The sequence below is a fragment of the Mesoplodon densirostris genome, chromosome 6, assembly GCF_025265405.1.
Source record: "Mesoplodon densirostris isolate mMesDen1 chromosome 6, mMesDen1 primary haplotype, whole genome shotgun sequence".
Classification (NCBI taxonomy): domain Eukaryota; kingdom Metazoa; phylum Chordata; class Mammalia; order Artiodactyla; family Ziphiidae; genus Mesoplodon; species Mesoplodon densirostris.
The window spans coordinates 13,600,178-13,738,995 of NC_082666.1; the positions used below are offsets into that span (position 1 = coordinate 13,600,178).

Here is a 138,818-nt window from a genome sequence, read left to right on the forward strand (position 1 = left end):
ATCCTTCTCCTCTCCTCTCTCTCCCCCTATTTTTATTATTTGGCACAGAACTTTGGATCTCTGTTGAATTCCATGATAGCAGATAAAGGTTTTTTCTTTCCCAAATTATATGGAGAAACTGCTTCAGGAGCTATTGATTGGCTCTCAGAAATAATAATTGTAGCTATTGTTTCCTGAGGATTTGCTGACGACCAGGCACTCGTTAAGAGCTTTTCATGCTTTACCTCATTTTCTCTTCACAACTACCTGAGGAATTAGATCCTATTATTTCCTTATGTTAGAGGCAAGAAAATGAAGACTTAGAGACGTTAAGAAACTTTTTTTTTTTTTTTTTTTTTTTGGCTGCGTTGGGTCTTCATTGCTGCGCAAGGGCTTTTCTCTAGTTCTGGCAAGTGGGGATTACTTTTCGTTGTGGTGCACGGGTTCTCATTGCGGTGGCTTCTCTTGCTGTGGAGCACGGGCTCTAGGAACGTGGACTTCAGTAGTTATGGCACGCGGGCTCTAGAGCGCAGGCTCAGTAGTTGTGGCACAAAGTTGTTCCAGTCTTTGTGGCTTCAGTGTGTAAACCCAGCTTCCCTAGGCCTTTGAGCTCTAATGCTTGCCCCCTCCTAAGCAAAGGAGGGTGGTGTGGCAGAAATGGCCAGTTGCTTCTCAATTTGGGGGAGGGATTTAGGGCTCTGGCAGAGGCCTAATTGTGCATCCAATTCACACAAATGAGGAAATCAGTGAATGAGGGAAGGATAGAAGGATTGGGCATCTGTTGAATGCTTAGAATATTCCAGATACCGTGAATGATCCTTTCTATTACACTTTCTTAGTTGATCTAAACAGCCATTCTATGGGGGAAGATCTATTATTCCATTATGTCACTGAGGCTCAGAGAAGTTAACCGCTTTGACTAAGGTCATTTAGCTTATAAAAACTTATGCTAGAAATGGAGCTAGGGTCAGTGTGACTGTGAAAACCATATTCTTTCCTCCATAGCAAACCATTTACTCACTGTGCCCTTCCACCAAATAGAATACAACATAACACAATCTTGTCCTCTTGTGTTTCTGCACATCTTGTGAGCAGAGGCACTATCATTTGTCCCAGACCATCTTCACAAGGATGTTTGTAGAGCAAACGGCCTTCGAAGATAGAGTATTTCCCTCCAGAGCAAAGGACAGAAAAGCTTGCTCCCCACTATAAAAGATTTGGTTTCCCTAAGTTCAGGGTTCCTGACATCCAGGAACTGATGTAAACAGGCCGATGCTCACGCTGCATGTGGTGCTGTGGATAATAAAGTCCTTTGTCTCTGACCCGGAAGTCTCCTGTCCTCCGCTCATATCCATGAAACCGCGTTACACGAAGTTGTTGGCTTACAACTAGGGTGAGATCTTAGTTCCTGGCAGCACCTGCCATATTTGTGCCATGGAAAGAGCTACCATGTTAAATCCTGTTGTGTCACATCACCCATGCTCTTCACTTACATTATTTCAACTAAATGTATAAGGTCAACAAAGCAATAAAGAAAATTTAAATACCACTCTGCCTTCTCTTTTTCTAAATAAGTGCATGCCATGGAGGAAGCATGTGACAAAAGAGTTAAATCTGCTATTTTCTTAGTAGATCTTAGTTTTCATGTGGCTTTCATGGCATGGTCATTTTGCCATACTGAGTGTGATTCAAAGACGCCCATTTTTTCATGTAGCATGGCCTCTAAATCTAAACCACCCACTTTGGATGGTCAGCCAAAGAGAAGGCTATCAGGTCAAATGCTGGAGGAAAATTCAGAGATGATAAATCTGTCTCCAGTTCGAAGCTCTCCTAAGAAATTTTCAAGTACATCTTTGTTTGTTTGTTTGTTTTGGCTGCACCATGTGGCTTGTGGGACCTTAGTTCCCCAACCAGGGGTTGAATCCAGGCCCTTGGCAATGAAATCACAGAGTCCTAAACACTGGACCGCCAGGAAATTCCCTCTAGTATATCTTTCAGCTCATGTGATTTTTGTTGTTCTTATGGATCAACTTTAGAATGTTCCACCCTCATAAGCTATGACTCCAGACGATTATATAAGGTGGAGGGGGGATATGTTAATGGTCACAAAATTTCTTTTACAATTGAATATAGCATGTACTTATCCTTACATTTATATATCACTTTCTTATTTAGTACCATAAATTTGAATCTAATCCTTTTCCATATCCAGAGACTAAAGAGTCCCACGAACTTAATTTTGACTTCTTAGTCTGCTAAATTTTGAAGTACAGTATATCAATTGCCATTTCTTTTTTGATTAAACTAGTATTATTTATTTATTTACGGGTTTTTTTTTTCTTATTAGTCATCTATTTTATACACATCAGTGTATATATGTCAATCCCAATCTCCCAATTCATCACACCACCACCCTGAACCCCCGCCGCTTTCCCCCCTTGGTGTCCATATGTTTTTTCTCTACTTCTGTGTCTCAATTTCTGCTTGGCTGAATCAATCTCTAAACTAGTATTTTTTATTACTGTTTGTTTTTGCTCAATCGAATTATGTATCACTGGAAGTTAATCAACTACATTTGAACATATATTAGTTTTTTAAATTAGGTAGTAGTACATGGTAATAAATACCAGGGTACAAATTGTATTCGTTCTGCTATATCTTCAATATTACCTCAGGGATTGGGACATCAATATTTTAATATCTGGTTCTGGATTGATGGCAACTCCAAAACCACTACATAAAAAAAGGGTGAGCATAGAGAGAGATAGAGGAAAAAGAATGTACAGTCCAAGATACGTCTATGAGCCAAAATTCTAAAACATATGAGAAACTTAACAAATTTAAGCCTATAAAACCAGTAAGGAGATGAATCATTTTGGTTTAAATAAACACAATAGAGAGATCTGAAAATGAATTTAAATGTTTGGGCTCTGGAAAAAGATAAAGAATAGAAGAACACCTATTTTTACAAAAGAAATTATAAAAATATAAACAGGAGTAAATGGAACAAGAACAAGTAGATATGAAAAAGAATCAGTACCGGAGTGATCGATCTCATGAATCTCCTCTTGGAATGGGTGACCCCTCATACATTTGCTGTATCTTCCAGCTGAGTGCCAGCTTGTGTTATTCAGTCTAGGACTGCGAAGTTAAGCTGTGTGTCAGCATGGTGGGGGCAGTTTCAGTCCCTTTCCATCTAAAGCCCTCCACCATGCCATCCAAAGTCCCCTTCCATGTGGTCTTTCTCCATTTGTGTTTTCCTTTGCTGAAGAAGCAATGGGCAGAGCAGATTAGTAAGTAACAGATATCCGGGGGTTGCCAGTGTCCTCTTCCCGCAGGCACACCCAGTCTTCACTAGTGATTCCCTGGGAGCCCTTCTCCTTTGCCTCTAAGAGGGACTACAACCCCCCATGGAGGGAGAGGAAGGGATGGGTCTCTTTTCAGAAAACTGCATTTGCCCTCAAGGCTGGCTTCCCTCCCTTCTCTCCATTCTTTCTTTCCACTGATTAGTGGTGATGGTTTGTCTGTGGGAGAAGGGTGGGAATGGGGAATAGGTGGAGTAGTGAAGTAGGAATTGATGGAAGGGCTGGTAGAAGAACAATAATGGCTCTTCAAATGCCCTGCTGGAAGATAGCTGGTTCCAACCACTGGCAGTTCTTTAAATATAGAATGTGGGCTCCTTATGGACTTTTTGGTTCAGATTTGGGATTCAGCAGCAGTTTCAGGACAATAGGAAAAAGCTCTCTTAATGTCCAATTACACAAGAATATATGTCTATTATCCTCTCCTTTTATAATTTAATAAATGTTGGCATACTATTTACTTTTCCATATCTGTTTTTTTTTCACTTGAAGTATTTCCTAGAGATTGTTCCATATCAGGATATGTACATGTGCCTCATTCTTTTTTATTGCTTCATATATTCCACAATATGGATGTACTAAAATTTATTACAACAGCTCTCTAGTGACAGTTAGTCTCTAGTCTTTTGCTATTACAAACAGTGCTACAATGAATATTTTGCATATACTCTTTTCATATAAATAGCTTTTTTAAAAAAAACTTAATTAGAAACCCTGACAGATGTTTGTCATCCAAAGGACAGTCCATTTTAATTATGCTGCAATTAGTGTCACACAACCTCTTCCTACTTTGAAAATTCTGTGAATTATTACAAGAATTGACAATTTCTACTCTTTAATTGCACTGCTCAGCATGTGATAGGCATTCTGCATTCACAGTGTTTCTCTTCAATGCAGCTTCAAAGTGTAATGACCTTGACACAGATTTAAGCAAATTTAGAGATCTACATTTAAGCTGCTAAATGCAAATAAAGACTGAACTACAAAGTAATGCTTAGGATGGGAGATCTGAAGTCATATGTGCTTGAATTCAAATCCCAGTACCAGTTTTTACCTATATGACTTTAGACCTGTATGACACTCAGTTTTCTCATTCATAAAATGGGGTGAATAGAGTAGTGACTTCATGGGGATGTTGTAGGGATTAAATAAGAAAATATGCAAGCTTCTTAGGACATTTCCTGGAACACCATAAGTGTTCAGTAAGCATTAGCTATACATAAAGGTTTCAGTTCAGGTGACGATTGTATATATACAAACTTTCTAGCCAGACATAAGTTCATAGCTGGACAAGCAGTGTCAGTTGGTTCATAGCTTTCTCCTTTATTTGGTACAGGCAAATTTCCTGATTTCAGAGATGTTAAATTGTGACAACAAACAAACTATACTTATTGGAGTTAAAGAATATAGAAATAGAAGCACAGACCTATAGGGCTGGAATGGATTACCTTTTATTAGATTACCTTATAGATTAGTATTACCTTATATTAGATTATCATGTAATAACCATCCCATGTATTAAATTCTCATATGCCAAGCATTTTGCATATATTATCTCATTTAATTTTCACAAGGACTCATGTGAGATAGATATTATTATGCTTATTCTGACGAGACTGAAGATCTGACAAATCAAGTGACATGCCCAAAGATATCATTAGTAAGTTGTAGAGCAGGGATTCACTCTCAGATCGTTCTGAAAAAAAGATATTTGTAAATTCCCATACATTTTTCCAATGAAATCTCACTTGCGCATGGCAGAACCAGCTTATGAAAGGTCTTGAATGCCAAAAGCAGGCTTGAACTTCATTTTGGTGGATTGAGCCAGGGCTGTCTTATCCATTAGGTACAGCAGGCACAGTGCCTAGGGTCCACAATACTTTTAGGGGTCTATAAAAATGTTTAAGTTCAAAATCAGAAGAGAGAGGGCCTCCCTGGTGGCGCAGTGGTTGAGAGTCCGCCTGCCGATGCAGGGGATACGGGTTCGTGCCCCGGTCTGGGAGGATCCCATATGCCGCGGAGCGGCTGGGCCCGTGAGCCATGGCCGCTGGGCCTGCGCATCCGGAGCCTGTGCTCCGCAACGGGAGAGGCCACAACAGTGAGAGGCCCGCATACCACAAAAAGAAAAAAAAAAAAAAAAAAAAATCAGAAGAGAAAAATGGACTTTTAGGTTGAAGAAAATGACTTGCTATATAACATTAATATATTTATCTGTATATTAATGCATTTGTAAAATATGAAATATATATTAAATAAATATTATCTACTACATAAATATATATATTATATATCCACAAGCGCAAAGCAAAAGTGCCCGGGGCCCATGAAAGTCAGAATGCGGCCTTGTACCGGGGTGCGCTAAACTTTCTGGGGAGGTGATATAGCAGACTAAGTTGGAAAAGGTGGTGGCCAGATTCTGAAAAATGTCACAATTTCCCTCCCCCCTTCAAATTTCTCCCATCAAATTTCTCTCCTCCCATCACAATTTCTCTCCTCCCATCAAAGTCACCCCCCAAAGGGAGGTTGTAAGGGACAGAGGTGAAACATAGGGCAGAAAGTGCCACTTCCTAGCTGCATGATTTTGGACAGGTGACTTGATCAATCTGAGCCTCAGTTTCACCATCAATAAAATGGAGATATGTACCTCCTGAGGTTGTTGGACAGGGACCTAGGTGCCGTGTTCACCGTTAGGTACGAATCGCTTGATACATACATGTTGAATGAATTCAGTAAATGTGTGCTTAGCACAGTGGTCGGTGTAAGGTAAGCCTCCAGTAAGTGGTAGCTGCTAGCATTAAAAATAGTAAAAAGTCCCCATAGTTACAACCCTAGCGCTGCAGGACCCAGACGTACCTCAGCGTCCTACCGACACCTGCGCAGTAACTTCCCACAGGAGGCGAGGACGCGCAACTGCGCTTGCGCATAAGCGCTTTCCTCCGCCCCTTCGGGCGCGAGGACCAGAGGGGCGGGTTCGGCGGCGTTGCGACGAGTCCAGAGGGGAGGACTGAGGAAGGGGCGTGGCCAGCAGGCCGGGCCACGGCCACACTCTTCCGGGCTTCTCCAGCTGCGTGCGCATCCTCCTCCCCCCTTCTTTTGTGGTCCGGCCCATTGCGAGGGTGACAGGAAACCCTGTGCAGCGAGCGCCGCCATCTTGGACGTGCCCGAGGAAGACCCTGAGGGAGCCGCAGGAGCGTCGCCGCTGCCACCGCCACTGCCGCCAGTGCGTCTGCAGCTTCTCGGCCTGCCCGCTGCTTGCCGGCGCCTCGGCCGACCGCCCCCGCCCCCCTCCTGCTGCGCCCGCCCTCCTCTTCCTCGTCCTGACGCCCCCCTCACTCCCGGAAAGCTGCCCAGCCACCAGCAACCCCCCAGGTAACCCAGGCCTTCCGCAGTGTCCGGGGGGCCGGGGCCTCCTCGCCGGGCTCTCTCCGGGCCGGGGGTGGGGACGACGGCGGGCCCGGGGCGCGGGCGAGGGGCGTCGCAGGGTGGGCCGTGTCAGGCCGCGGCGAGCCCGGAGTCGGCGGTGGGCGCCGCGGCGGCCTGACAGGAGTCCATGCGGGGGCGAGGGTGTCCCCACGCGGTGCCCGCCGAAGCTCCGGTCCTCCCCGCCCAGTCGAGGGCTCCGGGGCGCGGCGTGGGCAAGGGTGTGTTCGGCCTCGCCTTCTCCGCCTCCTCAGCCGGCCTGGGCCGACTCGCACCTCCCGCGGGCCCCGTCTCCTTGTCGCTGCTCTCGGCGGCCGCCGACCTCCCCCGCCGGGTTTGTCCACGCGGGCCGCGCCGCTCTGCAGCTCACGAGCCCCGGACGTGGCGTTCCCCGGCCCATAGGCCGCGTCCGGCCCCGAGCACAAAACGCAGCAGCCCGCAGCCCCGCCGGCGTCTTGGACCGTCTCCGGCGTCCTTGTCGATGTGGGTAGGCTCTCTTGGACTCGGGCTGGGCAGGGGTCTGGGCGTCCGAGGTTCTGGTTTGGGTGAAGCCCTGTAAGGTCTGTGACCTTACAGATCACAGATCTCTAAGACTCTAAGATCCTCTAAGACCCCGATGCTAGCTAGCATCTAGAAATAACGAAGACAAAAAGTTTTGGCCTTTCTAGAATTTAAGAAAAGAAGGCGGAAGAAGCGTGTTTCGGTGGTTTGCACTTTACCGTGTGCCAAACACGGATTTAGGTGTCTTCCCACAGGTTTATCTTGCTTCACGGGGCCCTGGGGGGTACGTAGAGTTTCTCCATTTCCCAAGTGAGGAAACTGAGGCTTGAAGGTGTGATGTGGCTGGTTAATGATGGTACAGGCCAACTCGGGTTAGGCCAGGGTTACAGACAGGACCATTTAAAGTGTAGCTACAGCTTAATTCCTTTTTTGCTATGTTTGCATTTGGGTAACAACAGCTGATTACTCCTTTAGAACCCGGAGTCCGTCGTGTCGGCCACTACACTGCCAGTCCTCATTTTCCAGTCCCCAGAGGAGAGATAGCAAGATTTCCGTTTTATATTTGAAGGAGAAACTGGGGTTCGCAGAGAGCAAATGCTTTCCTGGTGGTCCCACAGCAAGTGTCAGAGTCCAGATTTGGACTCTTGCAAAGTTTACCGCTCGGTTCCATTACTCTCACAACTGCCTTTTATTTAGGGGTGGTTATTGAGGACACATCTGACCTTGCAAGAACCCAGCTCCCACTCGCCCACCCCCCAAGACTTCCCCAAACGTTTCTTCAGATTTCTGCTTACATCCATTTACTTGGTCATGCCTTTGAGACATGTAATGGTTAGGAGTTTGGAGGGTTCCCACGCCCGTACTGCCACTTCCCAGTTAAGTGACCTTAAGTTACTTCTCGGACTAAGTGTCCTTATCTGTTCACGGGATAACTGTACCTACAATTTAGAGTTGTTGTGAAGATTAAACGGGGCTTAAAACCCTTAGCACATTGCTTGGAATATGGTAAGTGCCCCGTTGTCTCTAACAGTGCCAGGCACGTAGTGGGTGTTTAATATTTGTTGATTGCGAGGAGCATGGCTTTAGAGAGCTGTAGAGTTAGACCTGGGCCTTAATCTTAGCTTTCCCTTTAGTAGTATATGACCATGGGTATATCTCCTCTCTGAGCTGGTTTCCTTGTCTGTAAAATGAGTTAGTTTTTAGAATTAGAGATTGCTTATAAAGTAGCTGGCATATAATAGGCACTCAGTAAATGGCAGTTATTGTAAAGAAGTAAAACCTTTAGGTATTAATAACCTAAAAAATTCCTTGGAATTAAAGCTACATTTAAAAAATTTTGTTTTTTATATTTCATGTTACACTTTATAGTCGTTGCATACTTCAGCTATGCAACAGAATGTGGAGTGTTTTTACAACTGATTATTATCAGTGTTAAATATCTTTGCATAATCTCAGTAAGATATTGTACAATTAGAGGAAACTTTGGGTTAAGGCAAATAAGATATTTTAAAACTAGGGCTATTGAGAGATGTTTCATTTTTTTAAAAAAGCATGAAACATTTTTATGTGATTAAAAATGCTGGGCATGCCGGGAGTCAGCAGTGTATATATAGAGGTATCAAAGATACTGTTATTTTAAGAAACTATTTTTTCTAGACAATTTTAAACATATACAAAGTGGAGTAGTATATTGAGCCTTCATATACCCATCAGCCAGTGTCATCAGTGATCAGTCTCCTTTCATCTATATACAACTGTACCTCTCCACCAAATTATTTTTTGTTGTTGTTTTTTGTTGTTGTTTTGATTTTTATTGGGGTATAGTTGATTTACAGTGTTGTGTTAGTTTCCTCTGTACAGCGAAGTGAATCATTTATACATATACATATATCCACTCTTTTTTAGATTCTTTTCCATCTACCAAATTATTTTGAAGGAAGTCTCAGACATCATTTCATCAGTAAATTTTTCACTTATTGCTAATCCTTTTAACTCCAACGGTAAGTGCAGGGTTTTAGTTTTGTTTTGTTTTCCTCCTAAGTACTTTCCTTCTGTGGACAGAGGTACAATAGTAAAGTACTTTATTTCCTATTCACAGCATGCTGTCATAATTAGGTGGAAAATTTTGTCTTTCTCGGGATACAAGAGAAATCTGTTTTTTTCTTATCACATTATTAATTTATATAAAAGTGTGACTTTAAATATCTTGTCAAAAGTGAGGTGATTTTTAAAGTGCGTCTCAGAAATGAGCGGGTTATTTTCAGAGGTTGCATTAGTGTTGAGGAAAGGAAATTGAGCATACATTTTGATTAGATTAGTTTAGTAGATTAACTCCCAAAGTTTTGTGTCCACTTAACTGACAAATCAAGTAGCATTCCACTTTAGTGGGCTTGTAAGCACACCAAAATGCTTCTCTTCTTGAGTTCCGTGAAGGGAGGGGGACCCCTTTATTTCATTACTGTATTGTAATGTATTTCATTACTGTATTGTATAATTTCATTACTGTATTGTCAAAATCTAGCATAAGGCTTTGTGCCTAGTAGATAATTTAAAAATTTTTTTATATTGGAATCACAAATGCAGTTTATCCTGGCTCAGGTGCTTTTAACAGTGTTTTTCATGTAAAAAAAAACCACTTAATTTTAACAATAAGGATAAGAATTTAAATCACCGGGAATATTTTTATTCAGGGGGTTGTTTTTTTCCTGTGTTGTCTTGAATCAGTTACGTAAAAATTACACAGTAACATCTTATGTTCTAAGAGTGGAATAAAATAGCTGTGTAACAGTTGTGAAAGGATTAGTCAGACAAGTGCATAAGTTAACACAGCAAGGAGTCAAACCATAAGAAAATGAAAATATACCCTCCATTATTGGGGTGTTTTCTGTTTGTGTGTTTGGTTTTTTTTTTTTTTTGTCTGCGCCCCGGGGCTGGTGGGATCTTAGTACCCCAACTAGGGATTGAACCTGGGCTCTCGTCTGTGAAAGCACAGAGTCCTAACCACTAGACTGCCAGGGAATTCTCCTGTATTTTTTTTTTTTTTTTTTGCGGTACGCGGACCTCTCACTGTTGTGGTCTCTCCTGTTGCGGAGCACAGGCTCCGGACGCGCAGGCTCAGCGGCCATGGCTCACGGGCCCAGCCGCTCTGCGGCATGTGGGATCTTCCCGGACCGGGGCACGAACCCGTGTCCCCTGCATCGGCAGGCGGACTCTCAACCACTGCGCTACCAGGGAAGCCCTCCTGTTTGTTTTTTGAGTCTAATCACGAGTCACTTCATATGATGTTCCCCATATTATTGGTAAATGTGGAAGTAATGTTGGAAGTATTATGACTGGGATTTTTTGTTTGTTCTTGTTTTGTATTAGAATTATATATAAAAATGCTTTAAAAATATTTGTCTTTTTTTCTCTACTTTTAATATTTTATAATATTACTAATGAATATAGTACATGCTTATAGTGTCCTCACAGGGATATATAAAGAAAGTTAATAATATTCCCTTTTTTTCCTCTCTCAATCTGTGTGTTAATTTTTCACAGCTTGGTGTATATCCTTCCATAGTATATGCATATAGGATTGAGTGTGTATGTGTTTAAAAATGGGATATGCTATCATAAAACTCTGCAGCATGCTCTTTTTCACTTAAAATCATGGATATATTTCCAGGTTAATACTTATATCTAAATGGTTTTTAAACTAGATTTATATTATTTCATAGTACAGATGTACTTTAGTCATTTCCCTGTTGACGCGTGTGTAGATTGTTTCCAGTTTTTTGCTGTAAAAATGCTGCATTAAATGCACTTGCACCTGTAAATTATGGACTGATGCTTTTGTTTCTGTAGACTACTTTTTTAAAAATAAATTTATTTATTTATTTATTTATATTTTTGGCTGTGTTGGGTCTTCGTTGCTGTGCGTGGGCTTTCTCTGGTTTCAGTGAGCGGGGGCTACTCTTTGTTGCAGTGCGCAGGCTTCTCATTGTCGTGGCTTCTCTTGTGGAGCACGGACTCTAGGCGAGCAAGCTTCAGTAGCTGTGGCATATGGGCTCAGTAGCTGTGGCTTGCAGTCTCTAGAGCTCATGCTCAGTAGTTGTGGCGTATGGGCTTAGTTGCTCCGCGGCTTGTGGGACCTTCCCGGGCCAGGGCTCGAACCCATGTCCCTTGCGTTGGCAGGCAGATTCTTAACCACTGCACCAACAGGGAAGCCCTGTAGACTACTTCTAAGTGGGTTTCTTGGCCAAAGGGTAATTTGGGTTTTTTGTTTTTTTTTTGCGGTATGCGGGCCTCTCACCGTTGTGGCCTCTCCCGTTGCGGGGCACAGGCTCCGGACGCGCAGGTTCAGCGGCCATAGCTCACGGGCCCAGCCGCTCCACGGCACGCGGGATTCTCCCGGACTGGGGCACGAACCCGCGTCCCTTGCATCGGCAGGCGGACTCCCAACCACTGCACCACCAGGGAAGCCCGGGTTGTTTTTTAAATATTAAAATATACTGATTACTTCCCCAAAGTATTGTGACACTTCAGATTCCCACAAGCAGAGTATATGAAAGTACCTACCTTCACATCTGTATCTGCACATTTCAAAATTAGTCATTTATATGTATAGTTTTATTTGGAAAGGTGTCTGATGCCGTATATGGAGACTATGTGATACTGTTTTGGCCCAGCAATGATTAGTGTTTAATGTGCATTTAGTAACCATTTACATCTATATGTATTGGCCTGGAAATAGATCCATGATATTGTTAAGTGAAAAAAGCACGCTGCAGAGTTTCATTCAATAGCATACCCCATTTTAAATATATTTCTCACCTTAACAGTGGTATATGTTTCATGTTCACGAGATGAGGTTGAGAAATCCTTTGTTACAGCATCATTAGGCAGTTAGTATTTAAATGGGGCCACAGAATAATTAGTAGTGTTTAATATGCATTTGGTAAACACTCTTCTTGACAACCAGGAAGTTTAGGACTAAATTTTACATGGACTGATAGTAAAACTATTACCTGAACTTTGAGTATTAATTAACCTCCATCTTTCTCTGATTTTGATTTTTTGCTTTTATGTTATCAACCTATGTATATATGTTTTTAATGAGCTACTTTAGATAGAGAAAATCATGTTCTTTGGAGTCAGGTTTGGGTTCAGGTTCCAACTCTGCTATTTGCTAACTTTGTAAACCAACCAAATTAGTGAATTTCCCCGGACATAATGGTAATGACTCTGCAGAGTTGTAGACATGAGTAAGAATTATACAAGACAATATAGGGGAAAGTAGTGCACATCCTCACATGGTTTACTCTCAACAAATGTTAGTTCCCTTCAGAAACTTTTTTGTAAGTAGATATAATATGAATCGTTGTTACTAGTATTATCACTTATCCGTATCTACAAATCCTGATCATAGTGCATCCTCTGAATGTAGTTATTTAATAACGCCTATTCAGAATATTAAGTTAGAACCAAGTGAGTGAACTGAGAAAGATTTGTGTCCCAAAGTACCACTATAGGGTTTTATGGTGCATCTCAACTGTGGAGGAGGCCAGATAATATAGTGATTAAGAGAGGGTTTTCTGCAGTCAGAACAGTTGTAGGTTCAGTATAGACTTGACCACTTAGCTCTGTGACGTGAGCATATTACTTACCTGTTGAGTCTTACCTGTGAAATGAGGATAATAGTCACCATTTTATATAAAGGTAGTAGTGAGGATTAAATGAAATAGCATGTAAAGTATTCAGCACATTGCCTGGCATATGTTAAGTGCCCAATAAATGGTAACTATAACAATTGTGTTTGTTATTAGTTTACACATTGTTCATCACATATTTAATGACTTGTCTGCTTCTTGTCTTTAAGAAAAAGGTGTTAAAGGAGATCTTATTTATATGTGAATTTTATTCAAATGATTTTTGTAAAACATGTAAGGTGCATTTTAATCACACCAGTCACACATTTGCTGTGCACAAATTACAGAATATTACCAAGATTTAAAAATTAGTGGATATTGTAGTGTTGAGTGGACTCATGTTTTCAGAGTGTTTGAACTCAACCAACATTTCTTGCTCTCCCAATACCACATTTTTTTTTTCACTTTTTGAGTTCTCAAAGTACGTAAAGCAGAAGCACACTTAAGTAATAGGGGAAAAACTTTTTTCTCCCTTCCAAAAGCTAGTTAAAAATATATTCCTCACCTTAACATTGGTATGTTTCATGTTCAAGAAATGAGATTGAGAAATCCTTAGTTAAAGCAGTATTAAGCATAATTAATAGTTAAAAGGTGCCACTTGAACATGATTCTACTGCAAATACGTAGTTTTGAGTGAACGCTATCAATAAACTATGGGAGTCTATTTAAACCTAACTAGTATCTTACCTTAGAATAATAAAAAGAGGACTTGTTGTGTTAGTGGCTACAGTGCTAGATATTTTTGCTTTCCTATCTACGGAAATTAGTAAGTTTGAGTAGTTCTCCTTTAACTCTGCTTTTAGGATTTTTATTGTAATTTTTAAGAAACTTGACCAGAAAATTGTGTAGTGAGGTGGAGACAGGGTGCTGGTATTCAGTTTGAAATAGGGATCATTCTCTTCTATTTGGAAATAGTTTATAATAATTAATGCTTGGAAATTAAAAAAAATTCAAAATTAGTCATCTCAGTAGATATTTAATTAATTAATGCTTGTGTGATAATTAGCAATATACAAATTAGTACAACTAGAATTGATTTATAATTTCATGATTAGCCTTTAGAGCATTTCAGGTAGAAACTGGGATTGTTAGAGGCCACAGTTTTAGCATAAAATGAAGGGAAGCAAAGTATGTACAGCTACAATGTTCAGTTAGAAGAGAGAAAAGAAATAGGAAAATCAGAAGAGGGAGAGCTTGAGAGTAACAGTAATTTAAAGGTGACTAATTACCTTCCCCCAAGTTTGAATAGGGAAAAAGAAGTTAAAAGAGGAGTTAAAAATGAATTAGATGAGGGGCTTCCCTGGTGGCGCAGTGGTTGAGAGTCCGCCTGCCGATGCAGGGGACACGGGTTCGTGCCCCGGTCCGGGAAGATCTCACATGCCGTGGAGTGGCTGGGCCTGTGAGCCATGGCTGCTGAGCCTGCGTGTCTGGAGCCTGTGCTCTGCGACTGGAGAGGCCAGAACAGTGAGAGGCCCCCATACCGCAAAAAAAAAAAAAAAAAAAAAAAGAATTAGATGAGAAGAACCTGAGAGAAATGCAGCCCAAGAAGAAATTAATAACCTTTAAATATCATTTTTATTGTGAGAGATTATTTTTTTCCTTGTCTTTAGGATCTGGTTCAGAGATGTAGTAGATAATACAGACCAGTTTGAGCCTCAGGACCAAGTTCATTATTGTTTCTGGAAAAAGGGAATGAAATTAGTATGATGTTCAGAATCAGAGTTACTTTAACTAGAAACTCTTTCCTGAAAGAACTGGTTAAGGGAGTTTTCTGTGATGTGACTGATTATAAGTGTGTTACATCATGTCCCACTTTTGTTGAATGTAGTTCATACAGCTAAGTGGGAAGACTATACTGTGTGAAATGATTATCTAATAATTTACTGTAATTGACAACTTCCTCTTCCCTGGTAACAATAATTCACTTATTCTAAATATGTACTTCTTCTACAGGTTAAATTTTATTAGTTACTTAGAAATTTTATTTGAAATATGACATACAGTAAGGTGTTAATTTCAGTAAATGAGTTTCCCCAATCATAATAAGTGTATGGCTTGTGTATGCGACAGTTGGCCAAAACAGTAAAATCCAGATTAAAAAAATACTGGAAATAAATTTTCGAAAAAATAGGGTTAAAACTTCATATTTATGAAGAACTTTTATCTTAAGCTGAAAATTGCTTTTTGGCTACACTGTGTGGCTTGTGGGATCTTAGTTCCCCAACCAGGGATCGAATCCCGACCCTTGGCAGTGAAAGCGTGCAGTCCTAACCACTGGACCACCAGAGAATTCCCTGAAAACTGCTTTGAGAATAAATATTTTTCTTTCACTTTTATTGGGGAATAAAATTTATTGTAAGTTATTACCAGCATTAGAATTCACCTCTTATTTCTCTAGCACCTAGCACAGTGTCTGACACATTCAAGGCATTTGTTTGAATAAATTGGAGAGTTTTTTTTAAGTTATTAAAAGTAGAAGAGAAATTAGAACTCTTTAGGTTAAGTCTTCTCTGAGGGTAAGAAATGGGCTGTGATCTTTAAGAATACCTTCTAATAAACAAACTTCCAAATTTTACAACCACAATATGCCATTATTTCTCTTAGCTCCTAGAATAATGTATAGCAGGCATTTGGTATATTGTTAATCTTCAAATCCTATATTAGGTTGAGCTATATGAAATTGTCAATAATTGACTTTTTAAAAAAAATCTATGAGAACAACAGTTTCATTTGGTTCTAATTCTGACATTTATTTGGTTTAGAAATAATATGGTTACTCTTTCTTTGGATGCTATGCTAATTGATAATTTCAGGTAGAGTAAAAAGGTTATTTTGTGTTTATAAGTTGGTGGTTAGTTTTTATAACATTCTATTGTAAAATCAAAGAGTTCCAAACAAATAGGTCATCAGTATTCATCAGTTAACAGGGATGGAGACCTTAATAGGGGAGGAGGACTGTTTATAATGATGATACTATTTAACTTAAATTTATAAAGATTTTCTTGTTTGAAATTTTTCAGAGTAGCATTTCTTATTGGGTATTTCCTAAAGTGGAATATTGGAATTGTTTTTATATATGTTCTTATATTTCTGGGGATAATACATGAGAACGTTAAAGCATGTTTATCTAAGTGAATTTGATCATTTTGGAAAATGCAGTTTTGCTCTGATACTGTAACCAACATTTTGTTTATAATCACTGTGCTTTATTTTATATATCTTTAAAGGATACACAGCTTGGGTGACTTGTGTATACTTATTTTCTGAAGTAACACAGTTTTCTTTGTTTTTAGTGCCACAATGGCAACTGCACCATACAACTACTCTTACATCTTTAAATATATTATTATTGGTAAGTTTATTTAACTTATACTCTTGTTCTCCAAAGAAGGTTAAAATGCAAAATATTTATATGCTAATACTTAATGTAGTACTCCAGAAGAAGTGAAGGATTTTCTTTCTCACTGCAAAATTAAAGCTCCTTTGATAAGGTTTATTTTTGTACCAATGATGTACCTTTTGCTTTGTGACCCTGGGTACTTCTGTAGTACAAAGCTGGGTATCTTTGAAGTGATGTTGGTTTTTCTTGAGGGCTACCTGAAAGTTTGTTAATACTGGGAATGAGATTAACTTCGTAGGAGTGCTGATACATTCCAGAAATAACATGAAAGCTCTCAGAGCCCCCTGGATTCCAACAGTTGATAAAGATTCAGAGTAATTGTGTAAGATACATAAAATATAATGGTGGTTTTTCTCTTAATAAGTTTTGAGATTTAGCTCAAATTAAGACAATGCTGTTTATCCAGATACAGTTTTAAGAGCACAGTTGAAAGTATACATAGTATTCTGTTAATTCATATTAGAACAGTTTGGTTTAATGTTGAGCTTATGTGACTGTATTGTAATGCTTCCTTCATCAAAGGTTAAATTGCTGTTAGTACAGTTAGAGATGATATCTCTTCTGTTACGATTTTCATGTGATGTACATTCTTTTGTGGAATTCTACAAGAAATACGAGATAAGATGGGATCTAGTGAATCAACCTTCCCAAACTTATTATTTCTACTTGTTATATGCTGCCCTTTTGGTCACTCCTAGGAGTTTCTGGCTTTTTTGCATGGGTTAAGGGAAAAAAACAAAAAAAGTTGAAATAGTTCAAAGTAAAAAATACTATGTTTCTCTGTTAAAAAGCTTTTGCCAGCTGGTGTCTATTTATTAACATAATTCATAACCAGATTCTGTCACTGGTGAAGGCTGTGAAAACTGACCTTTAGGATCTTTTGAACTCATAAATTATGGAAATAAAACTTTTTTAAGTGCCCCAGAAGTTTGTGATGTGATATGGTAGAAGGGGTATAGCAATCATTGAAGAGTATAAAATTATAAAGAGTTATAAAATTGAGAAATAAAATTACCACTTGAAACTTTTTTTTTAAACAGGGGACATGGGAGTAGGAAAATCTTGCTTGCTTCATCAGTTTACAGAAAAAAAGTGTAAGTTCAATATGTAAGATAAAACATTAGTAAATTCTTTATTGTCACTTTCCTACCTTTTAAAAAGTGTCATTTTCAGTGTACTCTGTGCAATTAAATATAACCTTTCCCTATATATGCACTTTTGTCTTTAGGAAGTGATTTTTTTTTAATAGGTGCAGACAAAATGAAATATACCTGTATGTATAGAGTGTTGACTTTTTATGCCATAAATAACTTGATTGACTTGTTTAGATTTTTTTGATGATATAAACTGAAATTTTAAAAATGTATACTATAAAAAATAAAAAAATATTACAGTGTCAAATTTAAGTAATCTTCTTCTTGTTCTCTGACTTTCCATTATAGAAATTATCTTATTGGGGGAAATTTATTAATACATCATTTGCTAATAACTAAATAATAATAGATTGGAAATATTTAAGATGGAATTCTTTCTACATTCATGACTGGTTAAGATTCAAAGTGTACTACTCTGTCTTGGGTGGTAGAAGGAGGGGGCATTTTATTTTATGTAACCGATAGGCTAAATATAGTTGAAATTGTTTCCAGTAGTTGAAATCATTTCTATGGCATTTTTTGGCTTAATGTAACATTTTATGAAGTGTCCAGCAGTCTGTGTGTACTGTAGAAGAGAATAATAGTGGGTTTAGGTTTTCAGTGGCCTAATTATAAGGAAAAGACTAATAAAATTGTTCTGTTGGATTAGACGTATATAACTTGACAATATATAATTATAAATATATATTAAACATGGTGACTTTCTTTGAGATATTGATAACATTTTACAAGATAAATATTTGTTTGACCAAAAACTAGAGTCCTAAAACCATTGATTGATTTGTTATATGTAAGAATTGTCAGAAGGCTAAATAGTATAATGTTGGTATTATGAAGAGTTTATTAAAATCTTTATTTTTCATTAGCAGATTCTTTTTGTCCAAAGGTCAGCAAACAGTAACCTGTGGGCCAAATCCAGTCACTGGCTGTTTTTAGAAATAAAGTTTTATTGGAATGCAACCATGCCCATTTTTTACGTATTGTCTATGGCTGCTCTTGTGCTTCAGCAGAATGCAGTCCTTGTGACAGAGATTTTTTGGCCTACAGAATTTAAAATACTTATTATTTGGTTCTTTTTTTTTTGGCCGCACAGTGTGGCATGCGGGATCTTCCCTGGCATGTAGGATCTTCTCCAACCAGGGATCGAACCCTCACCCCCTGCAGTGGAAGCACGGAGTCTTAACCAGTGGAATTTCCAGGGAAGTCTTATTATTTGGTTCTTTACAGAAGTTTGCTGACCCTTGTTCCAATCACATCTCTGTGACTCCTTACTTCTGGGTTTTTGCTAATTTTTTTTTTTTTTTTTTTTTTAGTGCAAGCTTTAGTCTGTTTATAGCCTACAAGCATTAATAAGTCATTTGATTTACTAGTGGATTATTTCCCCACTGGTCTTAATTTGAAGATTTCTGCAAGTTGGAATGTTCTGTTTCTTTTCCTCCCTAACAGTTATGGCTGACTGTCCTCATACAATTGGTGTTGAATTTGGTACAAGAATAATTGAAGTTAGTGGCCAAAAAATCAAACTGCAGATTTGGGATACAGCAGGACAGGAGAGGTTTAGGGCTGTCACACGAAGCTACTACAGAGGAGCTGCGGGAGCACTTATGGTGTATGATATCACTAGGTAAGAGATTAATAATTTTCAACCTTCATACTTGAAAAAAGAAATCTATTTTAGGCAGTGCGGTTTCTTTTTTTATTGATTTAGGCGTTCTATAGTTTGTAATTGTGTGTCTGTAAATGAGCTTATTTGGGTTTTATGGATTTTTCTCTAAATTGCCATGTGTAACACTTGATATAACCTGTTGATTTCCCTTTCTGAAAGTGAGTATGACTGAAGAAAAACTTCAGGAGATGCTGGTGGAGCGAGTGAAAGAATACTGTTTTGAAAAGCAGTATCAGTTGAATTATTTGAGGTGAAATAATATTTTACACCACATATTTTCACTTCAGTAGAAAGCAAGCAGATCTTGAGGAGTTACTCTATTCAGCCTCTAGTTACTTATTTTTGGCTTCATTGGGTCTTCGTTGCTGCGCACGGGCTTTCTCTAGTTGCAGCGACCAGGGGCTACTCTTTGTTGCGGTGCGCGGGCTTCTCATTGCAGAGGCTTATCTTCTTGTGGAGCACGGGCTCTAGGTGTGCGGGCTTCAGTAGTTGTGGCTTGCAGGCTCAGTAGTTGTGGCGCATGGGCTTAGTTGCTCTGCGGCATGTGGGTCTTCCCGGACCAGGGATCGAATCCGTGTCCCCTGCATTGGCAGGTGGATTCTTAACCACTGCGCCACCAGGGAAGTCCCCACACCTTTTCAAAATAAGGTCAAGCAAGGAATTAAGTAGTTTTGCTAACCCACCATGGTAGATTATAAAAAGTTCTCATACTTGCATCTGAAGTATTTTATTGTTTATTTACTTAAATTCTTTTTTGTCCTAAAATGGATTGAAGTAGCTCATGATACTTCATTTAGCAAGATTAAATTTATTTCAACTCTGTTTCTGGAAACTCAAAGTAATTGATACAAACTAACAAAACTGGATCCTAAATGTTTGACTTTGGAATACTATGCCACTTCATTAAACTCTGTGCCGTTTATCTACTGTAAGCTAGAAAATAAACTGGATCACCTTTAATGTTAATGCAAAGTGCCAGTCTAAATTAGTGTGACTCTTGTCTCACTTTTTGGGTGGGGTAGGAATTGGTGAGTGGGACCAAGTAATAGACTTTCAAGTTATTTCCTTTTGGGAAATGCTTTACACTGTTTCCTCTTGAAGAGTCACATTAGCATATTATAGGACCTTGAGAAGTTCTGTAGTAAAGGAACTCTTTAAGTTTGTTTAATTTGGTGTTTTCTAAGGTTATTTTATTGAGGAACACCCTTTGGAAAATGCTGCCTTAGAATAAAAATAGTGGATGATTATAATTATAGTGCTTGAAGTTTTACTAAATTCTAGAATTGGGTGGTCTCAGGGCAAAACAGAGTGAAACAGCCTTAATGCTCTTCACTAGAGCCCGACAATTGGTAAATAGTTTTGTGGGAAGACTGTTAAAGAACCTGTCCATCTGTACAGACATCCTTTTATGAGAGATACATTCCTGAAGACTTTGCATAATTGAAAACTGCATTCATTATTTTATTTAAAAAATTTTTATTTATTTATTTATTTATTTTTGGCTGCGTTGGGTCTTCATTGCTGCACGTGGGCTTTCTCTCGTTGCGGCGAGCAGGGGCTAGTCTTCATTGCGGTGTGCAGGCTTCTCTTCGTGGTGGCTTCTCTTTTTGCAGAGCATGGGCTCTAGGCACATGGGCTTCAGTAGTTGTGGTGCACGGGGGATCTTCCTGGACCAGGGCTCGAACCTGTGTCCCCTGTGTTGGCAGGAGGATTCTTAACCACTGTGCCACCAGGGAAGCCCTGCATTCATTATTAATAAAATTTAAATACTGTGATGTGTGCTTAAGTTTATCTAGCTATAGTGTTGTAGTTTGTTTTGCTTTCTCTATGTGTTCTTTTTCTAATTCCAGCCTATTGAGATACAGTCAACGTAGAAGGTTGTATAAGTTTAAGATCATTTGATACGTGTATATATCTTGCTTTTAAACATAGCTTTTAAGCATAGTAACTACTTTTGAGAAAATTTGTGTCTATTCAAGTCATCAAAAGTACTTTGCTAGAAGCAGCCCAAATGCCCATCATTTGACAAATGGATAAACAAATGTGGTATATCCATATAGTGGAATATAATTCAGCCATTAAAAGGAAGGAAACATTGATACACACTATAAAGGGATGAACCTAGAAAACATTTTACTAAGTGAAAGAAGCCAGACACATACAGTCACATGTTGTATGATTCCATTTATATGAAATACCTGGAATAGGCCAATTTATAAAGACAGAAAGTGGATTGCCAGGGGATGAGGAGTAAGTGCTAGGGGGTATAGAGTTTCTTTTTAGGAGTGATGAAATGTTATAGAGTTAGAGTGATGATCATGCCACAAGTTTATGAATATATTAAAAACCACTACATTGTATACTTTAACAGGATGAGCTTTGTGATATTCGTTATATCCCAATAAAACTGTTACTGAAAAAAAACAGTACTTCAGGTTTTAGATGGGTACTTTTTCTTGTTAAAGTGATACTTCGTAGCAGCATGGATGTGGCAGCTATGTCACTGATTTTTCCCCCTTTTTCCCTATTATTAATCATTGGCATCTTGCAAACTTAAAAGTCTCTGCTTTAACACTTTTTAAATTTTTTATTTATTTATTTTTGGCTGCGTTGGGTATTTGTTGCTGCACGTGGGCTTTCTCTAGTTGCGGTGAGTGGGGGCTACTCTTCGTTGCGGTGTGCGGGCATCTCATTGCGGTGGCTTCTCTTGTTGTAGAGCACGGGCTCCAGGCGCGTGAGCTTCAGTAGTTGCAGCACATGGGCCCAGTAGTTGTGGCTCGCGGGCTCTAGAGCACAGGCCCAGTAGTTGTGGCTCGCGGGCTCTAGAGCACAGGCCCAGTAGTTGTGGCGCACGGGCTTAGTTCCTCCGCGGCATGTGGGATCTTCCCAGACCAGGGCTCGAACCTGTGTCCCCTGAATTGGCAGGCACATTCTTAACCAGTGCGCCACCAGGCAAGTCCATTAGCATTAACTCTTCATTGTCACAGGGTACTTGCCTAAATTGACATCATAGTTTATCATGGTCGTTTATTTGGCTATATCAATTGTTTGCTATATCATATCTAACATCACACCAAATTTAGGGAATCTTTTAGCACCTTTTTTTTTTTTTTTTTAGCAGTAGTAACACCAGTTAATGCATATTTGGGTCAATATATAGAGAGATATTATATCTATAGATTTGAAAGTATGTTGGTGAATTTTAAATTAGTAATGAGACAGTTACCAAAAGCATTAGCAGAAGTTATGTACATGTAAGTGATTCAGTTTACGTGATCTTGATACTACTTACAAAGGATGTGTAGATTTTTCTGTTTACCAAAGTGTTGGCAGTTTGTAATTCACTCTTGCTGCCAGCTTTGACATTTTAAAATTGATCTAAATCAGTATAAATATTTTTGGACTTGTGTTGTATAAAGTTTTGTGCACAAAGCAAGATAGATGTGTTGGGTAAAAGCAAGGTATGCTAGTACTACAAGTATTAAAGAGTGATAAGGCTTGTGCTTTTTTTTAAAAAAAATTATTCATTTATTTTTGGCTGCATTGCGCGTTCATTGCTGCACACGGGCTTTTTCTAGTTGGGGCAAGCAGGGGCTACTCTTAGTTGTGGCGCGCAGGCTTCTCATTGCAGTGGCTTCTCTTGTTGTGGAGCACAGGCTCTAGGCGTGTGGGCTTCAGTAGTTGTGGCATGTGGGCTCAGTAGTTGTGGCCCACGGGCTTAGTTGCTCTGCGGCATGTGGGATCTTCCCGGACCAGGGCTCTAACCCGTGTCCCCTGCATTGGCAGGCAGAGTCTTAAAACCACTGCGCCACCAGGGAAGTCCCAAGGCTTGTGCTTTTTAAGAATTATATTTGACCATTGTTTGCTTAGAAAATTTTAAAGCATTGGGAAAAAAGTTTTAATGTGACTTTTTTTTGACATTTAGGTGGTGATTTGTGTATAATGTAAAATAGCACAGAAAAAAAGAGTCTGAGTAAAGAATTCTTTCCACTTCTCACTGGGAAAGGATTAAGTGTTTCGAATATCAGATTTTATATGAGCACTGGCAGCTGGAGATCATGGAATATATTCACAAGGCTGAACTCGAAACACTTCAAGGACACAGTGTGTGTACAGGGTTCTGTGTGCGGCTCTGAAATCATTAAAATCTTTATGGGCTTCTGTTTCCTCACCTGATAAATGAGTAAGATAGATTAATGTTCTGTGAGTCTGTAGAAGTCAGAAATATTTTTAACCTACAAATTTTAAAAAATTTTGACCTTTTTGGTAAAGTCTAATTAATAGTAATAGTATATACTCTGTATATTATTGTAAATTATTTGGATTTGTTTATTATCTTAGATCCAACCTGGCTAGTGCGAAGGACCCTATAAGTTTTTAAACTCTTGGATTAGAGAAAATGGAGAAATAAGGCAGTCTGAATCCCCAAATGATTTAGCTGCTGGTAAATATGAGTACAGAGTTAGGATAAACTCACTGTCTGATATACCTGGGGATTTCAGTTTCCAGTCAAATGTATTAAATGTCTTTTTTTTTTTTTTTTGCTGTACGTGGGCCTCTCACTGCTGTGGCCTCTCCCGTTGCGGAGCACAGGCTCCGGACCCGCAGGCCTAGAGGCCATGGCTCACGGGCCCAGCCGCTCCACGGCATGTGGGATCTTCCCAGACCGGGGCACGAACCCGGGTCCCCTGCATCGGCAGGCGGACTCTCAACCACTGCGCCACCAGGGAAGCCCTTAAATGTCTTTTTAAAGCCAATTTTTAAAACTCTGAGTTTAGAATTGTTTTCCATCAGTTTCTTAAAGTTATTCCTTGCTTGCTTATGGGTCTGTTTATGGATGTTCTTTTAAATGTAAAAAATTTACTCCTGACGTGTAAGTAATTAGCAGAGTTGCTGGCTATCGAGTTATTTATTTAAAAATAATAGGTTTTTCTAGATTTTTGAAAAGTATATGTTTGCATTCCACAGTTGTACTTTAGTGTAACAATCTAGTCAAATCAAAAATACTTCTTTAGGATCTGTTGATTAAAGTGTATATTTAAAATATTTGTTGAAGTTTCTTTTTTTCTGTTGAAATGGCATCTGTGGCAGTCACAAATGTAAACTTTAATTTTTGCAGAAGAAGTACATATAATCACTTAAGCAGCTGGTTGACAGATGCAAGGAATCTCACCAATCCAAATACTGTAAGTTAAATGACATCTATTATACAGAAAACTTAAGATCTAAGTTGACCCAGAAAGGAAAGCCATTTGCTAAGTGGGCTTTTTTTGTATTTGGGTACTAAGAATGAGAGAATCTTTATTCTGAAATTAATTGAGGAAAAAACGTTCTTTTCAAATACAGATTATGCCAGGTTTTGTGTCTTATACTTGGTTTTTGTTCATGTTTGTGGTTAAAAAAATGAAAGTTATGAGTTGGGTGGTGATCTCATGTCAAGTGGAGACTCTGAAATCTGAAACTATTACTTTAATCTGCATTAGTTTCATAAAATGTTACCATTGGAGGAAACTAGGCAAAATGTACTAGGGAATCTCTGTATTTCTTACAACTGCATGTAAGTCTCAGTAAAATTTCAATTAAAAATAAAAAGAGTTCTGCATGCGTTAAAAAATTAGCCAGTCTGAGAAAATACTTATTTATTGAGATATTCATGCCACCATGCCAGACTCTGCAATATACAAAAATGAATGTGGGTCCTTAGCCCATAAAAGGTTATAGTCTAGCAGGGAGATTACCTGTGGGTATACAGATAACTATACTGAAAAGCAGAGTGGAATATGGGTTAGAAATAGAGTTACTTGGTGGTGGTGGTGAGGACCCAGTATGAGCAGTGCCATCTGGAGAAACCAGCTTTACAGAGGAGGTGTTGTTTGAGCTGGGACTTGAGGGGTAAAAAGGTTTCAGTAGATTCTGTTGAGGGTATTCCAGGAACAAGTGAGGAAAAGCACAGATCTGTGACTGACTCTGAGCTTTTTGAGAGTAAGGCCTGTGTCTCACTTAGCTTTGTACCCCAGCACCTGGCAGTGGCCTGGTTTAGTAAATATGTAATCAGTGGTAAGATTGGCTTTCATCAGGGAACAGCAATTTAATTATATTGATAGTCAGTTAACATGGTTTGCCTATTATGCCAGGGACTGTGTCTGGAACTTTCCATTATCCCATTAAACCCTCTGTAGGTATACATACAAATCTATAGATGAATGTTCATCAGCAGCTTTATTTGCAATAACCAAAAACTGGAAGCAACCTAGATGGCCATCAACACGTAAATGGTGAAACAATCTGGTACGTCCATACTATGGAATACTCCCCAGCCATACAAAGGAATGAACTGTAGATAAATGCAGCACATTAGATAGATTTTGGGCATTGTGCTGAATGAAAAAGTCAGTCTCAAAAGATGACATACTGTATGATTCCATTTATGTAAAACATTCTCAAAAAGATAAAATTATTGAGATGGAGAACAGATTCGTGGTTGTCAGGGGTTAGCGATGGGGGTGAAAGGTGTTAGTGTGAGTTGACTATAAAGAGGGCAGCACAGAGCAGTTTCTTTGAAGTGATGGAACAGTTCTGTATCCTGATGGTGATGACACAAATCTATACCTGCAATAAAATTGCATAGAACTATACACACTCCAGAACCTGTAAAACTGGTGAAATCTGGGTAAGGACTCTAGATTGTACCAATGTCAGCTTTCCTCATTTTGAGGGTGTACAGTAAGTATGTAAGATGCTACTATTGGGGAAGCTTGGTGAAGGGTATATAGGACCCCTCTACTCTTCTGTAAGCTTTTGTGGTTCTATAGTTATGTTCAGGTATTGGTAAAATATTAAAAACAGCAAGAAAACAACTTATTGTACAGGGTCCTTAGAGGAGTGTAATAAAAAAATTAGCCGTGTCCTTCCTGCCTCATTTATGCCTCTTAAAATCTTACCGGATCTTTAGAAAAAAGAAAATCTCTTAAGGTCCAGTGCAAATGTTACATTTTCTGTAACGTTGCCTTTGATTCGTGTGGAAGTTAAATACTTTCTCATTTTGTTGGTGGTATATTTTGTACCTCTGTCTTGTTAGCATGCCACTTTATGCCTCCCCTTTCATGATGATGGGAAGCATTTTGGAAATTCTTCTTTTTTTTTTTTTGCGGTACACGGGCCTCTCACTGTTGTGGCCTCTCCCGTTGTGGAGCACAGGCTCCAGACACGCAGGCTCAGTGGCCATGGCTCACGGGCCCAGCTAGCTCTGCGGCATGTGGGATCTTCCAGGACCGGGGCATGAACTCGTGTCCCCTGCATCGGCAGGCGGACTCTGAACCACTGCGCCACCAGGGAAGCCCTGGAAATTCTTAAGGAGTGGAGAGCAGGCAGTGTTTCCATTAAGCAAACATTTCTTGCTTTGAGCACCTGTGTTGTAATGGCCCTGTACTACTAAGCCATCGTGACTTGACCAACTTTGATATTTTTTGAAAAATTGATTTCCTTTTTTAAGTGTTATTGCCTTATTCTTTTGAAGACTAGTGGACTATATATGAAAACTTCTTTCTCTCCTCAGTGGGCACTTGTCCACACTGATTGAAGAATGCTCACTTGCTGAAGGTTTACATTCGGGTCAAAATGATTATACTTCATGGACAGCATTTTTTGAAAGTAGGTCAGCCAGGGCCTGAAATTTCACATGAAAAAGAGTTAATGGTGGAAATCCCTTTTAGTTGAAACCGTCCATTTCTAAAGTATCTGTATCTGGATTACCACATCTGTTCTGAAGGGGAAAAGCGGGGGGATGGGGGGAGTTGCCAGTTGGTGTCAAAAAATACATAGGAAGAGACAGTTTATCCCCCGGCTCATTCCAGTAAAGGCCGAAGCCCCGTTTCCCAAGGCTGCACGTGTTTTTCTTAGAGCTTTTCAGAGCAGCCTTTAACTTCAGCCTAACTTCACTGGTATAAATGGCTCCAGAGTTGGTACAGGTGTGTAATATTTTGCCTTGAATTTGAACCCACTGCATATACGTCCTCCCACCCCCACTGTCCTCTATCATGGATACACAGTCATTTGTTTGTTATCAGTTGCTACAAACTTAGTCCAGCCTAGGGATAGTGTAGGGGAGGACAGGTTTTTTTTTTTTTTTTTTTTTTGTGGTATGCGGGCCTCTCACTGTTGTGGCCTCCCCCGTTGCGGAGCACAGGCTCCGGATGCGCAGGCTCCGGATGCGCAGGCCCAGCGGCCATGGCTCACGGGCCCAGCCGCTCCGCGGCATATGGGATCCTCCCAGACCGGGGCACGAACCCGCATCCCCTGCATCGGCAGGCGGACTCTCAACCACTGCGCCACCAGGGAGGCCCTGAGGACAGTTTTTGATGGTCACAGTTTGGATTTTCTACCTGACTTCTAATGTCCACCTACCACTACTCACTGAGTGACCTTTGAGAAGTCCTTATTTGAGTATTCCTTACTTGTAGCCTGAGAAGTTGAACTAGTAGTTGTAAAGTTTTCTTGAGGGTCCCAGGTGAAAATCTGATGAAAGCCACAAACCTTCTCTTCCAGGGAATGTCCTTGTTTACAGCATTTTGTGCTTAATTTCAGTATATTCACAGATACCCTGGAGCTTGTCCATGGACCCTTAGTAGTCTTACTCAGATAAATCATAATCTTTGGCCTAGACCAGATGTGTTTCAGGCACACAAAAACAAAACACGACTGTTTTGTTTTTAAATGGCTTGAGAGCTGAGACTGGTTTTTACATGTTTATAGGGTTGTTTAAAAAAAAAAAAGTCAAAAAAGAAGTATATGCAAAGTGACCAGAAACCTGAAATACATACTTTTTGCCCTTCGCAGAGTTTGTCAACCTCTGGCCTAGGTCATTGCTGACATCCCTCTTCATACTAATACCTTCATGATTCTGTAGTTCTGTCTGATGGATAATTGCTAGTATTTCATTTCCTTTTTAGACCCACTTGTTTTTTCTTCAAGATTTTTAGATTTCAGAATTTTCATGTGTGATTTAAATGGTTTCTTTCGTTTTAAGATGTCTTTCTTTTGGTCACAAACTAGGTAATAATTCTCATAGGAAATAAAGCAGATTTGGAGGCACAGAGAGATGTTACATATGAAGAAGCCAAACAGTTTGCTGAAGAAAATGGTGGGTTTCTTTTAAGATTTTTAATGGCTTTTTTGGGTCACACATGGGAGAATTTCTAGGGATAGGTGGGATTTTGACAATGCAGATTATTTGACAGTTTTTTAAAAATACAAACTGCTCAAATCTAAGAATGAGGAAATAACAAAATGTGTTTGAAATATTTGAGGGCAGTAGAGTTATTTAATGACAAATGTAAAGATTCCCTCCATCTCAAACTCATATAGTCTTTAATAAAATACTATAGAAGGAGTACTGAAAGCTGTTGGGAAACTTTTATTCAGATGTTACTGAAGAGAGTGTCCTTGTGAAAGTTAATTCGAAATATCCTTCATAGTCTGAATTTTATTTTTAGGCTTATTGTTCCTTGAAGCAAGTGCAAAAACGTAAGTATGGCTAAAATTAGTAGATCATTTTTAATTACATTCAAATTTCTCAAAGTGGAACCATACATTAAAAAATGTATAATGTATATACATGTAATGTATAATATATAAATGTGTAATGCTTATGGCAGGGAAAACAGTCAGCAGACATCCCTTTGCTTCCTGTTTCACATTTCAAAATAATGTTTTTTGTTATTTTCCCTAAAATATTATACCTTGCTTATACCCGTTGGTAAGCCAGGTTAATAAATGAAATTGTGTTAACATTTCAGAAGTGTTTGACTTTTACAACCAAGGTTGAATTTGGCATCTTGGACTCAAGGTTGGTCAACCTGTTGATTTAATGCTTCTTCTTATAGTAAAGAGCATGACTTAAGGAAATATTCAATGTCTAAGAATAATCAGAAGCATAATTAACATTTTCTAATTGTTATTCCATGTTCATTATTGAACCCCAGCACTGCTGTCATAGTTCTTCATTTATTAAGCCAAAAATTGCTTGCAGTGGTGAAAAGTTAGCCCCTTTTTGTTTAGCCTCATCTGTACTGTTAGTCCTAAGGGAGATGAACTCAAGTGTGAACATGGCTAAGCATGATAAGAAGAGTACAGTTCATGCTTGGCTAATCAGACCATACAAATCCTGGAATACTGTTCTGCATATGTTTGGAGATAACTTCATTTCTGTTTGGAATACCCACTATAATGGCCTGTCTTAATTATTGTTATATATTAATATATAGCATTTTAATGATTAGAGCACATAGTTTCAAATAGGATTTGTAGAAAGAGCTGTTAGTATTGTTTATATGCTTTCCACAGAAAATATTTTCCCATGTTGTTCTCTTAGCTCAGTCTTGTGGTAGTCCCTTATTAGATGATAGTGGCTGAGTCGAAGACATCATGCCAGTTGATTAAAGGTTAGCAAAAGGTCAGTGTATCATGTCCTATCTGTTGTAGAAAGCTGTGGTTCGCCAATAAAGTTGTCAATTGCCTCTTAGGGGAGAGAACGTAGAAGATGCTTTCCTTGAGGCTGCCAAGAAAATCTATCAGAACATTCAGGATGGAAGCTTGGATCTGAATGCTGCCGAGTCTGGCGTACAACACAAACCTTCAGCCCCACAGGGAGGCCGGCTAACCAGTGAACCCCAACCCCAGAGAGAAGGCTGTGGCTGCTAGTGACCTCTTTGCCGTGGCTCTCATTTGACCTTTCACCTCTGTCTGTTGGAAGCAGTACTTTTTACTTGCTGCCTCATTGTCTTCTGTACATCTTACTGGGTTTAATTAAAAAGAAAAAACAACTCTGTTGTAAAAACAGTTTAACACAATACTAAACTGCTAAACAACTAGATGTAATCAGGTTATCAAAGGCAAGTAGAGTAATAAATCTCTTCTGCATGGTAAATCTAGACTTTTTTTCCCCCTTGATTGTCCTTGTGATAGGTATGTCACCAATACATGATTTAAACTGAGCACTGATGCTGGACTTGAGTTTTACCCCTCCCTCTTTTTGGCAAGGCTTTGCCTCATTGTACGGTTTAATTTGATGATATCTTAAGCCTTTCTTCCCATTTTTAACTGTTCAGGTATGTCTGTTATAACCCATAAGTTTATTGCTGTGAAGTGACTTCTGATGATAGAGAAGGGGTCCTTTAAAGCCTTTTGTTTTTGTTGGATAAATTCCCTGTTGTGTGGGTGGCATTTTTCTTGAGGCGGTTTGCTTCTGTCTTAGCCTTGCACAGGGAAAATATCCATTTACCTTTTCTCTTGTGCGTAATTAATAGCTTTATCCTTTTTTTTTTACACCATTTTATCTTTTTCTCTTTAGCAGAAAGTAAATATGTATAAAATTTGAAGGAACCGAACTAACAATACATTCTGTGTATATTATTTTAATGAAGAAAATAAATTGATTACTGGCATTGGAACAGTATAAAATACCAGTTTGTACAGTATGACCTATATGTGACTGTGTTACTCCCTTCCATTTCACATAAAGAAATAGACACAACTGCAGTTCACAGGATATACTGGCTCCACCCTTTGGTGCTGGCAGTGTTTGGGGACATTATGCTGGAAGGAGCTCCTGGCGTGAGAGGATTAACACTAGTAGATTCTGTTCCATCTTTGCACTGTGGCTTACCTGCTGATTTTCTTAACTGTTCTTGTGCAATCAATAATGTGCTAACCTGCTTTTCTCTTTCTGTAAACGTTTTGCATTACAGGCTGCATTTCTTGCCTTACTATATAGAAAAAGAAAAAAGGCTGGGTTTATTATTGCACATTTTAAGCTTTTATACCTGTATCTTCTTGGAATGGTGAGATTCTGAACCAGACAGCCAGAACTGCAGGTCTGCTGTTAAGGGATTTTAAATTGTGCATTTTTAACACTACAGTGAAATAATCTAAGATATCCCCCGTGTTCTTAGTATGAGGGGCTATTTTATGTCATGTTGGCATAAACTGTTTTGTAAAAGGGAAAGTGTTTCTAACGGTGTTCCAATATTTGTGCTGATACAAAGTAAGTTATTACTTTGCACTAGGTGGTTTGGCCACTGACAGAATACTGTATTGCAAGGGAAACAATCTTTTATTTCTTTAGAAAGCAAACTTATGTTTTACCAAGCTCTTTACTTCTGTTGATTGATTTCTAATTGAGTTTATGGTTCGGGCTGGGAACTGAGAAGTTATTTGAAGTAGGATAGGTAAACCTCAGTATATTATATACAATGCACTCTCAGCTCAACTGTTGTGTTTAAAATACACATTTTAAATCCCTATTTACAGACACTAACGTCAAAAATACAGCTTTCTGGGTTGTAAACATGTGGTAGTACCAGAGTATTGTATAGTCAGTGTTAAATAAAAGCCAAAACTGGAATGTGCAGAAAAATAGGATTTGGGTAATTTGTGGACTCACCTTTCTGTCTTTGTTTAACTTTTTAAAAAACAAGATACCTGAAGTAGATCAGTGTATTCTGTTAAAGACTTAACAGTGATCCATTTTGCTTACACTGTTGCATCACAAGGGACTTGCCCAGGGACCATGACCTGCTGGTGTGTGTATATATTTACAAAAACAAAACAAACAAACCACCCATTGGGATATAAGGTAGCAATCACAAACTAAAGACTGTGGCTTGTTTAGGTGCAGTCCCCTGATTTCCCAAAGTTAGTTACAGTGGGTCTTAATTGTTTTTGTGACAGGAGTTATTCAGACTGCTGTACTCTTCATTTGATGTAACAAAATGCTATTAATCTAAATATTTGTAAATAAAGTACCTGTACCTAGATTAAATTAAAATTGTTTGCATTATTTTCTGAATTATAACAGGATTTCATATTTTTTTCAGGCAAACAGTTATTTGGCATAAGTTGCCAGTTTTTATTTCAGAATTGTCCTTTTTGTTTAAAAAGAAAAGTCTACATAAGTAGCATATAAATCCACATCACCCAGTAATTGAGCTAGTCTTATCCTTGTGTTCAGATCACACTTGCAGTGTTTTTCAACCTTTTTCAGTGTGAGATCAGCACATTTGGTGGCTGATAGTGTTCTCCCTTGACTGTACTTGGGGCCAAATTCTGTTATTTGCATGTGTAATCCCCTATAATAAACTTGGGTGCTCAAAAATAGAGAAGCAAATTGTCATATTGTAATATCTGTGTGCCAGACACTGGGCAAGTACACTTTGGAGAGAATGTGAAATTCTTTTAATTTTTAATCCATGGAGAGCTTACTACTTGTGTGGTCACCTGCTTTTCTGGGTTACTCGTTGCCCTTGCACCTATGAGGCCCTCCTGATTAGTAATTGGTGCTCAGTACTCTATGCGTTAGACATTCCAGTATGATGTTCAAGTATTTTTCATGGACAATAAAGTGTTTGATGCAGTAACTTTGATTTTTTTTTTTTTTTTTTGGGCCGGGGCGGGGGGGTTGGTGGTGTTTTCATAATACTAGTTAGAGGTAGTAAAGTTTCTTTGGAAAGATGTCTTTTGGAACTGGGTGTTTATTTGGCTTTACACGTTAATTACCTCACCTCTAGTTCCAGAAGACTACAGTTTGGGGAACTTTTTTGCCCACACATGTTTTAAGTGTTCTCTTTTCTTATAAATGTGTGGCTCAATTTACTCCCCTTAACAGAAGACCAAATGATTCCTGTTCATGTGGGAATATAGAGAGGGTTCATGTGGCAGTTTAGGAAGAAAATATCTTACCCTCATTCAGCACATGGACAGACCAGGAAACTGTCCTTGAAGGATTTCAGTATTTGTGGATAGGCCAGGATTTTAAGCATTTTGCTAAGACTTGTGAAAATGAAAGAATATAACTACCAAATCAGTCTTATTTTGGAAGTAGGTGTTTTCTAGAACTTAATGTGTGTTAATAAATTTTATGTCATTTTCATTGTCTTTAATCGTATTTATCCCGTATCTTTTTTTTTTTCTTTTGGCTGTGCCATGTGGCATGAGGGATCTTAGTTCCCCCACCAGGGATCGAACCTGTGTGACCCCCTGCAGTGGGGCGTGGAGTCTTAACCACTGGACCACCAGGGAAGTCCCTATCCCATATCTCCATATCTTAATGGTCCAGCTCTAGCCAAACAACTTTTTAGGAATATAAACCTCAGTAGGTGGTGAGAGATTACTCACTGTGCTATACTGTGTATAGTAACATGGTATATAATACCTGTTATGGTTCAAAAGCTGTATAGGGGCCTAGAAGAGTCCTTGGGGATATTTTAAAACAAAGTCTGACTGAACACAATATGAATTTACCACTGGGTCAGATTCTCCAAAGTCCAAAGTTCTCCTAATTTTCTACCACAGAATATTTTTGGTTAAGGAAAAGCACCTGAAGTATTTATAATAGTTTTATAACAGATATTTTCAAGTGATAAAATATATTCATTGATAGGTACAACATATTTCAACCTGAAGGCAGAGATGGAAAAATCACTTGAAAGACTGACATTTAGGTAAAAATTTTATGGCTTAACTGTAGATATGTGAAGTCAGATGTCAGACCCAAATTTACTTTATCTTTTATTTTTATATGAATACAGATTTTAAACAATCCAAAAATAACTTGGCACTGTTAATGAAGAAGGGCTTAAGTACATTTTTTTTTTAACCTTTCTAACTATAGGTTTTACCAGTTTATAGATTCAAATCAGTACTGGTTTTATAATCATTTCAAAGTGAAAAAACCCTCAGCCATCTAGGACCCTGGTTTAAATTGTATACATTTGTTCCCATATGTACAGGTGACTTACAAAAACCCTGACGGTAATTGTACAAGTGGAGTTTCAGCATTTGAATTCACTGGTTCCTGATAAAAACCAAGTGGCATTCTAATTATGAAGTTGGTGAGGTAGTGGAAAAGGTATTTCCTCATATTTATGCAAGACAGTTTTCCTCCATCTGGCTGAGCCACTCTTTACCTACAACAAGATGAGACAGTCAGGATGAACCCTTGCAACAGTAAAAACAGGTTTTAACTAGATTACCAGAATTAAATGATAGCATCATGGCTAACAGGTAAAATATATACTGAGTACCTCTTCGGAACAATGTTTTAAGATGAACCACCGTACGAAATTATCCAAGAGAAAAGTCAGAAGGTTACTTTTCTTAAGACTGTATGATAAACTAGAATTCAAGATCTTCCAATTGAAAGTGCAGGTTAAAAGAACTCTTTGTAACATGTACCCTGTGAGCAGGAGGCTCGGAATGGCATCAGTGTCGGTAACTGTCTAGTGATTGTGACGGACCTTGTAGAACTTGGAAGGAGCTCTGAAACGAAGGAAGATAAAACATTAGGCTCAGAAGCCAGTCTCTTAATTCCAACCTAGTTCAGACTTTTATCCCACGTAGACCTAGATTACAACTCCAGAGTCCAAAATAATTCTAACAAACTCACCTCTACTCATTGTGCCTCAAACATTCCTCTGTTAATAACCTCTTGGATTTAGAGCACCTGAACTCTTCCGGCTGCCACCATGAGCTAAGAATTTAACCTGGCCCCCAAACCCGTCTCCTCCTCTCCCACTATTCTGGGCTCTCTTACCTCGAGGCATCTGCTCTTCAATGCTCTGTGCCTCTGACACACTGTTCCTCAAGGCCTGCCCTGAGGCCCATGATGGTTTTGGCCTGTATCTGACTTGGATCCTACCATGGAAGGTTTTAAGGTAATCATTCAAATCTTGGCTCTGCTGCTAATGAGCGAGCTGTGTGTGTCTATTAATGATGCAACTGGCCTTGAATGTTCTCGTGGCTCAACCATACAATATACCACTCTGTGGTAAAGATTAGCCTCTAAGTCCTGGTGTTGTCTTTTGCTGTGACCTTGACATCATTTTTCATTTTACACAATTTCCTTATCTATATAGAGGGATAAATCCTATTTCCCAGGATATAAATGAGATAATACATGTAAAGTGTTTAGTACACACAATAGGCACACAAGATGGTAGCTATTATCCATCTCTGACAGTAATACTGTGTTATTTACTGATTCCATGAGTATATATATATATATATATATATATATATATTTTTTTTTTTTTTTTTTTTTTTTTTTTTTTTTTTTTTTTGCGGTACGCGGGCCTCTCACTGTTGTGGCCTCTCCCATTGCGGAGCACAGGCTCTGGACGCGCAGGCTCAGCGGCCATGGCTCACGGGCCCAGCCGCTCTGCGGCATGTGGGATCTTCCCGGACCAGGGCTCGAACCCGTGTCCCCTGCATTGGCAGGCAGATTCTTAACCACTGCACCACCAGGGAAGTCCCAGCTTATGGGATTTTAGTTCCCTAACCAGGGATCGAACCGGGGTCTGCAGCAGTGAGAGTACAGAGTCCTAACCACTGGACCACCAGGGAATTCCCTAAACTCTTTATATTGACCAAGTAGACGATAAGGATATCCAGAAGTGGAAGGCATTTATAGAAGAATTAACTATATCCCTGACAGGTCACCCAGTTTCCTAGGCTATTCCCTAAATCATCAGCTTATCCTCTTTATACATCTACCAACCAATTGATTCCAGTCTCCCCAGGGATCATGAAAAAGCAAGTCTTTCCTAAGACAAGTTATTCAGAGATTTGAAGGTGGCATTCATATCCTTCTGAGTCTCCTCAAGATTATGGACCCCAAAGCTTTCAGGTACTTTCCATGTATAAGTCAGACCCCTTGTGAAGAGCTTCCTCCTACCTGGCTTGGTCCAAGATGGGAGTCCTCTGCAAGGGAAGACTCTAGCTGAGACAGACTGGGTGATGACGTGGAATCTACAGATGTGCTGGTGACCAGTTCCCCTAAGGCAGCCACTTGTCTCCTCAAGCTGTGTAAAGTGCCCTCTGTCTGCCGCTTCCCTTTGCTTAACACTTCTGCCTGCTTGGACATACAGTGTCGAAGCTGGGCCTGAAAGTGTTACGGTAGAATATATTAGAACTAACACTGGCTACCTTCCTCATGTTTAACATTTGATAGGCAAATCTGACTATCATAAAATAGGAATGGCTGCTGAAAATCCTCTTCTTGTCCTTAAAAAAAAAAAGAGGTGCCAGATGGCTACTCTGTGTTGTCATTAACTGGGCCTTTAACTCAGCCGGTTCTCTGCTGTCACAACACTTAGGATTTCAGCATCCCTGGCCTCCCCATTAAATGACTGCCTCATCTCTCTCTCTTTACTGCCCAGACTTAGAAGATTGGTTTATACTTAGTCTCTCACAATGTATGTAATCCTCAACCCCATACTACATTCTGGCTTCCCCACCGTACCTCTGAAATGATTCTCTTATTAAAGTCAACAGCAAGCGCTGTCCCATAGAACTTTCTGTGATGATGGGAATGTTCTGTATCTGTGCTGCCCACTGTAGTAGCCACCGGTCATGTGTGGCCTTTGAGCACTTGAAATGTGGTAACTGAAGAACTGAATTTTTAACCTGATTTAATTAAAGTGAATTTACATTTAAACAGTCACATGTGGCTGGAGGCTATTTGATGTCAAGGTCCTCCACTCACTTGTACTGCCCATGGCTCCTTCTCGGCCCTCGCTCTAAGCGGCCGTTCTCCAAAGATGCATCCTGTTCTCTCTTGTTCTAACTCACTCTCATTTTCCAACTCCTACCTAAACTCTTAACCTCCAAGTTTTTAGGTCAACAGTGACCTATTCTGGACACCTGTTTTCAGCTGCCTATAGAAAGAGGTCCTTCTCTGAGCTTCGAGTGTGTGATGTGTAAAGCTGCCGTGAGAATTCCCCCCCACACTCCTCAGTATGCCAAGTATCTTATGCTGTATTTTTCTTTTAAAAGGGCAAAACCTTGAGTCGATCTTCACGGTGACGCAGTTTCTCTCGGAGTGCTTCTCCACGCCAGTGTTCGTCCTTTTTCAGAGGGAAAGGGAAACAAAGAGTCTCTAAGGACCACCATCAGTAACCAACCCACCTTTCCCTCCTCTAACCCTCTTCCATCCTCAAGTCTGTGTTTGAGCTTATCTAGGGTAGGTGGGAACCAAATTATCCTTTTATGAAGTCCACAGAATAGCAGGATAAACCCTTACCATTATGTGAACATGAGAAAAATTCAGTTTTTCTTCTAAAGGTGATGGTCTCTCACTCACGGGGAATGGAAAGTTCTCTTTCAAGCTTTCCAGCCCTCCTTCTAGGTTTTCGTTCCTTTCCAAAACAGCTTCCAGATCTGCTGGTAGTTCTGGAAGAAACTGGTTAAGATTCTTCAGGCTGGTTCGGATTTCATCTTTCACTTCAGACTTAAGTGTCCTCATTGCTTCACTCATTTCCATTTGTCTTCTTTCCAAATCTTTTTGGTTTTCCATCTAAGGAGTGAGTGAGAGTCAAATGACTACTAGGTAAAGTTCGGGACTTACCTGGAATTGAACTGTTATTGTTAATGATTTAAATTTAATGTTTTAAATACATGTGTCATGTATTTACAGACCTACAAATGTTAATTACTATGATTAGAATGGTAAAAACTTGTGATTTTTCAGCTATTCAAGTATCTATAAGCTACCAAGTAAACTATTTTACTGACATTTGACTGAAGCAACTTCCATTTAGAAAAGCATGGGTGCCATGTTCCTTGAAGGTGCATTACTCTATAGAAGTCAGTCTCTCTGGAGCTAGACAGAGCTGGATTCCAATCTCGTTTCCAGTAAACATTACCAGTATGACTTAGGGCAAGTTAGCTAACTTCTGCACCTCTCTTACCTCATTTAACATGAAGATAATACCTTGCATCCCGAAATGCAAGAACTAGGTGAGAATTTATACAAAGCACCTTAGTGGTACCCAAATCAGAAAAGGGCCATTTACCTAAACAAGCCGTAAGTGATCTAGATTATAAATGTTAATGCTGGAAGGGGACTTAGAAAAGATCTGGTCCAAGGTTTTCATTTTATGGATGAAGGATCTGGTGGTTTTGGCAGTCTGGAGGTTTCCTCAGGTTTTACAGTTTGTGTTTAAGACCTGAGACTACCCTATGTGGCTCTCTCCATAATGAAGAGCTTAGTGAAGATATTACAGTCATACCCACCTCTAACTGCCCTTCCAAGTTTGCAGAGGCTGGGGGGGCCTTTAAATAAAAGGGGTGGGCCTCCCTGATGGCGCAGTGGTTGAGATTCCGCCTGCCGTTGCAGGGGATGCGGGTTCGTGCCCCGGTCTGGGAGGATCCCATATGCCGCGGAGCGGCTGGGCCCGTGAGCCATGGCCGCTGGGCCTGCGCATCCGGAGCCTGTGCTCCGCAACGGGAGAGGCCACAACAGTGAGAGGCCCACATACCGCAAAAAAAAAATAATAATAAAAAAAATAAAAAAAATAAAAAATAAAAGGGGTGTGTGTGTGTGTGTGCGTGGCAGGGCTGGGGGTGGGTGGCTATAGGCACAGATGAAACTGAATGGCCACACAGGGTTATCCAAAGGACAAGGTGTAGCAGGGTCAACTGAGTGGCCCCAGCAACCTGACTAGACTAGAGCTCTGGGGTGGCCCAGCTGCTGCCAATGGCTAAGGGACACCAGGAGGGTCTAGGGTTAGACTCTCCATCTAGTGTGAACTGCTTTCCCACCCTCAGCTTGGCAACATTATAGGTTATCAAAGGTTTCCCCGGGGGTCATTTTTTCCTTCCCCAGGGGTTTGGCTCTTATAGACTTGTTTCTGACATAAAATCTAACATTTCAATACAGTGCTTTGGGACATGATAAAATTTTATGCTGAAGAGCTGCCATTTTTCTTTCAAAAACTAACATAAAAACCTTGTTGAACTTAAGGGCATTTTAAAAGTACATTTTGACCCTATTGATACTATATATAAAATAGATCACTAATGAGAACCTACTGTAGAGCACAGGGAACTCTACTTAATGCTCTGTGGTGACCTAAATGGGAAGGAAATCCAAAAGAGAGGGGATACGTGTATATGTAGAGCTGATTCACTTTGCTGTACAGCAGAAACCAACACAACACTGTAAAGCAACTCTACTCCAAGAAAAATTAATTTTAAAAAAAGTATATTTTGAACAAATACTTTTTTTTTTGTGGAGGTACATTTCTACATTTCAAAACTAGAAAAACAGACTTGATTAATGAGCTTTTCACGATTTTCCCAAAGAAATACTCCTGTTAAAAGAGCTATTGAAGAAGTAAAGCTCTGCCGAGCCCCGTGGGGTGTGGGCGCACCTGTTTCTTGAGCTCTGTGTACTCCTGCTGCATCTGGCTGAGCTCCTTCATCAGGCGCCTGGCCCGCTCGTGGTTGTCCTGGGCCACCTGTTCGATGGTGGCCATTTCCTTCTGCATGCAGCTGTTCTCCTGCTTTTGCTCCTAGCACCAGAGGAGGAGAATGACTCTGGAGGTGTGCGTTGCTGGCTTACGCACTCACTAGCTCCGTGACTTCATTTCTCGTCTAGGCTTCAGCTATAAAATGGGGATAATCTACCTGCCTTCTTCAGCAGCTGTGGTAGAGCTGGGAGTAAACATGTGGTCAGTCTGTCAGCCCAGAGTCTGAATCCTAGATCTGCAACATCACCATTGATACTAGGTTACTTTCCCTTGTCTGTAAGATGTTAACTATAGCCGCCGTCATAGGGTTCCTGGGAGGATTAAAATCTAGACATCTACATACTGTCTTCACAATCATGTTGCCCATCACTGGTTGTAAGCGTATCACCCTTAGGGAAACACACCTGGTTGGAAAGTACCATTCAACAGGGCTACATTAATTCCTCCAAAGGGTGTTAGAAAAATCCATTCCTGTGACAGCCCCCATTGCTGCCCACTGGCCTCCACCCACCATACACTGTTTTGAACTCATCTGAGTGTCACCTCCCACAATTTATCTCCAGGGATAAAACCATGGTAGGTTGAGCTTCCCAGTTTTAGGATAATGATTAATTAAAACTAACGTTAACCGAAAAGGGCGCGACAAGAAAAACCTGTGAGCAGACTGCAGCTGGGTAAGAATGTCTTTAGAGGCTTTCCTTCCCCAGCCCCCTCCTCGACCCTGCTGGGGAGATGTGAGCAGAGGCTGGACCACTGAGGGTGCTCTCTGCTCAGTGCTGACGTTGTCTGTGCACACGACCATCGTTCCAGCCAGCCAGACAGCTCCCCTAGGGCTGAGCCCAGACTCTGGAAAAATCTAACATCAGCTTCAGGAACAAATTACGCGTAAATGCACCACAAACCACAGGTGGGTTAGGGACTTGGTTGACAGGTCATTTATTTTCTCTACATTGAAGAAGTATTTTAGTTAAAAATTTAAAGGCATCATCTCCTCATAAACTGCCAGGGCGGTGGATACTCACGAGAAGGTTCTTCTCCAGCTGACTCCGCTGGATCTTAAGTGCTTCCTTGAGGCCGGCGACCTGCTTCTCGGCTTGCTTTCTCTCTGTCAGGAACTGGTTCCGCAAGAGGCTGAAGTCCGCCCTCACAGAGTCCGCCTCCTTCTGCAGAGCCAGAAGCTCGCCTGACTTCTCCAGTAACTGCTGCTCCCGTTCTGAAAGCTGTCGTTCTGAAATGAGCGTGTTAGGCAGTTTAGCCCGAGGCTCTGGGCTGGCCGTGGGCAGACTCCACAACGACATGCCACCCACTCAGGCACTTTCCTCCATCACTCAGTCGTCCGGATCTCCCCTGACCCACACCAGAGGCCCAGAAAAAGGCCCAGAGAAGCGTGCCTCTTGATGTAATTTGTTCCCAGAGGCCTGATCCCAAAGTGACAGACAGCTACTGTCTTCTCTTTTGAGTCTTTGAGACCAGAGAGCACCAACCCTGAGGTGCAGGGAACATGGGACAGACTGCTGAAATGTTTCTTATAAACCTAATTTTAATAAAGGGGGGCACAGTATTTCTTCCTTCATGGGAGGCAGCGCAGAGGAAAGCACACAGGATTTGGAATGGCACACATCTTATTTTCTACAGAAGAAACGTATTTCCTGGTGTTTAATGGGAATCGTGTATGCAAACACTCACATAGTGAGTACTCAATAAATAATGCTTATGCACAACAGTGATATTTAAAACAGATTTTTCTCATCACCCTCTGTAAAGCAACACCCCGCCCAGATTTCACTTCTCACACCTCTGGCATGGTCAGACTCAGCATATTTGTTAAGTTTCAGTTTTATAATGAAATGGTTGGGTCTGAATGCATCAAGAGTTCCCAGGGAAAAAGGAATAATAACCCTTTCAGGTCCCAAGTCCACTGAGTTCACTCAAGGTAGAACAACATTTTCTGAGCATTATTAAAACCTAAAGCCTAAGAAAAAGAAAACTCATTTATTGACGTGAGAACAATCATTTACCCTGGATTCCCATGTCAACTTCATTTATGTATGGCTCGAGAGAGTAAACAAACCCAAAGGCCAACATCTGTATCTCGGTATCATTCCCTATGTCAAATTTAGACAGAAGTAGAATTGTTAATATTGTGGGGTTTTTTTTTTAATAGACTGAGATGAAATGGATCATTGTTCCAAAGCTCAGAATTAATGTACTTTATAGAAAGCCTTTAGAGCACCTTCTGGCGCTTCTCTGCCTTCCTGTTCCACTTCCTTGAGACAGCGCTCTCGAAGCAAGCAATACAGTAAAAGTAAAACGACCTGACAGTCCGGGAATCAAATCCTATCTCCATAAAGACAAATTCCCTCTGTCCCTCTGAGCCTGTTTCCTCATCTCTCACAGGGCTGGGAGGTTCAGATGAGGGACCATTCTTCCCACCGTGCTCATCCTGCCTCCTGTCTGGGCCATAGCTGGGGCCTGGGACTCCTCTGCACATTTCACACGACAATCAGCAGATTTCCCCGCCCTCAGTGCAACGTTCCAGAATACATACGGGTTTGGGAGAGCGTCTTCTCCAGGGTCTCACCCCACCTTTCCTCTTCCTGCAGAGTCCTGATGCGCTCCTCAGCCACCGACACCTTGGTCAGCACCTGCTCCAGTCTGCTTTTCTGGTTTGCTATCTCCTTTTCCAGCTGGTGCTGCTGCTCCTTCAGTGTCACTCTACTGGCTTCTAATTTTTCTTCTTCACTTTCTCTCTCTTTCTGGAGTCTCTGAAACATCTTAATAGAGAACAACCTTAGTTAGTCATAAAATAAAAAATACCCAGTGTCCTGAGGGAATCTTCATGGACACTAGATAGATTCCAGTTCAACAGAAAGTAGAAAACAGCCCATGGGGACAGAGAGTGAGTTCTCTTTACAAAGGTGATCAAGTAGGGACTGGAAAACTGTTTGGCCAGCATGTGAGGAGGGGATTCAAGCAGGAACTGGCACGTGGCCTTCAAGATTCCTTACCGGGCCTGTTCTATGGTCTTAATGGCCCGTAATATTAATACCAAGGGAGTCAAAGAGTTGGTGTAAAATCCCCTCTGGTCACACAGGGCAGGTAAGGGAAGCTAATCCCAAGGGGGATGCTTCTCAGCAGCTTTCTGCCAGGGGAAAAAAGCTCACACAAGTGATAAAATGTTTCTTCTTATATAACGTCATAGATGTGCAGTACCATTTCCTGTTGGGCTAGTTTGGCCTTGTTTTCTTCAACCTCATTCTGAAACACCTGCAGTTGTTGTTGTTTTGTTTCCTCCTCTTTTCGGCAGACTTCCAACTTCTTTACTTGTTCTCTGATGTCCTCCTGGAGCCTGGTCTGCTCACTGAGCAGTACGTCCTGACGCTTGGTGGTGTGGAGCAGGTCCTTCAGGTGAAAGAACAAATTGAAACCACGGACAAAGCCACCTTCATTACAGGTGGCTAATGCCACAGCTACATCTATCTACTAAGTCTGACAAAATTAAAGCGTAAAAGTTCCATACCCTTTGTTATTTCAACAAACATACAAAGGGACCTGGAACTCAGTTTAATCACTGGCTTCCCTCTGTTTAGTACCTAGGATGACAGAGATGTCAGAACCTCAGCAAGAGACTCAGTTCCTCCGAGCTTTAGCTGCCTTGTCACTGACATGGGAATAAACAACACCCACCTCACAGGACTGCTAAGATTAAGAAAAGCTGTGAATAAGGCTTAACTCTGAAAATGAACCTAAAGTCATGGTTTTGTTACTATTTGAAATATTTATACAGATTAAAAAACTCAGAGAACAGGACTTCCCTGGTGGTGCCGTGGTTAAGAATATCCTCCTGCCAATGCAGGGGACACGGGTTCGAGCCCTGGTCCGGGAAGATCCCACATGCCGCGGAGCAACTAAGCCCCTGTGCCACAACTACTGAGCCTGTGCTCTAGAGCCTGCAAGCCACAACTACTGAGCCCGCACACCACAACTACTGAAGCCCGAGCGTGCCTAGAGCCTGTGTTCCGCAACAAGAGAAGCCACCGCAATGAGAAGCCCACGCATCGCAACGAAGAATAGCCTCCGCTCGCCACAACTAGAGAAAGCCCATGCGCAGCAACAAAGACCCAACACAGCCAAAAAAAAAAAAAAAAAAACCTCAGACAACAATAAATACTTCTTTCTTCAAGGAACCCAAATTAAGCACTTTAGAAAAAGTTACCATATTTCTAACAACACAGAAAATATTCATACGAACCTGAATAAGACTTCTTAAAAGACGGAATAATTTAAGTTTTAGATATCTTAGAAACACAGAATCTTAAAGGTAGAAGGATGAGAATTTAGATGTCTAATCTAACCTGTAATTTACAGAGTGGAAACTGAGGCCCAAAACTTGCTTGAGTTTCTCTGAAACTCAAATTTTGGCAATAATCTCACAGGACAACACTGAATTACCTTAAGAAGATGATCAGAAGCACAAGGGTAAAAAGAATCTGCTCTAGGGGCTTCCCTGGTGGCGCAGTGGTTGAGAATTCACCTGCCAATGCAGGGGAGAGGGGTTCAAGCCCTGCTCCGGGAAGATCCCACACGCCGCGGAGCAACTAAGCCTGTGCGCTGCAACTACTGAGCCTGCGCTGTAGAGCCCACGAGCCACAACTACTGAGCCCACGTGCCACAAACTACTGAAGGCCGTGCGCCTAGAGCCCGTGCTCCGCAACAAGGGAAGCCACCACAATGAGAAGCCCGTGCACCGCAACAAAGAGCAGCCCCCGCTCACCGCAACTAGAGAAAGCCCGTGCTCAGCAACAAAGATCCAATGCAGCCAAATAAATAAATAAATTTAAAAAAAAAAGAATCTGCTCTATTCAACATCTGACAAGATGAAGGCCCAGATTTGGCCATTATTCTGCAGCTCAACGAGTGATCAAATCTAAGCCCAGCCTTTGCAGGCCTCAACTGTGCCATGGGTAAGAGATGGTCCATCTGGTCCCTGAAGCCCCCAGAGTGGCTGCTGAGGGACCCTTGGGCTCTTTTAGCCACGACCTTACTTATTAGCTTCGAGTAAAATGTTGTCTGAATAAAGAATTCTAGGGCTAAAATAAACTGGAAAATCACTGCTCTGCATCAAAATTTTTGTATATATTATATTTGTGTTTTATAAATGGTTCTAAGGGACCTGCTCATGTGAAAAGGAACCAGCCTACTTGATTTGTTATTTCAACCAATTATCTGCATGCCTTCAGGACACTACTAGAAGATTACCTTTGTGAGGCTTACCTGTTTTGCTAGGTTCAAGTGGTCTTGGACATCAGCTAGTTCCTCCTGTAATGAGTTTACTGCTTCTCGTTTTTCTACAGAAATAACATTTACATAAAAATACATATGCATACATGTTCCAGATTCCTATCAGTCCCCTCAGAGAAGTAGAGTAGAAGTGAATTTATACTTCCTTCTGTTAAATGTATGACTATGCCACCCTACCTTATTAAAGGCCAAAAGAGAGGTACATGAGCAATCCAGATCTGGACTTGGAGCCTACATTTTTAAAGACTTGCATGTTCAAAAAAAAAAAAAAAAAAGACATGTTACATGTTCAAAACCTCACGATGAAAATTTACACATAATACCTAATGTTGATGAGGTGCATGGTTTAAAAACAGGTACCTTCCCCATTGCTGATAAAAATATAAATTTGGTACAACCTTTCAGGAAGACAATTTGGGAATAAATTTTATATCTGTACTGGTTTTGTCACTTACTAGCTGTGTAAGCTTGAGCAAGTCACTTCTCGCTTAGGTGAGTCGCAAGGAAACTAGGCTTAAGTTGCTTTATCTGTAAATGGGTGAAATAATAGTTTCTACCTCATAAAAATGTTACAAGGATTAAGTGACAAAATGCATATAAAAACACCTGCATCATGTCCAGGACACAGTAAGTGCTCAACAGTATATTGTTGGCTAGAATTACTTAGTAACTTATAAATAAACAATCATGAGGCTTTATAAAGAGTTGGTAATTAAGATGTTATTTGCATCTTTTTGTTTTTAAATCTACACACACACACACACACACACACACACACACACACACACACTCCCCAAGGAAAAATCTGGAAGGATATTTACTAAATTGATAATAGAAATTACCTCTGAGGAGTGAGGTGAATAGTAATTTTTATTTTGTCATTTTGCTATGTTTTTAAATTGTTCTCTAAAGAATATGAATTAGTTTTTTTAAAAAACAGCTTTACTGAGATGTAATTCTCATACCATGCATTTTCCACCCATTTAAAGTATACAACTTCATGGCTTTCGGTAAGTTCACAGAGTTGTACAACCACCACCATACCTAATTTTAGAACATTTTTCTCACTTCTAAAAGAAACCCCATGCCCTGTAGCATGAATTATTTCTGTAATAAGAAAGCAAACAAAAGAAAGAATCTGGCAAAAGGAAGAAAGTCCCATCTCTCCTGTTGTGATGCTTCATACCCTGGAGCTGCTGCTGCATGGCTGCGATGTCTCCATGCAGTGAGAGTTTGTTTCTGTTCAGCTGGTCCAGCTCCTGCTGCAGTTTTCTGACATCCACTTCCAACTTTTCTAAGTCTGATTGCTTTGTTCTGCTATTCTCCTCTGTAGCTGCTAAAACCCTACAATACAAATGGAGAATAAGTTAGACTGTCAAATACAAAATGTCTAAGCACACACACGTGACAAGGAATAGTGTTATGTTTCACAATGTAGGTGTGGAGTCTGGATGATATTAATAAATAAATATTAACAATTTACCGAATTATTAAATGTTATTAAATATTAACAAAATGTAAGGCTCTTCAACTCATTTTCAAAAGAAATCTTATTTTCAGCTTTCCAAATAGAACATTTGGAAATGTTTATCATTTCAAAAAGTGACTTGCTAAACCGAAGTTTTATAAAAATCAGGGATAACATGGATAGCACTTATAATTCCAAAAATGTGATTAAGGACTTCCCTGATGGCGCAGTGGTTAAGAATCCGCCTGCCAATGCAGGGGACACGGGTTCGAGCCCTGCTCCAGGAAGATCCCACATGCTGCGGAGCAGCTAAGCCCGTGCACCACAACTACTGAGCCTGTGCTCTAGAGCCCTTGAGCCACAGCTACTGAGCCCACGTGCCTAAAGCCCGTGCTCTGCAACAAGAGGAGCGACTGCAATGAGAAGCCCGCGCACCACAATGAAGAGTAGCCCCCACTTGCCACAACTAGAGAAAGCCTGCGCGCAGCAATGAAGACCCAACGCAGCCAAAAAATAAATTAATTAATTTAAAAAAATGTGATTAAAATGGATCACTAACTTCTGATAAGTGAAAAAGCAGGAAACACACTGTATGTATAATAGGATTTGCCCAAAAAGCAGATATGTATGAGCATGCATTCCTTTACACGAATGGAATCATATATTATGGACTGGTTTTTGTCTGGCTTCTTTCAGTAAGCATAGTTACTTTGAGATTCATCCATGAATTTGTCTGTATCAATCCTCCATTGCTTTTTATTGCTGAGTAGTATTCTATGGTATGGCTACACTATAATTTGCTAGTCCATTCACCAGCTGATGGGCGTTTAGGTTGTTTCCAGTTTTTGGCTACTGCAAATAAAGCCACTATGAACATCAGTGTACAGTTTTTGTATGGACACATGCTTTCACCTCTAGCTGCGAGAAAGCTAGATCTTCTGCTAGGTGTATGCTTGCATTTTTAAGTAACTGCCAAACTATTTTCCAAAGTGGTCTTACTAACATTTTATACTCCTACCAATTGTGTATGAAAGTTCCTCGCTAGCATTTGATATGGTCAGTGTTTAATCTTAGCTATTCTGTTAGGTGTGTAATGATATCTAATTGTGGTTTTAATTTGCATTTCCCTAGTGGTTAATGATACCAAGCATCTTTTCATGTGCTTATCTGCCATCCATATATTTTCTTAAATAAAATTTCAAATCTCTTGCCCATATGAAAAATTGGGTTCTTCATTTTCTAATTACTGAGTTTTGAGAGTTCATTATATCCTGGGTACACGTCCTTTATTGGATATATGGTTGCCAGGATTTCTCTCACAGTCTGTGACATGTCTGTTCATTATCTCAACAGTGTCTTTTGAGAAACAGAAGTTTTAAATTTTGATGAGGTCCAACTTTATCAATTTACTCTTTTTTTTTTTTTTTGCAGTACGCGGGCCTCTCACTGTTGTGGCCTCTCCCGTTGCGGAGCACAGGCTCCGGACGCGCAGGCTCAGCGGCCATGGCCCACGGGCCCAGCCGCTCCGCAGCATATGGGATCCTCCCGGACCGGGGCACGAACCCGTATCCCCTGCATCGGCAGGCGGACTCTCAACCACTGCACCACCAGGGAGGCCCTATCAATTTACTCTTTTATGGATCATGCTTTCAGCGTCTTATCTAAGGAATTTTTGCCTAACCCAAGGCCACAAACATTTTTTCCCATGTTTTCTCCTATAAGTTTTATATTTTGGTTTACATTTATGTTTATGATCCATTTCGAGTTAATTTTTATATGTAGTGTGAGGTATAGATCAAGCTTCATTTTTTTGGTTTTGGATACGTAGTGCTTTTAGCAACAGTTTTTGAAAACACCATCTTTCCTCTACTTTGCATCTTTGTCAAAATCAGTTGTGCATATATTTGTGAGTTTACTTGCAGACTTCTGTTCTGTTCCATTGACCTATTTGTCTGTCTTTATACCAGTACCACAGTGTCTTGATTACCATAGCTGTATACTGTCTTGAAATCATATAGTATTAGCCCTAAACTTTTGTTCTTCTTTTTCAAAGTTGTTTTGGTGTCATATCTAAAAAGTTTTAGGTTCTATTCTAGGTCCTCTGCATTTCAATATGAATTTTAGAATCAGATGGCCAATTTCTATTTAAAAAACCTGTTGGGATTTTGACTGTGATTGTTTTGAATCTATAGATCAATTTGAGGAGACCTGAATCTTAACAATGGGTTAAGATTGGGTCTTCCTACACACGAACAAGCATATATTATTTTATTTAAAAAAATCACAACAAGTTATTTTAAAAAATGCTTTTGGGAAAAAAAAAAACCTAAAAGGAAAATTCACCCAAAAATGCTATTGGTGTACTGTACTGTGATACTGAGTTTGTGGCGTATTTTGTATTTTTTTGCCTTTTCTCAATTTTCTAATTTTTGAATAGTGTGTTAATAATGCTTTAGCTCTCCAGATGGGATTTTACAAGCTTACTTGTTCCTGCTCTCACCGTTTGGTTTGTGCCAACTTCTTCTCCCAGCCATCACATTTCTCTTCGAGATCTTCCTTTTGTTTGCACAAAGACTCAACACATAACTGCAGTGCTCGGATCTCAGCAGTTATTCGCTCAATTTCTCGTTTGTCCCTCTCCAAGAGCTGCTTCTGCCACTCCATTTCCCCTTTCTGTCGCAGGGCTGTCTGCTGCAAACTGTCCAACTCCAGTTTCTCCTAAAGCAGATAAAAGAGGAGTCAACCATGCAAACTGAGAAAGACCGCGGTTCACTACCGGTAAAACAGCTTTGTTTATTACCTCTAGCACTTCAACCTGAGCCTTCTCTAACTCAGACACCTTTTGGTCATGTTGTAGCTTCAAACCTTGCAGCTCATTGTTTTCAAGTTGCAACATGTCCAGAATATTCTTTAGTTCTAACAGAAACAAAGCATGGTCCAGGCTATTAAATGAATGTTGAAACATTTACAAAATGAAACAGAAAATAATGCTACTGGCTGATACAAGAAACAAAAGATAATAAAAATATATTTGTTGTGCTGCATTAATGGAGCTAATTAATTGTATTCTGAATGTAAAAAGCCTTTAAAAGTATTGCTAAACATTAATTTGTTATCAACATTTAAACAAAAACATTCAACAGAGATCTAGTTCTAAAAATTACTTACCCTACCTAAAAGAATTTAAATCAAAATAAATAGGAAAAACTTTAAAATATATCAGCTGAGATGTATATAACAATTCTTTTGTCCTTTGAAATACAGATTTTCAAATATTAACTACTTTTATCTGATTATAAAAATATGTATTCATTATAGAAAATTTGAAAAAAGTATAAAAGAAAAAAATGAAAACCCATCATTATCCTACCATCCAAAGACAATCACTACTGCAATAGCATTTTGATGTATTCCCTACCAGGAGTGCACGCACACGGATATCTATTTTAAAATAAACTGGGACTACAATCAATATTCAGTTTTTAATCTATTTTTTCACTCTTCTTTCATCAGCATTTTTACATGTCATTAAATGTCAAAATATGTTTTTTTAAAAAAATGTATTTATTTTATTTATTTATTTTTGGCTGCGTTGGGTCTTTGTTGCTGTGCGTGGGCTTTCTCTAGTTGCAGTGAGTGGGGGCTACTCTTGGTTGCGGTGTGCGGGCTTCTTATTGCGGTGGCTTCTCTTGTTGCAGAGCACGGGCTCTAGGTGCCCGGGCTTCAGGAGTTGTGGCTCACGGGCTCTGGAGTGCAGGCTCAGTAGTTGTGGCGCATGGGCTTAGTTGCTCCGCGGCATGTGGGATCTTCCTGGACCAGGGCTCGAACCCGTGTTCCCTGCATTGGCAGGCGGATTCTTAACTACTGTGCCACCAGGGAAGCCCAAAATATGGTTTTTAAATTAGTCATTTGTTTCCAAATTTTGTCATTATAATTTCTGTTGCAAGTAACGGACTCAGTCAACTTAATTTGTATAACAAGGAAATAAAGGCTTACTTCTTAAGAAAAAAAAAGAGAGAGAGAAATAAAATAAATATTGCTGCGATGTACATAAACGGTTGCCCTCTCTAGATAACTGGAAATGGGCTACCCGGTTTAACAGGTGTGAGTTTAATAGTCTTAAGACACTGGGAGGTTGTTCCATTTTATACTTCAATCAACAGCCTGCAAGCGCTCTTCTTTCATCACACCCTGGTCAGCAGTGAAGATGATTATTTTGCTTTTAGTCAATCTGAGTGGCAGAAAATATTATATTCCTTTTATAATCTGCTTTTTTTTGATTAGAAATAAGGTTAAACTTTAAACTTACCAGTTTTATGTTTAGACATTTGCCCTAAAACTACCTGGAGATTTTCTTCCTCTTTTTCAATTTCCTGCTTTATAAGTGAAAGTTGATTTTTTTTCTCACTAATCTGGACATTCAGTTCTCCTTTCTGAAAACTCAGTTCTTCCAGAAGAGATTTTAGTTCCTGTGCAAAGAAAAAGAAAAGAAAAGAAGAAAGTCAACCCACCTTCACCAAGTTATGAATAGAAATTACTTTAAAATCAGTTCTGTTATTAACTGTCTCATTTCATAGAAATTCTCATTTGGAAACAAGCTCATGTTTGAGTTTTACATCAAGAACAGCACTATATTTTACACTAACATATTTCAGTATAATAGAAGTAAAAAAGTAACACGTTATCTTCATTTAAAATTTATATGCAATATTTACTATGAGCAAAGCCATGTGTTGCAGAGAAAAAAGGCTGACTCGGACACATCTCCTGCCCTCAAGGGGCTTAGCACCTGGTGGGGAAATAAGGCAGGGAACAGAAACATGATCACGAAAGGCTAAGGTGCCCTAGGAAATGTGCAGAGTGCTACCAAACTCAGAATCGAGGGAAACTCCTTCCAGGGTAAAGGAAAAGTTGGGGAAGTCTTCTTAGTGGCATGAAGCTGGACCATGAAAGCTGGGTCGGATCTGGACATTCCCAGAAAGGGAATTCCTAGAGAAGAAACAGTATGAGAAAGGCACAGAGGCATAAAACCTTGGGCATGTCCAGAAAACAACACAGTGGGAGAGCTATGCACGGCAGCCACAGCATGGATAGATAGCACAACACCAAGCTCGTTACAGAGGCATCAAGATTCAGGAATTTTATATTTGCATTTTAGGGGGAAACCAATGAAAATATCTCAAAATAAATCTACAGGACTGTACTAGGACTCTCAAGAAAAACTACTGAAAAATGTACCCTGATGTGACTGCACTTCTCAGCGACTTCAGTTTCTCCCAGTCTCAGCGCTTCCTGGAGGTCAGCTCTGGCCTGGACCATGCTTCCCTGGAGTAGATGCAGCTCCTCCTTTTTATGCCCCAACTGTCTGTCCAAGACAGCCATCTCCTGCTGCTGACCTGTTACCTGCATTAAAGAAAAGTAAAGAACGCAAAGCCTGACAAAGTGCTGAGATGGGGAATATTTAGTCCAGCTAAAGGTTGTGTGGGGAAATAAGGAGGTAGTCTAATTCTCACAATCCTAGCTGCAAGAGTCAGGAAGGCCAGGCTGGGGGGCTGCAGGCATAAAATGCCTAATAAAGGCCTTGAGCTCACATAGGTAAAAACACTTAAATCATAGCAAAAACAACAATATGATAATAATGATTATCCTTCAGGTTATGGTTTTCAAAGAACTTTCCTATCTATATTTTACTCCAATTGGCAACCACCTTGGCAATGGAAGTTAGGCAAGGATTTAAAAAATTTATTCATTTTGTAAATTTAAAACTTACAATTTTAAGGGCAATACATATTTAGTTACAGAAAAGCAGAAAATGCAGACATACAAAAGGAATAGAAAATATTCACAATCCCCCCCTTATCAGATGACCATGTTTGTACTCTGGTATAGACTAAATATTCAAACACAAGTATACATAAACACAGTTAACATAAATGATCTCAGAGCATATTGTGTTTTGAGACTCACTTATTCAATAATATATCGTACTGAGTTGAGATTCAAATTTGGGTTGGACTCTTCTTAACCACTAGGATATATAGCCTCATTTATGCTTTATACTTTATTCTGTATTTTCCAGTCTTTTCTACAATCAAACATGTATTACTTCTTATAATCATAACACAAATGTAGGTTTCAGAGCAGCATGAACTGGTTTTCAAGGTGTCTGCTGCCATACCTGGCTTTGCAGCTTTTCCAGCTCTGCTCTCTTGGCCTGCAGGAGGGTCTCTGACTCTTTAAGCACCTGCAGGTGATGATCCTCAGTGCGTTCTGCGGTCTCGATGTCTTTTTGCAGCTTCTGCAGCCTACAAAGCACCAGCGGTACTAGAGCAAATTGGAAGGGAGACAGAGCCCCAGGAGCCGCCTTCCAGCACAAGCCCCTTGAAGGCCTGCAGAGGCCGTACTTACTCTTCTGTCAGTTTTTCCTTCTTCTTGTTTAGACACTGGAAGTCTGAGTCTTTTGCTGCAACAACTTTGTTGATCTCTTTCAAGATTTCTTCTTGCTCAATTTTGTGCTGCTCCAAATCCTTTGTGTCAGCCTGGAGCAACCTAAAACACATCTCTTTATTTCCCCTAGACTCCTTAGACTTAACGTGCATTGTTTATCATAGAGCAATTATCGTCCTCTTAGAATCAAACTTCTCATTCATCTCACCGCGTACATCAATGGCTGAGGGAGTCCACCTACCTGAGCTGCTGATCAGCTTTGACAAGGTTAACAGCAGTTTCCTGAGCTCTCCTTTCTAACTCCTCAGCATCTTTCTCAGTTTGCAATAAATTTCTTTTGGCATCAGTGAACTTTTCAACAGCATCTTTTGTCTAGAAAAGAAACTGTCGTTAAAAGCAATTCAGTTACAATACTCTCTCATGGCTACTGGTATTGTAAATTGGCACAGCTCTTGGAAAACAAGACAATACAGAAAGACTGATAAAAATGTTCATTCACTTAGACTCTCCAATTCTCAAAAAAGAATTCAGAAGAACTATTACACAAAAATGCTCATTGTATACTGAAATAATATAAGACTTGACAAACAATCGATTCAGTAAGTGATAATGCATCAACATAATGGAATACTGTACAGTCTTTAAAATAATGACAATGTAGTAACATAGAAGAATGTTAATGATAAAATGTTGGCTGAAAATAAAATTTTAAATGGTTTAAGCACTGTAAGAGCAACTATAGAAAACTATCTTGTCAACAAAGACAGAAAGGCTATGCAAAAACAAAAATAGTCATCTGAGGGTGGTGAGATGTTGGATGATGTTTTATTTAAAAATAATCTGTAATATTATTACATGTTATTTTTTTCACTTAAAAATATCTACCCCAAAACAACAACCAAAAAAAATAGGAAAAAAAGAAATTAAAAAAAAGGAAAACAAGAAATTTAAAAAAGAGAAGAAAAGAGTGAAAAAACAAACAACTATCTACCCAATTAAGTGGCAAGGAAGTGATTCTACCAATATTCCCTCCACATATTCTTCCTTTACTCTAGATATTATCTTGTTAAGTAAAACCCCATTAATCTAAGGATGATTTAATTATGGCTGAGAAACACAAATATTTAATACTTTTGAAGTATTTCAAAATCTTCCTATATATGATTTGGCAAAAACATCATTTTTTTTTTGTCACCTTGGTTTCTTTTTCTGTCTCAAATAAGAGGCTTAAAATAATGTCATGAGAGGTCCAAAAACAGAGTATGGTTTGTACTTGGTTCAGCAGTGACTCACTTTTCTGCCAAAACACTCCGTGTTGCAGATGCACTCAAGTCAGAGGCATCTGTATGTGAAGCTTGTCTAGTAAATACCCCGTGTGGATGCAAGAGGGTTTGGCCAGCTCCCAGAGAGCTAGATATTTCACCACACTTCTTTCCACTTCGGAGAGCTGGTTTCTACCAGATTCATCAGCAAAGCACTGGACAGAACTCACTATACACTACAGAAAGCCAGCCACGTCTCTAAGTAGTTTTTCATCCCCTTGTAGGTCAGGTTTTAACAAGTCTGGCACATTCCTTACAAAATGCAGCACTTTCTCCTTTCCTCTTCCCTTTTAGCCAGCTGCTTCCCTGAGTCATTTTGGGAGGATGAAGGAGGAAGAGCTTATTAGTCTCGGTTCACTTACTATCTCTGCCAACTACCGGTCTCAGCAATTTTCTTTTATACACTAGGGATACATTTTTCTCTGGTCCTGCTCACACCTATTTTCTCTCACAGTAATCTAACGTGTGACAGAAGAGGGAACTGATCACCTGGAAAGAGATGAGGAAACTTTTCCGTTCTTATTAAAGCCATCACTCAGAATTTCTTTAATAAATCTTTCATTTCAGTTCCTGGGTAATAGATTTCTATTCATTTAAATTGATCCATGTTGAAATAACAATATAAAAATAGTAGTTCCTGATGTGCCCCATATGGATTCGGGACTTTTGTTTTTAATCCTGGAATTCCCATCTAAAGCTCTCTTGGTGAGTCAGAACTTTAGCTGTGTGACCCTGGGCTAGACCAGCCTCTGAGCTACATGTGCAAACTGGGCTAATGACCATCTTACAACGCTGCCAGGAAGGTTAAATGAAGTGGTATTTATAAAATAGCCAATGTGTGGCTATAGCAGGGGCTCATAAAAGGCAGTTCCTTTTCCTCCTCAACTTCCTCTGTGTTTCAGTCTTAAGAATACTACCTCAGGCCAAAAAATATTTGATTTTATATTACTATTAACTTGGAGAACAAAGTAAGAATAAGAGTCTTATGAGGTCCATTGTTATAAGAATATAAGATTGACCTATTTAACAGACACAGATATCACAGCCCGAATAATTTTTAAAAGACACACACAGGATAAGGAGGTGGGGTGTGTTAGGAACTAAATGACTTTCAGGAGCTTTAAATATGCTACTGCATTTAATTCATACTGAATTATACTAGATTAATTCTAGTGTAATTAGTATAATCTAGGTTAATTATATTTCATTTAATTCATACCGAACAGCCTAGGTTTTCTTAGCCTGAATTTACAGAGGAGGAAAGCAAAGCTCGGGGACTTAAGCAACTTGACCAAATCCTCACAGCTCCTTAACTAGCAGAGCACAGCCTGATTTGGACCACTGTGCTCTTCACGTTTTCTTTCTAACCCTTCCTGCCTCCACCGAGGACTGCAAGCCAGCAAGCCATCTCACCCCAAGCACAGCAGCACATACTTTCTCGGTTGTGTGTGAAAGTTCACTCTCAGCTTCCGCCAGCAGTCGGTCAGCCTCCCTGAGCTCTGCTCGACGTTTCAGGAGGGTCTTCTCGATGCACTCAATTTCATCTACAATATCTTCATGGTGCCTGAGTGATTTTTCTATTTCTAGTTCATTCATAAGACTCTCAACATTTCCATCAATGAAGTCTCTAAAAAAATCATATATACACACTCATCAAGAGATTTTAAACGTGACAGTATAGATACTTGTAGCCTAATGATAAAAAGAGGCACAATGATTTTCTAATTTTATATGAGAACGGACTGGACAGACAGCTACATCTGATTAAGTTCAATGTCTATGCTTACCTTTTTACTCAACATGGAATACTGTTGACAATAAGTGGATAATATGTATAATGTATGAGGCAGTTGTTTTGTCCTTTTAAATATAAAGATTATTTTTTCATCAGCACTTGGTCAAGACAATGCTGATACTTCAATTCTTCTGTGGTATAAAAATAAAACAAACCACTGCCTCAATAATCATCCATTCCCTCAAAACTATCCTAAGTTTCTACTAGAGTAAAATTATGGTGACGATATTTGACAAATCAGAAAGCGTAACACAGGACTTGGTAACTCAAGGTTAAAGTCAAAATTATTTGAAAACGGGACTATCATTGACAGAAAAACATGAAAATAAATTCATCAACATATTAACAGATTAATTCTTCTTTGAACATTTTTGTGTTATCCAAATTCCCTAAAATGATCATTTATTATACATTTATAACTAGGAAAAGTAGTGGTTCTCCCACTGCACTACACCCCCCTCAAAAAACTTCACCTCCCCCATATACACCTACAAAAATGAAATAACCATCCCCCAAGCCTTCAAACATCTAGTCCCAACCTCCTCTCAGTATGACCCTTGGTTTTCCCTGCCAGGTCTATCAGTCGCTCTTGCGTTTGCTCCTAGAAGGCAGAGACCATATCTCACTCACCTCTATGTACTCCACAGGTCTCCCCCCAACCCTGGTACCTGGGCCAGTCTGGCTTAAGGGACAAAAACTGGGGAACTGTCATAATTCATGGTCTAGTGCAGAAGATGGGCTTCTCCATAACTGACCCACGCAGCAGATACAAGCATTAGCTAACGGACCCTATGCCAGATGCTGGGGCACAGAGAGGGAGGCCCCGCTACTGCCCTTCTGGGTATCTTACAACATGGTCTGAACAACACTATGCCCAAGGTTGCCAACTCCAAACTGTGGGAGCCTGAGATGAGAAAGCTTTTCTGTCAGAGGGGATCCCTAACCTTCATCTGGAAAGACACACTGGAGTTAGGTGGGGGGAAGCCATTTCAGGCAAAGGACAGCATGTGCAAAGGTGGGGAGGCAGGAGAAAACGTGGTGCTCGGGGAAACCACAGCAAAGTGTAGGGCCAGAGTAAGTACCACGTGGGAGAGAAGGATAAAAAAGAGAGGTAGGGGGGCTTCCCTGGTGGCGCAGTGGTTGAGAGTCCGCCTGCCAATGCAGGGGACACGGGTTCGTGCCGCAGTCCGGGAAGATCCCACATGCCGCAGAGTGGCTAGGCCCGTAAGCCATGGCCACTGAGCCTGCGCGTCCGGAGCCTGTGCTCCGCAACGGGAGAGGCCACAACAGTGAGAGGCCCGCGTACCGCAAAAAAAAAAAAAAGAGGTAGGGTTCAGATCTTGGAGGGCAGTATGTATGCTGGTGGGAATGAGAGACACAGGGCAGTGTGCACAGTTAGATCTCCAGCCATGTTGAGGGTGGGATGGAGAGAAAGACACTAGACCTGGAAGGCCTGACCTAGGATGAGGATGACTAAAGGCCAGGGTAGTGGAGACGAAAGAAGGGGACCAGTTTGAGAGCTCTTTGTGTATAGAGTCAGTAGGACTTGGAGAGCAGCTGGATGCCTGGGGGAGTGAGGGAAAGGCAGGTGTTGAGGACACCCAGCGTGTTTTCAGCCAGGGTAACTGGGGAGGGGTGGCGGTTGTGCCATTCTCCAAGAGGGACTACAAGAGGAGCTGGTATGGATTATTGGCCAAAAGAACTTAGACTTGTACTGTCCCATATGATAATCACCACGTGGCTATTAAATTAACTCTGTTCCTCAGTTCTATTAGCTACATTTCAAGTACTCAATAGCCACATGTGGCTAAGGCTACTGTTTTGGATAGTACTCATCTAGAACATTCCCAAGATCACAGAAAGTTCTATTGGACAACACTGATTTAGGTTACCTTAATGAACTAATATCATATTCATCTGAATTATAAAGATAAAATGGCTAATAATTACTTTCGCTGTTGATGTTTCTGAATGGTTCTATGCAATTCTTCTACTTCATGCTCTAAGTCTCTCTTCTCTTGCAAAAGATCATCAATATTATGATGCAGTTCTTCTATTTCTTTCTCACACTGCTGCTTGGATACTCTCATCCACTGTTCCTGTTTCTTTGATTTTAAATGCTGTATTATATCTTCCAATCTAGAAACTTCATTCTCCTGAGCAAAGAAAGAAATGCAATACTGAAATACCACATGATGTTTCCCCTTCTTCCTGCCAAAAACTGAAATTCACAGTGATTAAAGTGGTATCTTTGACCTGATAATAGTGGTAGCTTCTAAGACTTCAGTATGAAAAGAAAAATTAAGTCAAGCCAATTTCTTCACGTGCCATAGATGAAACTGATGGACCAATAGATCTTATATGACTCTTCCATCAGTCCAGCTATGGCTGATAAACAGTCACCAAGCACCTCCTGTGGATAATGTCTGGCTCCAGAGTTCAGCATCTAGCAGAAGACACAGACAGAGGTCTCTCCCTCCTCTGCGCACGTGAGAGGAGTTGGCTGAGAAGGATGCCTAGAGGAAGTGGTGTTCTGCCTGGTTTTGAAGAATAAATGAAATAGGAAATGACTATGCTGAAGAAATAATGTGCAAATGTAGGGAGGTATAAAGGCACACCTGGGAAACTACAGGAACAGCCGGGTACTGGTGGAGAGTAAAAGAACCAACAGAATTGCTATGAAAACAGTGTGCACTGAAAAACTACAGGATAACACGAGTAACTACCATTTTTAACCATGTAAATATCCGCAGTCCCTCTGAAACTAGTCTGGCTTACTAAAATGGGGCTGGTGGCTTGGCACCCAGGTATCCTAGTCCTTTATCTTCCTCTCAATCTGCTGAGAGGAAAAGGAAAAAATAAAGAGCTCCAGGTGCCTTAAGTTTGAAGGAGGCCCTTGTAATGCATTTTATTTCTTTAAAACAAAAAAGTTATAAAGGAAGCTAGTGATTAGGAAGCAATCATTTCTTAGAATTTAGCCTAGAGGAAAATATGAAATACAGTAAAAATTTATACACAGTTAAATGAACTACACAGCCTACAAATAAAGAAATGTTATGCAGTCATAAAAATACTGCTTAAAAACACTTGTAAAACCATGGGGAAAATGCTTGTAACATTAAGTGGGAAAAACAGGGCACAAAATTATGTGCACAGTAAGTTAAGAACTATGAAAAGAAAGAAAGAATAATCATTAATTTCACCACCCAGAGATAACCCCCACCAAAACCTTACTGTATGCTGCTCTTACATGTGTTCATACACAAGCACACATAATATGTGTATGTACAGGTACAGGCACTAGTATGTGAATATGCCTATTCATACACATTAATATAGTACTTGTCAATAGAAAAATATATAAAAAGCTTTCTAAAAATGGCTATTTTCTGGACTGAAAGCATTTTTGTTATAAAATGGTTAAACCAGGTTCGTAGAATGGCCTGGTACCCTAACTCCTGTCCAGAACAGTGTTTTAATAAGAGGATGCTTGCTCAGTTCTAAACATCAGCCTTACAAACACACTTTCGGGATATAAGCCATGCATAAGTAGGTCGACTCATCAAGTATATAACCTTACGCAGTCTCCCATAGAAGCAGTGTGGATAGAGGTCTTGTGTCTTTCCACTTACTAAGTTATGGTGCTCCGGGACATTGCAGTGCAGCACGCCCATTGGGATGAGGGGGATGGAGAAGTTGGGGGGTGGAGGCCCATATACGATGGGGGCCCCAGCGGGAGGCGGGCCATAAACAACAGTGCCAGGGGTGAGAGGTTGGCTGTTGTTGGGCAAGGGAGGAGGTGGTGCGTACAGGGCCATGCCCTGGGGTACAGGAGAACCATCGGGAAACACGGTATACATCATGTATCCAGGAGGAGGCACAAATGGGCGGTCCTCTTGGTCATCCAGCTCGCTCTCTTCCTGGCTATCTCCTCCACTGTCTGCATCTTGAAACAAAAAAACAGAAGAGCGTTTTACTCCCATGGCTCACTAGGTAAACATGTTCAGTAGAGAATAGCAGCGTTTAGGCCAAGATACCAGAGATGTGAAAATAAAATTCTATAAAAAAGGTCAAAAGCAGTTTTGAAAAGTGGATCAAACAGGGATGCAAATTATTGTCACCAGGTGAAGTTGAGTTTTTCTTTTTTTTTTAAACGAATGAACTTTATTTATTTTTTTTAATCTAAAATTTATTTTTGGTTGCATTGGGTCTTCGTTGCTGTGAGCGGGCTTTCTCTAGTTGCGGTGAGCGGGGGCTACTCTGCGTTGTGGTGTGCGGGCTTCTCATTGCGGTGGCTTCTCTTGCTGCGGAGCACGGGCTCTAGGTGCATGGGTTTCAGTAGTTGCAGCATGTGGGCTCAGTAGTTGCGGCACTTGGGCCCTAGGGCCCGCAGGCTTCAGTAATTGTGGCACATGGGCTTAACTGCTCCGTGGCATGTGGGTCTTCCCGGACCAGGCATCGAACTGTGTCCCCTGCACTGGAAGGTGGATTCCTAACCACTGTGCCACCAGGGAAGTCCCTTGAGTTTTTCTTATACCTATCTGTTGTTTTTTTTCCATCTTCATTCCTTCATTCCTTCATTCAGCAACATTTGGGTGCCTGCTTCGTGCTACGTAAAAGACCAACACAGGAGTGCTGTGAGATACCACAGCTCCCAGCTTTACCACTATCAGGACACACAGCCTCTCTCAGGTGTTGGTTCTCTTACTTATCTCCCCTATAAGCAGGAACTAGGTTTTTTTTTCCCACTGATGAAGAAAGCCTAGCACACAGCAGGCACTCAATAAATAGTTCCTGAATGAACAAATTCTCAGAAGGTAACATTCCCATTTTACAGATTAACAGTCTCAGAGCGGCTAAATAATTCCCCTAGGATAACACAGTTACTTAGTGAAAGTGCCAGGATTTACCCCAGGTCTGACTCTTCCCCCTGGAGCTCTGGAAGACAGACCTGTAACACTTCATTTCAGTCGAGCTAATTCATGCCATAACACGAGGAAGTGAACTGCCACATTCCAGGAGTGGAGGTGAAGATGCCGCTCAGTCTGCCGGGAAAGGCAGGGAGGAGGAAGGGTCCAGAAAAGGAGTGTTGTTTGAGGACCCGGGTCTTGCTGAAGGATGAGTAGGAATAGGTTTGGGAGAGAAAGGAGGAAGCAGGACATTCTGAACAGAGGGTTCAAAACATGGAGGTGCGAGAAACGTGGCATGCAGTGGGTATGGCTGACATGTGGGAGTGATGGAAGGTGAGACAAGAGGCCGTTGGCCAAGACCAGGTCACAGAGGGCCTTGCAGAGCAAGCTAAGGAGTCTGGACTGTGTCCTACGGATTTCAGGGAACCAATAACAGGCAAGAGAAATGCAACTTCCCTCATGTAACTTACCTCTATTTGAACATGATTTATGTAACCCACTCCTGATGGGAGAATAAACCCAGTATCCTGAAGCAGGTGGAGGTGCACTGCGTTCCTTCCCATCCTGCCATGGTTTTCTAACAGGAGTTGAGGCTGCATACTTTAGGCCGACACCAGAGTCCTTGGTGGCCTGGGAACTGTGGCTGGAAACCTAAAATAAATGAGAGCAGAGCATACTATCTCTTAACAAATAAAAAGGCCGATGTGGAGAAATGTCGAAGTCTACAGCGAAGTTGAGAAAGAACTGGTTTCTTTTCATATATCGTAATTCTCATTTTTCACAGGCAGAAACGAGACGTGATTACGTGGCCATATAACCTGCATGGGTGTCAGCCTCCCGTCTCCCGTACTCATCTTTCCTGGTGGTTTCTCTTCTTTTGCCTAGTCCCTGATGGCCCAGCAACTAAGATCAAGGAAACAGGAGCTTTCAAGGGAAGCTGGGATATTAGTCTCCTGTTGTGCCAGAAGCTTGGAGTGGCTTTAGAGCTCTACTCTGTTACTCTCCCTCTCCTTTCAGTTGTAAGTCGACCCTCCAAACCCTCATCCAGCTCAGGCTTACAATGTTTTGCTCTAACCTATACTGCTTCCACCTGCAGCCCTGGCTGTGACACGGATGTCTGCTTCCCTTAGATTTCTGGGAGGAGGATTTCAGATTCTGCTTTTCGGGGTTCTGATTAAGTCTGAATGGCCCGGGGATCCTAGCGTGTGGGAGGTGCTTCTCCTGACTGCTGTTGTCAGCTGATTCTAGCAGGATGTTGCCCAGCCCCTCTGCTTTGGATAAGAGCCCCTTACAGTCCTCTCCTTCCTTCCCACATTCAGGCTGCAAGCCCTGACATTCTGCTCCCTGAACACCCCTCAATCCATCTCTGCTCTAGCTCCACTGCTCTGGCTCTGGCTTCTTCCATCCTTCACCCGAACAAGTTCAAACAGCCCCACGCAGAGTTCACCCACTACAAGTCTAGCCTCCACACTCTGCCTGATTATTCTTCCTAAACTACAGCTCTGATCATAGCACAGTCAACTGCAGTTTCTCAAGGCCTACATAATTAAGTGCAAGGGATTTTGAGGCCCTTTTTTTTTTTTAAACAAAAAAGCATGACCCCAATCTATGTTTTCTGTTTCACCTTTCACTGTTCCCATCCAGCCCTCCAGCCCCACGAGGGGCTAAGCCAACTCTCCTCTTCCTCACAAGCTGTTCCCTCCCTCCTGAAAGCCCATCCTTTGAGGGGGTGCTAAGTGCTGACTTCAAGCCCCTGTTTGGGAAGGCTTCTTCCCTAAACATCCCCATGAGGTAAATCTTTAACATTTCTCTGCAACTGGGGCACGGAAGTCCAGTCTGGTGTCACATGCATGTCACTGTTTCATAATTACATTGGTGTGCTTGTCTTCCCCACCAGCCCATGAGCTCTTTGAGAGCAGGGGCTATATGATGCATCATGGTTCCCCACCAAAGCCTTGTACTTGACCTAGACCTCAGTAAGTACTGAATGAATGTGTTAAAAGGAAATGCAATCCAGGTGCCTATTTTTCTGTCTGAGACTCTATAATTCTACTGCCATTTTCAAAAGGCTCTCTGGGCTCAAGTCACTTAATCTACCCTTATAGGATCCTTGTTCAGGGACCCCACACATACCACCTGAGCATGAGTGGGCAACTGCCACATTGCTTGGGAATGCCCTATTTCCATCTCACACAGCACAAAGTACTTAAGAACCTCAATGCATGGCTTAGCCTAGATATGTTGTTCTTGAGACCTGATCACAGATTTAGGGAAGGCAACACCGTCACACTTGCTTAAAGAAAATTTAGTATATATTCCCAGCACCACAGACTTCCTACTTTTGATGATGATGGTGGTGGCATAAAGTACCAATAGCCTCGTCTTTTGAAAGGATCTGCCAGGCTGCTGATGTAATCATTCTGATAAGAAACTTCACGTCGGAGTTCAGCAATTTCTTCCAAAACATTTTCAAAGCCTCCTCTGTTATCTGTAAAAGGAAAGCCATTCTGTGAAGTTGGGTATGAAATCATCTACTTCCTCTCTCTCTCAAAATACAAAAGTGATTCCACGAGAGCCAATGACTTTTATCAGTTCCTCAAAGCTGCCGTTCAGCCTGTCCTTTGGTAATAAATTTTTGTTGGCACTTAAAGAGGATAGACATATCCTACTGCTGTTCACTTATAAAGTGAGCCAGAGAAAGAACAGATTTGTAAACATTATTTCTTTTGAAAATACAAAAATAAACCTCTCTTTGTAATCAAGTCCCTTGATACTGTACTTACTTAAATTTAAAAAAGTGCTTTATTTATTAAGCTAATTATCACAGCTCTATAAATCGAGCATGGAATTGATCTGTAACAGTTAAATAAATTTGCTAAAGGTAAAAAACAAACACGATGATTTAATTTTAGAACTACAAAACCACTACCAAAATCAAAGCCCAATACCTTACCAGCCCCAGTGAGGTCTAGTAAATTCCGCAGTCTTACGATCTCTTTCCTTTGTCTCTCCATGGTCTCATTCAGTTTTTCGATTTCTAGCACCTGTGAGTTTGCTCCTCTGGTGCCTACTTCTACTTTCTCCATCTCAGTTCGAAACTATTAAAAAATCACACATACAAAGTTGTCAGTGAATATTCTTTCCCAGATGCATGTCTCCTTGCAGTAAGATTATAATTCTATAATTTTTTTACTTATACTTTACTAATGAGGAACTGCATTACTCCTTACATTTAAACCATGCAATGCCTGGCACACAGCAGAGAATCAAGGACTGATTCAGTCTTTTAGGAACTGATAAGTACCCAATAAGGAGGTGGTCTCATGGGGGTACCAGCACTGACCTGCTCCTCTTTATCCCTGAGGAGATTCTGCAGGAGTTCGATCTCTGCTTCTGCTCGGGTCAGATCCCTGGCGGCTTGTGCTGCCTTTCTGCTGAACCTCTCTGCTTCCTGCAGCTCCTACGGGGACGGAGGTGTGAGAAAGGCACCACTGCTATTGCAGGCTGCCCTCTTTCTTTCTTTCTTTCTCAGAATGAGTCCTCTGCTTTCATCAGATCGCCCGCCTGGCTACCCCATGCACCCGTAGTGCCAAGTCCCACCTTATCTGTGCTGTTCCTATGATTTGGCAGCTCACTCTGGCACTCTTTGGGGGCCAAGTGGGCAGGGTTCCGCATCAGGAAGAGCAAGGACTAACTGTTTCTTCTCTGTTCTACAGTCTTCCGTGACTGGTGTCTCTGAGGACCCCCATGGTTAGATTTTCCCTCCTATGACTTACTGTCTTAATCTCATAGCATTTGCATATTATAAAGACTATAAGAGACTTATCTCAGTCAGGAGTCAAAATAACCCTGTGAAGCGACATATTATCATCAGACTGCACACGATGACAAAGACAAAAAGTTGAGGTTCAGAAGGGTTATACAGCGAGCCTTGAAGACCTCTGTTTGGATGTGTATTGACAGGTGCCTCCCTAAGCAGAGACCCCTACGCTTTGAGATTAGGATAGTATGTTTCATTTGATGGCTCCTTTGGGACTCAATAGAGTACAGGACCCATGGTAGGGTTGTGACGGGGGAAATACAATCTTCAGGTCTGAAGAGGAACAGACAACTTTATGGTGGTTTATAAAAGAGCCAAAGTCTATAACAAGAGATCAATAATACAAGTTGCTATGTTTTTCGACAGGGGCAGCCCTGGTGGAAACTTGTTCTGTGCGTGGGGACTCACCTCTGCGCGCTCCTGGTTAATTTTCATAACGGTTCCATGAAGGGACTTGAGCTGGTCTTTGGCAGTGGTGAGCTCAGCTGTGGCCAGCTTATCAGAGGCGGCCACAGCTTTCTTTAGTTTCTTCAGTTCTTTATCTAAACCAAGAAACTGTGCCTGAGATTTGGCATCTTCAAGTTTCTTCTAAAATAAAAGAAACACTAATTAAGGAGATGAATCATTTGGTAGCAGTGAATTAAGACATAAGCCCCATGAGGGCAGGGACTCTGTTCACACACCCCACGCTAAGAACCATACCTGGTACTCAGCAGGTGCTCCTGAGTGAATAAATAAATAACAACATCTCAAAGCTGTATGATAACTTAGAATGAAATCAGTATACTTAGTCAAGAATCTTCGTGATCATAAATCCATTCATTTGTTGTAGAAACATTTCTTGGCGCCATCACCAAGCAATGGGCCCGCCCCTTGTGATCGTGGAGTCAGGCGCTGGGCATAGGGTGGTAAACAAAAGACTTGGCTGCTGCCCTCAAGGAGCTTATGAGAGACATGTATTAAACAAACACTCAGACAAATGTGTAACTAACACTGTGATCACTGCTATCCAGGGACAGAACAAGGTACTATGTGAGAGGCCAGCAGGGGAGACCTAGATTGCTGGGGGGAGGGCTTTCAGGAAGAAGAACGGGAGAGGGGCATGGTCCAGGAGAAGGAATGGCCAGGAGGGAAGACAAAACTTGGGAAGTCTCAGGAACTGAAAGAAGCAGCACGGTAAGAAAAGGAGAGAGCTCAACAGAGGCGAATCATGCAAGGGCTCAGAGGCTGAAGAATTTTTGCCTTTATCCTAAAGACAACAGAAGCTGCTGGAGACAAGGGGAGATGGGGAGGGACTGACAAGAGCCTATTCACGTTTTTGGAAGAGCGTGTTGGCTGCTCTGTGGAGCAGGTCATGAGTGGAAGTGGGGGACTGTCAGGTGGCCACAGCAGTTGTCCAGAAGTGAGATGATGGCTGGATGAGGGTGGTGGCACTGGAGAAGGACAAAGTGCAAATATTCCAGAGAGATTTTGGAGGCAGACTCAATAATACTTGGGAACTGATGGGTTCTCAGTGAAGCACGAAGCAAGTCATTCACTGGGGCTGGGAGAAGGGAGAGGGTAGGTGTGAGACGTGAGAAGGTACGAAACAGTGCAGCAAGGGAATGAGCTTACCAGAGAAAAGGGTAATGCTGCCCATTTGAGGCTGGCAAACATTTATAGTGTTACTGCTATGCCTGGATGGGTGACTTTTTTCTTCAGGAATACTTAGCCATGGGTGCAGGGCTAAAGAAAGCAGATAGCTGCAGTTTTGTCATAGAAGATAGGAGAAAAGAGCAAGGGATCTGAGGATATTTGCAAAAAAGAGCGATAGTGGGAGACCATGGAATTTAAGTTGGACAAGGAAGAAAGTAAAGACAGGAAAGCCTAACACACAGAAAAGGTGGGGGTAATGCACTGGGATTATCAAGAAGGTTGAAAACCTGTCAGCATGACTCAGCCCAATAGCATTTAAGCCCCACCTAACTGACTCTCAAGTCACTCCTTACATCCCAATTCTCTTGCTTCCATCTAGCATGGCACCCTTGTCTCAGGCTCTTGATTCGATGACATGCATCTAGGTCTCTCTAGGTCAGGTCCACCTCTGGACCAGCAATGCAGCCAGAGGTGACCGTGGATCACACCCCTCTCAGCTGCCCCATTGCTGGGTGCAGGACCCTGGCAGTGGGGACTCATACGTCTCCTTCCTAGTCTTGCCCACCTTCTTCTCTAACTCTTGGAGTTGGGCCAGAATTCTCTCCTTCTCTTCATCAGCTTCCTGAAGTTGGAGATCTGTAAGGCCTTGGATTTCCTCCATACTTTTTAGATTTTCTTGTAAATAGTGAATTTCATTCTCTAACTGCTGAATTCTTGCTTTGTGTTGCCTCTTGTTAAAATTAATCTGTGAAGAAATCAAGTTTCAAAGATGATTTTTAAGCAAAATATGTTTTGAGCAAAATAAAAACCTTCTAGAGAATTATATTTCATTTTACTAAAGAGTAAAATGAAATGCTGTGCTAATGAGTTACTGGGGATGGCTTTATCACAACTGTCCTCTAGCATCCATTTTAATGTTTGCCTGATCATTAAAATAATTACATCAAAAACTCAGATTCTGGCACTATACTACACTCTAGTGATGTTGTATTATCCACTTGCACGTTAAGAAACATCTCTCACTTGCTTCCAAAACAAGGAAAACACAGTGTCACAAAGAAGCGTGACTTTGACAGCAGTAACCACATTTAGAGTTGAATTTTAGTCACACCTAGTTTGACTTATTAGGAGTGAAACTAACAACAATTACACTGTATTTTAAAAAATTATACCTTTATTAATTATACCTTAATAAAGGTATACCTTATAAAGGTATACCTTTATTAAGGTATAATCTACATTAACAGACACTCTTTTCTTTCTTTTTTCTTTTTTTTTTTGGCTGTGCCACACGGCTTGTGGGATCTTAGTTCCCCATCAGGGATCGAACCCTGGCCCTGGGCAGTGAAAGCAAGAAATCTTAACCCCTGGACCACCCAGGAATTCCCTACATTGTATTTACATGAGAAAGGAAGCATTGTAATTTGCTGAAAAATATGAATGTTTTCTAAACACTTCCCTCTAGCTGCCTCTTGCCCTTCTCTTACTCTTGCTTCAAGGGCTCTCTCACAGGCCTGCCTGAACTCTTCTTGTCCGCTGGCCAGCTTCTCCTGATGCAGAGCCACTTCTTCTTGGAGTTTTCTCTCTCTTACTTGAGCTTCCTCTTTTTCCCACTGGGAACGTGTAAGGATTTCACTGAACTGTTTCTGCAAATCAGCGAGACTTTTCCCTAAGACATCAGAAGGACTATGGATTCTGGTAAGGGAGGGAAAAAAAATGGTATAAGTGTGACATTTTATTTTTGATGCTGGATGCTGGGTGCAAACATGCCGGTAACATTAGTGCAGAAGTAAAAAGAGTTGTGAGGAATGGGACTGGTGTCAATCCGTAGCAAATTACTGTGCACCTCCTGAGTGCAAATCATTGTTTTATTAAATGACTGTTGCCACTCTGAAAGCACAGGCTCCTGTCAGGCTAACAATGTGTGTTCAAAGAATAAATGTCCATTTCATATATTCAAATTAGCCTCAGTTTTCTTTTGATATTTGTTTTCTATTTAAAATGCATAATGTGACTCTATTTCCTGACCATCTGCAGAAAGCTTTCAAGAACAAGTTACTCGTAAAGTCTTTGTGTTTTTTAAATTAAATAATACCAAAAAGTATAAAAGATTAAAAAAATCAGTGACAGGCAACTTGAATTAAGCAACCTGTGTCTCAATCATGGTAATATGATAAGGGAAAAGGGAAACCTTACAAAAGAACTCAGCCATTAACAGTAGTTGGAAAGGTGATTTCATCATTGAACCCCACATTCACAACTCAGCCCACTCTCTACCTGGAGGTCTTGATTTTCCATTACCTCATCTCCCCAGCTCCTGATTTCAGTTTTCTCCTTAGCTCATCTACACGAGCTGCCACTTCTTCTGGATGAATCAAACCATCAACTACATGGTTAAGGTGATTCTGGAAATCTTTAAGTTGCTGTTTTAACAGGTTATTGTCATCCTGTGGAGGGGGTAAAATGGAGAGGGGTAAAAATTACCAAACCAAAATAAAAAACACACCCAAATACACACACACAGCCCATATTATTTACCATATAACAGTTCCAGTCAACTCCCTTTACCAGTTTTTTTAAAAACCCTTTGCACTATGGCCAACAATACCTGAATCTATTGATTAATCCGAAGTCACAAAAGACACAAACAGGCATTATGATGTGTCCTGATGTGATGCAAAAAAGAAGTACGTATGAACACTACCTAAGACTGTCTTCTTGCCAAAGAGTAAATAACTTGAACCTGAATAAGCCTCCATATGTGACATAAGAACATGTTAATCAATGCCATGGGGATGCAACCACCAAAATCTAGACTATGGGAAACTCTACAGGACAAAGACCTGGTTTTCTTTAGTATGTAACAAAGAGAAAAAAAAGAGCAAAACTATAGATTACAGGAGACAAGAGTCAAGTCATCCAAATGCAATGTGTGCACATTATTTGGATTCTGATTCCAACATAACACTTCCAAAAAATTTATAATTTGAACATTTTGTATACTTAAGGTATTTGACAATATTAGGGAGTTATTGTAATTTTTTTTTTTGCGGTACGCGGGCCTCTCACTGCTGTGGCCTCTCCCGTTGTGGAGCACAGGCTCCGGACGCACAGGCTCAGTGGCCATGGCTCACGGACCCAGCCGCTCCATGGCATGTGGGATCTTCCCGGACCGGGGCAGGAACCCGTGTCCCCTGCATCGGCAGGCGGACTCTCAGCCACTGCGCCACCAGGGAAGCCTGGGAGTTATTGTAATTTTAAGGTGTAACGATAGTATCCGTGTTTATGCCTCTTTTTTTTTTTGGCCATGCTGCATGGCTTGTGGGATCACAGTTCCCTGACCAGAGATTGAAGCCGGGCCATAGCAGTGAAAGCTCGGAATCCTAATAACCACTAGGCCACCAGGGAACTACCCTATGCTTCTTTTTTAAAGCCTTATTTTTTAGAGATACATACAATAGTACAGTATTTACAGATAAAATCAGATGTTTTAGATTTACTTCAAAATAATTCAGTGTGTGAACAAGTGTGAGGCGTGAGGTGTGGAGGGTATTATAGATGAAATAAGACTGGCCATGTGTTACAGATGAAGTAAGATAGTCCATGTGTTGAAACTGTTGAAGATGAGTGATACATACATAAGGATTCATTTTAGTATTCTACTTATATATATGCTTGAGAATATATATAATTCAAACTTAGAAAAAACAAAAACAAAAAACACCTTCCCATAATACTCAGCTTTATCTGCCAATCAACTGAAAAATGCAACATCTAATACTGAAGTTCTCTAATAGCTTACAATTCTCTGTGGGAGTATTTGTTATATGCTAGGATATTTTCACTAAGAAACTAATGAACATAACTAGACCCCAGAATTAAATCCAGACAGTACCTCTTTCAAGTAAAAAGAAACTGCTAAAATTTCTCTAAATTGTACAGAAAAATAGTTCTATATCCTAAGCTATTGACTATATTCCCCTGAATACCTATATTCTACTTAAGTGATTTTCTTCAAACTTGGTATAACATTGGGTTTTTTGTTTTTTGGGTTTTTTTTTTTAACACTGTTAACTAAATTGGAGAATGAGCATTGCAATGAACGTGCCTGTCCACCCACATTTGCACTACTTTCTAATCCTGGCCACAGGTGATCTGACCCAAGGACAGCCAATCCACTGACTAGCCAGAAAACAAGTTCTCTCCCTCTCCAAAATGTGAACCAAGATCCAGTCCAGCAAGTCTCTATGAGAGCTAGACCTGTAAAGTTACGCGAGCCTGGGGCTGGGGTTGATGCTGGGCCAAAATGCAATGCCTGGGGAGACAGAGAAGGAGAAATGAGAGCCGCACAGGCCCTGGAAGGTTAACAGAGCAGCTCTGGTCACCAGCAAGCTGCCTGTCTCCTTCCTTGAGCTAGTATTAGTAGGTTTTGGTTCACTGCAACTAAATGATTTCTGACAAAGATAAATGTAGAGTGAGTTTAACTTGTACTCTGCATCAGGAGGTCAGTAGGCCAAGTAACCAAAGGACCTAGTTCCAACTAAGGTAGTCTTACAGCATGGACCAGCATTCTGGAAAGCTGACCTCAATTTCTACCTGGAGAGAGACCCCTGAAGTCCTTTTCTTTAATAGATGTGTACTGAAGTATTTATGGTTGAAATAAAGATGTATGAGATTTTCTTTAAAATATTCCAGCAAAAAAAAAATGTGGATTAACTGAAATAAGAACAGCAGAATGTTGACAATTGTTTAAGCTGAGTAAACCAAAGGGCATAAGGCTATCTTCTCTCTGATTTTGTGATTATTTGAAAATTTCCAAGGTAAAAATAAAAAATAATAATCCAGTGAACACCCAATACATACACACAACACACACAAGAATGGAAAACATGTATATCTTTTATGATATTTACTTCAGAAGCTGAAATGATAGCAGTAAAAATTAAATTCTAGGTAACTAGATTTTCTTTTCTTTTTTTTTTTTTTGTGGTACGCGGGCCTCTCACTGCTGTGGCCTCCCCCGTTGCGGAGCACAGGCTCCGGACGTGCAGGCCCAGCGGCCATGGCTCAAGGGCCCAGCCGCTCCACGGCATGCGGGATCCTCCTGGACCGGGGCATGAACCTGTGTCCCCTGCACCAGCAGGCGGACTCCCAACCACTGCACCACCAGGGAAGCCCTAACTGGATTCTCTTAAACTTTGAGAAAAAAAATATTCAAGGCATTGGAAGAAGAGAGAGAGAATTTGGGTGAGTTTAGTCTTATTTGTCACAAACCCCCCTAGATGAATTTTTGGAGCCTTCCCCCAAACCACAGTAACTCTGCCCCTTGATTTCTGATGAAGTATAACAGCTGCCACCTCGGTCAGCTAAGTGACCCCTGTCCTCACAGATCTGGAAACCTACGTGTTGATCCAGGTACTTGTTTGTTCAGACATGTGTCCTCTTTGAGAGCGTTTAATTACCTGGAAAATCCTGTCCACTTGCTTCTTAGGCAGTTTGTTGGGCAGATTATTGTGACAATAGCTATAAAAATAGTCTGCCAAAGAAAACTCTCATAAATGTAAAATGACTGCATTTTTAATGACATTCCTTCTGAGAAGGAGACTGAAAACTTTACAATTAAGAAGTTCTAGTTAAATTCCTGGATAATTACAAAGATATTTCAGTGGAAGAAGAATGCATCAATCTTATAATTTTAGCTCAGTCTGGTAACAAAGCCGCTTCTAGCGGAAATGCAAGGTACTGCTGTCCCCCCTGAGTTTACCTAGTGTTCTCTGTTTCCCATCGACACTGCCTCTATCTCTTAGCACCATAATAACAACACAAAGGATATGCATATTAATAATCTTAAAATGATCGCAACAGAGGCTATGGTACTATCCCATCCAGAATTCCTTTTTTCTAATAACTCAAGTAGCTTACTACATATATGAGCAGGTTGTGAAGTATCTGACATAAAGATGGCAACATCTTTGGGTGTCCCATATAAGAATGTATTGGGAGCCAATAAGTCTCTACCTGCAGCTGTTTAAGTTGGGTACGGAGCTCACTATTTTCTTGTTCCTTTTCTTCTGAGAGCTGGGCTTTTCCGAGTGCATTCTTGAGGGCTTGCTTTTCTTTCTCAAGTTCTGTTTGAACAGCTGATTGTTCCAACTATTGCCATAGGAAGCGATGATACAAAAAAAGTAAAATAGCAATAATTTATGATCTAATAAGGCATAAATAAATTTACATACACATGTAATCCCTTGGGAGCTTTGGTTTTATAACGACTCAGTTTTACATTTGTACCCCCAAGTTTAAAAGCCCAAGGTAAGCTTTTCACACGCCTCCTTACACTATTAATACATAAGGAAGAGCAAGCATCAGAATCAGCTCAGCCCAGGTACGCCAATTCAGAATCTCCAGGAGTGAGCCTAAATACCTACCTTTAAAAGCTCTGTGAGTGATTCAACAGTTACTGCTCTCTTTCCCCTTAGACCAATATTTCTCACACTGTGGTCCTCAAATACCTGCATCAAAATCACTTTCTGCACCTGTTAAAAATACAGATGCCTGGACTCCCTCTCAGACTTGATGGGCCAGAATTTCTAGGCAAGGCCCAGGAATCTGCATTTAACAGGCATCACAAGTGATTTCATATAACTAAAGGGTCCCACTCATAGATCTGTAAATCAGAGAGAGAAGATCTGTTATGCTCCACAATCTCGATGTGTGGTTTGAAGACCAATCCTGGTAGTCCTGATGCAAGGAAAGGAATGTCCCTTTCAATACCATATGAATTTGTGAAAAGGCCAGGCTGCTGTAATATTTTTGTCAAGACTTAAAAGAAAAAAAAAAAAGGACAATGGAAGTACAAAAGACAATGGATTTTAAGCCAGTAAGGGCTGGCTTAAAAACTTTTGAAAGAAGAAAATTTATTTCAAAGGAGATGCTAACCAGAAATTGTATTTACTATTATTTTAAAATATGTATTTACTGTTATTTTAATTGTTTCCGTCCCAACCTCTTGTTTTCTACACTCTGATCAGGTCAACTACAGTTTTAGAAAACTTGGTACTCTTAAGAAATATAACACTGACAACTGGCAAATGGTCATTTGATATCATTTGGTATCTAATGTAAAGGACCACAAAGTAATATAATTACTATAATAAGCCTATTTTTATATCCTTTTCTAATCATATGAATGCCATTTTACATGAATTCCTGGGATTCAAACTATCTTATTTTTTTAAATAATTAATTAATTTTAAATTATAGTTGATTTACAATGTTTCAGTATACAGCAAAGTGATTCAGTTACATAAATATATATCTATTCTTTTTCAGATTCTTTTCCATTATAGGTTATTATCAATACAAGATATTGCATACAGTTCCCTGTGCTATATAGTAGGTCCTTGTTGTTTCCCTATTTTATATACAGTAGTGTGTATATGTTAATCCCAAATTCCCAATTTATCCCTCCTCCCCCCTTTCCCCTTTGGTAACCACAAATTTGTTTTCTATGTCTGTGAGTCTATTTCTGTTTTGTAAATAAGTTCATTTGTATCATTTTTTTAGATTCCACATATAAGTGATATCATATGATATTCGTCTTTCTCTGTCTGACTTACTTCACTTAGTATGATAATCTCTGGGCCCATCTAGGTTGCTGCAAATGGCATTATTTCTTTTTTTTTTTTTTTTTTACAGCTGAGTAATATTCCACTGTATATAAGTACCACATCTTCTTTATCCATACATATGTCGATGGACATTTAGGTTGCTCCCATGTCTTGGCTATTGTAAATAGTGCTGCTATGAACATTGAGGTCCATGTATCTTTTCAAATTAAGTTTTCATCTTTTCCAGATATATGCCCAGGAGTGGGACTGCTGGATGATACGGTAACTCTATTTTTAGTTTTTTAAGGAACCTCCACTTCTCCATAGTGGCTGCATGAATTTACATTCCCCTAACAGTGTAGGAGGGTTTCCTTTTCTCCACACCCTCTCCAGCATTTATTATTTGTAGATGATGGCCATTCTGACCAGTGTGAAGTGGTACCTCATTGTAGTTTTGATTTGCATTTCTCTAATAATTAGCGATGTTGAGCATCTTTTCATGTGCCTGTTTCAAACTATCTTATTTTATTTAACTTTCATCCAGTTAGAACCTATTGACCCTCCCCATGTGCCAGGCACTGAAACAGGCATCTACAATCTGGGCATTCACTGTGCTCTGAGTCTAGCAGGAGAGACAGACAATCTAAACATGATTTCATACACAAGCTAAAATGCTTTGACTGAGCACAGGTTAAAGGAAAATCAAAGTAGAGTCCTGAATCCAGATTTTCAGTAGGCATAACAGAAGGTGAGGGCGGGCTTCCTGGAGGAAGATGCAACCCATTTGGCTAATAGCTAAACAAAACTGTATTTTAATGTGATCAAGAATATATTATAACTGGCCTCTGTCTTCCTCTCTGCCCTTATCTCTCACTCTCATTCCCTACTCCTCTTCTAGCTCCTGGCATACTGGAGGCATACTTTCAGCACTTGAAATGCATTAAGCTCTCTCTCCTTGCCTCTCTGCCTAGAACACATCCCTTACCTCTACCTTCTCACCTCTGCTCCCTCTGCACAGCCAAATCCTAGTTCCCCTTGAAGTCTCGGCTGAAACACCATTTCCATAGGGCAGTCTTCCCTGACCACCACTGCCCTAGCACAGAACCCTATCGTTTTCTTTGTCCGACACCTGTTTTACCTACCAGACTGTCAGCTTCACAATGACATAACCATGTGTGTGCTATTCCCTACAGCATCCATGGCACCTGGCCCTTAATGGCCAATCGATAAGTATTTATTGGATGAATAACTATTTCACTAATTTGCAAGTATAATTAAACTAGTGGGTATTTCATCCAACCAGAATAGGAAGTAGCAAAGTAAAATTTAATATCAACTTAAAAGAGGTCTCTTAAAGCTGTTTTGAGAAAGAACAACTAGAATTTATTGATTAGCAACTGCTAGGTGCTTTCAGGCCCATTGTCTCACTTACCCTCACCATAACCCGCTTTACAGAAGATGAGGCATTTGTCAGAGGCTCAGAGCCATGAAGTGACTTGCCCATGTTCACACAGGGGTCATATTTAAGCTCAGAATGTCTGACTCCAAAAATGTGCTCTTCCCATCACTCCACATACATTATATTAAAAAGTGTTTAATCTTCGATTAAATTAAAGGAAAGCTGTTATGTTAAGGCCCAGCCTACTTGGTTTCTAGATGGCTTTGTGCTCTTACTTACCTGGCTGAGCCTTGTTAGTTTTTCCAACTCTTCTTTGAGCTGGTTGGCTTCGGCATCCTTTATTTTTAACTGAGCCTCTAGCTCAGCCTCGTAAGCACTGAGGTCTCCTTGGGTCTGCTGCAGGGATGCATTCACCTCATGCTGCTCCTGAAGGGCGCTTTCTAGCTCTGCAAGCTCCTGCAAGGATTCAGTGTTTTAAGTACAGAGCCCTCAGTGTGCTGCTTAAGCATCTGCAAGTCATTATAAGTAACTTGAGCACTTAAAGCAAATGCTGGCCAGCCAGTGCCGGCCAGGCACAGAGTACTCAATGGCAATACGATGAAGCTGCAGGCTGTGTGAATCCAGGCTGGAAAACAAAAACACTGACTAAATGTAATCAGAAAAATCAGTAAGCTACAACATGTTTTCCAAAGTAACCAGTTGTGTGATACTTTAAACGAGTCTTATGTATTCATAAGAAGAAAAAATGAGAGGAGGATAAAATTTAAGGCCTATTTTCCTTCAGACACTGGAATAAATGTTTTCACGTTCATTATTTAATTACATCCTCACAGTAACTGTGTAAGGCAAGGTATTATCCCCGTTTTATAGATGAGGAAATGGAGAATGAAGATCTAAGTAAACAGCACAGAGCTGTGCAGCTAAAAAAAGGACAGGGTCAGAATATGAACTGAGATTTCTGACCCCAAAGCCCACACTCTTCCTATTAAACCACAGTATGTTCACTTACCAGAAGAAGAAAAAGGGACTAGCACTCTCTAATATTAAGGATGATAGAGAAACAAGTGTTAACAAGAATATAAGTACCTATTGATTAGCATACCACAGTTCTGATTCATTTTAGCCTGTCTATTTATTTTTTTATGATTAAACATTATAGCTTTCATCTGTTTATTTGGAATCTTGAAGAATTAAACTATTCTGATTAAAGAGGAGAATCCTGTGATAAGGACTTCTATAGAAGAGTTTCTCAGTAAGTGATCAAAAGACCACCTGGCATCTGAATCATATGGGTTGCTTGTCCAAAATGCAGATGCTACATATAACCAACAGAGGATTAATATCCAGAATATATAAAAGGTTCCTACAAATCATTAAGAAAAAGACAGACAATCCAATAGAAAAAATGGGCAAAGAATATGAATAGGGATTTCACTGAAGAGAAAAACTGAATGGCAAATAAACAGATGAAAAGTACTTAACCTCTCCAGTAATCAAGTGAGAATGCAGTTAAAACAAGACACAATTTTGCACAGAGCATAGAGAAACAAGTTAAACAAACCATGAGGAAACAATCAGATAAATCCAGAACGTGGGACACTCTACAGAACTACCAGCTGGATTCTACACACACACACACACACACACACACACACACACACACACACGCCATGAAAGACATTCTTGGCACATTGGGAAAATGTGAATATGGCTCAGATATTAGATGATATTAGGGAATTGCTGTTAATTTTCCTAGGTATAATAATGGTATTGCACTGATGTAGGAAAATGTCCTCATTCTTAAGAGATATGTACTGAAGGGATGATGTCATAACATCTGCAATTTTCAAACGACCCAGCAAAAAAAACAGATATAGAAAAATATTTGTTGAATCTAAGAGAGCACATAGATGCTCAATGAATTATTCTTTCAACTTTCCTGTAAATGTAAAAATTTTCATAATAAAAAGACATCATTTCAAACTCAGCACATTGGCAAACACTAAGTCTGACAAAATGTTAAATTTCCTGAATTTGATCTTTATTCTGTGTTTATCTTAGAAAATGTCCTTGTTCTTAGGAAACACACTGAAATATTTAGAAGCTAAAGAGCATGATGTCTACCGCTAATTCTAAAATGATTAGGAAAAATTTTTTATAACAATGTATATAAAATCATGTAAAATTATATATGAGAGAGAGAGAAAGCAAATGTGGCAAAATATTAATTGGTGACTCTGGAGGGTATAGTGAGCTATTCTTGCAACTCTCCTGTAAGCTTGAAATTATTTCAAAATTAAGGCTTACAAAATAAAAGTTAGATAACATTGAGGTGATGTCAAGGATGTGGTGTAATGGTAGCCCTTCACACTGCTGCCGGGGGAAGAGAAATTCACAAAATCACTATGGACAGTAATTTGACAATATCTAGTGAAGCTGAGAAGGCACGTACACTCTGACTCACAGTTCCACTGTGAACACAGTCCCCATGCTCAGGATGTGTGTAAGAATGTCACTCTCAATATTGTAATAGCAAAAGAATGGAAACCACCTCAATATCCCCCAAGAGGAGAATGAATAAGCAATAAATTTGTGGTAGGCACATACAATGGGATGCTATATACATCAATAAAAATAGAGCTACATGTATCAACTTGCATAATTCTCAAAAACATAAACATGAAGAAAGGAAGTAGCCAAAGAATACACTACGTACTTTTTATATAAATCCTAAAGTTATGCAAAACTATAATACGTATTGTTTATAGATGGATACACATATAATAAAAGAAGAGAGATAGAGGAAAATAATAACCATATTCAGGATTTTGCTCCCTCTGGGAGGGGTACACAGAGGGTTTCAAATATATCTGTATGTCTTAGTTTTTAAGCTGTGAGTACATAGTATTAAATATTTTTGATACTCTTATATGTCTGATACATTTCATAACATTAAAACAAATTAATTCAAATTTCCAAAGCCAGCCCTACTGAGGATGAGGTTTGGGAATCTGGGTTCTCCTGCAATGTAAAGTTTACCGAACAACTAAAACAGAGCAAGTGAAATCTCCAAATGAATGTGAACAAATCAAGCATGGAAAGGTATAATTTACAATACTGTGTCTGTTTTGTTATCTGTAAAATAATATTACAATTATGAAGTAACAGCAACAAGAATAAGAAAAATTATGTTATGCTTAATTTTGCTACACAAATAACAAAATATGAACATCTAATACAGTATTTGTAATAGCTATAGTTTCTTATTCTTTAGAGTTATTTGATCACAATACTTTTCAGGGATAGAAATTCAGCTAAAATAATCTTCCTTTTCTTAGTAAGGGAAAAATAACGCTTCCAAGTGTATCACAACTAAAGGGAAAAAAACCCCAAAACACTAAAGAGCCCCTAACACTTTTGTCACTTACAATTGCACTGTTGCTAACTTCCTTAACTAACTTAACTTGGACATCATCTACTTCTGAAGGTAAGGAAAATAGACAAGAAGAAACAAATCATACCTTCCTCATATTTTCTGCATCTAAGGCAACTATTTCCAGTTGGTCCCTTTCCTGCTTGACCTCAGTCAATCTCTGCAGCAATGTCTCTTTCTCATCCTGTAGCCTTCTGCACTCATTCTGGGCCTGAGTAGCCTGGCCTTTGACAGTCCCCAGGTATTCTTGCAACCCACTGATGACACCTTCTAAGTCCTTCTTCAGGGCTTCATTTGCTGCTATCTGGCCTAAGCAAGACGAAGAAAGGGAAGGCCATAATATATATAAGAAAATGCTTTCAAGATACATAATTACTGCATTTAGTCTCCTTAGCTATTGTTACTAGATAAGAATGAAATTATAAGCTTCCAATTATTTCCTACTATCTTAGTTTTCATTTTCAGGATATAGTAATAGCTTTCCCCCCCATTATCCATGGTACAGGAGTATTAAGCAGGTACACAATAAAAATAGTATATTCATTGGCATTGCTTATGAAATGCTTAATACATGCTAAAAAAAGTTTAAAGTAGTGATTTCCAAATAAAATAATGAAAAATGTGCAACAAAACAGTTCTTGCTGCTAGACACACAAAACAAAACCAAGTAAAATCCCAGACTAGCAGCATTAACCTGTAACCTGAAGACTTAAAAAAACAAACAAACCATATATTGGGTACTTACTATGTCCAGGCACTTTATGAACACTATTTCATTTAATCTTCCCCCAAACTAATGATCGTGACAGAAATAATTTGTCCCAGGTGACACAGCTGATAATGGCAAAATAAGGACTGGGGACTTTTTACCACAAGCCAAGGCTCTCATCACTACAGTCTATTTTCTTCTTCCACTATTATGGCAATGTCACATTTTTTTTAAATGATTTTTTTAAATGGGTGGAAGATCTATTTTTATTATTTATTTATTTATTTATTAAAAAATTTTTCTTTTTTGGCCACACTGTGCGGCTTGTGGGATCTTAGTTCCCCAACCAGGGATTGAACCTGGGCCCATGGCAGTAAAAGCAAAAGAGTCCTAGCCACAGGACCACCCGGGAATTCCCAGCAATGTCACAATTGAAATTTGCACTGCAAAAATAGATCCTAAAATTCTTTCTTCAGTCTCCTTATAACCAGACACCGAATGCCTGATATCAACGGACTCTTCGCTCCTGAAAAGATTTTAGGGCTTAGAAGAAGACAATCACATGCCAGAGTTTATCATGATAATGTATGGACTTCTTGCCATAGTGACCTGACTCACTAGGACATCAACCCAAGAAAACTAAAATAAAAATTTTAAATTTTATTAAACATTTTTGAGTACTCTGCAAATATTTCCCTATCAAATACTAGTACTAACAGCTGAAGCATATTCAGCTAATATCTTGATTAATGCCTGTTATTTGTCTTTTATTAACACTGAATCTGATTTACCTTAAATCATACTTAAATTCTCACCTTCAGTAAGCTGTTGTTCAAGGTCCTTAATCTCTTCAGTTTCTTTAGCAATTCTAGAAAGTATCTCATCCAAACGGCTTTCAAGTTGTTTGTACTGCTTGTTCATAATGTCAAGCTGTTGTTCTTTACCCCTTTTCTGAGCCTTCATATGGCACTGAATTGAAAAAAAAAATTAAAAGCCCAAATTCTTTAAACTCTTATAAAAATAATAATCCTTAATAACATTTCTAGGGAAGAGTGGAAAAGAAACTGTAACAATTTGCATCTGTTTTGTGTCAGACACTGTTGTTTTCACATGAATAGTTTTCATTTAAACCTCATGATAACTTGATGTGGAAATCATCTCCATTTTACAGATGAGCAAACTGAGGCTCAGGAAGGTTAAGTGATTTTTCCCAGGTAACAGCTAGTAGTTAATGTAGCCAATTTCAGTGTTCTCTGCACTGCACTAAAATGTATCTTTCCAAAAGGTTTCCAAAAAGTTAATTGATTATATATACATATACCCATAGGAAAAGGCTATATTCTAAAATGTTAACAAAGCTTATATCTGGGTGGAAAGATTACAGGAGATTTTTAATAATTTTTTTTAGCTAAAAAATTTTATAATAGACAAGTAATAACTTTTTATTAAAAAACATTAAGTATAATTTTTAAAAAGGTTTTTTTGGGGAAATAGCGACATGAAATAAATACTTCCTTAGAATTCAAGTTTATTTTCTTTTTTTTAAATATCTTTATTATTGGAGTACAATTGCTTTACAATGGTGTGTTAGTTTCTGCTTTATAACAAAGTGAATCAGCTATACATATACATATATCCCCATATCTCCTCCCTCTTGCATCTCCCTCCCACCCTCCCTATCCCACCCCTCTAGGTGGTCACAAAGCACCGAGCTGATCTCCCTGTGCTATGTGGCTGCTTCCCACTAGCTATCTATTTTACATTTGGTAGTGTATATGTGTCCATGCCACTCTCTCACTTTGTCCCAGCTTACCCTTCCCCCTCTCCGTGTCCTCAACGAGTTTATTTTCAATTCCTTATGCAAAGAAACATTTTGCTTTTAAGTTCCATAAACTGGGAGTTGAGAGGGTCCTCGAAGACCATTTAGCCCAGTGATTCTCAAGATGGAGGGCCCTATGGAGGCACACCCCTACAACCACTACATACAACTGCAACCACTACATATGCCCCTGGTGGAAAGAGCTTTCACACACCCACACACACTCTGACAGTCATCGCTTTAGGGAGCTACTGTTAACTGAAAGGATTGGATTGTATTTCTCAGGTGTGCTGGGGGAAAAAACTGAAAATTGATGACCTAGTCTAACTCTTCCTTTTACATGTGAGAAAACTGAATCTCAGATCCATCAAATGACTTGCCCAGGTCTCCTTAAGCAACTGTTCATATGGAGACAAAATAATTCCCCAAGAGAACCTGTGCCCTCCCACTCACATCACACCTTTGCAGCTCTAGTTTGCCCCCACAGGATCAGAGGAACAGAACAATAATAAATCAAGAGAAAGTTACCAGGAGAAAGAACAATATTAGTCTGAACAATGAACTCCACGCGTCTCAAGTCTAAGACTATAATTTGATTATAAAAGAACATTTCTCAATTTTACAAGTCTGTTGCCTCCAAAGACAAGAAAGAAAGTCTCTTCATTTCTGAAGAATAAATGAGAGGCAGCTTGATTGGAAGGTTTTTATTTTACTACTGGTAAAACGTAATGGATGTTCAAAACCCTTCTACTCTCCCAAAACACCCATCTGAAGTCTTTCTGAAAAGGTAACTGCAGATAAAACCTTAAATTCTAAGTAAATTTAGGATTTTTATGGCTCAAGAAAGAATTTTCAAAAAGTTCTACACTCATATCTGTATCAATAAATCTTAAAAATTCACCATTAAAACTTCCACTGAAATCTCTACATGCAGGACAAAAAATTAGTTCAATACACCAATGACCTGCATTAAACACATGGGAGCAAAAGTAGGTTCAGCGATTTTCACTACCATGGAGCTCACAATAGAGGTGCTGTAAAAACAGGAACTTACATCTCTCACTCCTCCTCCTTTTTAAATCCTTTGTACACAGAGAGAGAAAATGATCATACCTTAATTTAGAATTTGTCCTGTTAAAACTGAGCCGTTGAGAACAGAGGAACTGTGGGCGGAACGCTTTCTAATGCTGTCTTGAAATTCATGTGCACTTCCCTCTCTGACAGCCACAATTTTGTAAACGCCTCTGAGCCTCTAACCTCCCAGCGCTTCAAACCACATTCCTGGCAGAGATTGAGCGGCAGCCCAGCCCGTCCAATCACAAGCAGCCTCTGCAGGCAGGCCACACCCTCTGCGCTTTAAATCACAACACAGGAAGCTCCCACAGGCCAATCACGCACAACCTTTGCAACAGATTACTACAGATTAATCGCCTTTAGCATACAGTTTGCTCCCATAGAGCATTGCTAGATAGGGAACAGGGATACAAATCTTCCTTTATTATGTTTGCTCCTGTGGTATTTCTGCTTCTAACTGTGAATGTTTTCTAGAACTAAAATGGGAGTTGATTTTTATATAGTACCTTTTCCTTTTGAAAACTAGTTAAATGCTTATGTCTGTTGAAAACTTGACTAGGCTTGGCTCTGAGCTAATTTTAAAAATAATTAATCTCTTTAGACCTGTAACTCCTTTGTGAGGCTCTGCCTCTTCCTAAAAGGGGTACTTTGGGAAATCATTTAATCTTTCTAAATCACATTTTCATTTTATGCAAATTTAAAAAGTCACCAATCTCATTTGGATGCTGTAATAAAATAAAGTTCCTCACCATATGTGCCTAAAACCAAGTGCAATGCAAGACACATCACTGGCACTTAACATACTTGTTTTCCATCATATCTCAGTCATTTACTGTTTCCTAATCTCTCAAGCTTTTACTTTAAATTCTATTTGCTATTCAGAAAGATACTTCATCTGATTAGATAATAAAAGTTAAATAAAAGCCTGTATCTGCAGAAAAATATGCAGAATACCATTCTTGATTCTTTCCCTCTTGCTAAAATGTTCACATTTTGCAGCCTAAAATGGGGTGCCTAACACTAGGCATTAAGGTGGCTTTGTGCAAATTAGAAAAAGATGCTCCTTCCAGGTGAACAAATTAAAAAGAGACATCCTCTGGTGCTCAGACTAAGACTGTAATCCTAAGAAGTAACCTTCACGAGTTTTAACAATACCAAAAAGGAACTTCAAAATCTGGCTTGTATGTTTCATCTCCACTATTACAGATTGATTTTGACTACCTTCAAAACTTGGATGCCTTTCCTACTTCTCATTTAACTCCTTTCTATATGTAATTCTTTACAGAAATCCAGTGTGTATTAGACTCCCTGTATGCCAAGACTATCACAGTCCTAAGTTGAAAGCAAACAGACAATCTAGGTTCTGATCACACTCATAGATCACAGAACTACAAGAGGGAGTAAAGGAGCTTTGGGTAGTGCCTATAGGCCAGTTCTTCCCTACTTTCCTTAATGCAAGCATTCATAAACATAGCACTGACTTCTGAACAAATAAATATGATATGCGAAGATATCATAGACCATATTATATATTATTTAAAATCTCTAATTTTTCATGTAATGAAAATTCTTCAAGATAATCAAGACTACTTTTGGTTTCAATTTTTTTTTTTTTTTTTTTTTTTGCGGTATGCGGGCCTCTCACTGTTGTGGCCTCTCCTGTTGCAGAGCACAGGTTCCGGACGCACAGGCTCAGCAGCCATGGCTCACAGGCCCAGCCGCTCCACGGCATGTGGGATCTTCCCGGACCGGGGCACGAACCCGTGTCCCCTGCATCGGCAGGCGGACTCTCAACCACTGCGCCACCAGGGAAGCCCTGGTTTCAATTTTAATACTAAGTCTTAGGCTTTTGTTAGAAAAGACCTTATATCTGTGATGATATGGTCAGGTCACCCTTTGTCAAAATTAGCTGGCCTCCAAAAAATATCTATGATATTTTACTAAGATGTTTAAAGGGATAACTAAATAACTTGTCAAGTACATAAAGCAATTTTAGTGCATTGTCTTTACCATGTTAAACTATGGTTTCTCATAATCCAGAGATTTTAAAGTTTTTTTTTTAAATAACCTTATTATTCAAAGTATACCAGTAAAATATGCAGGAAATATTCTTATTTCTATTTTACAAATATTGGCTAAAATATAAACCATTAGTAAGACTTTTCAGAGTAGAGACAGAAAGAGACAAGAACCTAACTCCATCATCCAGCCACCTGATCACCTCTGGCCACCTTTTAGGAAGACACACTCTAGAGAAATGTTTTCTTTTTAAGGACAAAACAAAACAATATGAAACAACAAATAGCTTTAGTGGAATATTTGCATAAAGGATTAAAGAAGAGGTAGAAAAAGGATTCTGAACCCCCTCAGCTCTCCCATCTTGCCACCTTGCTGTTAAGAAAGAAGAAAATAAAACAAGGAGAGAGAAAGAGTAAGAGGTTTGGAGAGCACCTTAGAGCAGGTTTCTCTTGATCTGAAATATAATGAAATTCAATTACTTAAAAAAAATAAGTATATCATTCATCAATTGTTCTACTGAAAGCTATCTCCATCAAGCCCTAGGTTGTTTTGTTTTAAACACACACACACTTTATATATATGTGTGTGTATGTATATACACACATATGTATATATATAATACACATACATACACTCATATTATATATATACACACACACATATAAACATATGTATCGCTCAGATTTGTGCATCAAACTAAAAGAGATTTTCAGAAAGGACTCTGAGGCTAAAAACGATAAGACATAATACCTAGAAAGAATGATATGCTCATCCCCATAGAACAAGCCAAAGATCTCTTCATTTACTTACATGTTTTGGGTCTTTGGAATCCAGACTATCAATACCTATTTGCAGGTCCTTGATCTCCTTCTGCTTTTCAGAAATTTCTCCTCTTTGCTTTTCCATCTGCATTTCTAGATCCAGAGCTTCTTGGCGTAATTTATTTAGAAGTTGTATCCTACCACTCAACTGCTTGAAAAGAAAGTCTTTCTCCGCTTCTGAAATCTAATTCCCCCCACACCCCAACATACAATTAACAGAGGACAGCAACACTGATTTACAAATTTACAGAAAACAACTAGTACAATTTAAAAAGGTATTCCATGCTCTATCAGTTTTTTTTTTTAATAATAAAAGTAATATGCAAGGGCTTCCCTGGTGGCACAGTGGTTGAGAGTCTGCCTGCCGATGCAGGGGACACGGGTTCATGCCCCGGTCTGGGAAGATCCCACATGCCGTGGAACGGCTAGGCCCGTGAGCCATGGCCACTGAGCCTGTGCGTCCGGAGCCTGTGCTCCGCAACGGGAGAGGCCACAACACTGAGAGGCCTGTGTACCGCAAAAAAAAAAAAAAAATAAAAAATAAAGTAAAATGCAGGAGATACCTAGGCACTCCATTCATATCTTATACTTTTATCCTTATTATATATAGAAAATTTTATTTTATAAAAGCTTATGAAAACAATAGCAGGTAGAAATGAAGTTGTCATATTAGTATAATTTATAAATTATTAATAATAATAACCATAATATTAATGGTAGCTGACTTTATACAGCACTTACCCTTGTACTAGAATATCAAGCCAACTGACAATGTAATGAAAAATTTAGGCTATATTATACTTACTCATTTAAAATAACTATTTTTTCCAAGCACATTTTGTAAGCATCCATTTACTTAAAAATTATGTACATTATTTACTTCTACCAACTTATCTATATAAAGCTTTCGCCAGTACTGTTATAAAACATTCTTATTTATTAAAATCATTCTTAATAGCTCCATCCACCTCATCTCCCATTTTCAATCCATCTTTAAGTCCTGTCAATTCTACTGCCAGATTTTACCTAGTCTTCTTTCTCTCCATGTCCACCATCACCTTTGTAGTCCAAGCCATTATCATGTCTTGCCTGTACTAAACAATAGCCTCCTAACCGATGTACACATCTCCATTTTTTCCATCTCTCTCAACCCATTTCACTCTCATCAAGTAGCCAGAGTGACCTTATAAAAATACAAATAGGATCAGCCATGCTACCACCTAAAGTCCTTCAAAGGTTTCCCATTACATTCAGAATAAAATTCAAACCCCTTAAAATGGCCTATGGTGCCTGGCATGAGCTTTAACCTCATCTTCCACTATACTCTCCCTCACCCTGCAGAGGAATCTTTAGTCTGAAGTCTTTTGCACACACTGTCACCTCTGCCTGGAATAAGCTTGCCCTTAATTCTGCCTCACTGGCTTCTTTTCATCCTTTGGGTCTCAGCCTAAATGTCACTTCCTCAGTGAGGCCTTTGTGGGTTGCAGCAATCTACATCCTCTTTACTGTCTCCTAATTTTCTTTTTTTTCCCCCCTAGAACTTATGTTGTTTAACTGCACATTTCTTTTAAACTTATTTTTACTTATTTTTTTGCCTACTTCCTGCCCATAAGAGAGGAACACATCTGTTTTTTTCATTACTCAGGGCCCAGCTCAGTCAGCAACTGCCACATAAACTTGAATCAATTTCTAGTTACTAAATAATTTGAAACTAATGACACAGGGTTATCTTTTTAAAAGAATATATAATTTGGACTTCACCTTCTTTTCTTCCTACTATGGTATGAATACATTACCATCACAATTTTGAAATACTGATTTTTAAAAGTTGCAAATAACTAAAACCTTTTACTTATTTAAAAACTAAAATGTCAAAATACTTCCTTTTTTGAACTTTCTCCCTATGCAACTACATCATGGGTTTGAGCTGCTTGCTTCTTCATGACATCATCTTTTTGTATACCATATCTTATATCATTTATATTTTTGCTGCTCATGTTTAATAATGTTCATTGTAGAGGTGTTTTCTGGCTCTTAATCTAGGTTCCAGGATCTTAAAGGTGCTGAGTGCTTAATTAAATTAGGAGAGATATATTAGGAAGCAGCTTCCCTGGGTAAATTGGACACTTTCATAATAGAGTAGACCGAATATATCTTTTTACATAAATGGTTAAGTAACATGTATCTATACACTCTATTAAATGCTAATAGGATGTCATCCTGAATGGAAGGAAATGAAATTGGAAAATGCTAGAACCATATCTGACTCTGAAATTTGTTATTCTGTAATTAATTAGGCAGCACTGATCTAAAGATTGTTTTACACGGTTATGAAGAGGGAAACACATTTCATTTTTGGCATTTTCTCTTAGCAATGCAACTTTACTTTTACTTACTTTTTTAAGTTGTATAGCTTCTTCCAATTGTTTAAATTCTTCAGTAGCTCTTAAAATTTGTTGTTCTGCCTTTTCTATTTCATCATGCAGTCCTGATAGTCGAGCTTGTGCTGCAAATTTAAAAACCACGCACACAGACACACACAAGAAAAATCTTGAATTCTCAAATTTCTACCTTTTTCTTAGCAATAACTTCCTCCAATTAAATTCTGCAATTATACAACACAGGAATTAAAAAAAGTAATTTCTTATGATTGTTTTCCTCTCTATTAGTTAATCTCTAGAATAGTTTCATGATATGCCATAGAGCTATAATTGATCCATTTATTTTTAAAATTCCTAACATAAAAGGGGCTCTACTTGATACTCCCAACATTAAAGAACTCTTCTGAAAGAATAAGGATTTTATTTGTAAATATGTGCTTACATGTCACTAAGTTATAATTAGGTTTAGAGTATTAAACAAAAACCTGTGTTAGAGGCAAATGCTTTATGATGGGATTCAATATCAAGAAATTCACTACTGATTTGGTCCCAAATCAGTGACTTTCCACCTCAAATTCCTGATTTCTCTCTCCCTCCCTGCCTCCTATAAAACTATGAGCCCCTTGAGGCTGGTGTGATTTAGTTTCGCTTTCCCCTTCCAGAGCCTTGCATATAGTATACGCAGGCACGGACAACTCGGCCTCTTTTCTCCCCTCTCCAAGTCAACCTCTATTGGCCTTCCATGTATTCCATTTAGCTGCCAACCAAGGGAAGATGGGCAACTAATCTCATTGCTTGAGATCCCCACAATGGGCCACGATTACTAGTGAGATGAATGAACTCTGGTCTGCTTTCTCCTTCCGCCATATGCATACAGCTAAGTGGGGAAGTGTGTCCAAAGTTTGCCATTTGGAAGGTCTCTAAGTGTCCCCTTGGATTGATTTCTTCCTCTTTGTGACTTGCCAGGAAGTAGTAAGATTCCTTGAATTAGATGACTGGGGGCAGGGTGCGGTTGACGAGGTGGAGTGTGGGGCAGGTCAAGAAGAGTCAGAGGCCAGCCTCAGGCCTAAGCCTAAGGAGAGTGCACTCTGATCCAGTTTATCCAAAGCACTACTTTAGGTTTTGGCGACATGTATAGGAATCAATAACTTTACTTGCTTCAATTATTACTAATGATGCCTTTGAATGTATAAGTCCAATGGTGAGAAGCACCTGTTGGCAGGATGAAATTTAAACATTCTTGGAGCCCCTGGACATGCTGCTATCAAATAACAGTCAAAAACCCCATTCTTCATAACAGGAATCATTAAAAAATAATCTGCTCAATGAATCACTGCTTTTGTTTTAGACGTCTCATGTAAACAACAATATAATAAATAACTTCAGCATGTTTAACTAGAAGAATTAAAAAACAAAATTTGCTTATATATTCAATTCTTTTGTCTTTTTAAAGAATTAAAAGTAACTTTTTTTAACCTGCACTTATTTTGTTTTCTTTGTCTTCCAGTTGTGTGTCCAGTGGCGTATGGGCTCTCAAGTTCACATGTTCATTTCTAAGTTGTTCCCCTTCATCTGGATCCATCCTCTTGATCTCTACTAGCTGGGCATTATCGGTAATATAACTCTCTGTGGCAAACATATTTCTCTTGTATCTGGATTTGCCAATGTAAGGGCTTTCGTCTGGGGCTTTATCAATGTCAACAAACTAAAAACAAAATAAATAAATCTTGTGACTTAATAAGTAACTGCTATGCAGTCAAGTGACATTATTCATTTTATTAATGAAGAATATATCACAGAATTGCCTAAACAGTAATCCTACATACACAGAAGTTAAAAAATATATGTAATTCTTTTATCTTATTCTTAATATACTAAAAAGGAACTAGAACAAAAAATGGTCTCAAAAGGATTACTCCTCCTATCCCCAAACAGTGAGCTGGATTGACTAAGGAAGTGCCTACAGTTATGTGTTTTTTGTTGTTGTTGTTATTTTTAGCACTGCTATATCTCTCAGATCAGAAATCTACATGTTTTATTTTGGTTTCTTGGCTGATATATAAGTAAAATCTCAGTCTAATAAATTTTAAATGTTGAATTTTTACTAAAATAATTTTTCGTAAAAATTTAGTATTTAGTATTTACTAAATACTAAATTTTTACTAAATCATATTTGATATGACATTTTATTATCATATATTATTTTATATGATTATTGACTGGAGCTTGGAAGTTAAACAGTTCCCTATTGCAGTGGCATTTATGGTATTTGTACAAATAATGGTTGACTAATAGTGAACCCACTGATTATGGAAAAACGATGTAGGGAGATGTCTATTCCATGGTCACTGAAGCAGGCAGTGCACTTTTCCTGGAGGTTTGGATTTAACGAAGCTGATCAACCACACTCTTGAGTGAGGTAACTGAGGATTAGAAGGGCTGCTTATGGTTACAAATATGGATGTGGGCAAATATCCTCTTGGGGCTTTTAACCTCTTTTGGATACTGCTTTACTTCACTGAGCCAAATAATTCACAGATTCAACCAAAATACTCTGCTGATATCTTCATAAGAAAAACATGGAGTGGTTATTGATAAAATCATTTGAACATCTCCACCACCCTGCCCTCCCCTGCCCCATTCTATGCTGGCTTTAACTGTGGATTACTACGAAATCAAAATAACTCACCTCTGATGGATAATAATTCAGTGGCTCAAATTTAGCATCAATTTTATAAAAAGCCAATTCCTGTTCCAGTTCATACTGTTTCTGACATGCTCGAGTTAGTTCCATGGTCTTCTGTCTTAGCTATTGGCCCAATTTGATATGAAACAACACACAGATTCAGTAAGTTAGTATAAAGGTACAGTGGTGTGGCAAGCTCTAATCATAACTGATAATTAGATTTTTAAAAATCCCACAGCAAATAGAATAACATTAAGAGCATTTTATCTTAATTCTAAAGTATTACAAAGAATGAAATACAAAATTATCATTTCATAAGAGATCACATAAAAGACCTTTGAAGTTTATATGTTATTTCAGGATACAATGAATAAAAGTTTTAAAAATCATTTAAATTTGCTTTATCCAAACATGAAAATAACTCTGTATCAATTATTTTTAAGTAACTAGTCTACTAAGTACCTGCTTCCTGATTTCCCAATAATTGGTACTAATTTATTTAACTGACTCATGATAGTTTCAAATCATGGATGGAAATGATATTTGCCATTTATTACTAAGAAATTAGAAGGAGTGAGAAGGATGAAAATAGGAGATTGGTTTTAATTGTTGTACTGATGTTGCTGTAGTATTTTGGCTAATGGCATCTCAGTTTTAAGTGTTCAGAACATTATTCTTTGTAATGGAGGATAAGCGATGTGAATAAGCTCAATCAGATCCAAATATGGGATATTAAATTTTTAATAAAGTAATCCTACTGTAATTACAACTTTTTAGTTATTCTTAGAAATTTTAGGAGCTAGAAGAAAAATCATCTAATCTAACCCCCTGAATTTATAAATAAAGAAACTGAGTCCCAGATTGGTGAACTGACTTGTCAAAAGTTACATAATTAGATTGGTGGCACAAGTTAAATATTTTATTAACTACCAGTACCAGTCCCCTTTCTACTAAAGCAATCCTTGAGTTCATTTCAAAGGTCCACTAAGTGATTTCTGCTTTTTCATTCCCCCCAGCGTCTGACAGTAGATACCAGACAAAAAAAGGCATGCAGAAAAACTTCTTTAATATAAAAATGCAAGCTGAAGAAAATAAAACATAAACAAACATGAACATTTTACAAGGCCCGTGAAATCAAAGTCGTGCATTTAGCTTTCAGTCACCTCCTGATTATCCATCTGAGTGGAAGTAAGGCTAACCTGGATAACAGGTAATTCTGACTGAGTACTCACTGTATGCCAGACACCACGCTAAGCATTTGACATATGCTATCTCACTGAATCTTCACAACTACCCTATGAGATGATAAAAGCTGTACAGAGAGGTTAAATAACTTGTCCAATTGCACAGCTGGTAGTGGAAGAGGCAGAGTTCAGTTCCAAGTTTCCCGATTTCAAATCCGACACTCTATTATACTACACTGCCTTCGATGTCCTGCTGCAGGGTGTCAAGCACATTACCCACACTGATGCTTTCACTGAATGCTCACAAGTCCCTGAGTCTCTAGAAGGCAACTCACAACCAACTATGTCAACTAATCTTGCGCTTCTCTCCCTAAAGATCGGTGGCAGTGGGGACAAACAAAGGCAAATGTGACTGAACCATGAAGGCTATAGGGACTGGTCTCCGCAGGCAAATACAGTTGACGCTTGAACAATGTGGGTTCGAACTGAGCAGGTTCACTTACTCATACTTTTCAATAGTAAATACTATAGTACTAGACAGTCGGTGGTTGTTTGAATCTGTGGATGCCGAGGAACTAAGGATATTGAGGACCAACTATAAGTTATACGTGGACTAACCCCTGTGTTGTTCAAGGCTCAACTCTAATAATGAATACTCTGTGCATCTTAAAGTACCTTTGTGTCTTTTACAGCAGTAGGCTTAGCATATAGTAAGCATTCAATAAATGTCCTTTGAAGAAATGCATAAATGGGAGCAAATTGGGAGTCAAAGCCCGGGAAAGTAGGCTACTTACAGTATTAGCTGTGGATAATCAAGAGCTGACTGCAGTTAACATATTTACCAATAGGAAAAATGATACAAATTCTTTCCCCCACATTCAAATTCACTCTCCTATGTAAACAATCATTAAAAAAAATTATACATACACACAAGCACATTTCTCAAAAGGCAAGCCAGTTTCAAAACTTAAAATGTACATAAGGATATTCATACAAGTTTTCATGCAAACCATGAAAAACATAGTATACAATTCAGTCCTGAACAAACTACCTTTAAGGAAGAATAAAGAATCAGCAGAAAAGGGTCTGCAAGAAACCAAAACAAGGGCTAAAAGGAGAAAGAATCAAACAGATACCATCACCTGGAGAATTCTAGAGAGCGAGGCTATAACAACGTAAGCTGCTCTTTACTGACAACTTACCTTAGGAAGATATGGTTATTAATACCTGCATTATTCTTACATGGACACACTTTATCATCATTCTAGTGGAGTTTCATATTTAGCACCTTCCATTACTTAGCTTGATTCATTTCAAATCATTTTCACATTCATAACCTCACTTAGTCCTCACAACTCTGTGGGGCTGGCAGGACAGGTAAATCATCCTCATTTTAAAAATGAGGAAACAAGTACAGGAGTTTAAATAACTTGCAAAAAGACAATGAGTAACATTAATATTAAAGTTAACATTTGTTGGTGGCAGAAGAGGGGGACTACTACACGTTAAATGGCCACCAGAAGTTTTCCTTCAACGTTACTATGCTTCATTTATAAGTTAATTGACTTACTACATGAGGAATTATTATATGAAACTAGAAAACATTATACAACTATAGGTGATATTATCACCAGATATTCTGCATAAGATAATGGAAAATGTTTTTCAAATGTAGGCTCTTAGAATAAGACACAGAATTCTTTTTTTTTTAACATAGAATGGTCCTTTGGAATAATAAAAGAACTGGCAAAACAATATGAATCTGAAGAAGAAATACAGAATAGCTAAGAAATACATATGCAGTACTCAGCTCTCCAATACCTAAAGAAATGCGAAATAAAAGCAATGAGATTCCATTTTTTTCTATCCTATTTACAAGTTCAAAATAATACTATCAAGTTGGGGTTGGGCTCCTTCACCCACTGCTATAGAAGTGTGAAGCAGTTATAAGCTTTTTGAGTGGTAACATTAATAGCTATCAAAATTTAAAAATTTAAAACTTATAGTGATTATGCTAAGGAAGTACTAGTATGAATGCATAAGATACATATATATAAAGATTTTCTCTATAGTATTGTTTCTAATAACAAAAAATTGGAAGCAACTTAAATATTCATCAATAAGAGAAGGTTAAATAAATCATGGAAAATCCGTATAGTGGAACACAATATAGACTTTGAAAAGAATTTATGTGTTTGTGTATATATGTGTGCACACATACACACGTGTATGTATTTTTTTAACTTGGACAGCTGTCCAATGATATACTGTTTTGTAAAAAATAAGATGGCAGAATTAAAAAAAACATATAGTGAAATTTTTTTTAATCACAAAACATTCAAAAAAAATATATTTAATTACATATACACTATGTAATTATATATATATATTGTATAAGCATAGAAAACAAAAAGGATACATACTAACCTCCAAGGAATGTGGCAGGGGAAGAGTGAAACCTTCATTTTCTACTGTATACATTTGTGTTATCTGAATTTGTTATAATAAACATATAGTAACTTTGTATATAAAGTGTTTTTAAATAGTTAATGATAAAAGTAACATAATGACTCAGAAAGAGCACAGTCTGTCTTCTAACTGAAAACAGTTACAGGAAGAAAAAAGAACAAAAACTGTTGACAATTTACAAAACATTTATTTACAGCATAAACATATCAACATAATAAACGAACAAAAGAGAAAACTAGGCAACTATAATAATCCATAATTTTGGGATAGCACACAAATATAAAATAAAATATTTTGTCATGATTTTCAATCGGTTGACTTAACGTGCACCAGGGAGTCAGCATATGGAAATCATAATGTTTTTTTGTCTTAATAATACAAGATGAATTCTACACTACAAAAAAGATCAATAACTCAGGAAAATTTATTAAATGTTCACAAATATCAAGTGATACCAAAGTAAGTACTGTGTTTTTTTTAAGTACTGTTTTATTTTTGTATTTTAAATACAACTGTTAAGTGATGGCACAAAGAGTTCACTGCTAAAATAAAACTGATTGTAATATGTCTTCAGTAATTTAATTACTCATCAGTCCACTCTATTATGGAATGGAGTGCAACAGATCTATGCATATTATAAGACCATTGATAATCACTGGGTTATTAACATCATATATAATATGCCTTCAGAACACAGCAGACAAATTTGAAAACTACCTTCAAATAAGAGGCATATGAAGGAAGCCACAAATGCTCCGAATGTTTGACTAACAGAGCTGGGAAAGCTGCCCTGTCTTTTATCATGTCCCCCTGACAAAGAAGAGCTCAAGAAAGAGGTAATTTTAAGTAGTATTTGGATTTCAAGTAACAATTTCCCTCTCTATACAGAGGAGGGAACGCTTTTTTTTCTTGCTTAAAAATATAAGTGCTTAGGCAGGATTCTTGTCAACAAATCAAGTAATTAAGCCAGAATGCCAATCTTGAAAGGGGGATGCAAAAAAAAAAAAAAAAAAAGAGAACTGTATCAAGGATTCTATTAATTATATGAGAAATACAATTCTCTAAGTTATGCACAGATCAGAAGAAGAACTGTCAAAAGAAAAAGAAAAGAGAGTACCAATAGCTATTTTTTTCTTCAAGGAAAGTAGACTAATAATTTTACAGAATCAAATTATCTAGGTTGAAATGGGCTTTTAAGGTGATTTAGTCCATCTCCCTGACCAATGTTTTTTTTTTATCTTTTCCCTAAACCCTGAGCACATGGACTGCTTCAGCGATAGCAAACACATTCCAGAGTTATCACATTTTATCTCAAGACAGCTATTATATAGATTTCTTCTACATTACTAAATGAAAAACTGTTTTCCTATAATTCTATTTGCCATTTCTTAATTTTATCTCTTGGTACCTTCATCAATAACTCCAGTCCCTCTTGCATGAAACAGTCCTTTGACTATCTGAAGGCAATCGTCACAGCTCACTGGGTCTCCTCTTCTCCAGCCTGGACACCCCTGTTGCTTTGGCCACTTTTCAGACATGGTCTCAAGACCTTTGAAGCCTCTGGGTCAGGTACCTTCTGAAGATATGCTATCTAGTCTGTCTGAATCTTTCTCTTTTAGGATATCTTTTCTACCTATTTCAACCGTAAAGCCAAATTATTTAAAATTTAAACATTAAGGATATGCATATATGGCAATTTGAAAGTGCTCTATAATTCTACTCCCTTAAAATAACTGCTGTCAAGAATTTGGGAGACATTCTACCATTTGATTTACACATACTTATACTATTATATACTTCCTTTATATATAGGACCATACTTGATATACAGCTTGCTTTTTTTCATATAGCAATATATGTTAGACATCTTTCCATATGAGGATATACAGCTCTACCTTCCTTTGATAAGAACACTATTATTCTACCACATGGATATCCACTGAGGGACATTTTAGTTATTCTCAATATTTTGCTAATATAGACAATAATGTAGTCAATGTCCTTGTATACATATGTGTATATGTATATTTATATACATATATGCATGTATCTACATATATAATATCTTTATACATTCTTGCTACCATTTCTACAGACTATATTATTAGAAATATATATTATATTATACTATAACTATTACATACTAACCAATAAATAATATAAATATTATATACAATATTTCCAACATACAGGACATAGGGTACATCCATTTAAATTTGGATAATTTTGCCAAATTGCTTTCTAAAAGTTTTTGCCAATGTACAGTCTCACCAACAGTGTTGTTGTTTAAAAAAATACAGACATCTAAGGGCAGTCTGACCAACTACCCATGGTGTGGGGCTTCACCTTCCTCATTTGTTCTGGATATCATACTTTCACATAACACGGCTCAAGATAGTATGCATCTTTTGGGCAGCCATACCATACAGTGTGCAGTCAACTGAAACCTGTCAAACCTGTTGCACATATTTCTGTTAAACCACATCTTCCCCATTTTATAGTCAGGAAGTTGTGTTTTCAGACCTAAGAACAAAGAATTTTCTATTTCAAGAGAATATAGTCAAAGCAATGTAAAATACGGACTTACCAGTTCATTTTTCGTGTTTAGGTTACTCTCTAGCTCCTCACAGCTCTGTTTTTGTAACATGGCCTCCTCTTTTAATGATTTGTTCAACTTATCTTGATTTTTAATTTCCTCGAGGAACCCTGTTTGTTTGCTTTTAAGCTCTTCAGTTTCCATCACCTTCTTCTCCAGGTCTCTTTCCAGTCTTTCTACCTCTTCTGCTAGTACAAATTTAATATTTTATTGATCATTATATTTTCTATTTGAAGAAACATAAGACTATTTCTCAAATAATAGCAAAAGAAGTCTTAGAATAGTATATATACAATTCTACTTTTAAAATTATTCACTATGGTTTTGGAAAAAAAGATTATTTTGAGCTAGAAAGTGATTTCTATTAAGATGTAAGAAGGTATTACCATGTGGATAACAATTTTAAAAGATAACACAAAAATAAGGTGACTATAGGTGCGTGGGTTTATCTCTGGGCTTTCTATCCTGTTCCGTTGATCTATATTTCTGTTTTTGTGCCAGTACCATACTGTCTTGATTACTGTAGCTTTGTAGTATAGTCTGAAGTCTGGGAGCCTGATTCCTCCAGCTCCGTTTTTCTTTCTCAAGATTGCTTTGGGGCTTCCCCGGTGGCGCAGTGGTTAAGAATCTGCCTGCCAATGCAGGTGACACGGGTTTGAGCCCTGGCCTGGGAAGATCCCACATGCCGCAGAGCAACTAAGCCTGTGCACCACAACTACAGAGCCTGTGCTCTAGAGCCCGTGAGTCACAACTACTGAGCCTGTGTGCCACAACTACTGAAGCCTGCATGCCTAGAGCCCATGCTCTGCAACAAGAGAAGCCACTGCAATGAGAAGCCCGCGCACCATAACAAAGGGTAGCCCCTGCTCGCTGCAACTAGAGAAAGGTCGCACGCAGCAACAAAGACCCAATGCAGCCAAAAATAAATAAATAATAAATTTAAAATTAAAAAAAAAAAACTTCTTAAAAAGAAAAGATTGCTTTGGCTATTTGGGGTCTTTTGTGTTTCCATACAAATTGTGAAATTTTTTGTTCTAGTTCTGTGAAAAATGCCATTGGTAGGTTGATACAGATTGCATTGAATCTGTAGATTGCTTTGGGTAGTATAGTCATTTTCACAATGTTCATTCTTCCAATCCAAGAACATGGTATATCTCTCCATCTGTTTGTGTCATCTTTAATTTCTTTCATCAGTGTCTTATAGTTTTCTGCATACAGGTCTTTTGTCTCCTTAGGTAGGTTTATTCCTAGGTATTTTATTCTTTTTGTTGCAATGGTAAATGGGAGTGTTTCCTTAATCTCTCTCTCAGATTTTTCATCATTAGTGTACAGGAATGCAAGAGATTTCTGTGCATTAATTTTGTATCCTGCTACTTTACCAAATTCATTGATTAGCTCTAACAGTTTTCTGGTAGCATCTTTAGGATTCTCTATGTATAGTATCATGTCATCTGCAAACAGTGACAGCTTTACTTCATCTTTTCCAATTTGGATTCCTTTTCTTCTCTGATTGCTGTGGCTAAAATTTCCAAAACTATGTTGAATAACAGTGGTGAGAGTGGGCCACCTTGTCTTGTTCCTGATCTTAGAGGAAATGGTTTCAGTTTTTCAACATTGAGAATGATGTTGGCTGTGGGTTTGTCATATATGGCCTTTATTATGTTGAGGTAAGCTCCCTCTATGCCTACTTTCTAGAGGGTTTTTATCATAAATGGGTGTTGAATTTTGTCGAAAACTTTTTCCACCTGCAGGCTTTTATTCACACCTTCTCCCTGGAACTGTCTTCCTCTATCTCCTCCTGGCCTATTTTGCATCCTCCAGGTCTTAGTTTTAAAAACCATTCTGAGAAGCCTGCCCTGACTCTACCTTCCCCAGGTTGGACGCTTCTCAGGGATGCTATGATGCCACCCTGCACCTCTGCCGCAGTCCTCCTCACAGAGGGAGTTGGAAAATGTGATCAAATAGCTTGGCTGTCTGCCTTCTCCACTAAAGTTTTGCAAAAGCAGAAACTGCATCTATCTGTGTTAGCACTGGATCCCAAGAGCTCAGCATCACTAAAAGCTCTTAACTAACATTCAAAGTTGTGAATGAATTATAAGTACTTTAAACATTTCCCCCAACAGTATATTTATATAATGAATTCCCTTTGCATTATTTATATTTTTTAGTGATTCCAAAACATCAACTTCTGGGTAATAAATGTTGAGTTAGGGGGATCTGAAACAAATAAAAATCTACCACATTTCTCAAGTATTGTATCAAACCATATGAAACTGCTGTTTTTATAAGTCAAAATGGACTAACATCAATTTCAAATGGTTGAATACACAGGCTCATGCCCTAACGTTATCATGTTAGGCTATTTCATACCTTCCTCTTCCCTTCAAACCTCCCATACTCCTTCTATTTTATTTCCAATCTTCTTTTTAAATTAATTTTTATTGGAGTATAGTTGCTTTCCAGTGTTGTACTCCTTCTATTTTCTTTCTCAGCTGATGACCTCTTATTGAGAAAACAGACCCCACCAGTGGGAACTTCCTCATCTTCCTACCACCAAGGCAACAAAACTACCCATACCTACACGCATCTTCTCTCCCTTCTGACGGAGAAAGTGTCCCATCCCTCTTAACAACAGACAATCTTTCCTCTTTTTTACTAATCTCATCTCCTTGTCTTCTCAAGGACCAAAAGCCACGATTTGTCTCTCCACTCTGCTCTTGAATATTTTCTGTTGCTTTGATTACTAGCTTTGAGGTTTATTGCACTTGCTTCTCCATTTCCTGGTTGGAAGCTACAGGTGAAATTTTTTTAAACTTATTTTTTAAAGTTCATTTATTAGGTACTAGGGGAGGAAACTGTGGGAGGCAATTTCAAATCTTTACCCAAATGTCTCCCTCCCATTCAGTCTTCAATCTATAATCTAGCATTTGTCCCAGCCACTCCTTAACTGCTCTTGTCAAGCTTATTATCATCATGTTGTCAATCTAAAGCACTTCTCTGTGTTCATCTTTCTTCATGTCTCAGCAACATTCAGCATAGCTGACCACTTTCTCTTTTGAAATCTTCCCTGGGCTTCTGCAACCTACTATTTCCTGGTTTTCTCCTACTTTGCTGGCCTCTCTTTCTGTTTTCTTAACTGGCTCCTCTTCATGCTCTTCCAAACCCCTGCCTGAGTGAGCTAGTTGATTCTGGTGGAATTAAATATTATTTTTATGCTGATGGATCCAAAATTTATATCTCTAGGACAGATCTCTTGAACTCCAGACTCATATTTCTGATTCTCTTCTTGGTTGTCTCACAGACATTCAAACTCAGCATTCTGAGTTCTCCCATTTTCCAAAACAATACTATCATCCAACCACTTACTCCAGCCAGAAGCTTGAGGATTATCCAATCCATTAGAGAGTGCTGCTGATTCTACTCCCAAAGCTGATCTGTCTATTCCACATCTACCACCTAAATACAGGCCACCAACATTTCTAAGGCAATAGCCTTCTAACATGTCCCTTTATCTCTATTTTTCCCTGCTTCAAATCATTCTCCATCCAGCATCAAAAATAATCTTAATATATAAACCCCTGCTTAAAAGTTGTCAGTGGCTTTCCACTGCACCTGGAATAAAATCCAAACCCCAAGGCCCTGTGCCATCTCTCCCCTCCCCATCTCTCCAAACTTTTACCTGGGCTATCCTCCAGTCATACTGATCTTCTTTCTGTCTCTCAACTCACCAGGGTCTTTCCATCTAAAAGTACAAGCTGCTCCCTCTCCCTCAGGCCTTTCTTCACATGACTAATCCTCTCCTGGCTTTGCCTTCAGCTTATATGTCACTTCCTCAGAGAGCCATTCCTTTACACCACTTTCCAAAAAGGGGGTCCTCCTCTGTTACTTTATATGGGTTTACTTGTTTTTTTGTCTATCTTCTCTCCACTAAAACACAAGCTGCACGAAGGCCAGTACCTTATGTCTTGATCACCATTATATCTTTAGTGCCAGATACAGTGCCTGGCTCACAGTACATGCCTAATGAATATTTGCTGAGTTCACTGATTTATGGTGCCATTGTCTATGCAAATTTTAATAGCATTATAAAGTTCATAATAAATATATTTTTTCTGGATAATTTCTGAAAATAAATTCCTCTCCCACCCAAATTTAGTTTTTTAAAAATATGTCACCTCACCTAAACTGAATCTCTCAAAAGCTTCCTGTCTGTCCTGAGCAGTTACTGGCTGACCTTCCAAACTTTCCAGTGAACGGAGGTGAAAAATGGTGAACTGGAGGTAATGAGGAAGGCTCACAACTGGATTTTCAGCTAGGATCACAGAAGTCAAATCTTGAAGTGGTTTCAATTTGCTTACATCTTGGAGCTGAAATGATAGGTAACATTATAATTGGTATAACTGAATTTAAAAATCATAAACATCAAGATGTTAAAACAAATAAATTAATAAATAAATAAAAATCATAAACATACCTAAGGGAAGTAATAAATCAAGGAAATTGCTATTAACATGGCAAGGAACCTATTCATGAAACCTATTATCCAAAAGTAGTGATTTGAAGGGTGGAAAAGAAAGGAATATTTGAGAATCTAAAATGTATCAAGGGCAATATTAGGCATTTTCCATATACCATTTTATCTGTGACTCCTCACAAAAACCTATGATATAAGAACCATCTTAATTTTCTAGATGATGAAGCTGAGGTCCAAAGAATTTAGGTGACTTGCTCAAAGCTCAGAGGTTATATGTGAATGAAATAGGATTTGAATTCAAGACTGTGAAACTCTAATCCTATTATCTTTTCAGTATGCTGACTGAACAAATCAAAAATATAAATGGCTATAAAAAAGGAGTTTGGTAAATCTTCAGGTAACAGTTATACTTGATAGTTAAAAGAAATAAGGATATGTAGAGACACTCACGGTTCTGAAGTAAGATTTTTATATTTACCCAAAGAGGGATTTTAAAAGGTTGAGAAACTCTACTACCAATAGCTAGTATAAATAAATCTCTCCCAAGTGGATGTGCCCTCTTACTGAAGCCAATGTCAAATATGAACTGGGATGAGAAGGTCTTATAAAATTAGAAATAATAATAAATATTTAATAAATGATTTTCCTGTTAACAGTCCTATCTAGGGATCAACTACTTTTGGAACATGTGTGGCAAATTTTAAATAGATTCATGGCTACCTCCTCCCATCACACCATAAGCTCCAAGAGCTCCAAGGTGATGCTGTGTAACATGGCATGGGGCTTGGGCTCTGAGGCTCTTGGGCTGTCACAGTGACATGGTAGAGTCACCTAACCAGATCTTTATAAAGATGAAATGAGAAAGCATAAACATTGCACAGCATTAAACAAATGTTATTTATTATTATTGGCTTCTACTGGTGAAAGTTTAAAATACTAAAAACTCTAATGCTGTATTCCTTACAGTTTTTAAAGTATTTTCACATCTGTCATTTCATCTGAGCCCCATACCACTTCTGTAAAGAAGGCAGGGCAGGGACTGTTTCCTCTAATTTAAACAGTGAGTTTTAGAGAGAAGAAAGATTCTCCAAAGGTCACAGAAGCAAAGTCTAGACCCATACTGGAAGTCACATCTTTTATTTTCTATTCTAAGACTTAAGTTCTTTAAATTATAGCAGGATTGTACCAATTTTAATATTTAAGTAAATTAATGTTTTTACTTTTCAATGCTTATTGAATATGTAACTGTATAAATATCACAAGGAAATCATAAAATATACTCCAGAGAAAAATACACATCATTATTAGCTCATGTGAACCACGAAAACAAAGTTGCCCTACTATAAAAAGCTAGTGATTAACACTTCTTGTAACCCCTAACACTGTAATCAAGATTAATTCAGATTAATTCACAAGTTTGAAAAAAAAGAACTCTGCTCTAGGCATTCAGTGACATGGATTCTGGCACAAGTTGAATGACTTTGGGTAAGAGAGTTACCCTCTCTGAGATTTTACTTGAAAATGGGAATAAGACAATGGTACCTAACTCACAGAATTATAAAAATAATCCCTGCACTGTCTCCTTAACAAGAGTATTTTGAGGCTCAAATGAAATGAAAGATGGGAAAATGCTAAGAGGTCAACTTTTAGTTACCATGGAACCATGCAAAACCAGGACTGCCTATATTTAATTACCATAGAGAATACTAGGTTATGTCTGAATTTGATGTTTCGTCAAAGGACCAAGGACATTAGAAGAAGTCCCATTTTTAAAAAAAACTTAGATTTTAATTTTTTGCTTCAACAAGTCCAAAAATTTTTAAAGTATTCTTGCTACTTTGAATAACTTACCGATGATATCTTGTTGCCTTTCAGATTGAGGACTCGCAAACATTTTAACTTCTTCCCTAACCATACTGGAATATGTTCAATTTCATTTCCCGCAAGGTTTAGCTTTTGCAGATTATGCATATTTTCTATACCTTCAATTTTGCTGGAAACCAAAGGGTAAAATCAAACTTAGTAGTAAGTACAATGATAGTGCCCCTCCATTGTATTTTAAAAATAAACAGGCTTGGTTTTATGTGGAGTTACTTTCCATAATTATAATTTATAAATGAGAATTTAAAAAGAGTGGCTAAAAACAAATTTACCAGAACAGCTCTGGTAAACTCTTCATTACTGTCTGTGCCCAGAAATCGTACCTATCTTACTATCAGACTTTAAGATCCCACAACACAGAAGAGTCTGTCCGTAGCATTCTCACTAACCACTGTGAAGACTACTAGTGGACAGCAAGGGGAAAGCTAGAAAGTTCAACAGCACACACTGTGCTATGTGCTACAGCCCTGCATAAGAACAAGATGTCCTTAATTATTACCTTAAATCATCACCAAAAGATTAGCTATGCCAGCAGGATATGGCTGCCATTTTGAGCTAGTGGACCCCCAGAATGATACTGTATTTATGAACAAAATTTTTTTTTTTTTTTTGCGGTATGCGGGCCTCTCACTGTTGTGGCCTCTCCCGTTGCGAAGCACAGGCTCCGGACGCGCAGGCTCAGCGGCCATGGCTCACGGGCCCAGCCGCTCCGCGGCATGTGGGATCCTCCCAGACCGGGGCACGAACCCGTGTCCCCTGCATCAGCAGGCGGACTCTCAACCACTGCGCCACCAGGGAAGCCCCAAAAATATTTTAATCAGAATATTTAAGTTAATAAAACATTATCACACATATTGATGAATTTTTATTGATGAAATATTTTCCCAAGTTGATTCCAATTTAATTCCTTGGTCAATTCTCTATACTAGGCAAATATTTCCAAGCTTCTTTATTTTCAGTTTTATTTTGTTGAAATTATTTTCATCAGGATCAATTTTTTTATATATACTTTACATTAAGGATTTGATTCATTAATCACTTTTTTTCCCATTTCATTTTTGCCATATTAGAGGTTCTGCTACTGTTAGTTGTTTTGTTCTCTGGCCATTATATATACCAAGTCTTATGTGGAGGAAAATACACAGATATAAAGATTTTCAAGATTTGATAATTGTATCATTTTGCCTATAACAAGTTTTCTATGTGCATTTTTAGCAACTGTCAGTTTTATTATGTTTATTTCTCAGAGTAATATATATTATGAAGTGGAAACAAGATAGTGTGTATTTATTACAGCAATGAGCAAAGAACATTAGGATAAATACATAGGCTCAAAACAGGTTGAAATATCTTTAGGATCAAAATGACAGGGTTAAAACATTGTGCTTCATGCTACCTTTTTTAAGGAAATAAGGCAGTTAATCAGACTATATCTGGGAAAACTTCCTGTCAAAAATGGAATTAAGATAAAGTTTGGTACTCAAAAAATGTATCTCCTTCTTTGATAATGACAGACATTATTCTGTACCTTAGTAATGCCAAAATATGACAGCTATCATATGTGAAGGACTAGACTACAAATGAATAAGGATCAAAGTGCCTGCTCTTTCAAAGGATTCTTTCAGTAACACGGCGGCATTAATCTACCTCTTTAACAAAGATGACGACCCTGCAGTGCCACCCAGAGAAGTATTTACTTACCAGATTCTGTTATATGATAAGTTGAGCTCACGTAATTTCACCAGCTTGTCTACCTTCTCAATCTTCCCTATTAGATTATGGCTGAGATTCAGTATTTCAAGTTTAACACATTTTTCCAAATTTTCGATATACTAATTGGAAACAAATGAATAAACACTTTATATAACAGATGCCTCGACGTAAGCACGACATATAAGCATGTGCTGATCAGTCACTGGAGACTAAGCCTTTACTGCTTCCCCGGAAAATCCCCTGGTGTGGCTCTCCTTGGCCAGGAGTGGCCACTCTCCCCAGGTCGCCAAACTCTCCTTGCCCCTCAGCGGACAACACTTCCTACGCACTAAGAAACTGAAGACTATCCAATGAGAATTTCCCCATCAATCCTTTTCTCCTCCTCGACTTTTCCATGCCTCTCCCTTTCTCCCCTCTTCAAAGTTCAACTAGGTACTTACGCTCATGCATAACCTTACCCATCTCTTCTCCTTGTGTTCCTGTATCTCCAACCTCTTTCTCTCACCTGGATCTTCCCCTCAAGTTTAAAAACAGTCACTTTTCAACAGATATTCATTTCCCACTCACTCCATGTCAGATGTGGCACCGGGCAATGGCGATATACTGGTGAACCAGACAATTTCCCTGCTGCAGGAGCCTATGTTCAACATGCTCAGTTTCCTCTGTATAATACAAATCACCTCACACCCAACTTGCTTCCTACCAAGCTTTCATTTTATCACCCTTATTTGCCACCATGTTCTCATAAAAGTTGTGAATGCTTGCTCACTCTGAGGCCTTCCATTCACTATTATTCTATTGGCAAGGCAATATATCTTCCACCCTTACTATGTATTCAAAAAGTTCTCTCCAAGATCACCATTCATTCATCCATTGCAACAAATATTTATCAAACATGGATTGATTATGTGTCAGGAGCTGTTCTAGGTACTGGAAATATGGAAAAACAGTCGTGAATAAGGAAAATAAGGTTCTTGATTTCATTCACAGGGAAAGCCAATAAACAAATAGAGAAAATTTTCAGGCACTGAAGCATATTAACAAGAAAATAAAGGTAACGTGATGTGACAGAGTGCAAGGCACCAAGAGGGCAGATTTTGTCTGCTGTGTTCACTACTATAGTACTAGTGCCTGGCACATGGTAGGTGCTAAATAAATATCTATTGAGTGAAAGAATGAGAGGGAGTGACTGAGGAGAAGGTGGCTAACTGCAATTGGGTTGGTAAGAGAAGGCTTCACAGAGAGAGGAAGTGCATGGAGTTGAGACCCTAATAATAAGCCAGTTGTGTGAACATCTGGGGACACAGAATACCAGGCAGAGAAAAAAATGCAATGACCCTAAAAGAATGAACCTCGTTGGTTTGAGGAATAGAAGGAAGGGCTTTTTTAACTGCCAAATCAAATAACTTCTTCCAAGTTTTCATCCTATTTGCTGATTCGGTGACATTTTATAGCATATCCTTTCTGCCTGACGTTCTCTCAACTTTGGCCCCCGTTCATCATACTCTTGGATCTTCTATTCCAACAGCCCCTTCGGACTTTTTCACTGGGTCTGTCTCTCCCACGTGCTCACTCTCTTCCTCTGATTCCCTCTCACTATTTCTCCTCTTAATCCTAGGCATTCTTCACACTAAGCTCTAAATTCCCAGAGATCAGAAACTATGCTTATTGACTTCTGTATCTATTCCCACAGCCAAACATAATGCCTGGCATATAATAACCACACAGTAAAGATTTACTAACTTGATATTTCATTTTCACACCCTTTAAACTCCAGGATGTCTCCTTTTTTCCTTTTTAATTACACAAGACATAAATATATTCTAATAAAAATTTCAAACAAAACATAAAAAGCTCTCTGCATCAGGTCTCCAGGCCCCCATAAAAAATCTCACTGCTCAAAAGTAACCATTGTTAAGAGGCTGGTGTATATACATATAGGCCTTTCTATTCATTTATATCTATATATACATATATAGAAAAACAGAATTTTAAAAAATATATTTTGAGACCTTACTACACAAAATATTTTAGAATTTGTTTGTTGCATTTAAATATACTGGAATATTTTCCCACATTAATACATAGAGTTCTGGGGTTTTTTGGGTTTTGTTCTTGTCTTTTAAGAAACTTGATAGTATTTCATGGTATATTGCACCATAATTTTTTTAAGCAATCCCCTATTGACAAACATTCGGTTATTTCCAATTTTTCCACCTTAAATAATGCTTAATAAACATGACTATTCAGACACTTTTGGATATGTGTGCAAATATTAATAGATATCAAGGAGTAGAACTGCTGTGTTGGTGAGTATAAACTCAGTAAGTATAAACTCAATTGCTGGATCAAACAAATACATTTGATCTATACATCCACTAAGACCATATGAGAATACCTATTTCTCACACCTTTCTGAACACTGAAATAATCTTTTTAATTATTGTCCATCAGACATACAAGATGGAAAATGGAATCAAACTATTGTTCTATTTCACATCTCTTTGACATTAATGAAATTGAACATATTTTCATGTTAACATTAGCCATTTATAATATTTTTGTGAACAAACTGTTCATATCCTTTGCACGTTTTCCATTTAGCTGTCTCTTTCTATTGAACTGTAGGTACTGTATATATTATGTGGATATTGTTACATAGGCTGGAAACACTATCTCCCAGCTTGTTGTTTTGCTTTAACTTTTTAAAAGATATCGTTCATTAAACACAACTTTTTAAGTTTTTTAAGTAAGCTAAACCTGTCAATATTTTTCTTTGTGGTATTAGGGTTGGTGTTTGCTTAGAAAGGCCTTCCCAACTCTAAGATTTAAAAATATATTCTCCTATATTCTTTCCTAATAATTTTATAGCACTTTTGTTGGTTGACTTTTGTTTCATTTTCATTAAGATTTTCAATCTTCTGGAATTAATGTTTTGACTAATGTAGTAGGCATCTAAGTTTATATTATTTCCAATTAAAAAATTAAGTTGTCATTATAATGTGCTCATGTTGTATAGTTTATGAATAAAGTAGTGAACAGTCTAGAGCAGGGATCAGCAAACTTCTGTAAAAGGCCAAATAGTAAATATTTTTGGCTTTGTGAGACAGTCTCTCTGACAACCACTTACCTCTGCCATTGTAGTGCAAAAACAGCCACAGACAATATGTAAACAAATGAGTGTAGCTCTGCTCCAATAAAACTTTATTAACAAAAATAGGCAGTAGGCCCAATGTGGCCTACAGGCTGTAGTTTGCTGACTCATTCTAGAGAGAATCAATAATGTGTAGAATAATAGGAGCTTATGAATTTGAAGATGTTACACTTCTGATGGAGAACTTTTACTAGAAGTAATAAAAGATCTGCAACAAATTCGGTGATATTAGGGTGCTGTAAATCTAATATACTCTTTTAAAGAAAATTTTAAAGCACATAGAAATTAAAAACAATGTCTGTATTCAGAAATGTTGGTAACCTACCCTAAATTTCTTGCCACCATCTTTAGAAAGTGAAAGGTTCAGAGATTTTACCAAAGCCAAATTGTCCTGTTTAGTAAGTTTTTTAACCAGGGCCTCGGTAATATATCGAACTCCTTCATGTGAATCAGCTTCTGAAATTACACAAACAGATCATTATCAGTAGAGGAAGACATGAATACTTTGAAAAACAAATTGCCTTGATGTTATATAACAAAAAAAAAATTTAAGCCATGCAAATGTAAAAACAGCTGGCTAGTTCTAATTGCAACGTTTTAATAATAATATTTTACTTTATGTAGCATTTCATAATAATGACAATAACAGTTATACTCTATAAATATTGTGTGCAAGCTTTGTGCTAAATACTTTACATTTAAAAATTTAATCTAGGGACTTCCCTGGTGGCGCAGTGGTTAAGAATCCGCCTGCCAATGTAGGGAACACGGGTTCGAGTCCTGGTCCGGGAAGATCCCACATGCTGTGGAGCAACTAAGCCTGCGCGCCACAGCTACTGAGCCCACGTGCTGCAACTACTGAAGCCCGCGCGCCTAGAGCCCATGCTCTGCAACAAGAGAAGCCACAGCAATGAGAAGCCCACACACCGCAACGAAGAGTAGCCCCCGCTCGCCACAACTAGAGAAAGCCCGCACGCAGCAATGAAGACCCAATGCAGCCAAAAATAAGATTAATTAATTAATTAAAAAATTTAATTTGTACAACAAACTTTTGGGATAGAAATTACTGTTCCCCTTTATAAAAGAAATTATAATAATTTATTCAAGATCTTGCAGCTAGAAATGTGCAAATCTAGGACTTGAACCTAGGCAGATGAATCTAAAACTTATACTTTTAATTATATGCAGCACTGAGGTTTTTAACAGTATTTTAATGTTAGCTATTTTAAAAATATATATATATTGGCATTATTTGTTTGTTTTTTAAAATTCTTATCTACAGTTCAAAAACACTGGAATTCTTAAAAATCCTCTTGTGGTGCTCCAAGGACAATGGTGCTTCAAGGACAAAGAATGACCCTCCTTCAGAAAGTTTCAGCGTTATACCGTTATACCCTCTACCGACTCTTAATCACCTTCCCCACCATGTTGCCATGGTTACGAAATTCCTGAGCCCACCTGGGCGACGCCCACCTGGGCTACTGGGCCTGTCCCAAATAAGGAAAGGCATCTGCCCTTTCCCACTCCCACCCTACAGAAGGAAGGTATATGTGCCTCGACCAATCAGTAAATGAAATTTTCACCTTGGACCATTCCTTTGTTTTCTGGCTATAAAAGCTGATCAATAGCACATGTTTGGGCTCGACTCTCCCGGACTACTAGGAAGTTGGCCCGCTGTTCTGGCAGCAACCCTTCCCTCTAATAAATTCTATCTTCTTTACACTCTGCCTTGAGTCTGGAAATTCTTTTCCAACCCACGTTCAGTCCACGACACCTCTTTTCCTATTTCTTTTTTATGGTAGGAAACTCAAATTTGTTGCTCTTTTAAATATAGAGGATCATAACATATTTTATAGAGATAAAGTACTAACTTAGTGGATAGCACACCCTATCTTAAGACCTTCCTGGATATTGCAGTCACAGCTTGTTAAAGCCATGTTAGTATAGCACAGGGAACTCTACTCAGTACTCTGTAATGGCCTATATGGGAAAAGAATCTAAAAAACAGTGGATGTATGTATATGAATAACTGATTCATTTTGCTGTACACATGAAACTAACACAACATTGTAAATCAACTATATTCCAATTAAAAAAATTATTTTAAAGAAAGCTATGTTAAATTCTGCAAAAGCATCCAATAAAAGAAAATTGCCTCTTGGTTCTTTCTTTATGAATCAAAGATAATTAATCCTGGGTTCAGATCCAGGCTGTGGGCCAAAGTTTCCCTATGATTACTTATAATAAGTTAATATTACATTTATTTTGGTTCAAAATAAAATAATTTTTAAAATTTGGGCCATTCTAGGAAAGAACATATTCTAAAATATTAATCAAATTAGAAATAACAATGTACCAACAGGCAGCAAGGGTACAGTCAACTCAAGGCTGATAATGTTTATTAATAAACACTGATCAATATTCAGGTCAACAGTCTGATGACTGTGATTTCATGACTTAGCAAAGAAATCACAAAGTTTTCTTTCACACTTAATCACATTATAGATTCCCAGACTAACAGAATGCTTTTAAGAAAAAATAAAAACCTTGGTGGAACATTTATATCTCCCTTATGTGGAAATCAGTCCATTCACAGATTGCTAATAAGCAAGATGCTAATAAGCAGACTGGAATAGCCCAGGGGTGGATAGCATTTTTATACTGAATTAAGGCACTCCATTCTGAAGTGAACAGATATGCCCTCCCCCCAGACAAGGATTATGGTAAATTTGGCATTGAGCTTTAAGGCACTCTCCCACCACAGGAAATAAAGCTTCCTCTTTCAGGAAACTCCCTTCTCCTAACCCTTTCAGACATCTTCACCTTCACCCAGAAGCCTCCAGCCTCCACTGTCCCTACACAATTTCTGTCAATAAAAACAATGGTTCAAGTTAGTAGTTGGATATATGTTACATTTGGGCCAAAAATGTAAGTTGAATATTTTCCATCTGTACTTAAGAGTATCTGGTGAAATTCTTAGATTAAAAGCAATACCTTGATGGTCTTGGTAGTCCAAAAGCATAGTGTTTTCACCTATAATCTCAACTTGCTCATACCACTGTCTTCCAGAATGAAAAGGCAGAGTCTCGGATCCACTTAAAGGTGAAAGTGACCTAGATCTCATATTGGACGTAAGAGATGATGGACTAGGAGAGTGAGATGATGGTGGCATCTTTGCTTTGGAAATTTTTTGCTGAGGACCTTTCTTCATTGCAAGAATAAAGCCAGGTATCCATCAAAACCTGTAAGAGTTTCCAGTATATTTAACAAGGTTAATTTTTAGAGCTATCAAACTATTTATTTCTAGAATTCAATACTACAAAGTTATAAACTCAGAAGTTATAGATGCTAGAACCCAAACTACTCCAAGGTGATGGGAGCAGACACTATTTCAGACATTGCTGATTACTTTACCAGAGGGAAAAGAGACCTCTTGAGGGTCCTGTACTGACACATACTCCAGACAGAAGCCTTACCTGTCATTACAGTTCTCAGTTTATTGGGCCAAACTGGTCACAATGTCTCTTCTACCCATAATGGGTCCTAGATTGCAGGAAGGTGGAAATATTTGGCAACCAGCAGTATTTCATACTGATAATGAAATATAGGGGCAGTCTCTCCTTCCTGAAACAGTTTTTTCCTTTGGCTTCTGGGACACCATACTCTCCTGGTATCCTCCCGTCTCCCTGGCTACTCCTTGGCCTCCTTTGCTGGCCAAGGCTCTCTTATTCAATCTTTAAATGTCAGAGCTCCTCAAGTCTCTTCTGGTCTTTCTAATCTTAATTTAGACAATCTAATGCACACCCATGGTTCCCAATGCCACCTGTATACTAATATTTATATTTTCAATCCAACCTTTCTCCGAGTTCCAGACACCTATTCCCAACTGCTACCTGATATCTCATTGGCATCCTGAATCAACATGTCCAAATTGAATTTATCATTTCTCTCACTCCTTCCTCATTTTCCTCCCATCCTGTTCCTCCTCCAGTGTTCCCTAACTATGAACAATGCTCTTGGGAATAAGACAGAAACCTGGGAGTCATTCTTGATGCCTCCCTTTCCCTTTTTCCCATAACCAAACAATCACCAAGTTTTGTCAATTCGACCTCCTAAATATCTCTCAAAATAGTCCATTCTTTCCATCTCCACTGTCGTCTACTCTAATCCACGCCCTCATCAAACTACTAATAATAGCTTCTAACTGATCTGTCTACAAGCTCTCTTGCCTTCCTCCTCCATCACTACATTGCAGCCAGACTGATCTATTTTAAAAGTTAATCTATCTGTCTGTAATAAATGAAATATTTAACATGACCTATGAGGTCCCCCATGATACAGCCTCGTCTCTAGCCTCACATCTGTCACTGGTTCCCTCAACTCTGTGGCTCCAGCCACACGGACCTCTACATCTAATTTCTTCTGCTGTAAATGCTTGTCCTCAGTCTTGTCTTTTCCTTTTTTAAAACTTTTCAGAAATTCTCTCCATATAATCTGGATATTAACCCTAATCAGATATATGATTTGCAAAAATTTTCCCCCATTCTGTGGTTTCCTTTTTACTCTGTGATACTGTCTTTTGATGCTCATTTAAAACTTTTTAAGAAGTCCCATTTGTCTATGTTTTCTTTTGTTGCCTGTGCCTTTGGTGTTATATCCAAGAAGTCACTGCCAAATCCAATGCCATGAAGCTTTGCCCTATGTTTTCTTCTAAGAGGTTTATAATTTTAGCTCTTACATTTAGGTCTTTGATCCATTTTGAGTTAATTTTTATATATGGTATTAGGTAAAGGTCCAAATTCATTCTTTTGCATGTGGATATCCAGTTTTCCCAGCACGATTTTTGAAGACTTCCCTTTCCCCATTGAATGATCTTGGTACCCTTGTCAAAAATCATTTGACCAGGGGCTTCCCTGGTGGCGCAGTGGTTTAGAGTCAGCCTGCCGATGCAGGGGACATGGGTTCATGCCCCGGTCTGGGAAGATCCCACATGCCGCGGAGCGGCTAGGCCCGTGAGCCATGGCCGCTGAGCCTGCGCGTTGGAGCCTGTGCTCCGCAACGGGAGAGGCCACAACAGTGAGAGGCCCGTGTACAGAAGAAAAAAAAAAAAAAAAAAAAATCATTTGACCAAATTCCTTTACTTTTTACGTAAGAAAATTAAGACCCAGAATGGTAAATGACTTGGTCAGACACAATGCTAGCTGGCATCAGTTCTCCTCTCAAATTAATTTGTAAGTCAAATCACATAATTAATCTAGTAGAATGTAAGTTCCATGAAAGAAGGGATATTGTTCACTGATGTATTCCAGGCCTAGAACAGAGCCTAAAAGATAGTAGATAATTACTACTTATGGAATGATTTATTCATAAAGAACCTGGAACCAATAAAATGCTATTTAGTACTTCAGCCATAGGATATCTTCATGAGTAGTATTAGTTCTCAATACCAAGAGCCCTAACTTACAAGTTAGGTTTATGCAAAAAAGATTTTCATGTTATACAATTGCTCTTATAAGTACATTGCATAAATTATAAATTTGACAAACTTTTAGACCAAAAAATCTTATAAGAAGCATAGGTCTTGAACAAAGCTGCATTAACAATGATTCTATTTTTGCTCAATATCCACAATCTCCCCTACTCTCACTACTTAAAATGTGAAGATAAAACACAAATTCTTTTTTTAGAAAAGTAGTTTGCAATCCAAAGTTTTTGGATAGCTCCAATCTTGATGCCAGGGACTTCCCTGGTGGTCCAGCGGTTAAGACTCCGTGCTTCCACTGCAGGGTCTGCGGGTTTGATCCCTGATTGGGGAACTAAGATCCCACATGCTGCGTACAGCATGGCCAAAAAAAAAAAGATAAAGAAATAATAATAGGGCCTCCCTGGTGGCGCAAGTGGTTGAGAGTCCGCCTGCCGATGCAGGGGATGCGGGTTCGTGCCCCGGTCTGGGAGGATCCCATATGCCGCGGAGCGGCTGGGCCCGTGGGCCATGGCCGCTGAGCCTGCGCGTCCAGAGCCTGCGCGTCCGGAGCCTGTGCTCCGCAACGGGGGAGGCCACAACAGTGAGAGGCCCGCATACCAAAAAAAAAAAAAGAAATAATAATAATAAATCGTAGCTTAAAAAAAAGAAATCTTATTTTAATTTTTTTTTTGTTGGCTGTGCCGCACAGTGTGGCAGCGTGTGGATCTTAGTTCCCCAACCAGGGATCGAACCCGCGCCTGCTGCATTGGAAGCATGGAGTCTTAACCACTGAACCACCACGAAAGTCTAAAAAAAATCTTAATGCCATATAAATTGGTATTAGAAAGAGATATTATAGTGGTTTGATGTGTGAACATCTTCATATATAATAAATACACCTTTACAGGTATGTACATGGGTATTATTATACAGGCTGGGATTTTAAAGAAACTTATTTTTTAAATGCTTAGGACACATACAATATATGTAAAGGAGGGCTGCCATTAATATATCGAATCAATTAACCAACATTTAACAGATGTTAGTACCTTTCAATGACTATATAGTCATTCTGGGAATGCTGATCTTGCCCAAAACATTTCTGGAATTCCTCTTTGGGTCCTGCTTTCAGAATTAATTTATAATTCTCACAAGAAAACTAGATCCATCACTTCAACTATATTTTGTTCTTATTTTCCCAGTTTGATTATTAACTTTACCATGTGCCAAATATTGTGATAAGCTCTTGTATGTATCATCACATTAGAAGGATTAAACAAAACAACTCTATGAAATAGGTGTTATTATCTCCCATTTTAAAGATTAAGAGGTTAAATAATTTGTTCAAAGTCCCATAACTAATTGGTTAAGCCAAGACTTGAATCCTGATCTGATTCCAAAGCCTATGACTTCATTACCATGTCATACTGCTGACTGAGTTTTCTGGAGGCCAGATCATGTTTGATTCACTCTGCAGGGCCTAGGATAGTGCCTTAGACAAAACAGATCATAAACAAGTGCCACTAAACAACCTTGATTAATGGACGACATACACTATAAAAACTATTCCTGAAGGAAAAACAGAAAATTTAATACAATAATAGCATCACTGAACTCATGATCTAGCTTCTTAAGGTGACTAGTTTGAAGGTAACAAAAACCTGCGAAATTTTTAAAAAGTGACTATTATTTCACAGGTATACAGTACAACATGGCCAACTACCTTGTTCCAATAGTCTAGGTCACTTTAAAGTGCAAATCTATTTCTTTACTTTCTCTTTCACTTTTTCATGTCATATCATCCCCATAGGTCAGGAAAGCTTTCCCCCAGTTCACGTACCTGCTATTTATGCCACAGCCACAAGGTTTTGGGTCTTAATTTCAGAAGCGTGGTAAACAATTTTTGTCTCACCATTCTGCCAAGGCAAAAAGTCTCTTAGTAATACTCCTCATTCTGTGTTAAGCTGCACTGGTGCTCTCTTTCTAAATAATAATATACTCAAGGTTGAGAAGAGCTAAGAGGCATGTACTTTAATAGTATAATTTAATTCATTCCTGAATTAAATATAGTTTTCATAAAGGCAAGAGATTTAAAAGATAAAAGAGGAGAGGCACAGGGCCCAGTTCCCTCTTGTACATGTCTTTCTCTATCCCATAGCATGATAGAAAATTATAAAATTAGAATGATAGTATGGTACATGTTACAGAGATATAGCTTACATATTTTTTTAGTTTCTTGGTTTAAAAATGCACAACCTATATTTTTATGCAATGCAATTATTCTGTATCCTGCACCTTAGTCTTATCTCTAAATTCTTAAAATATTGAACCATCCTGAATTCCTCTCAGAACATCCTAATAACCAAGACTCTTTGGGCCTCACTAGAATATCATGCAGTCCTTTGTTACCTCACCTGATTAGAAAAACTCTGCCTTACTCATTTATAGAGTTAAAGAAATATATTAGAATGGATTCCAGAAATTGAAATCAACTCTTTCCTTTAATGAATTGTAACCTAAAAGATTAAATGATGGTTCCAAAGTCACAGTGCATTGCCAGACCCCCTCCCTTGGTTGCCATAGCTCCTGTAAAGCCTGGACGTAGGATCTCATACAACAGCTAACTCAGTGAAATGAGGTTAGGGATTTACTGTGCTTGAGAAAGGCTGGCATTATTTCAGAGACTATCACCTGGGGGTAGTGACACCTTGAACCACAATTTAAAGAGACAGATATGGATGTTGTTTGACCTAGGCTGTAGTTTTCAATAATATAAACAAAGACTAAGCAATAGAAAAGAGAAGATAGAGCTGAGATGTAGGGTTAGAGTGTGTGAAGGGCAGGATAAAGAGAAAACAAAAGAAGCAAAACAAGTCCAGAGCTGGAGACACATTTTGAAGGTCCAGAAGGTAGTCTGCAGAGTAAGGAAAGCTGTTGGATGATGTGATCATCCGAATCATATGATTGGGCATCCTGTCATTCTCAGACTCAGATACTTGCCTTGATCTAACAATCCCCTCCATCACAGCTTAGTAGAGACTGCACCTCCACCTCTAACCAGCCTTTCCCAACATTCCTAACTTTCCACCTTCTTCTCTGATCTTTTCCAATGAGGCAGACCTCAATAATTCTCAAACCTTCCTTCTCTCTTCCCAGCCACTCTAATACGCAAATATCCATCCCCATTTCTTGACCTCCATATCCTCTCCACTGCATCCCTTAGCCCTTTAATCAGATCTCAGTACTTTCCCTACAATTCGACTTCATCCCATACCCTCACCCATTTAAACATATTACTCTCTAACTAGTCCTTGCAAATATCTTGACTCCTATTCCTCTCCAATGGCAATTCTCCATCCTGTGCTTGTCAACCTCTGCCTCCCCATCCTTCATCCTATTCCGATTGCCAAATTCTCCCACAAATTCTGTTCCAATTCCCTAACACTGTATTAGTCTCCTCCATTTCTCTATAGTTCTTTCCAGTACCCTGACTCAACACTTCTATATCCATCTTGATTTCCCAAACTGCTCATCACAGCAAATATTCTAACATCCTAATCCATTCCAATACTCTGACTTCTAATTAACCCCTCTTCAAACAAAATAATCAAACCTCCACCCATTCCTCTTCATCTCAACCCAACTGCCTATCTACTTGCCTTTCTCTTCCAACACCCTGACATCTGTGTCCCTCTGCATCCTATTAACATCCTGAACTCTCCTCTCACATCTCTCTCCATTCTACTCAGGTACCCAAAAAACCAAGCTCCCCATCCCTTTCCAGTATTTTATTTATTCAGTCATCCAATTTTATTCGGCAACTTTTATGCACCAAGAACTGTGTTAGGCTCTAAGAATACAGGGCTGAGAAGGCAGGGTTTCTACACTCAAGACGCACAACAGGATTAGGTCTCTGCACCAAATAGCATCCTTTACAACACCTTACAATTAGAATTAAATGATTATTTGTGAAACGACTTGATTATCGCTTGTTTCTCCTTCTAGAGTTTATGCTACAAGACAGTAAGGACTCTATCTGTTTATTGTTTGGTGCACAAGAAATATTTGTTGAATGAGTGAAGAAAGGACTGTGCTAAGCACTCTAAAGACATTACCAAATTTAAGTTCTCGCAGATGGTGTGTAAGGTCAAAATTATTAACCTCACTGATAAGCGATAGGGTATCATTGAGAATTAAGAGCTTGGACTCCGGAACCTGAGTTCAAATGTTAATTTTCCACTTTCTGTGTGACACAGGCAAATTATTTAACCTCTCTGATCCACAGTTTCATCACTTTTGAAATGGGGATGAAAACCTCATACAAGTTATTTTAAATTCTAAATCAGTTAACGCAAAGGACTAAAGGACTCAGAACTGAATCTGGCACACAGTGTACACTCGAAAGTAATTAGCGACTATTTTTTACAAACAAGAAAACATTTGCTCGGGAAGATTAAGGACCATGCCCAAATCTCAGAGCAGGTAACACAGGTGGCCGAATCAAGACGTGAAGCCAAGTTTTGACTTCAAAATGCACCTGTCCCTTAACCATTATACAACAAAGTATTTGCTCTTCCCCTCCTTCAAATATTTCTTCCCAATATCCTAACTCTCATTTTTCTCCATGTACTGTATTCCGCCCGATCCCAGGACGCCCGTCAGGATACCCAAACCATCCTGTACCCCTGTCATTCCCCGCGTACACCTGGCACACCTCCTCCCTCCTCCGCTCGGTGGCGGGACCCCATCTTCCTCCACGCCGCACCCCACCCCTGACCTCCTCATTTCCCATCCAAACCTCCCTCCATCCTCCTCCTCCCCACGCCCGTTCCGGGCCCTCCCCTCCTTCCCATCCAATCCCAATTCCCAGGCACACGCCCCCGCCCCGAATCCATCCCACGCTCGGTTCAGGCCTTCCCGCCTTCGCCCCTCACCCCCACCGCTCCGTCTGGATGCCGGAGAACGGCCTCGACCAGGGCCACTCACCACGGAGGAGCCGGGCCGAGCGAGCTCGCGGGCCGACGCCGGACGGAGAGGCGCTGGTCGCTCCCTTCAGGCGCTCAGCGGCGCGGCGGCCATTTTGTTGTGTTGTGCCGGTTGCCGAGGGGCAGTGCGTGCGGCGTGGGCGGGGCCTGCTGCGGTCGCGCCCCTCCCCGGAGCATGGGGGCGGGGCCGGGCTTCCCGCCGCCTAGGACGCCAGGGCCGCGGGCGCGCAAAGGCGCGCGGGAGGCGGCGGGAGAGGAGGTTCCCTGTGGCAGCTGGCTAGAGGCCTAGCGCTTTTCTCTGAGGCGAAGCGGCCGCCTCACGGCCAGGCTTCGACTCGCTCCGTAGGGGCTGGGCCTGAGGACGACCTAAGAGACCGATGTGGCGCTGTCGCCAAGCTCCCGTACTTCCAGTGCCAGCCGTCTGGGCTTGAACTAGTGTGCCTCGCCCCACGCTCCTCCTTCTCGAGGCCCATTTCTGAGGCGAATTCTCTGCTTCAGGGACCAGACGTGGATAAACCGCTGAGGGAACGCAGCTTGGGCTCCAGCTGCCCCCGAGGTTAAGGGAGAGACAGCAACCTGGGAGTCCTGGCAGAGACTAGTGCTCTGGTTGTGAGAGGGAAGCCAAAGCCAGAAGCGGTTGAAGAAACTTCGGTTGGGGCTTGCCTGGAAGGGCTGCATTTCACCACGTCTATTCAACAGATAGTTTAAGAGAATTTAGAACATACTGTGCTGGATGCCAGGGAAATACAGTGAATTCTTTTAAAAAACGTTGTCGCCGAGGACACCATTCCTGCACTCCAGCCTCCCATTTCCAAGTTGGTACCCTGGACAGTGTCACCATCAGTGGTTGCACCATCTCCAGAAATCGCCAACGCAGGCACCACCTCTCCCTTTCCATAGTTCTCCAATCTTAACAGCTTGCTTGCTCGGAAGACCCCCGTCCCAGCACAATTCACTTCACTGTGACCTCCAATCCCTTGTTCTTACCGTTTTCTCACAGTTCATGGCCCATCTGTGTAACACTATTTTAGGAATTTCCCCTGTCTGTGCCTCAGTTTCCTCATCTGTGAAATGGGATAATCCTACCTACTTCCCACAGTTATCCTGATAGTTATAAATGTTCATGTATGTGAAAGAACTTAGAACAGTTCTAAGTTCTCTCACATGCCCTATAATATGTTCTCAATATGTTTTAATTATTTTAGCATTAGGCAAAGGTTTCCCAGAAGAAGTGACGCCTCATCCTAAGTCCTGGAAGAAGCAAAGAACTTAGTTCAAGGAGTATGGGAGTGGGGAAGAATTTGCTTGGCAAAGGGAACAACTTCTGCAAACCCCAGGAGGAGGGGGAAAAAAGAGCTTGGCAATGAGCTGGACGTTAAGCAGATCAGAATACAGCCAAAAATCTGGAGTGTAGAAGCTAAAGCAGGAAGAGGGACCTTATGAACCATATTAGGCACTTGTAATTTTTCCTGAAGGCAGAGATGGATTCAGGAATAGGAAGTTCAGGTGGCTTCCAACAGGGGGCGCCATTCACACTCACATTTATGTGAATGATGCTCCCCTCTCCCCCACTATTTATGCAACACGGAAGGAGGCCCTTGGAGTTGTAGAAAAGTCAAAATTCATTAAAAGCTCCACGTTTTAAATTGAAAGGAAGATGTATCCTTTTTTAAAAAAATCTAAGTTCAGATGATATTTATTAGTTTGGAATGTGTACCTTGCTGAATTTCAGTTCTATTATTTTTTGTCTTTTTGTTTTGACACTCGTTTCTTTTTCTCTTTTCCAACAGAGAATTGGATTTATGGTGTCACCTCACTGCTATGTCCCTCAAAGTCTGTCATGATATTTAGGTGGGATCCATTATCAAATCATGGTATGCTGGTGTAGTTCATTATCAATCTGATGAGTAGCTGGTAAAAATATACACAAAATCCAGAGGATGGTGCAAAACACTTATTTTTCCCTTGGGTAGTCTCTCGCTCCCTATCCAGTTAACCTTGGGTGGCTACTTGCCAGTTCCTTCTTGGCCAGTTCTCCTCCTTCAACCAGATCCTCTGCTGGTGTCTAGCACGATGAAGGCCTTGGATAGACCTCAGGCCTTAGAGCAGTCAGAGGTGAAACCTTTCTCTAGCTAATTTGAATATTAACTGCCTCTCTTAGCATGCTAAAAGAACCTCTTTCCCCAAAGCAGGAGTGAGAATAGGAAAGGAGTGAGGGCAACTCTTTGATTCCACACTAATTTGTATTTATCTGATAATATGAAGTTGTTACTCTTCTGAGTTGCATTTACAATACAGATACTAACCATAGCAGAGTGACTTAGCTATCCCTCAGTTCTTTTCTCCAAATGATAGAAAGCTATTCTGTTTATTGTCACTTGCCTCATGTTTCACAATCCAGTTTAATAATTTTGCAGATTTGCTTCAGAGGAGAATCAGACTAAGGTTGTCAGGCAGCTTCCTGACGGGAGATATGTCTTATATTTCATATAGCACCCAGTAGAAATCCTTCAACCTTGCAGTTTCATAATCATATCATTTAATATTAATGGAGTTTCCTCTAATTTATCAGAATAACTTGGAAATTAACAAGACTGTACAAAGTTAGAATTTAGCAATCAGAGACAGGGCCAGTAAGACCTTGAGTAATTCATGAACTAAAAAGCTAAGATCACATGAATCCCCAGGAATAATAGCCAATGTCACAAACCAAAGGACTGATAGTCCATATAAAACTTTCCCAGATTCTTTTCAGCAGATTTATGGACTGTAAGAACTAAAGAGAATCTCTGGTTCTGTTATATCACCTAGCTAAACTCCTTCAATTTACAGTTTGCATTATTTTTCAGTCTTAAAAGATAAAGTTATTTTCTTCCATAGAAATGGTCAGGCTCTAGTGTTCAGTCATTGGTTGAGGGCTTCTTGAAAAGAGCGTGGCCTCAGCTTGAAAGCTAAGGTAGGGCTTTAAGGCATTAACAGCTGGAGGCTGTCAGCTAATATCCCCCTTGCAACTGATGGCAAGTTCTTTAATCAAGGGAAATCTGAGCAGCCCATCTCCATGGTTTTCACACTGCTTTGACCACCAAAGACACCATACCGTTGCTGAAGTGCACGGAGGTATGTGCTGAGGGTGAAAGTGCCTGATGGCCAGGGCACTTTTGTTGTACTGAGGGAGGAGTCTCCTAAACCAGGAAGTCCTGGCCCTTGTCATTGTTTTTTTTTTCCTTTTCCAGTTTTATGAGATATAATTGACTCTTGTCATTGTCAATGCTAATCACCACTGTAACCAATCAAAACCATGCTACTGAAGTCTTGTCTCCCAATACCTCATGGAGATTTGAGCATTTTTAAGCCAGGCTGTTATTAGGGTTTCCTGGGACTCAAGCATGAGTCTATTGAAGCTGAGTCCAAGGAAAGTCAGAATGGCAGACAATGAACTATTATCAGAATCATCTTCCCAGCTCCATGTAGCTCAATTCAGGAGCTTGAATTCCTCTTAACTCTCTCTTATAATGATTTCTGAAGACCTCCCTAGTAATTAGGCCTTTGGTGGCTTTCACTTAGGGTGACACTTATGTTCCATCTGGTACCTTGAAAGGGTAAACAGAGAGACCAAACTGAATCTTAGGAGATGATCCCTTAGTATTCCTCTATAATCCTTTCCACTTGTAGAATATTGGAAATAATGCCTCTTCTTTCATTTGTGATTTTAGCAATTTGAGTCTTCTCTCTTTTCATAAAGAGCTTAACTAAAGCTCTGTTAATTTTGTTGATCTTTTCAAAGAACCAACTTTTGGTTAGGTTGATTTTCTCTGTTGTTTTTCTATTCTTTATTGCATTAATTTCCATTCTAATCCTTATTATTTATTTCCTTCAGCTTGCTTTGTACTTAGTTTGCTGTTCTCACTGTCTTAAAGTGGAGATTAGGTTGTTGATTTGAGAGCTTTCTTCTTTTTTAATACAGGCATTTATAGTAAAAGATTTTCTGTTAAGTGCTGCTCTTGCTGTATCCCATATGTATTGGTATGTTGTGTTATCACTGTCATTCATCTAAAAGTATTTTCTGATTTCCCTGTGATTTCTTCTTTGACTCATTGGATATTTAGGAATGTGTGGTTGAATTTCCACAGATCTGGAAATTCTCCAAATTTCTTTTGTCATTAATGTTTAATTTTGCTCCATTGTGATCAGAGAAATATGTGATTTCAATCCTTTTAAACTAACTGAGGCTTGTTTTATAGCCTAGCATATGATCTATCCTAGAGAATGTTTCATGTGCACTTGAGAAAAATGTGTATTCTGCTCTTGTTGGGTAGAATGTTCTACAGATGTCTACTAGGTCTAGTTGATTTATGGTGTTGTTCTAGTCTTCTATTTCCTTGTTGATCCTCTGCATAGTTGTTCTATCCATAATTGAAACTATTATTGTTGAATTTTCTGTTTCTCCCTTCAACTGTCTGTTTTTGCTTCACATATTTTGGGGCTCTGGTGGTAGGTATATGTATGTTTATAATTGTTATATCTTCCTGATGGGTTGACCCGTCTATTATTGTAAAAATCCCTCTTTATCTCTAGCAACATTTTTAATTTCAAAGTCTGTTTTGTCTAACATAGTATAGCCACTCCAGTTTTCTTGTAGTTGCTGTTTTCATGATATATCTTTTCCCATCCTTTTACTTTCAACCTGTTTTTATCTTCGAACCAAAAGTGTATATCCTGTAGGTAGCATGTGGGACAATTCCATTAGTCCCAACAAAATGATGAAATCTAGCTTTGCAGTTATGAGACTCCTGCTTAACAAACACTATCAAAATCTAATGCCTTTATGGGAGATCTTCTTTTTTTTCATCTTTATTGGAGTATAATTGCTTAACAATGGTGTGTTAGTTTCTGCTTTATAACATAATGAATCAGTTATACATATACATATGTTTCCATATCCCCTCCCTCTTGCGTCTCCCTCCCACCCTCCCTATCCCACCCCTCCAGGTGGTCACAAAGCACCGAGCTGTGAGAGATCATTTTTTAAAGTTGCTGTTGTGAATGAATGTTTGACATCTCAGACTTTCAACAATTTCTGCTTGCATTTTGCCTTAGAGAACAATTTTCTTAATTCTTTGCATAACATGTACTACTTGTCTATTCTTTTCACGGAATGAAGAATACTAGTATGTCATAAATAGATGGTAACATCCTCAGGGTCAGAGAAGCAAGGTCAAAATGTCCTTAATTTCTCTTCTAGACTCCTTAGCATGGCATTCAAGGCCATATATAATCTGGCCCTCAACCTACCTTTCAACAACATCTTCCTTGGTCCACCTGATGATGCATTCATTTATTCATTCATTTAGCAACAATTTGTTAATTGTCTAAGTGCCTTTTAGGTGATAAGTTCTGTGTGTATCCCCATTGTATATGTTAGACCCAGTACCTGTCCTCATGGAACTGCAGTCAAGAGGGGAAAACAGACAAGTGAATAGGCAATTAAACAACCCATCATCCCAACCACCAGCAATCCTGACTATACCTAGAGACTTGTAGTTCAGGATGGGCCTGTGCATACAATTGAATGCAGACTTGAGGAAACTATGACAACAACAGTTTTATAGTTTCCTTGCCCATGTCTGGTCATTGATGGGTCATTTTTAATCCCAGAGTTCCTGGGAATACTTCAGCATTTGGGAGTATGCCATGGGATTTCAGATCTGCTCCAAAGTGGATCAGTATAGGCCTCATGGGCACAATTCAAACCAGACTCATTCCAGGGAAACCTCAGAACCATTTCCATATCTGAGACATTCTACAGAGAGTGAGGATGATAGTCCCCTCTCATGCTCCTTAAATTTAGAATGGCTTCCTAGAAGCAGAGCCTGAGACTGGGAGACTCTCTCATGCAAGTGGTTTATTGTGAGACTTTTATTAAGAGAATTTTATAAGCAATGAGGGAAGCAGGACAGGGCAGGAGAGAAGATAAGCAAAGATGTGGTTTCAACCAAGGTCTAGCCTCAACCTGATCCCATGAGGGGCTCTGTAGCATGAATGGTACCACAAGGTTGTCCCACCTTGAGGCAAGGGAGCTAGTCTGTTGTACCCCCAGAATCAGTCAGTTATTGACTGTGGACCAATCCCAAGGAGAGGATATAACTTCCCAGGCATTTCTGGGCAAGCTGTCTCCTGGGGCTGAGGTGAGTTACCTGGAGAAGGGAGCAATTAGGAAACTATAACAGCCAACACTCACAGCATCTGTAGGATGGGCATAGCGGGCCCAGAAAAGAGGATCTGGTCTGGGCATCAGCCGCATCTACTACACCCGGAAAATGTTCAAGACCAGAGCAGCCTCCAAATATTTTGTATCTGTGTCCAGCTTTGAACCATTTTCCTGAAGACTCCCATTTGGGTGTCTTTTCTGCTTTAGTCATCAAAATCAAGTTTCTCCGCTTTGAATCCCAAAATTATCTGTGGACGTTAAAAGGTTACCATTTAAATTTTTAGGTTTCCTTCTTAGTGATCCCACTATCTGACATTAATAATTAACCTGAAGACTTATTTAACCAAATTATTCAAGCTGAGTTCACAAAAAAGAAGGGCAGTTTCAAGAAAGGTTGTATCAATAGTTTAATCCTAACCCAGCCATGGACATTTTAAGCATAGTGTGTATTTTTTTTCTACTTGGGAAGAAGTTGGGGACAGGAGCAAATGTAAGTGAAGGATCCCATTTTCATTTGCAATGTATTGTGGTTGTAGTTTTATAGAAAGCAGAATTCAATCAATGCCACATGAAATTAACTTTCTAGTTCTGAAAACTCCAAGTGAATTTCCTCTTTTTTCTCCTGTCTAATGTCATTTCCGTTTTTTAATATTAGTACTTTGTGAGCTATCATGACTTATATTCAAATACTCTGTATTTTCCCAAGCTGTTATCCCTGCCATGGGGAAGAGTAATTTACTGACTGGAGTTTTGATTAAAAATTCAAAAGACTGCAGCATGATCCCTATTTGCACTTCTAATAGAGGACTCTATTAAACATTGCCCTGGCTGCAAATGATCAAAATCATTTCGATCTGTCTCTTTGAAATTTCATCCTTAGGATGCTTTTCAGGACACTATCCTGGCTTTATCATAGATAATAAATTTTTGAGAAATAAAACACGTATTGCTAAATGTAAGAAAAATTGCTAATTTGAACTAAGTGAAAACATTAAAAATTATGTTGTATTAGAGAATCATTCTATAATTTCACTGTTTCAACAGATATGTTGTCTCAGCACCTGAACTATTCTATGTTGGAGCCTCTGAAAATGTAGTAATCCAAGTTCATGGATACACAGAATCACTTCCAGTGACCATTGCTATTAAAAGTTATCCTGGCAAAAGTTTTACATATTCTTCTGATCAGATTAATTTATCTCCAGAAAATAAATTCCAAAGCTTTTCAAACTTAACTGTACATATTCATCTTACAGTTTCTTTTGTATGCCAATGTGTCTTTGTAAAACATACCTGTAGATGGTACATTGATCCTTTTTACATACGTGGATAAAATGTGATACATCACACTATTAAGTGAGTTTACTAGTTGGTGAGAGATAAGTGGCATATGTTTATACATGTAAGTAAATGGGAAATGTTTAGTAGAGAATCTGTTTCTGATTTGGGGACAATGTCAGGAAATGTAAATTTTTGAATGAAGCAGATAAAGGTTTTTAAGGTGAAAAGACTTGGTGACATGAGTTGAAAACTAAATTAACCAACACATGCACCTGTTTCAGAATTAACAGATGAATACTAGAAAGAGACAATTTAGATACTTAAATTTTATTTATTAGGAGAAACAGAAATATTAATATATAGAGACATAAAAATAGGTTTGACTCTGTTGATTTAAAAAATTCAGAGAAGTGAATGGAGAACATTTTGAACATTTGTTTTCCTAGACTATATTCAACATTCTAATCCCATGGTTTTCTAGAAAAATTAATTTTTCCCCTAAAGTGTGTATCTATCATAGGCTTTTGGTACTTTCTGTTTGGACTTGAATCAAACAAATTTTCTTTCAAATAAATTTGTGAAAGATGTCAAGGAAAATTAGAGATGTGTCCACAAACTCTATTACTATAAAATATACTGACCATATGCAATATATTTGAAGAGGGCTACATACTAATTATGTAATGACCAATAGACATGAAAAACATTAGCAAAATAAACATTTTAACTTTCACTGTAAGTCTAAATATAAATAAATATAAGAGATATTTTATACTACCATGTGATAAGTCATTTAGTCCATTCTCCATCTGACATCTGAATCACCCCATTCTCCCACCCCTCTATTGCTGATAAGCTTTTGAGCTTTTTATCTTTCTTAATGACTTCTGGTTATTTTGTTTACTAAAAATTGAATTTTTTCAATGATTGTCATTTTTAATAGACATATACTCTAGATCAACTTTTTAAAAGTAATTGTTTCAACCTAAATTTGATAAGAAACTAAAATACAGAAGTGTTTCTGGAAAAAACATATTTACTATTTTATTTTACAATTTTTTTTTTCTTTTTGGCTGTGTTGGGTCTTTGTTGCTGCGTGCAGGCTTTCTCTAGCTGTGGCAATCGCGGGCTACTCTTCGTTGTGGTGCGTGGGCTTCTCATTGCGGTGGCTTCTCTTTTGAGGAGCACGGGCTCAGTAGTTGTGGCTCGTGGGCTCTAGAGCACAGGCTCAGTAGTTGTGGTTCACAGGCTCAGTTGCTCCATGGCATGTGGGATCTTCCCGGACCAGGGCTCAAACCCGTGTCCCCAGCATTGGCAGGCAGATTCTTAACCACTGTGCCACCAGGGAAGCCCCAAAATTTTTATATGTGTTGCATGTAAACAATTATTCAAATCATCTTCATAGATACCTAAAAGACAAATGCTTTCATTATATTAATGTATTTATATTAAGATATAATTAGTTAATAATATATAATTAATCAATATAATCATATATCATAATTAATATAATAAAATTATATTATCTGAATATCTTAATTATACAATATTCATCCATTAATTTTTTTAAACAGATACAACCAAAAGATTTATCTGGAGGACCAAATGCAGTTTCACATGTATATTTAGAAGTGGTATCTGCTCATTTTTCAAAAGCAACAAAAATTCCACTACACTATGACAGTGGATTTCTCTTCATTCAGACAGACAAATCTATTTACAGTTCAGATCAGTCAGGTATAATACAGAGGGAATTGTAATTTCTGGGGGAAATGTGGGATGGCCTGATTAATGGTATTGGGACAAGTGGTTTATTTTGGGAGGAAAATGAACTTAATTCCTAACTTTACACCATACACAAAAGTAAAGAGCTGACAAACTAAAGGTTAAACTGTAAATTATAAACACAAAGAATCAGAAAACTACAAGTATAATTTGGAGATAGAAAGACCTTTCGTAGAATGATGCCAAGGCTCCTTTCAAAATGGTTTTAAAAAGAAACCCTTGAAGTGATGTATTATAGAACTTAACATAGAGGCTGAATTTTAACTTTAAAAAATCTAACTTTTAATTCTCAATATCATCTCCTTTTATAAAAATATTTCAGTTTTATATTAACATTGAAAATTGTGAACTAAATTGCAAAGTTCACCTACCTACATCTGCCTCCTTATGTTTCCAGTTGGAAATGGTTTCAGTCTTCTTTCAGGAAATTCCATCTTACAAGTTATCTCAAGAGTGGGAAGGAAGGTTGAGCTAATGGGGGTGTACTGAATGCAGCTGCACTTTGCGAATCATCACTGAAGATGATGGTGATGCTAATTAGGTAAGCATCATCTAATAAGATAAGATGGAATCACTGCCATAATTTTAGCAACAGGTCAAGGTCCCCGCCAGTACACATTAACCTGGCCTTAGACAGAACTGTTTCTTGGGCACCTGATCAGAAAATGACTGTGTGTTGAAGGAGAACTGTGGTGCCTGTGAGGCTTCCACCCTTCTATGCACTCCAGTACTTAATTATACCCTGAGACATGCAGATTTTTGCCTGCATCTTCCTTCTATTAGAGAATGCTTCACTGGGTTCTGTTGACATAACTTACTGCTTATGTTCTTCCTCCTCGACTCCATAATAAATTCAGATACCAGTCTTTTTTTTATCTATCAGTGGTTTAAAAATACAAAAGGCTGTGTAAAAATACTTCTTAATAAGTTGAATTATATTTTAAATGCATAAAGAGAAACATTTAAAAGAATCCCATTCAGGAAATCTTTTGTGAAAAGAATATTATTTTCTTTTTTTTAGTTTTGTTTTTGTTTTTTTGCGGTACGCGGGCCTCTCACCGCCGCGGCCCCTCCCATCGCGGAGCACAGGCTCCGGACGCGCAGGCCCAGCGGCCACGGCCCACGGGGCCAGCCGCTCCGCGGCACGCCGGACCCTCCCGGGACCCTCCCGGACCGGGGCACAAACCCGTGTCCCCTGCATCGGCAGGCGGACTCCCAACCACTGCGCCACCAGGGAAGCCCCAAGAATATTATTTTCTACTTTAATATCAAGTTCACGTTCCAACATCCTAGCTCATCTTTCCCTTTAAACTTGGATTTAATGTTTTGGGCTTTCTTAACTTTACGTTTAATTTCACGGCCCTCATATTATAGGGTTATTAATAATATTGTCAGATCATTTAGAGTTCAACAGAGTTTCTAATAATGACAATTTTTTCCTTACAGTAAATGTTAGAGTTTATTCATTGGATGAAAACCTAAAGCCATTGCAAAGAGGAGTTACCTTAACTTTTATAGTGAGTATGCAACTAATTTAAATAAAATTTAACCATGGCATTTTCATTATATGAATAAAGAGTTTTCATTATTATAACACTAGTTAAATGTGGCATTAAATTATTCATTACTAAATAGTCGCAAGTATTTACTTAGCATCTATTGTGGGTACAGCCTGGTAATTTTATACTCTGTTATTCTGACTGACATTTTTTGTGTGTAAATTTAATGTTAGTTGAAATACATTTCAATGGCCCCATTAAAGAACATCTTTTGGTGGGTCCATCTCTAAAGTGGGTCATATTAGTTCATATCCTCTTGCTCTTTGTGAAGCGTGGACAGATGTGGTGAGGGTTGTAGAAGTATAATTGTGGTACCAGTGAGAAGTGCATGGCATGCATTATATCATCATGACAACCTTATAGGATCAATATAATTATTATCTCCTTTTTATAGATGAAAATACAGAGGGTTAGAGAAACTAAGTAACCACTGAGATCATACTGATAATTATTAGCTGAATCAGGATTCAAACCCAGGTCTGTCTTTCTCCGGAGCTTCCTCCCTTGGCATCTCTTGATTTGTTCGAGGGATTATGGTGCGTGTCCTTCATAAGCATTTGAGTTCAGAAAGGCAAACAAGCACACATAATACAGTAAGCCAAGTAGGGGATGATGTAGGACCAATAGCAGACCAGCTTGAAGGGAAGGCAGTACTGGAGATGATTATTAAGTTACTCTGGAGGAAATCATGAAAGGATGAGGGCAGGTCCTGAACTTGGTCTTTGTTTATCTATCTATTTATTTATTTCGTTATTTATTTATTTATTTTTGACTGTGTTGGGTCTTTGTTGCTGCTCACAGACTTTCTCTAGTTGTGGCGAGGCGGGGCTACACTTCATTGCGGTGTGCGGGCTTCTCATTTTGGTGGCTTTCTCTTGCTGCGGAGCATGGGCTCTAGGCGCATGGGCTTCAGTAGCTGTGGCATGCGGGCTCAGTAGTTGTGGCTTGTGGGCTCTAGAGTGCAGGCTCAGTAGTTGTGGTGCGTGGGCTTAGTTGTTCTGCAGCATGTGGGATCTTCCCGGACTAGAGCTTGAACCTGTGTCCCCTACATTGGCAGGCGGCTTCTTAACCACTGCGCCACCAGGGAAGTCCCTTGAACTTGGTCTTAAAGGAAACCATGGACATGGTTTGATAGAGAGAAGCTGGACCATGTCTTGGGTGACATGCAGAAGGAGCAGAGGTCTGGAGCCAGGAAGAAGCAAGGTGTGGAGATGACCTTGACAGTGACTTGGCTGCAGCAGCTGGCCTGGAAACACTTCCGGGAGAATAAGTACCAGCTTTGGTGGATTATTTTACATTGGGAGAGTTCTTGGAGGGATGGCATGTTCAGGTGAACCTGTCATAGCAGTGAATGGCTCCACGGACCCCATTGTTCCCTTGTTAGAGTTCCCCATGGACAGTAAACATTGAACATATCAGAGGCCATTGCTGTGGCATATTCCAAGGTGTTCAGGTTTGATCTTGAAGATATAGGGAGCCAAGGATGTCTTTTGGGCATGGCATGATGTCATGTAAACAGTGTTTGAAGAAGATTATCCTGGAGGTTCTGTTCAGGAAGAAGCCAGGTGAAGAAGAGCCTGTTGGGAGTTTATTTAACATATTCTAAATATTTACCATACTACTTATGTCTGTTGAAAATGTGCCTTTGTGCCTTAGAAATTAGTCTTTGTTAACAAGCCTGACCAGTTGACAGTCATTGCCTCAACTCTACATCAACATCATATGTGCTTAGTTTCAGCAAAGTTTCTTAGAGCTTAGTGAATATTTCTGTAAGAACTATCAATTACATATTATGCTTAGGTGTGACTTCTGTACTTATAGATTATTTTTAAAAATGAAACTTGCTTTTCTTTTCACTCAAAGGATCCAGAAGGGTCAGAAGTCGCCGTGATAGGAAAAAAAATTTTCCCAGAATTATCAGTTTTCCTGACTTCAAGATTCCATCTAGTCCTAAGTATTTTAAATGATTTGTTGGTACAGTTGTTTATCTTAAAAGCAGTGGAGGTAACTGGGGTTATTGAACAGTCTGATGGAGTCATCAACATCTGACTGAAAGGTGCTGATGTAAAGAAAGTTTGGTTCTGAAGGTGGCACCTGCTGGGGCTCTTCTGCATTGAAATGGGGGAACTGATATAATTCTGCCAGCTGTGAGCACCATGCGAGTCTGTTTATTCAATTTAGATAATACACATAACATAATATTTATCATTTTCATTATTCACAAGTGTACAACTCAGTGGCATTCACATTCACAGTATATTCACTGTGTTGTGTAACCATCACCACCACTTACACCCAAAACTTGCTCATCATCCACAACAAAAACCCTGTACCCATAGGCAATGTCTCTCACTCCTGGTCTGTTTCTTGATCATGGATCCTGTCTCCACTTGGCTCTCCCCTGGCCTCAGCCTTGTAGCTAGATCCTACCTGTTTGCAAATAGGCCTCCTTGATTTGACCTCCTGCCTGACCTTCTGAGGAATACATCCCAGGATTGCCCTAACTCTTGTAACATTGTTTTGTTGGACTCCTGATACTGGCTGCCTCTCTGGTCTTGTCCCTTTTTGAAAGTACCCTATTGATACCGGCTGCCAAAGTGAATGCTTCCTAAGCATCTAGAGATTAGGACATTGTCTGTCCCACCCTTGGGAACTGACCTACATTTAGGTCCCAACCCCTGACAATCTGTACATCCGCCGAAAGTAACTAGGCTGTTCTATCCTTCTGATAACCATCTCCTTCCAAACACTTCTAACTCCTCATCCTTCTCCAGATTTTAATCCCTTTACCCCTTCCCATTATCCTTGTCCCCAGTCCTTCAGTATCATCAGGAACTTCTCTAACCAGCTTTGTGGGCATGCAGCCTATGCAGTGGCACAGTGCCTGGCACTCTGAAGGGCCCCCCACTTAGTTCAGTGCTCTGTTGTTGATGTCTTAAAATTATTAATAATTTTATATTTGAACTTGTATTTTGTAAGCAAAGTCTGACCGGACAATGGAGCATGCATGTGAATTAGAGGAGATGTGTGTGAATCATGTGCCCACCATCCCTTGCCACCCCCTTTGCATAGAGCATTCACAACACTCAATGAACACAATATTCCAGTGGACCCACAATGCGCAGAAGTTTAATGAGACTCAAAGTAAGTACAAAGTGAGTGTGTCATGTCTATGACTGAGCACGGGTCCTGACAGCCCCTAGAGGCCATATTTTCCATTGGAACCAGAACTTGTTTTGAATGCAGAAAGATGACAATGGCATTCAAAGAAAACAAATGACCGAGGAACCTCATCATATTGTTTCTTGCTCCTGTTGCTACCCTGTACTAGCCAACCACTTACACTAAATATGATGATATAGAAGGAAAGGGAAAGATAGGGTAACCCATAGTTCTTTTTCCTTTTTATCAGTAAGCAAAGGTAGAGAGTGTTATTAGAATACACACATATCAAGAAGTAAAATAAAAACAGTTGAGTTATCTTTGTGCAGCATTTCCACCATTCTGGTAAGAATGAAATTTTAGATGTATGCATGAGCTATGAAGTACGAATTATGTAATTCTGGTGATTCTACATATGAATTAAATGCTCTTATATTTGCATTTGGAACTCGCATTGCACAATATAAAGATGAATGGCAAAATTCATGCCATTAATTTAAAATTTTAATTTTTCTTTACTTAGAATGATATTAAATAGCAAATTAAAAAACACCATGACAAGTTGAGTGAGAGACCCAGAAGAAAGGAAAAGACTTTATATTTTAATACCTTTAACAGCACTTTTTTCTTGCTTTATGAATAAGTAGTTCTACATTTTCATCTTGCACTGGGACCCTCAAATTTTATAGACGGCCCTGGCTACTTCCTTCTGTGTGATTCTGGGCAGCACTTCCTTTCTTCCTTCCTTCCTTCCTCCCTCCCTCCCTCCCTTCCTTATTTCCTTCCTTCCTTCCATCCTTTTAATGCTTTCTGATCATCAGTTTGTCTGTAAAATGGAGATAAGCCAAATCATGCCAATCATTATCAAGTGGCCTCTGCTGATGGGCAATCATTTTATTCATTTCATATCTAACTTCCATGGAGAGATCCAGAAAGCATTCTGGAGGGGTCTATGGATAAATGGGGGAAAAGAAAATTATATAAAGTTGGGGGGCAGACTAAGCCTTTGGCAGTTATTTGGGAGGGAAATCCATTGAACAGTTTTTTGGTATTTGCCTTTTTTTCTATTAATGGAGACTTTTGCATGTTTGCAGGCAGAAAGAAAGGAGTTGGTAAAGCAGGAGAGATAAGATGCTAGAAAGAATGATCATATGAACTCCTTATATGTTTATATGATTTTCAGTGCTCAGGGTATATCACATTTAAGCATTCCCATGAAGAATCCAAGGCAGGTGTTGCTATCTCCAGGAATTGAAGAAGCCTAGTTCTCAGAAGAGACATAAGATGGGAAGCGGGGTTTACCTTGGAAACGTGTTACGGGTTACCACTGGCCATCAGCACCAATTATTCCAGCCTTCTTGGGATCCTATTAAGTTGCTACCAGCAGGTGGCGCTTCAAGCAGGCCTCTGAGCCCACTGTTCTTTCAGAACTTAAAAGTGCACTTGCAAATTAAAGTTTGTTTTTATTGAAGTATAGTTGATTTACAATATTGTGTTAGTTTCAGGTATACAGCATAGTGATTCAGTATTTTTGCAGATTATACTCCATTATAGGTTATTACAAGTTAAAGGATATAATTCCTTGCGTTATACAGTATATCCTTGTTGCTTATTTATTTTATATGTAGTCGTTTAGGCCCCACATGGAAAGGAACTGAGGCTTCCTGCTCAGAGCCATGTGAGCGAGCCACCACAGAGGTAAATCCTCCAGCCCCAGTCAAGCCTTTAGGTGACCGCAGCCTCAGCTAACAACTGGATTGCAAACTCATGAGATAAACTAAGTCAAAATTACCCAGCTAAGCCATTCCTGAATTCTTGCCATTTCCCTAAAACTGTGAAGATAATTGTTTATTTTAAGCCCTTAGGTTTTGGGGTAATTGATTACATAGCAATAGTTAACTTGTACAGTAGAATAGCTGTTTTTCTAAAAATTCAGCTCTCATGAAAGCTCCTACATTCACTGCCACCACTAATGAGCAATTGCCCATTAGGAATGGCTTAGCTGGGTAATTTTGGCTTGGGTTCGGGTTCTCTCAAGAGTTTGCAATCCAGTTGTTAGCTGGGGCTTTAGTCACCGAAAGGCGTGACTAGGGCTAGGGGATTTACCTCTACAGTGGCCCACTCACATGGCTCTGAGAAGGAGGCCTCAGTTCCTTTCCACATGGGCCTCTCCATAGGCTACTTGTGTGTCCTTACAGTATGGTGGCTGGCCTCCCCCAGAGCAGGAAATCCAAGAGAGAGCAAGGTAGGAAGGGCAATGCCTTGTATGACCTACCCTGTAAAGTCACACACCTCTGCATTTGTTGTATTCTATTGGTCAAATGGGCCAACACTGATACAGTGTGGGAGGGGACCACACAAGGCCATGAATATCAGGACACTGGGGGCCATCTTGGAGGCTGGCTACCACATCCAGCCATTGGATGAGTGGATGAGTATGGATGTGTTACAGGTATTAGAATTAAATAAGAGAGCTTACTCTGAACAATAAGTAAGATTGTCTGAAAAAGTGTGGGACAGTGAAACCGAAGAGGGGGGTTAATGGGAGAGTGGGCACCTTCTTTTATTTTGTCTCTTTTTGTTTCCTCTGAAGAAACATGCCTAACTGCATTCCATCACAAACACTTGATTTTCTCTCTGGGCCTTATTATTTTCCACTTCCTCCACATTCTCTCCTCAGAAATCCTCCCCTATTCCATTACTGAGTTAGGAACCTGCAGTGGCCTTTTAGGATGTGCTATTCCAACCCACTACTCTGGTGACTTCCAAGAATAGTTTGAGCAACAACTTTCTTCTTTATCTTTCTTCAGTTATCATTTGGAACTTAAACATAAAATCACCCGCCCTTGGATCTGAACTACTGCGTTTCCTATGACATGGCTTATCCAGTTTTTCTTGGCTCTTCCCTCCTCTAGCCCTTTTCAGGTAATCTCCTCAATCTGCCATCTGCCTGGTTGCCTCTCCAGTCAGTCTCAACCCTACACCCTTTGAGGAAGGGAGACCCAGATATAAGTCAGAGTAGTGCTTCACTTATGTCACACCTATTCCCAACTTGTACCTTTGAACCTTCACCTAGAATGTGCAGTGGTATCTAAATAAGAATCAAAATGTGTGGACCAGGCTATAAATTCTTAAAGAGTTTACAAAACAGAGAATCAATCACAGACAAAAGAGCTGGAGATGTGTCAAAGAGAAAGTAAGACTTCAGCAGGGCTTGGTATCTCTCCCTTCTTTTTCCTACTGATCCCAACACAATCAAATCCCCACCTCTGCAAGTTACTAGATGTGTTTCCTGAGGCAAATCACTATATTTCTCTGAACCTCAGTTTATTCATTGGTCACCTGAGGTCATAACAACTTTCAGAGTGGTTGTGAAGATTAGGGACAGTTTATGTAAGTTAATCATTGCAATACCTATGACATGGAGCTAATAATTGGTAGCTATTGTGTTGTCATTATTTGGATGAGCTCTTTAAAGGTTCAGAACATGTTCTTCACGTCTGAATCTCATATAGCACGTGGCAAAATGCCATGGAGTTTGTAGGTCTTGTTGAGATGGTGAATTAACATTTATGGCCTTTCTTCTTAATCACTATACTTATTCCTGGAAGTAAGAAAAATGCTTCAAGCAATATCTTTGTTACAGAGAGAGGAGGATCTTTTTGAGTGTAGACCTTTTATAGCTTATGAGATAAAAGTAGGAGGGTACACATAATCTGCTAATGGCAATCAATGCCATAAACAAGAGGAAAAAAAATTGAGTGCCTTCTAAAAAGGATTCCGGTCCCTGGGAGCCTTTTTGTGCTCTTTCACTCACCCTAAGTTAGAATGTCAGACTCTCAGGAGGTAGCAATTAGCCTCTTAACAGGTCAGTCATCTAATCTCTGACCCTTAATTGACAGCAAACAAACAGACAAACCAGAAAGGAAGTAGGGGCAAAATTCTGCTGGGCTCAATGATAAAGAGATTCTTTCATCCTGAGAGTCATGAGACTGTTAGTGTTGTGTTCTGCCTGGCTGCTGCCAGGAGGGTAGAACTATATTAAATACAGATTGGTATGATCCTGTGCACATATACATGTATTTTTTTTTTTTTTTTTTTTTTTTTGCAGTACGCGGACCTCTCACTGTTGTGACCTCTCCCATTGCAGAGCACAGGCTCCGGACGCGCAGGCCCAGCGGCCATGGCTCACCGGCCTAGCCACTCCGCGGCATGTGGGATCTTCCCGGACCAGGGCACGAACCCGTGTCCCCTGCATCGGCAGGCAGACTCTCAACCACTGCGCCACCAGGGAAGCCCCATAGACATGTATTTTTAAAGTAGAAGATCATGACTATGTCTTAAACCAGTAGTAAATAATAGCGACAATTTTCAGGTTCATGCTATGTGCCAAGAGCTTTATACATATGTCATTTCATCCGCCCATCAGCGCCATGAGGTATTATTGTTTTGATTTTATAGATGACAAAACTGATGCTCAAGTTTTGAGTTTTAAGTTGCCCCAAATCACATAGCTATTTATACAGAGACAGGATTTGAATTCAAGCCTGCCTCACCACAGACCATACTTCCTTTTCAATGAAATATTTCAAACTTTTAGGAAGCTACAGCGACTAACCTATCAAACACTCATATAACTACCACTAAACTTTACTGAATTATTTGTAAGATATTGCTATACTGGCTTCAGATGTTCCTTTAAAACAAAAGGTAATAGATACAGTGGAAGCATATACCTCTTTCCTATCCCCAATTTCTCCTTCCCTTTGAAGACATAACTACAATTCTGATGTAGTATTTACCTTTCACAATCATATGTTTACATCATTACTACTGGTATAAATGTCTATAGATAATGACATTGCTGTGTATGTTTTTTGGGTTTTTTTTTTTTGGCTGCATTGGATCTTTGTTGCTGCATGCGAGCTTTCTCTAGTTGTGGTGAGCCGGGGCTACTCTTTGCTGCGGTGCGCAGGCTTCTCATTGCGGTGGCTTTTCTTGTTGCGGGCTCTAGGTGCGAGGGCTTCAGTAGTTGCAACGCGCGGGCTTAGTTGCTCCGTGGCATGTGGGATCTTCCCTGACAAGGGATCGAACCCATGTCCCCTGCGTTGGCAAGCAGATTCTTAACCACTGCTCCACCAGGGAAGTCCTGCTGTGTATGCTTTTAAACTTGTATAAATACAAATGTTATTATGTTTTTTTGTTGGTTTTACCAACCAATACTGCAAGTTGGTTTTACCAGCCAACATTGCATTCCATGGTATGAATATACAGTAATGTATTTATCATTTTTCTGTTGTTTTAGGTTGCTGCCAAATTTTTGCTATTACAGATAACACTACAAAGAGCATTCCTGTACTAGTGTCTTAGAGAGTTGTGTGAAAGTTTTCTGGGGTATATACCTAGAGTGTCTATTTTCCTATTACCCTCTAACCAGGTTTCCTGCAGTCTGTGGTGAATTCCTGATTTGATGTTGGGATATCAGGGTCTTGGATGTGGGATACAGGTATAAGATTGTAAGGAAAATGGGTCATTTAGAGGGCGTGATGTTGATAGCCCAAGTCACTTGAGAGAGGAATTTTAACACACAGCTAAAGCAGTGGATCTTAGACCCAAGGAGAAAAGAGGCTGGTTTCTCCTTTGGCCTAATCAACTGAAAACTAATTTCGAGCTGGACTTGGGGATGTTGGAAGAGGGAAATAAGGAATGGACCAAGTGAAACAGGGACACTTGGAAGAGGTTGTCTGGTGCTTTCAGTTAATGGTTTTTAAACTATGTGTCCAGGGACTCCAGGGTCCCTGCAGAGCCTCCTCAAGGCCACCTGGGGGTGATGCTGGCAGAGAGCGGGACCACCTACTCTGTTCACCTGGAGCATCTCTATTCTAACTAGTTTACACATTGGGCTTCCCTGTAAGACTTTGTTTCAGTAAACTTTTTGTAGCTAAATGTCTTTTTTAATTCATTTAAATATTTAGGAAGAGAAGTAACTAATGAGAGGCATTTACTTATAAGGTTCCACAGCTGGATGTAGTTTATACCCCAAGATTCCCTTTCTCACTGGTGTTATGGGCGAGCACTTAAGTAGATTCTGAGTGAGTTGCATTCTGCAGTGCCAGTAGCAGTAACCCATATATAACCCATGTTTCCAAAGACACACAGAATTGAAGGTATAAATAGGTTAAGAATAATAGTAATAGTATTGGGGTGACTGTTTGTTACCCTGCTAGGAGCACTTTCATGTCGTGGTGACTTCAGAGAATAATAAGTAATTCAGCTAATTGGCTGCAGTGAAGAAGAGAAGCATTTGAGGCTGGAGAATCAAGCAGGACCCAGATGGGGAGGGGCCTTGTGAACTAAGTGAAGTCATGTCGGCTCAATCCTGAGGGTTGAATTGAGGTAGCATTAGCAGGAAAGTCGGATGACCACCAAAGTTGCTGCCAGAACTGGATTCTCCTCTTTTAGAGACGGAGTATCTGTATAAAAACCAGATGCCTCCAAAGGTCAACACTTTAAAATGTAAAGAAGAATCCATCTTTGAGCCATGTTTAGAAGGCAGATTTTAAAAGTTTAGTTAAAGACAATTGAGAATCTGTAAGTTGTTGAACTTCAGTTCTATTGAGAACCTTTGAGATACATCGTTTTTTAAATGTTTTCTATCAGAGAAACATGCCGATGGTTAGTGATTGATACCACCTATCAGTATTGACTCCATAATACAAGCAAGTAGGTGTCCTTCACGTCAGATATTATGTATGATCGTTTGAGTGTTCTCGCTTTCT

General features: G+C 39.3%; 2 protein-coding genes across 9 annotated transcripts; one reads left to right on the plus strand and one right to left on the minus strand.

The window, feature by feature from the left end:
* The first annotated feature begins 6,433 nt into the window (after positions 1-6,433).
* RAB14 (RAB14, member RAS oncogene family) lies at positions 6,434-32,584 on the plus strand. 3 transcript variants are annotated; one of them, XM_060100884.1, is made up of 9 exons: positions 6,434-6,710; positions 9,168-9,262; positions 16,246-16,304; positions 17,393-17,446; positions 18,953-19,130; positions 24,292-24,358; positions 28,224-28,311; positions 28,664-28,694; positions 29,693-32,582. In XM_060100884.1, the coding sequence occupies exons 3-9, from the start codon at positions 16,253-16,255 to the stop codon at positions 29,868-29,870; spliced, it is 648 nt and encodes a 215-aa protein (XP_059956867.1). In that variant the 5' UTR covers positions 6,434-6,710; positions 9,168-9,262; positions 16,246-16,252; the 3' UTR covers positions 29,871-32,582. The 3 variants fall into 3 exon arrangements, with proteins under 3 accessions (XP_059956867.1, XP_059956868.1, XP_059956869.1); XM_060100885.1 differs by lacking the exon at positions 9,168-9,262; XM_060100886.1 differs by lacking the exons at positions 6,434-6,710; positions 9,168-9,262 and adding an exon at positions 6,892-7,244 and having other exon boundaries at positions 29,693-32,584.
* Positions 32,585-33,769: 1,185 nt separating this feature from the next.
* Positions 33,770-118,161, minus strand: CNTRL (centriolin). 6 transcript variants are annotated; one of them, XM_060100581.1, is made up of 45 exons: positions 118,046-118,161; positions 114,900-114,975; positions 110,590-110,837; positions 107,921-108,051; positions 104,430-104,560; positions 102,699-102,840; positions 100,554-100,740; positions 96,365-96,558; positions 90,128-90,247; positions 88,915-89,143; positions 87,454-87,563; positions 85,047-85,241; positions 80,140-80,293; positions 78,704-78,924; positions 75,462-75,638; positions 72,192-72,326; positions 68,475-68,620; positions 67,661-67,868; positions 66,739-66,918; positions 64,947-65,126; positions 64,062-64,178; positions 63,672-63,816; positions 63,058-63,206; positions 61,189-61,369; positions 59,441-59,754; positions 57,759-57,964; positions 55,448-55,640; positions 52,933-53,063; positions 52,653-52,793; positions 52,423-52,549; positions 51,483-51,647; positions 50,554-50,713; positions 49,045-49,160; positions 48,745-48,962; positions 45,963-46,120; positions 44,750-44,823; positions 42,689-42,877; positions 42,024-42,249; positions 40,498-40,703; positions 39,377-39,517; positions 37,246-37,518; positions 37,007-37,069; positions 35,899-36,105; positions 34,401-34,484; positions 33,770-34,132 (listed from the first exon to the last, which is right to left on the minus strand). In XM_060100581.1, exons 3-44 carry the CDS (start codon positions 110,804-110,806, stop codon positions 34,428-34,430), a joined length of 7,014 nt encoding a protein of 2,337 aa, XP_059956564.1. In that variant the 5' UTR covers positions 110,807-110,837; positions 114,900-114,975; positions 118,046-118,161; the 3' UTR covers positions 33,770-34,132; positions 34,401-34,427. The 6 variants fall into 6 exon arrangements, with proteins under 6 accessions (XP_059956564.1, XP_059956566.1, XP_059956562.1 ...); XM_060100583.1 differs by having other exon boundaries at positions 64,947-65,123; positions 96,365-96,561; XM_060100579.1 differs by having other exon boundaries at positions 96,365-96,561.
* Between the last annotated feature and the right edge of the window lie 20,657 nt (positions 118,162-138,818).

What these genes read in the sequence shown, in the direction of transcription:
- CNTRL (XM_060100580.1), bottom strand. Translation starts at nt 110,806, where the DNA reads ATGAAGAAAGGTCCTCAGCAAAAAATTTCCAAAGCAAAGATGCCACCA. An exon ending in TCAGGAGCTGGGGAGATGAG is followed by an intron (nt 67,869 to 68,474) that starts GTAATGGAAAAT and finishes CTCCCTTACCAG; the next exon opens with AATCCATAGTCCTTCTGATG. An exon ending in AGAAGTGCAGTCACATCAGG is followed by an intron (nt 50,714 to 51,482) that starts GTACATTTTTCA and finishes TTCTTTGCACAG; the next exon opens with GAACTAAAATCTCTTCTGGA.
- RAB14 (XM_060100886.1), top strand. Translation starts at nt 6,892, where the DNA reads ATGCGGGGGCGAGGGTGTCCCCACGCGGTGCCCGCCGAAGCTCCGGTC. An exon ending in ATGGTGTATGATATCACTAG is followed by an intron (nt 19,131 to 24,291) that starts GTAAGAGATTAA and finishes TAATTTTTGCAG; the next exon opens with AAGAAGTACATATAATCACT. An exon ending in ATCTCACCAATCCAAATACT is followed by an intron (nt 24,359 to 28,223) that starts GTAAGTTAAATG and finishes GTCACAAACTAG; the next exon opens with GTAATAATTCTCATAGGAAA.